Source organism: Engraulis encrasicolus, chromosome 15 (assembly GCF_034702125.1).
Source record: "Engraulis encrasicolus isolate BLACKSEA-1 chromosome 15, IST_EnEncr_1.0, whole genome shotgun sequence".
NCBI classification, from domain to species: domain Eukaryota; kingdom Metazoa; phylum Chordata; class Actinopteri; order Clupeiformes; family Engraulidae; genus Engraulis; species Engraulis encrasicolus.
The window spans coordinates 575,055-695,000 of NC_085871.1; the positions used below are offsets into that span (position 1 = coordinate 575,055).

Here is a 119,946-nt window from a genome sequence, read left to right on the forward strand (position 1 = left end):
GATGCTTTGGGAGAATGGAGACAGTTCTTCTGGTTGCTGTGGGGTCAAGATGCAACCTGCAGATGCTATGAAATGCATTTTGTAATTTCATCCAATGATATGTTGGATATGTTTAAAAGAACCAGATATAATCAAGAGTTAGACACCATGCTCTCTGACTCTTTTAAAATAACATGCCGGATTCTAGCTAATACATAATAAGTTTGCAAAATGAGTTTTAATGGTTTTTTATGGTTTGGAGTAGAATGGGGAGAAGAATTGCAACAATGTGTGACAACTTCATGACGCGATCTACTGTAGATGTACTTTAGATGACACAAGACGCATTAAGTATAACAATGTTTTAATTATTTGTAATACCATATATAATGCAATTGCATATCTTTGGCAAAAATAAACTTTATAAACATCTTATGAACAAAGGTTAGCATACAAAAACCAAAAGGGTCAGGTAGGTCAATCAGACAGTATGGCAGACAGGCAAAATGATAGTGGTTTGGCAGCTCTTAGTTAGTAGAACATTACATAATAATTAATAACAAAAGAATAATAACAATATGGTGCATCTCCTTCCTTAATTAGATAAATATCCTACACCGTCTTGGAGGAAGGCTACAAAGGTTCTACGACTGCATAACCCAAAAGGTGCGCAACTTGTGGTGACCCTTGACAGAAGCAGAACTTAAAAAGTATCCTTCTTCACACTCTGTCACTGATTTTTACATTTTATTTATTTTGTTAGTACACCATAGTTATGACCAAATTCTTTCATTACGTTTTTTATAGCCTTCCTCAAAGACTCCCAGGAAAATTCAATAAATTATCACTATTTTCTTGTGTTGAGAGAGACAAAGAGAGAGAGAGAGGGGTAGGTGTAGGTAACACGAAGGCAGATGTCCTGTGGCGAGGTTCACCGATTTCCCCCTCAGCCTGCTCATAGCTGGGCTGGGTGGATATACTGTACTATACATCCACCCCACATACAGAGCTGGATCAATATTGCTTAAACCATCTATCTGGTTTTTGGCGCTCAACATGCACAGGCTGATGGGGTGGGGGAGGGTACACCGCCCATACGATACCACTATACTGCCCAAAGGTGGCTACCTGAATCCCTATACAATGGCATTTATACATTATTTTCCATCCTCCTTTATGCTGGACTTGGCAAAAACACTAGGCAATGTCTCTGCCCCCCTCCCAGCTTCTCTCAGGAAGTAGCTCAGAACACATGCTCCACAGCGCTTTATCACTATGCACAGCAAAAAAAGGAAAAAAAAGTCACACCTGGCAGTGAACGGGTTTGAACAAGGGATATTTTGAGATGGGGGGCGACAGTGTACTGAGCCCTAGGGGCGCTTCTAAAATGGTGTGTCAAGGACTGGCAAATAGCTTTTCCCCTTTATGGGAGTGAGGGTCCCATCATCATCTGCGGGGCCCCCCAAAGAGGAGAGCCACTGATCCAGGTGGCTTGGGAGGCAGATCACTCTAGTTCCTCCCGCCCTTTTCCCCTCTGGTCTTGCGAGACGAGGCTCAATGTCATCGATGCACAAGGCTTTTGTCCCTGCAAAAACATCTCATCAGGAGTTATACTCTCATTTACGATCAAGATATTGAATGGGGAAAGAGCTGCTTGACAGCGGGGAAAGCGTATTGTTTCCTCCATGGAAGAAGAGCGACACAGAGGAGAGAGCATGAAGACCAGAGGAAGAGATGGAGGAACTAGAATGGTTTGCAGTCGTGGCTGACAGCGGGGACGTGGCAACAACACCTTCTGTTTGGCTATGTACTATTAAGTGACGGACAGCCTGGTTTCTTTAGTTCAGTCCAGTGCCACATATTCCAAAATGACCTAGTTTTACCTGTTCAATTCAACAAGATGATCATTTAACCAGCTGGCTAAATTGGACCGGTAAAAACAACTAATTTGGAATATGTAGCACTGGATTGTAAACTAATGAATTCAGGTTGCCCATCATCACATCACTATGTGCCATGCATTTGTCTGTTGATTAAAGGAACAGACCACCCTTTTTTGATTTTCACATATTTGCAGTATTTCCAAGCATTATGCATGAATGTGCATATCATTTTCTTCTATGTATTTGCATTGCCCCGTTTCACAGTATGGCCAAATTAGGCATAGTAATGCAAGTCTATGGTACAAAATAAAACATCATCAAATGTTCTTGTAAACCATTTTAAAATTAATGTAAAATTCACCAGAGTGTAAAACAGCAATTTAATTCGGTCCAGTGATCACTCGTGGCTTGATGCTAAAGATACCAGTTACTTCCAGTGGTTATGCTAAGCTACGCTAATAATTCTGATCCAACAAATCTTAGTCCTGAAAACACTGAGAAGAAAATGATATGCACATTCGTGAATAATGCTGGGAAATACTGCAAATATGTGAAAATCAAAAAAGGGTGGTCTGTTCCTTTAACCAAAACAGTAAGTCTGAGCGGAGAGGATAAGCCTAGAACGGAGCACCACAGAAGACGACACACAGGCCCTTTCTGTCCTTTTGTTGGTTGAGAGTGATGCCATGCTCTCATTTGTTTTCTGTTTCACATTGTTTCTGGATTATATAAAGTTGGACTAGTCAACTGGTTCCAGCAGAATACATTTTTTAACGCACGCGCACGCGCGCACACACACACACACACACACACACACACACACACACACACACACACACACACACACACACACACACACACACACACACACACACACACACACACACACACACACACACACACACACCAGTGGTCAGACCATAATCAGGAGCAAGTCTGGAACCCCTCTGACTGTAAGAGGTATTACTAAAGAATAGAGAAAGGGGAAAGGACAGCACCAAACACAGACACCACCGACAAACATTTATTCTCACACAATAGATGCAGTCGGCTCCTATGCACCGCCTATCCAAAATGAGCAGGCGGAGCACTCGGAGGGTCACAGGCTGCCTCAAAATGAATGGTAGTGAATGAGAAGCCAGCGCACTGAAGGATAAATCTCTGTATTGAACTTGTTATCGTCCGGGGAACCTTCACTCAAAGTCCACCGCCTGTCTCGTGAATTCAGGGAAACGACTATAATGTGGGACAAGCATACGTACATCCAGACGACCACGAGCACTGTCCCCCCCATCAGCTCAGTTTGACAGCTGTCAGACTGAACTGATGGGTGGGGGGAACTGCGGATTCTACAACTGCTCGTGGTCGTCTGGATGTACGTATGTTTGTCCCACTTTATAGTCGTTTCCCTGAATTCACAAAACAGGCGGTGGACTTTGAATGAAAGTGTTCCAGACGATTACAAGTCTAAAAAAATCAGAGTTTACCCTCCAGTGCGCTGGCTTCTCATTCACTGCCATTCATTTTGAGGCTGCGTGTGACCCTCCGAGTGCTCCGCCTGCTCATTTTGGGTAGGCGGTGCATACGAGCCGACTGCATCTATGAACGTGCTCACACGCTTGCACACACACGCTCGCACACACACGCGCGCACACACACACACACGCACACACACACACACACACACACACACACACACACACATTCTCACACACACATTCACACACACATTCTCACACACACATTCACACACACACATTCTCACACACACACACACACACACACACACACACACACACACACACACACACACACACCCCCAGTGGCTTCAGTCTGTTGTAGACTGCTGAGACATGTTATGGAAGCAGAGATTGATCATCATGAGTCTGGTGGCCAGTGAATGTGCAGGACAGGGCATTACTCTTTCCTTCAACAAAGCATCTCTTTTCAGTCCAGCCTTTACTTGTCCCAGAGGCGGCTTCTGCTCTGAGCAGAATACTTGATTGAGTCTGTGGAATAAATGGCACAGGAAGAGGAGTGCTTCCCCTCAAACAGCTACTTCCTCTCTTCTCTTTTCAGCACACTCTCTAGGAGTCCTGCCAGTGTCTTCTGGGCCGGCAGCCAACCAATCAGGAAGTCCCATGTCCATGACATCACCGTCACCAAGACAAAAAAGGTACAACAGAAGGTACAAAAACAATAACAAAAAGAACTACAGGTACGCTTGAATCAATGAATTATTGCATCTGAACCAGTCTTAATTAAAAATCAATGGCACTTACACTGTTCTCCATGTTCAATATGCTCACGATTAAGAAGGACCACAAAAAAACCTCCTGAAAACTTTTGATTGAAATCCATGCACTCTTGTTCATATTCTCAAGATGGAAGCATGCAAACTGTCCTTGAAGAGATTTTCCAAATCCACTAATCCAGTTAAAATAAAAAAAACTGTCACGTTAGATTAAGTCTTAACGTCCTTTCCGTTTCCTCCCATTCTTTTTTTTTGCTTTGTGACAACACAAATCCCCTCAACAAGTCATCTTCGTATGGCTTCCAACTCCTGTGAGAGAGTCCATATTGCCATGTGCAGTAGAATGAGATGGCAGACTAAAAAGGCAGGGAAGGCTTCAACAGGGGCCAAACAGGGGGAGGCACACGCACCAAGGAAGTCAAATCACAGGGCCAGAGAGGAGGAACGAGCTGCAAGGTTGCGGGTCGGTGGGTGGGATTAGAGGTCAAAAGGTCAAACAGCATCACGCATCACGAGGTTGGGTCACTTTCGGCTGATCTTCCTGCTCTTGCGGCCGCGTTGTCCCGTCGTCGTCGCCACCGTTGCAGCCGCCGCCTGGGGTGAGGGCCGCACGCCGGCCAGGTGCAGCAACGAGCCGGCCGCCTCCTTCAACTCCTCGTCTAGCTCTGTGTGCCTCAGGCGCATGCGCTTGCTGCCTCCTTGGCCCGTCGTGCTCCCTGGAGCCAGGAGGAGCGGCCGACGGGGTGCAGTGGCGGTGGTCCCCGTCCCGGATTGGTGGGTGTCCTGGGAAGCTGGCGGAGGGGGGCTGCTGCTGTAATTGTGGTCCTGCTGTGGGTCGCGGCTCACCAGGACCACTTCGCCTCGGCGCGGGGACAGGTCGATGGGACCCTCTTGCTCACCCACTGAGAAGGACAGACGGGAACAGGGGAGCAGGAGAGGAAGACGGGTGAGGGGAGCCAGGAGAGAGAGAGAGAGAGAAAGCGTGCAAAGAGAGCATTTTTATGACTATGGAGAGCTGAACTGCAAGCGAAAATTGTACACATAAGACACATTAGGGTTCTACGCTATGTCTAATCCCAATGTAAAGAGGGTTTGCTGGATTCAATTTACGGTGGAAAGGATTAAAGGCATGCCTACAAAGGGTAGAGGGAACCGGAAACATGCATACTGACGTCATACGTACATAACGACAGACAGACATAAATAACTGCCCTAATAGTAAGACAATAGAACAGCCCCAACAGTATCTTGTTTAAAAAAGATTTAAAAAAAAAAAAAAAGCTTTATTTTCATCTGCCTTTGGCGATAGTCATCTACCATCTATAATACAACATAGCTTTTCTTGTCTTTTCTCGTTCTCTCTCTAGCACATTGAATGACAGTTTTGTTTGATAAGGTGATATAAAAATGATCTTGATTGATTGATTGATTGATTGATAAAGACAAACAGACAGAGACAGGTGGGAGAAATGGAAATGGTGGATGGTTCTTACATGGGTCCGTGTACTGCTCTGAGGCAGACTTTAGCAGCATCATGGCCTTGGCTGCATCAAAATCAGACTCTGCAACAGGAGAGAGAGGTTTGACAGCCACTGGTGTTGGCAACAGACTGCTTCCTGTTTCTGTGTGTGTGCGTGTGCGTGCGTGCGTGTGTATGTGTGTGCCACAGAAGAGAGATTCACTCTCGCTGCCTCACTCTAACCAGTTGTCAAGGTTACAGATACCCTGAGCAGAGACAGCTCATCTTAGCAAGACATTTAAAAGGGAACGGAGGCTCAGTTGTGTGTGCGTGCGATACATCGGAGTGTGAATACACTGCTGTTAAAAAGGTGTGTTTCAAAGAGCAAGAGACGGCAGTGGGTAGAGCCAACTATTTATCCATACATGTGTAATGACAATGCAGTTGAATTGAAATGAAACATAATCAAATCTAATACAATCCAATGTAATCTAATCTAATCTAATCTAGATGTTTGCTCCATCTGTATTTATAGGTTTGGTGTGTGCTGTATCAATATCACGAAAGAGTATTTTGACAGTAAAAAGGAATACAGGAGAGTATGAAAGAGAGCGACTGCCCTGTATGGTGTGTCTGATGGGAGATTAGACCCACGGGCAACATGGATGTGTATGACTGAGTGACATGATGCGTGATGGGACGCGGCTGATGGCATAAGGACAGAGGATAGGCTGGGGAGAGTCAGCCCTGTGGGACGGGTTGGCATGTGTCCAGGGCTGAGTTGGGGTGGGGCGTGTTGGGGCGGCGGTGTCTTACCTCGCAGAGCACTGCCCTGCTCCAACAGGAGAAGGTGGCGTGGTGGAGAGGAGGCACTGGGGGGAAAAGAGATGAGTAGAACTAAGAAAAATATGCACATTCATCTACACCACTGACGTAGTTCTTCAATGTTGTCTTTTTTACATATAGATAATACTAGATACACTCACCGGCCACTTCATTAGGAACACCTGTTACAACTGTTAATTGAGGCAAATATCTGATCAGCCAATCACATGGTGGCAACTCTATGCATTTGTGCATGTAGACATGGTCAAGATGATCTTATGCAGTTCAAACTGGGAATCATAATGGGGAAGAAAGGCTATTTCAAGGACTTTGAAAATGGCATGGTTGTTGGTGCCGAAAGGCTTGATTTGAAAATTTCAGAAAAGAGTGATCTACTTGGATATTCACACATAACCATCTCTAGGGTTTACAAAGAATGGTGCGAAAAAGAAAAAAAAAATCAGCGAGCAGCAACTCCGTGGGCAAAAATGCCTTGTTGATGGCAGAGGTCTGAGGATAATGGCCAGACTGGTTGGAGCTGATACAAAGGCAAAATTAAGTCAAGCAACCACTCATTATAACCGAGGTAAGTTATGCATAAGAAAATCCCAGATTACACAGCACATAAAATCTTGAGGCAAATGGGCTACAGCAGCAGAAAACCACATTTGGTGCCACTCCTGTCAGCTAAGACAAGGAAAATGAGGCAACAATTTGGCCAGGCTCACCATAAATGATGCTAGGAGATCGGAAAAATGTTGCCTGGTCTGATGAGTCTCAATATCTACTGCAACACTCAGGTGGAATGGTCCGAATTTGGCGTCAACAGCATGAAAACATGGGTCAACCCTGCCTTACATCAACGTTTCAGGCTGGAGATATAATGGCATAAAGAAATTTGCTTAGCACAATTTGGGCCAATTAGTACCAATGTATCTTTGTTGGAATGCCACAGCCTATATCCGAGTATTGTTGCAGACAGTTCAGGCAGTTCTGAAGGCAAAAGGGGGTCCAACCCAGCAGTAAAGAGGTGTTCCTAATTAAGTGGCCGGTGAGTGTACACACACACACACACACACACACACACACACACACACACACACACACACACACACACACACACACACACACACACACACACACACACACACACACACACACACACACACACACACGATCTACATGTACTAGGTGCTGGGCTAAGTAAACTGAGAAAACAGAAATAACAGTCTACGATATCAACATCTCATGAATGGCAAAATGTATCTCCCCTAAACGTCAGAATTGAAAAAAAAAAACAGTTAACAGGAGCCTTGGTATTGCGGACTTGCAGACTGTTTTCTCAGGAACTGAGCTGACACACCGAGATCACACACTGAAGAATGAACTCCACAATTCCATACTCTTGCATTCATTAATGGCTTCTGACCAATATCTACCAATTTCCATTAGGTTCTGTTCTTCACAATGGATTAGATAGATGCTGCCGCTTTGCACTGAACTGCATTTACACAATTTGAGCCGTGATTAGTCATTGATCAAAATGTGGCATGGGCTGTTTAAGTCTAGTTTATTTCTAGTGTAAGTCTTTGTGTGTATATCTGTGTGTATGTGTGCACAAGGCCAACTGATAGACAGTCATATGAGAGAGAGAGAGAGAGAGAGAGAGAGAGAGAGAGAGAGAGAGAGAGAGAGAGAGAGAGAGAGAGAGAGACTTACCTGGGCGGGGAGGCTGGGGGGGTGTAGAAGGCGTGTGCGTTTGGGAAGTGCTGCTTCCTCAAGGCCTGTGCCAGGGTTGGCCGAAACTCAGGATCCACACACCAGAGAGAGCCTTTCCCATTGGTCTAGACACAAGAAGAGGAGTGGAGGGGAGGGGTTTTCAGTATAGGCAATGAGATGAGCGCCCAAAATCAAAGATGACGAAGAACTCTTTCTGGGTCATGTGATGTCTGCTGAAATTTAGACTCCAAGTGTTCAAAGGGCTTTTGGCATATAAGCCATTATGTGTTTACTGCCTTCCATGTTTTGAAGAAGGGAGGGGAAAAAAATCACATCACTGTGCAGGACTGATCTGGACGACAAGCTCTCCTTCTGAACAACTAGAACACAGTCATACCACAATTTTTTCACCCGATTTGTGTCTCACAGCCATTTCCGCTCATCCTTGTACCCCCTGCCTGCCTGTGTGTCAGAGAAATCCATGCGCCTTACGATGTGTGTACTTGTCTGTTGTACTGGCTGCGTTTGTATGTGCAAGTGTGTCTGAGGCGTGGTCCTGCAGGCGGCGGGGGGGGGGGGATATGACCTTGACTCACTTCAGCAGCGACACTCATAAACAGGAAAGAGGAAACATCACCATGGAAACAGACACCAGTCTGCGCCATACCAAAGCCACAGATTCTCTCTCGCTCGCTCTCTGTGTCTGAATCTCTCTCCCTCACTCACACAGACTCGCACATACATGCACATGGCATGTCAACATGCATCTGGTAGAGTAGGGTAGAGTAGGGTAGGGTAGGGTAGAGTACTTTTACCAATCCCGAGAGAAATTACGGCGTCTGACATCTTACATCTCAGTAATAAGCTCGTCTTTAGCCAACTAGTGCGGTTAGTACAGACAGCTTGGAGGCGGCTGAACAAAAAATGCGCGCTCATACTGCATCCTCAATCACCATCCTGCATCACCTAACACCCACCTAAACACCTACCCTTCACAGCATGAGCAATACGCTCCTATCATCACCACTGAGTAATTCACACTTCATACCCCATTGCAGCCAATTAGCAGAGACTGCTATCCAAAGCAGCGTATACACTGTAGTAAAGCAATATAGTTAATTAGCAAATCACCTCCCAAAAACATGCTGTAATCCAATCCTTACTGTTTGCAAAGTCTATGAAGTCATTAACTCCACCACTAGGACCAATGATACTGTCTTTTAGCAACTTTATTGTCCCAAAGAGACAATTGACTGCAGCAAGACACCAACATAAACACGTATAGACAACAGACAACTGAGAAAAAGACAGGACAGAACATTAAGTGCAGTTTGGTCATTAACAGGTTAAAAGGACCATAAACAATGTTAAAAAATAAAACAAAAACATAATAAATAAAATGCATACATGACATAAATAACACCAGAGATGAAGTCAAGTAATCAGTTGAAGATCTGAGTTTAACAGGGAAATGGCACGCTTGAGCATACAAATACCGCAACACTTTCTGCACTTCAAATCCATGCTGCACATTTAGTATTTGACTTCAAATTATTTCTTCACCTTGTGAGTGAGAATTAGTCTTCAAAACCCGGTGTGTTTCTCTGTTCAGTAGTATGTAACCCTGTCATGAAGAACCATGTCATGTCATACGTCCCTTTTCCACTGCCTCTGGAATCAAAATCTATTGACCAACAAATGTGCCACTCGGCATCTACTTTGTGTGTGTGTGTGTGTGTGTGTGTGTGTGTGTGTGTGTGTGGGGCTGTATTACCCATTGTATTAGGATAGTACAGTGAAGAGTGGGACTGGAAATAACTTGGAGAGAGAGAGATGGGGGAGGATCTGGGAATGTCCACAGGCCAGTATCGAACCCAGGTCCCTGGTGTAACTGTGCAGTGCCCTACCATTTGGCTGGGCCATGACCACATGGCATCTTCTACGTAAAACATCCCAAAGCTGATACATGAAATGTATGAATTCCCAATGGCTTACCTTGCCTAGGCTGCGCTCCATCTTGCGAAAGCACTTGTTGAGGGACAGGTTGTGGCGCACCGAGTTCTTCCAGCCCGTGGGGGCGCTGGAGAAGTAGGGGAAGTGCTGCAGGATCCAGCTGTAGATCTCCTTCACGGGCAGGGACTTGGCCGGCGAGTGCTCGATGGCCATGAAGATGAGCAGGGAGAAGGAGAAGGGAGGCTTGGACTTCAGGGGGTCTTTCTCTGCTCTAGCCAGGCTCCCCGAGATGGAAGAAGAGGAGGAGGACGAGGACGAGGATGAGGACAGGGGATTGTCCCCATCCGGCGAGCCCTCCATGTCCTCTGGGCCGCCCAGGCTGAAGTTCTGCAACAGGTTCTCATGGAGCCAGTTGAGGTTGGTCAGCTCCTCGTCGTCCCCGGTGCTCTCGCCGGCTTCTGCCACGGCCGGCGCGGCTGCGTCCCCGGCACGGCCCAGGCGATCCAGGCTGGTGGCCAGCGGGCTGGAGGCGCTCTCGGCCTCGGGGAGCGTGCCCGCGCCGCACGCCCCGCCTTGCGAGCCTCCTGGTGACCCTGCTTTCTTATCCGGAGACATGCCGACGACCGGGCCCATCAACCCCGGAGGGTCTGCAGAGACAAACGAGGAGGGAGCAAAACGGGTCAGGGCAGTGATGATGAGAAAATGGGGAAATGAAATCTAGCTACAGTACACACAGGGGGGATGCACTTCATTGCTCTGAAGGGGGACCCCAAATCTCTTTATGCTAATATTAATGAGATAACATCTTAACCTACACTACCATGCCATACCATTTCACCACAAAGGCATTCCTTCAAAGGGATCACTCCACTAAAGCTACAGCCTGGAAAAATTAGTTTTCTTGATTTCATATTGTACATGTATGACCTTGCACATTGAGCTCTGATTTGCGCTTCACTATGGAGGTTAATTTTACACCCTTGCAACGTCTGACTAATACATATAAAGTAATGAACCAACAAATCACATCCAATCATTAAGTTAATTAAGATCAAGTGCATGACATTTATTAAGGTAATTAAGTTAGTTAAAGGAGTATGCCACTATTTTGGGGCTTAATACAGTTAAATCATTGGCTGGGGTTTATAAAGGTGGTAAAGTGTCTTATTTTTCATGTTAAGCGTTGTCTTGCTTTAAGACAAGTTAAAAGAGGGAATATGTTGCTAAGCTAGTGAAAGTCAATGGATCCGTGTAGCATTGTAGCATGCTACACAGATCCATTGACTTTCACTAGCTTAGCGACATGCTCCCTCTTTTAACCTGTCTTAAAGCAAGACAACGGCTTACATGAAAAATAAGACACTTTGCCATTTTTATAAACCCTGGCCAACGATTTTAACTGTATTAAGCCCCAAAATAGTGGCATACCCCTTTAAGAGTACATGATCCTACTCCATGATACTAATCATAGATCATTATTACCTCCGCCAAGGAGGTTATGTTTTCGGTCGCGTTGGTTTGTTTGTCTATCTGTCTGTTTGTTTGTTTGTCAGCAGGATAAGTCAAAAAGTTCTGAACGGATTTTGATGAAAATTTGTGAAAGAACTAAAGGAACAACTGATTTAATTTTGGTGGTGATCCCCATCACGATCCGGATCCAGGATTTTTTTAAAGAGTCTTTAACATTGCGGGATAGGGCAAATTTTTACATTCCAGTTTCTAACTTCACAAAAACAAGGCGAAGGTCTGCTCTCTCTGAGTGCTTCTAGTTATTGTTATTGTTTTGTCAACTTTTTCTTTTCATTTGCAGTTTTACTAAGGATGAACCCTTGATATAACCCATAGGGAATAGGGAAAATAGTCTGATCCTCTTTTTTAACCATACCACAAACACACCCACGATCATTACATTACTCCATAATGGAAAGGAAAAAATAGCAACAGAACAGAATATGTATTTCAGTCAGAAGGTAGAGGTCAATCGGACAAGCACTGCTAGACATATCTTGAATGTGTGTCCTTCTAATCATTCATTTTAGTTAATGATAGCCCGTAGCAGGCAAGGCACTGGCATCCTTCCCCCATTAGAGCTCCCTGATCCACAGCCCCTCACTGTCCAGGGCCCATGAGATGGAGAGCCTGCTCTGAAGAAGCCCTCAGTGGTCACTAAAGGGCCTCTTGTGTGTCAAGTCAAATGCCTGAGATGGCCCTGGCCCTATTCTCTTTGGGTGCAAGTCATTTCTCTGCAAACGAACATCCTTTCCTTCGTCCTCTGTCCTAGTGGTTGACTTGAATGAAATCAGGTTTACATTTGGGCTTGCATGCCCACCCACGAGGACCCCGGTTCGAGTCCGGCCGGGGTAATTTCCCGTTCCTCCCCTGTCTCTCTGTCCCATTCGCTTCCTGTCACCATCTTCGACTGTCCTGTCAAAATAAAGGCATAAAAGCCCCTAATATATATATATATATATATATATATATATATATATAAAAAGTCATTTTTTAATATCAACGGGAGCATTGTGCCCTACAAAGCAAAAAGGCAGTAACTGCATTGCTGTTCAAAATGAGTTACTATGACTTTAATGCCATAATATATATATCAAATTCTAAAGTTAAATAAAATGATTGATCTGCAAAAAAGGTGGTAATATAAAGTAACAAAACTGTCACATGGGTCATTTCACGTGAAATCAGACACTTTGGGACCTGACTGACAGATTTCAATCATACTTGCTGTGCCTGTTTAGTAACAAGGACCCCAGAACTGCATTTGTGTGAATCTGACACCAATTTTAAGGGAGAAACAGACTAGCGAAGGTTTACATATGAGGGTAGGACACTATGCATTCAGCCTCAATTATATAAGTCAGTGTAAGTCACAAAAAGATGCCTGTGGTGTTATTTGAAATCTATTTTCTGGATCTACAAATTACACAAACAGCATGGAATACAACAACCCTCAGAATTTGAATGATCATAAATTGAAAATTAAAAATTGAATATCAAAAAACTTATATTTTAAAATGGACAGTTCCTTGCCTAAAGATAGCTTGCAATGTCATGAACAACACCTGAAATGCTGGTGTTTGGTTCTTTATTCATTTCAGAGATAATGGGACTCAAAAATATGGAATCATACAAATCACCTTGTAATAATATGGTAAAACCATAGTAATATCACATGACAGCATGTCTATCAGAATATGTGAAGGATGGAGATGGTCCATGAGGATGCAGGAAGTTCAGTTTCACCTCTCCAGTGCTCGGCACACATTCCTCAACACATGCTAGCCACTAGTTGCCATCATATACAGCTACAACATACCCTTTGATGCTTGAACATTTAGAAAATTCCTTTACTGAGCTTATTCTTTCACCCCTGCCTTCTCTGAATATTGACAATGGTCTAGCTTCCACTGTGTCCATTGACAATGGACAGAAGCGGTGTAGTTTTTGAATAACTGGAATAGGGACCGACGAGGGTGCAGGGCCCACCGGGAAAATGCCCGTTATGTCAGATGGCCAGTCCGACCCTGTCCCTGGCACTACTCTATTAAGCTTACTACTTCATTACAACTCATTTCAACCTTTATGTCCCATTATCTCTGAAATGAATTAAGAAACACTTTCAGGTGTTGTTTATGACCTTGCAGGCTATGTTTACACAAGAAACCAGCCATTTTAAAATATACGTTTTTTTGATATTCAATTTTAAATTTTTCAATGCATCATAATTCATATTCTGAAGGTTGTTGTATTCCATGCGGTGTGTGTAATTTGTAGAGCCAGAAAATAGCTTTCAAACAACACCCCAGACATCCTTTTGTGACACTGACTGATATAATCAAGGCTGAATGCATAGTGTCCTACCCTCATATGTAAACCTTTGCTAGTCTTTTTCTCCCTTAATATTGGTGTCAGATTCACACAAATGCAGTTCTGGGGTGCTACCTTGCAACTAAACAGGCACAGCAAGTATGATTGAAATCTGTGTCGATTTCACGTGAAATGACCCACATGTCAATAATCTCCCAAAAAACACTTATACTGGATTGCAGTATCATTTCAAAGTCAACTGGCTCAGTTTTGAGCTCTGTGCAGTTACTGCCTTTTTGCTTTGTAGGGCAGCATTGGCAGGCTTATGATGAGGTCAAGGGGGCATTGGGAACCACTGGTCTAGGCCAAAAGATCAGTCGTCAACACATCTGTATGAGGCAGGGAGGTTTATTAGCATTCTATCGCCAAACTCCACTACATGGGGACTTATCCCCCCATTCCAACATCACTCCTCACACCTCTCAGAGGTATTCCTACGCCTCAGTCTGACAGAGATGAGAAGATGGACTGATATGACGTCTCGCCGAATACTGTGGTGGGGCGTCACAGCGAGCGGACAGACCCCTCTAATGGAGCAGCAACAGCAACAATCCTGCTCAACGTCAATAAATAAATCATCACTCAAAAGTGCAATGTAGCCATCGCTCCCACTAGCCATATATGGGCGAAAATCTGCCACTGCCCTGGCAACCATATAGCCCATCAATAAATAAATAATCACCTTAAGTGCTTCTCTGAATCACTCTCTCTTCCTGTCTCTTTCTCTCTCATTGGGTTTCTCGGGAAAGTGCAGAGACAGAGGGAGGCATCTTCCTTTTTCAGGCTTCCTGTTCTCTGGGGGCACTGAAATGCAATCCCCCCCGCATTCGATTTTCACACAGGACATACACAAAGTAAAAAACGCAGCACAGCAAAAAAAAACCTCAGCATTCCACCAGAATGCCTTTGAGAAAACACAAGACAGCAAGGATATGCATATGCAGAGTGCAGAGCCTCACCGAAATAGGGGAATATTCCTTTAAGGTTAGTGAACTCAGTTCGACCACATATAAGCTTAAGCTGGTTGAAAAGTAGGTCTTAAGTCTCCTTTTTACAATACTGCAAGTCATGTATTGCAATACTCCTCATTTTCGCCTACTTGTCTATGTATTAAAACACATTAAAATAAGTTTAGAGATATTTTTAAGTGCAAAGATGGCGAGAATTATTAAAGGAGGGCATGCTGAAAAATTGAAGAGCCTGTAAGTTTTTGTGCTTTATCTGAGCATATACATGGAGGATACGATAGGAGTTTTTAAACATTTTAATCAGCCAGTATACCTGTGTAACACAAACAATAATGACATACATTTACACTCTCTGTGATGATCCTTAAAAAACTTGAAACTATGGGCCACCTGTACAGGCAGCTTAAGAAAAGCTTGGCTTGTTCTATAGGCCGATAATAAACCTACAGCTACTTACAGCGATTGCACACAAATAAAGACAACAACAACAACAACAACAACAACAAAAGACTCCAGACAGTAGCAGGGGCCTCGTTAACCCCTATTAAAAGCAAAGAGGTTCTACTAGTGGGCCATTAGCATGTGGCTATCTCTCTCTTTACACATTCCGCCACCCGTCCACACACACACACACACACACACACACACACACACACACACACACACACACACACACACACACACACACACACACACACACACAAAGCCAACATCCTTCAGCCACTCCAAACACAACAATGGCCCATTACACCACTGTCTGCAGGTGGGGCACTTAAAGGGTAATGTTTAGGTTAAATTTATAACTAAATATATACTGGATGTTGTCAGGAGAGGTGTTTTGAAACATATATGTGAAATTCACAGTCTATAACAAAGCCAAACTGCAATATTTTTATGAAAATGTATCATTTTACAGCTACTTCTGAAGTATTGGGCTCCTCACTGGCAGAGCCTCTATGACGTAGATAGAGGGAGTCCAACTAAAGTTCTGGCTCAGCTCTCGCTTGTGGATGTAGGCTTACCAACCATTTTGGTTCTAGTAGAGAGGCTGGGAAAAGTGGACAGTTATATTGTATGTGGGCTATTGAAAATGGTCTATTACTGTGTTTGTGCATTGTGTATTAAAAAAGACAGATCAGCGGGTCTATCGGTTTATCTAGATATGAAACTGTCTGGGTATCCGCGCTGTCTGTGGCCATGCGTAATTTGCGATTATAAACAGGGGGGCGATATCTAGGCCTATCTCTCCTTTGCTTTCACATGAGAGATGCATTTCATAGGCAAATCTAAAATAGTCTCAAAGTAGACCATTACATAGGCTACTTAGAAATAGCGACTACTTTAATATTTTTGCGTGGAGTAACGACATGTCTGCCGCCTAAATGGACTTGCGCCCTCTGTCCGTGGTGCTGAAACCGCTGCACTACTCCTATGTGAAGCGCGTTACAGTTTCACGAGGGGGTTGGTCTACAGGCTACAAAAAGACCAAACTATATAATAGGCTATGGTTGAAGGCCCTACCCTTTGCCGACAATGATGAGAAATAATATGGTCACTCAATGTGAGTGGCATGGCGTCAAACGTTTCCTACTCGGTGCAAAACAATACTCATAGCACCCGAGAAAAATGCCATGTTGTAAAAATGGCATATAGCCTATATTCAATTTCAGTTCACTGCTCAGTAGGCCTATTACATGAAACTTCAATAAAGCTCATCCACATGCACGTCACAAAACAATAAACCAGGCGGCGGGACTTTCGATTATATTCCCTCCAAAAATGTCCGCATGTCACAAAAAAACAGTTATTTGCATTGTCCGTAATTATACCAAACTAAAAAAAGTATTCTCGTAGGCTAGAAGAAATCAAGTCTTCAGATGCTATAATCCTCGTTACAAAACTGAAACAAAAATGCCAGCACAAATATTACCTATAGCCTACCTATTTTTGCATTGCGAGCTGTCCACGTGTGTGGTGCTAGGGGCGAAATGTGCGGTGCAGTTGAGTTTGGGAGATGTGGATGCATGTCTCCCGCTGCCCGTCAACGTCTAAAGACAATGTCTCGTGATAGTGGTGGGAAATGCAATGTCATCTCATAATCATCTCATATGCGATGTAGGCTATAATCTCGAAGCGTGCATACGATTTCATCTTGGCCAGTCAGAGATGGCACCAGTTTTTTTTAAAATGGCTGCACCCTGTGCGCCGGGAAGGCTGTTTTCTTAAAACTAATAAAGAAACCTGCTTCATCATTGGCGGGTATGCAGTGACTTAACTGTTTGCGCAAGAGCCTCCAGTATAAGCACCTGTTCGGCGTGATCTAGCACAGTCGCAACAGTTGCAACCTCGCGCATGCAACTCCATTAAAACGTGGACTTCGGTATGAGGTCTATTCTGAGCAATATGAACCAATCGAGTCGGCTTTGCTATTAAGCAAAATACTTCACTTATGTCTACTTTACTAAGAGGTATTTTGTGTAGGCCTAATATTTGGAGACATCACCTTTCCCTTTCTGCAAAGCGCTTTCGGGAAGCACGTCTCTCTCTCTCTCTCTCTCTCTCTCTCTCTCTCTCTCTCTCTCTCATACACATGCCAACTCGTCCAACTCTTCGCAAGACGACGGCTATGTTTAATGTCACATGGCTTGTCTTGTTGGATAGGCTACCAGGCAAACTTGCAAGCACCTTAAGTTTCGATTGTGCCGCTTGGAGAGGAGGCATTTAAATGTTACAATTTAGGCTAGGTTACTAAAGTAGGCATCGCCTACACACGTTCCGAATTTTTTTTTAACTTTAACACGTTGTGCAAAATGAGTAATTTAAAACGCACCGGTTACTAAACCGGCTACTAAACGGGGCCGGTGTCTATTTTTCCGATTTTTCACAACACCCGGTTACAAAACGAGGCCGGCTACTAGGGTGAACTATGGTAAGGGACTGTTCGTTATTTATTTTTGGGGTCGCCGGAAGATGTCCACCTTTGATCGTCAAATTTTGCATGACCCTCCCCTAACGAGCTTCAAAACTTTGATGACCCTCCCCGCGACGCCGTCAAAAAAAAATGCATGACCCTCCCCTATGGAGAAGTAGTAAATAGCCCTATTCTACCTTATTTTTTATTTTTTTGACAAACGTTGATTGACCAACGCTGCTGCTAGCTTACTGGATGTTATTGTAGGCGCCCTCTTGAAAACTATAGTAGTCTACTTCACGAACGCGGGGGCATTTCATACATTTATAATTTGATTTAGCTTATGATAACTTATGATAGCTCTTCGACACAACAGAACACAACGGGGTATGAATCTGTGATCAATTTTAGCTAAATGGAGAAGCGTTTCTGAGGCTATGTTACATCAAAACATTCAAACAAGGTAGGAATGCTTTTTTCTAATAAATGTGCCAAACATTTTTGGATGACCCTCCCCTAGCCAGCTTAAAAGAAATTGATGACCCTCCCCTCAGCAATGAAAAAAATGACGTGACCCTCCCCTATTTTCTTCCGGTGACCCCGAAAATAAATAACGAACAGTCCCTAAATTGGGACATTTTTGGTAGATCGCCAAAAAAAACACTTTAAGTTTTAAATACACCAACATTTAGTAATTGTATGTCATCATGTGGGTCTTGGGTACATTTCCATGTAAGAATTAGTTTATAGAGTATAATATTTTATAATATATTAACATTTAAAGACAGTGAGACACCAACTTCGTTATGAGAAAATGCTATGGTAATTTGGGACACCCTTTAATGTAAAATGGGACAGTCTGTTTGATTATCATTATTTTTGCGCAAACTGAAGAATAATATCGTTTTTTCTCTTGTTAACAGTAGACTAGGATCTTCACTATTTAAACAATGGTATAACATCCCTGAAACATTTCCATTTCAAGAGAATATTGAAGGAGAAGGGCATGTGTGACTATGGCCATGTCCATTAGCATGTGGGATGCATATTACAATACAGGCCTATGGCGTGCTAATATGCTATGCTAACAGCTAACAGAAGCCCATTCTGTTGCTATGAGAAAACTGTCCCATTTTAGCTTAAAATATTGTCCCAAATTAGCTCACTCCACTATACTTACTAAAATTATGTCTCCTTAATAAAGTAAAGACAAATGTCTAAATGTTTTGATATTGAATTAAACCTTTAGTAAAACAACATATATTTCAATCATATTTTGTACCATATAATCACTAATTCAGCCATAATATCCTTATGATCTGATAGCGTAATCGACATGTCAGCTAGCTCAACTGACGAGTGTTGGATCCACTGTCACTTCAAACCTTTGCTCATTCCTTTTATGATACTTAACACCAAATAAAATTATTGTTCCTTATACATGACATTTGCAGTAAGAATATTACATCCCATTTTGTGATTGGCTGCTAATATTTAGAAAGAAAACAACCCAAAACCTTATTTGTCCCAATTTGGCTGATGTCCCAAATTACCTTAGTTCACCCTATTAGGAGCCCGGTTACAAATCGAGGAAATACGGTAGCCTAATAACGGTCTGGCACACCCTCATGGCGCTGCTGCAGCGCATTGACATGGAGGAAACCTACAAAAAAATATTATTATTTTAAATAATAAAATGGTTCAGACGGTATCTGGTGGATACTGCCACTGTTTAAGGCCATGTAACTTGTTGAAATTTAGCCTATAGGTCTAGAAAGGTGTTACAATATTATAATCTGGCCTATTCTCTGCGGTGCTTAGTATGTCTGTAGAACGCGGCGACTCCCTCTATCTACGTCGGATTCTAAATGTTTGTTTAAAAGAAGCCGCCGTTATTTTTGACAAAGTTTTCTGAAAATGTTGTTTATGCAATAATTCGGTATTTTGACATATATCACATCTAAATTTATGTATTGAGGTTCTTAAAATGAGATTTAGTGGTGTTTAACCTGCAAGTTACACTTTAAGGACAAACACAAACCCACAATCAGCCAATGGATAAACAAAACAGAGCTCTGTTCGAACACAGTTGTGCAAGCTTCCACCAAAAGTCTCACCTCAAATAAATATGTGAATGTCTGTTTGATCATGGAATGGATTGATGCTGTGTGTATAACCTTCACATCATATACTAGGATGTGAGCAAAAAAGGTGTTTTTATCTTTTACTGGTGAATTTCAGGGGGGAACCTTACATGGTTTTATGTTCTAATGGGTTCATATCAACACAGAAATAGCAACAGGTTCTTTTATTGGGAGGTTTGCAACACAGATCAAGCCAACTTATTTGTATGAATTAGCATTTGGAATGCCCAGCGTACTGAGAACTTTCGTATTTACCAATTAGTCACATGACTTTGGATCAATTCTGCAGCATCAGCAGATTCTACTGGGCTGTGTCCTAAAAAAACAGAAAATCCACCTCATCTACAGTATGCAGAGTTCTCTTCATAAGTTCTTCCTGCCTATGATAAGCAAGAGCAACTGCCCTCAGATTCAGTCCTCCATCAGGTATTGAGGAGAGCATCTGACTTACTGCTGTGCATGTAAACTAGCAGCCATCAAAGCGGCAAAAACAGCTGAAGATGCCACACTCTCTGTAGCCTGTCACACATGACATGAAACTTCATACTGTTCACTTTCAAAATAAATAGTTTGGTTTGGCCGTAACTGTTGCCGTGTTGTGCTTTTCACTCTCTAAAACTGAAAGAAATGCTTTTCAAGGTGCGCTGGCCACATTCTCCATCCTCTGAAAACCTTCATTAGAAGTGAATGAGTCTACATGACCTAGTTACTGTTGAACCCCAGTCACCGTTACACCTCATCAGCTTAAAGCAAAATGGATATTCATTTGTTACATTCAAAACGTTTTGTTCTTTTAAAATGGCCAGTCTTGCAAAAAAAAAAAAGAGAGAACGACTTGGCCTGCCGTAGTATCTACAAATCTGAATTTGCGCAGTAAGAACTCCAGAGGCGCACAGAAGGTAGGCCTATTTTCTTCCAGAAGCACAAAAGTATAAAACACTCTCCATATACATTGTCCTTGCCCTTTATACAGGCACATTTATTAGCAGCACAAACAATGTGTTCCTGTGTCCCACAAGATAAATAACTATGCAATATAATTAGAATATAGGTTATGCTAAATATTTCAAGCACAAACAATGTCCCGTCTCCTGTAGTCCAGTTTCCCATTATAGAGCAAACTGAGCTGCACAATGCCAAACGCGTAAAATGCAAACCAAGAAGATAGGAGGCATGGAGAACATATCGATCAAAACATTCATCAATCAAACCAGAAATGTAAAAGATGAGTTAAGGTCAGCATTAGCATGGACACGCATATCTATCAGAATATCTAAAATATTACCTGCAATTTTAGGAAATTCAGAATTTCAGTTGTTGAGATGCGAGATGAGTTTCTTCATGCCTCTATGCCTCTTCTTCACGCCTCTATAACCCTGTCTCACGTGAAATCAGACACTTTGGGGCCTGACTGACACGGACTTAAATTGAACCCAGTGAGCCTTTTTATTACCAAGATAGAAGCAACATAACTGCATTTGCATGAATCTGGGACCAATTTCCTTACTATTGGTGTCAGATTCATGGAAATGCAGTTCTGGGGTTTTACCTTGCCACTAAAAAGGCACAGTTTTATTACAAATCCGGTTGGGCCCCAAAGTGTCTAAATTCATGTGAAATGACCCAATAGCCTAAAGCCCACCTCAATCCCATTTTGAGCATTGTATTGTGTCTGCCTAGAATGACTGTGGTATAATGGATGCACTGTTCTTGCTAATGTATTTAATATAACACAAGTTTATTGAGGCTAAATACAACATCATACCTGCCCCAAAACAAAACTCATTTGGCATTATCTTAACTTCATTGTGTTTCGTATTTTCATTCTCTCACTGGGACACCAACTCAAACTCAACCCCCCCGACCCCATTTAAAAAAGGTACAATATGGGATGCAAAAAAAGATGGCATAGGCTAAAAATGCTACCTATCATCAGGAGGGCCTTTGTCATCCTTGAGCTATCCATTCACATTTCCCTACACGTTATGAAATCATTACGAGGGTATAGTGACACTAGGCTATCCAATCATGTTTGGCCGACTCACTGTCACTGTTTGGCTCACCATCACCAATAAGGAATGGGCCACACAAGCCAATTAGCTCCAACTCTGAAGGAAATCTCTGAATAATCTTTGATGAGGACAGGTTGTTAGGATCATGTCTTCACATTCTGCTAGTAGGAATAGTTGATTTTTGCATACATAATTTACACTTCAAAATGACACAAAATCGCACATGGTGCCTTTAAATAAAGCACCCTTTCTAATCAACAAAATAACGGTATAGATATCTGAAGAAACACAATCACAGCAGCAATCGCCACTTAATCAGAGGTGGTCAAACTTCTCTACCTGTGCCTCACAAAGAATCTTGTTGTGTGAGGCTACTGTATGTGGTCACGTTTTACCCAAGCTTCTTAGACCTGTTCATGGAAAGCCCTGTGAGCTTGGTTCTTAAAGCCTGCTGCAACCCCAGGATCTACAGTATTCCAATTCCCTGCCCCTTGTTGGTACAAAGTAGGGCTGTAGCGAAATTGTATCAAACCGAGAAATCGTGATACAGAGTCACGATACTGTATCACGATACAAGGAGGCAATATCGTGATACGCCCTTTCAAAGTATTGTTACCCATCAGTCCAGAAAACAATCACATGATATGAAATGATAGTGCTTCCAAGCTTAAAATAATCATCATTATTATATTTAAACTTTTAAAAATTATGAGTAGCCTCTTTTAACTTATTCTACCTAGAAACTATAACATAAATGTATGCCCTGATCGTGATACAAACCGAATCGTGAGTTGATTGTATCGTTACAGCCCTAGTACGAAGGCACTCCAATTTCACTAAAGGGACCACTTCAAAATTCCAAAAGACAGCAAATATTTAGATAGCCCCCAAAAAATGCTTCTGTTTTTGCAATGGTGCATTGGAGACCAATGTTTTAAATTAACACTGTAAGCTTACAGTTCGAAATCCAAGGATGTAATTGCTTTTTGTTGTATTTGTTGCGAAATGTTCCAATAAGTGCTTAAGACCTTATTGCAGAATCCATAGAGTATATACCAGTGAAGTTCCCAAACAGCGAAGCTTCCTGGAGGGGTGTGAATGTCCGTCACTCCAATGTATTTCCTGCCATTGTTATACACTTTCCGTCTCTCAAGCTCCTGGTGCTTAGCTCAGAGAAAAAAAGACACAGATTTCATCCTCCTTGTTTGTTGACTACATAACAAATATGAAGCTGATGTCAAGAAAAAGTCACCTGATCCATGTTAAATGATTTGAGTTTCAAATAGACAGACACAAGCTGAAGACTAATAACCAACACCTTAAATTGAACAACTGAGAAACTGTAGCATGTGTGTGTGCAGTAAACATCACAACGCCAGTCTCTTCCTTAAATGGTAAACATACAGTAGACTGTCAAATAACTCAAAATCAAGGACTTTGATTCAGAACACAAACCTGCAGTAAACTATACATCACTGCAACCCCCAGTGATGTTAGCAAATGTTGGCTATGGCATCAGGAAATCAATAGGCCCAAGACATTGTTATGGCACACACACGCACGCAGGCACGCACACACATCACGCACGCACGCGCACACACACACACACACGCACGCACACACACACGCACGCACACACACACGCACGCGTGCACACACACACGCGTGCACACACACACGCGCGCACACACTCACTCATACACACACACACACACACACACGAGAAGGTAGCCAAAAACAGAAACATGACAATGTGAACTAAAGGCAGAGAGCATGGTGCTGAGACCATTTGCAGCTGATATTCAAGTCGCCACTGTCATTACATTACTTGTCCCCTGTGTCCCCAAATCACTATGGCAACGGGCACGTTGCAGCCTCTTGGGACTACAAGCTACGGCACGGTGAAAGAAGGGAGGGGGGCTTTATAAAAAAGAGCCAATTCCCCTATGTGAAAAATTAATGTGCCACAAGTTCAAACTGTCAAACCTTGTACACCTGTAATTGAACTCTCATTGTGTGTGCCGTCTAGGATGTCTGTCTGTCTGCACACACACAGAGTGTGCATGTGTATAGTATTTTTTTTTAGTTTATAATCAGTACATGTTTTTTAGGACATGCTACGAGCACCTCGAAGATCTTGGTATGACATCTTGTTATACTGTGCATAATGACATTATTGACATGTGACATTATTGTCATTATAGGCCTTCTGTCCATCGATGGGAAAATAACATCAAGGACCTAAGAAGCCATGTTGTGTTCAGAAGGAGGTGTTACACATACACATCAATGTGTACGCATGCACACACACACACACACACACACACACACACACACACACACTTGAACTCCAGATCATATCGGTCACAGTAAGGTTTTTAATGAGACTAATTAATTTCCCTGCCAGAGTGTCAGGAGAGCAGTGAGCTGGGGATTGTTCGCCCTGTCCTACAGAAGTCCTCGAGAGAGGCTGGAAATAATACACACAGCTGGCTCAGGGTTAAACTACGCTCAACTGGCACTCAGAAGGAGTTGCTCAGATACAGTGGAGGTTCAAAATAACCAAGCCACTGGGCCTACTGTTTTTGATAGTACTTCCATAGTACTTCCATGTTGACCCTTATTGGGTTAGGGATCACGGATGTCATTAACTCTAAAATGCCAGCAAAGAGCAAGCTTTTCACAATACGTTAGTGCATCGTAAGTCAATGAAGTGGTGATTAGAGTATCATGAGGACGATTTGAAAATACCTTATATTCCAAGGTGGAGAAAGTGAAAAGGACACAGCTCTAGCAACGATGTAACATGTCGGCTATGCCCTCGCAGAGTGGTAAACAGTCAGAAGCATGAAACCAGAACTAAATGACATGATCATGTGACAGTCAGAGCAGAACGACGGAAACAAGTCGCCTACTCGTCCCTTTCCATCGGCCATCTCTCATCTACGCGGTGCCTTTGACCACGTGTCAATGTCACTCACACAAATAAGCTGCCAGCTCTGCCGGAAATACACACGAAAGCTCACTTTTAACTCTCCATTTTGATCACGCTGCACAGCTAAGAACGAATCGCCTTACTAAGAAAAACTGCAACTGACCGAGAAGTGGTAGAAAATGAAATCAATGGGGAAAAGGAAACAAAATAGCAGCCCCCACCCTCCGCTCTCTTGTTACATAGTTGCCCTAGATTCTCGCCAGTCTCCACTCGAAACAAAATGGATATGTTTCTAACCTTCACTTTTAACCTTTACGGATATGCTACATTGTTAACCGCATTGCTGTTTTGGGTTGTCAGTGAGACACTGACTGACGCGGAAAAACAAGTTCCTCAAACTAAATCGACAACATAGGTTGATGAAGGCATAGCAGCATAGCCAACCGAATGTACTGGGCAAACTGACGTGAAGTTAGTTTGGCTTTTCAAAAACCATTCAACTTAGTTTATTAGAGGCTTGTAAATACCGTACATAAACATCAGCCTACATAACATTGAGGTTAACATGCTGGCTAATGTCCTTTTCCCATAAGGCTGGTCTTTCCTAAGGCATACAAGAGAGCCAAGTTCCTTTTGCTTGTGAAAACAACCACGCAGTTTGTTCACTCTGATTCTTCATGAATAAGCTCTCGTGAAATAGAACGCAAAGCTGTCGTTCTATGGCTATCTGGCTAGCACGCGAACCTCCACTTTGCGTCTCGTGTAGCGCAGAAAACACAACGTGTGCCACTAAAAGCACAGTGAAGTTCAGTCACATGGCGGAAAATACGATTGAATATGTAATGGCGAATGATAATCTGTGTTGTTTGTTTTTGCAAACACGTCACGTATCGATGTCCAACTTAAAAGGTGTAATAACACGACTTACAACATTGGGTAAATATAGCAGCGCACGTTCATGGTTAAATAGTTGGAAGGTACGACCAAATGTAACACCGTGTAATAAATGGTTGGTCAAATATGTCAATAATTGTAAGGCTTTCACTTACATTCATGCATTCCAAGACTCTGTCCGTAAGAAGAGATGCTAAAGTACCCAGTGTGCTCATGCAATTGCTTTTCGTTTGCAGCCGACTGTGTCAAAAAGCTTAGCAGCTGCTTCCTCCATCCACGCAGCGAAGAGATCACGCTGCACAGTAACGCTACGATACCCCCCTACCGTCGCCAAGGTAACAAGGCCACTTCAGCCAATCACACCCCCTCCTCTCCGATATCCCCTGACAACTGCCGCAGCGCAGTAGCACTCTTTTAGCAGAGCTAAGCAGTTGCGCCGTGCGCGCAGTGCCGTGCAGTCCTTTCTGGTGTTGGAGGCGTGGATGCAACGCAGTGCATTGCCATTTTGTTCACTTCAAATGGTTCTTTCAATGAGTTAAAGATTCAGCATGTGGCAAATAATAGTAGAACATGACGCAAAACTCCCTAGCCTATCCTAGATTGGAGTGGAGAGGGAAGAGAGTTTTTTCCAGGGAGATTAGTCCCTACATTGCATCAAAATCAGGTCAAGCACAGTGCGTCATTTTGACGAGGGAGTCCTAGGGGCAGACACAGAAGATGGAATATGGCGTGACGTAGGTCTACTATACAATGAAGCAAGTGCTTTCAAGTGCTGATGCTTCAAAGCATAGGCTATCTACCACTATCTTTTTTATAACCCAGCCCAAAATGGTTTAAATGTTAGTTGTTCATTTTTTTACTGTCAAAATGATTTCCCACACATAGAACCAACTTCCCAGAAATTATAGAGGCAAGCGAGACGTCTTTCTGTGGCCTACTTCAGGCCTGTCCAGTCTGCCCCAAGTAGCCTACAAAACATTCATACACGGCGAGGTTAAAATTGCCTTGATAAAGGGACTGTGACATACATGAGAGAATATTTATGTTTTGTTAGCTGTTGACATAGTACATGTAAATTGACTGTTAGCCTATATGTCTTTCTACTCCTAAGGGCCCAAATAGCTTTGCATGTACAGTATGCCTTGCGCCCCGCATTCACCCATATGCCAATGGCAGAGGCTGCCAAACAAGATGCCAAATAAAATAGCATATAGCAGGGCTTCCCAAACTTAACAAGGCCCCCTATATACCAGTAGTTTCCAGCCAAGGCCATCCTGACATGGACGGTGGGCCGTGTGCGTGTCACACTATTATTTTTTATGCATCCCAAAACCCATCAAAGGACAAAAGGAAACCTAATAAATATATTGTAAAGAAGAAAATGATAAAACAGTCACACTGGGTCTTCCATCAGAGATGCAATAAATATTATGGGGTTCTTAATGGGAATATTAGCATATTTTTTAGTTTAGTTTGCTTTGCTTTAGTTGTTTATTTTATTCAATTATTCATTTTCTTTTGTAACATTTTTCCTGCCTACCTGCCTCAGCCCCCCCCTAGCACACATAGCAAATTTTGTCTGGCCCACTGTTGGCCCGCTTCTTTTTCACGAGCGTCTGACAGTTGGCCCAATGTTGGCTTGGTCCTCGGCCCAATAATGGCCCAGTTACCGTATGCCGACAGTTATTTTCAGTGTCGGCAGAGTGTTGGCTCAGTTACTGCATGAGACTGACAGTTATTTTCAGTGTCGGCCCAGTGTTGGCTCAGTTACTCCATGAAGTGACAGTTATTTTCATCGTTGGCCCAGTGTTCTATGAAGTGTTGGCTGAGTCACGATAACCAGTGTTCCAGCCGAGCTGACACCCAGCCGACAGTGCCGTCATTCAGCCAAAATCGGGCCGACTGTGCTTGCTACATACCCCTTTGCAGCCCCCCAGGGGTCTCCGGCCCCTACTTTGAAAACTACTGGCGTATAGAGTACCAACAACACTGAGGGTGGATCTGGTAAACTGGATGAAGAGAGTCCATCTTAAAACTCCACATTTACATGATGTTTTTAATTCTGAGTTAATCATTTAGAATTAAATAGTTCCGCTGAGTTACCATCGCACTGTCATTTAATTCTGAGTGTTTACATGATGTTATCAAAGCGTAATTAAGCTAATTAAATGTCTCATGTACTGTAATAAGACCATTGTCTACACTTTAAATGATAAGGTCAACATTTTTATGGCTTCCCCAATATCCCAACTTTCAATTTGCTTGGCTATTATACATGGATGCTTGCAAGATTTGGGTGGGAGAAGGAGTGGTACATTTGCTGTAGGATTTTCTGTATGAAGGAAGGGTGTGAGGTTGAATGCCCAAAGCGCTCTGCTTACTCTGCTCTTTGTTGGAGATAAGCAACCCAATGTCGTGGGGTGTGTGCAAACAAGCCTTCTAAACGTGTACAGTGCAGCACACTGCACACACATTGGCCGGTGTGCTTCTCTCCAACAGGGGTGTATGGGGGAATCAACAATGGTTTGTGGCACATGCTTTGGAAATTACAAGTGCAAAACAAAATCAGCTCATTCAAAATGCAGCTTCAACACTCTCTGATACAGTACTCCCGAAGGCCGAAAAAAAAAAAACAGAACGGTTGCAAAGTCACTCAACTTTTTGCTCACTCAATTTTATATACTGTAGTATGCGAAGGTCTGGCCATCCCTTTGTGTAACTTCATTTTAGCATGTTATATTGTGTGAAAACATAAAAGACATTTCAGGTATGAAAACATTTCTATGGGTTCAGCAGGATGAGTTTTATGCATATAATTAAAAAAAGAAAAAGAAAAAAAGGCCTGTGTATACATGTGGGGGCGCCAAAGAAAGTCCAGTAAGTCTTTTGCTGCCTGTTAGAAAATACTTCCTTGCATAGACAGCCTGCTTCAAATCAGCCCATACAATTTTATTGATGTTAGCGGGATGAATGTGATGGCCATTACAAAACATTGTACTTCTGCTTATACAGTATGAACAACTTCCTCTGTTAATTTTGAATACAGTCCTCATATTCCTAAAATCTCCAATTCATCGTAGCCTCAACTCTGTGACTGACTTTTGGGCCTTTTCTGTAAAGAATATGCTGATACCTGAAAGGAGGTGTGTGTGTGTGTGTGTGTGTGTGTGTGTGTGTGTGTGTGTGTGTGTGTGTGTGTGTGTGTGTGTGTGTGTGTGTGTATCTCCCCTGTTCTGATCAAATACATCATGTTCCAAATTATTATGCAAATGGCATTTTTTGATTGATTTTCCTATATAGTCAATTTACAGGGGGTGCACAATGAAACAGAAACACCGGTCATTTTAGTGCGGGAAGTTTCATGGATAATTTGGACCACCCTGGTGGTCAGTCATCATTAATTGCACATTGCACCAGTAAGAGCAGAGAGTGAAGGTTCAATTAATAGGGTAAGAGCACAGTTTTGCTAAAATATTGCAATGCACACAACATTATGGGTGACATGAGTTCAAAAAAGGAGAAGTTCTTGGTGCACGTGTTGCTGGTGCATCTTTAACTAAGACTTTGTGATGTATCCAAGGTAGTGTTTGTATACCGCCAAGAAGGATGAACCACATCCACAACTTCAGCAAAATATTCCTGCAAATTAAGAGAAAAAACAGTGTAAAAATACCTCCTGAAGCAGAGATGCTGCCAAATCACTCCCTGTGGCCCTTTGTCATTCTGTCGCATCCTGGTGGCCGGCTGCTACTGGTCAGATGCCCAGAAAGGGTCCTACATGGTGAAAAATATTGAAACAATTTTACGTCAGAAAATAAACCCATGAAACTACTCATGAAAACAAATTAATGTTGCAGAATATTGCCGTCACAAAGCTGACAATAGTGGATGAATTTAATAGAAATTAATGGAAATGTGTCACATTACCATCAAAATACATACAATTCCCCAATTTTACCCAGAGATCAATTATTCCAGGTGCATGCCCACAGACAGGGTGCGATTTGTAGGGGGGGATGGGGGGGATTGTCCCCACTTCTGGTTTTGATACCTCCACTTTTCCTACAGGATTTTAATATTTGAGGTATGTAACTCCATTGGTAATGCTTAAAATCTGAAACTTATCCCCCCTTCTGGTTCTTCAACAAATCGCACCCTGCCCACAGATATAACCGTCTAAAGGGCACTGAGGCTTATTTGTGTAGCGGACACTCATATTTACCTTTTTTTTGGTTTGCCGATTTGACTTCATGCGCCATGTCAATAGAAGCATGGTGTTATCGCAACACCAGTAAAGAGCTGGACAGGCAAAGCAATAAAAAAATCTCCTTAAGAGGAAAACACACATTATCAGCAGTGCTTGGGCTTCACAGTTCTCCTGTTTACCTACAGCACATAAATTCCTATACCTGGTAGTACTATACCCTGCAGAAAGGCCCCATTACAGAAGGTTTTCTACATGTACAATACCCACAATAAACTCAACCTTTCAACAGCAGCTGTCAGATTACTTTCAAATAAGACGTTGACCATTCAATTAAAATAGTTAATTGTGAATAATTTACAGGGTCTTTGTATCACGGAAGCAACAGTGAAAGCCAACAGTGATCTAGTAGAGTTTATTTCCTTATGATGATCTTCTCACCTCAGAAATAAACCCTGTTTTGAATGGTGTCTAGTATCTATGCAAAAGACATTCAACACTTGACGATATTCTGTTTAGATGTTGTAAATCATGGACACAGTCCAGGCCAGAGTTGTATTAAGTAGTCTTACAGATGTAATAAAAACACTGGTAGTCTGGTAGTTGAAACCATGTAATATACCACTAGTGTTGTAATTACATTTGTTGAAGTACTTCTACTTTATATAACTCTGGTCCAGGCAGCATGAGGAGTCACAGTCAGATCAGATAAATGAGGAGGGGACACATCATTGACAGATATGATGATCCAAGCGTTTGAAGGTTAAAACATTAGACAATATCATTTTCTGAACCAGCTGATCCTTCAGATAACACAACTTATTGTGAGTAGTTTGTAGATTTGATTTGTAGATCAAATTGTTTAATCGGTGTTCAGGTAAGCAAACTAGCTGAAGGAAAACACGGCACCTATTTCATTTTCTCAAGTCAGGCCCTCTGAAACTGGCATCAGGCAAGAGCTGAAGTTACTTGCCTTCATTTGTTTTTAACAGGGCACTTCCATGGCCACCCTCAAAAACATCCATTTAACTAACAATCAAATGGTGGAAAACCAACAGGCCTCCAGAGCCAACTAAACACACACACACACACACACACACACACCTATAAAGTCAATATTTGCTTTGTCAGACCTTAACGCAGAATGACTTCAGACTATCAGAATCTGGGTGAGCTCCAATGTCGTTTTCTTTTCTGAAAACATGAGAAGTGAAAAAAAGCTTCCATCTCTGTGTTGTGGTTTATCATTACCAAATGTGAAGTTCTTAAAAAACGAGACTACATTGAATAACTGCCCATTTTAATTCGACATGACCACAATCTGAGAGGAAATTGGGAGAAACATACAAGAGTAACATGGGTAGCGTAAATAAAAATCAATCAATCGCACGCATTCGCACTCACGCACACACACACACACTTTCACTGTCCATTTCAGAACACACACTGCCCGGTCTCCTACGTCACAAACCAAACACAGCCTACATTTTCCCAAACACTACAAAAGCTGGAGGACATATTTTAGTGTTCAGTTTCCAATCTTTTTTTTCTATTTTCATTTTTTTGCAGTAATCCTCTTTCACAGAAAGAACTTAACTGCTGGACAAAGAGTATGATGACAGCAAGCCTATAATGAGCTAACAACAACAACAAAAATATTAATAACAATATGAATAATTATAATATATAATAAAATAAAAGACATTCAAATACAGTAAGATTTTTTTGCTGAAAAATACAAAACTACATGAGAAAGCATTAAATCATATTTTTGTTGATCAGAATACCATATTAAAAAGGCAGAAGTGCTAATCACATTGTTTCTTTTTTATTACACCTTTTTTTGTCTTCTTCTTTAAACATACATAAACACCAGCGCCTCTGTTTCCCAGCCCAGGGAGTAGCGGCAGAGGTGGCTGTGTGGGGCCATGTCTCCATGGCTTATCCTCCTGTCCATGCATTTACCCTCGTCAGTCAGTGTGGAGGAGAGGAGAGGGGGTGGTAGAGCGGGGTCCTTGCACCTCTAGCCTTGAGACACACAGAGACTGCTGTGCTCCCTCCTCCGCACCCTCCAGTCTAGTTTCCCCCCCCCCAATGGAGAGGTCAGGAGGGTGTGGTGAGTCGACGGGTGTTAAAATTGGGAACTAACCGTGACAGTTTCTTGTTATGTCCCAAAACCCACGAAAAATGGAACACCTGAAGCCACCACAGCCTCCTCCATTTCCCCCCCCTGCCCTGAGTCCACATACCGTTTTCACAATCCCCCCCACCCCGCACTTTTCCACTCCCATATCCTCTCTGCTGCTCTTACTGCCGTTCCCCCACCGTTATTTGCATCCAAAGGCCACTTGATGGGGCAGAGCTGAGAGGCCAGGCAAGCCTCTGTGCGTCCGTGTGTGTGTGTGTGTGTGTGTGTGTGTGTGTGTGTGTGTGTGTGTGTGTGTGTGTGTGTGTCAGAGTGAGCCACTTGAGTGGTCTCTTGCACCAGCAGCGGTCAGTCTCCTTTTCCACAGATCTCCTGAGGAGCATGTCGTATCTTCCCCGGGCGACTGTAATGTCTTCATAAGAGTCTGGGTTGCGGGGCTGCGAAAAAGCTCAAGTCCAGTAGGCAGGCGAATGGCGGCCAGGCTTGGGAGGGAGGAGGGAAGAAGGAAAAGCAGCGGGAGGTTGGTGGTGGGGTGGCGGAGGGGAATGGGTGGGCTGAGTGAGGCAGAGGGAGGCTCAGTTGTGCTGTAACGTGTTTGACTCAATAGGGGGCGCCGAGTCATACAAAGTGTCTGTGTCATGCGTGGGCTCTCCTGCCAGTGTGCACGGGTTGGACAACGTTCCTGCGCCGCAGTCGCAGAAAAACCTAGAAGAAGAAGAAAAAAAAAAAAGAGGTTTCAAGATTATGAACAGAATTAGGCTGGGTCCACTGGGGATTGAAGCTCTCAAGCAGGTTTTAGACACGGCAATGAAGCTGTGGAACAGTAGGCTTCCATACTGCCCTGCTTTCCCCCACTCAACTACCAGGACAGGAGTGGATGCTCTAACTCTCCATCCTTATTCTAACAACTAGCAAAAAAACCTAATCCTATGTGGATTAGAGACCTTAAAGTATTACTATTTACTGCAGGAATACAATACATTATTCCTGTAAGATTGGTTCAGAAGGGTAGGTGATTAGACTGATTCAGAAACTCACCGGTCGTGCCGTATAAACTCTACATCATGTCCTTGGTGACACTTCTTAATGCAGTTCACGCAGATGGCGTTCCTGTCTGTTGTATTACAAGTGTGACACCTGGAAAAAAAAGAACACACACACACACACACACACACACACACACACACACACACACACACACACACACACACACACACACACACACACACACACACACACACACACACACACACGTTTAGCACAGCAGTTTTGCAGTTTTATGCCTTTTTGTCATAACGTATTGCTTTGAGTTCTTACCTGTAGAAGTCGTGCATGGGATAGCTGGTGTAGCTGGAGATCTTGTAGAGGCACTGGCCTCTGCTGACCGCCTTCTCGATGGCATCCTGATTGTTCATAATTTTATTATCTGCAAGGAATAGACCATTTTCTTGAGTAAAAAGCTGGAACTGAACACAGAACATATGGAAAACTGGGCACATGCAACACATTAAGTTCAATTTGTTATTGTTATTTGGAATAAAAAGAGATGTATTCCACGCTTGCCATTATATTATGAAGTCTCTGTATTGTTCCAGGTATGCCCATGGGTAAGTTCAAGGGCAGTCATGGGTAGGCGGTTAGGGCGTTAGACTTGCAGCCTAACAGTACATGCCCACCAAGCGTGGACATCCACAATACGTCCACAGAACGTGTCCGTTATCAGTCCGAAACGGTTAGAATGCATGAAAACAATCATGCCTTGCACACAGGTCCGCGTTGCTCCTTGAAAATAAAACTTGAGTCTATTTTCCTGCGCAGACGTCCGCGTTCAATGCGCGGCTCCCATTGAAAATGAATGGCTGCTGCCCGCGGATAGAACGTGGACGTTGACTGTGCAGTGTGAAAGGCAGCCCGCGAACCTCTCGGACTCGCACTGCTCACAGAGACGTTAAGGAAACGTGCCGTTTGTGTGTGCATGTACCGTAAAAGTTGTCGGTTGTTTGTTGTGTGCAGTGTGCACTTGTGTGCTGAGTGCTGTGTCACAATAACAATAGGAGTTGGAGTTTGGGGCTTTCACAAGTTGTTACCTAGCAAGTAATTTACATTCTACCGAGCCATGCTGAATGAGCAACCTATTCCAGTAACTCAAGTTAACATACAATTGCTTAGAAAGTCTGTTTCCATTTAGTTTGCCTCAACTGAACCAATCGGATTTTCTGCAAATTTTAAAGAAACAACAAATTCACATGATTCAACCCCAGGTTGTGAATAGAGGCACGAAATGACAATCCTACCTTTCATCGTGACATTGACGCCAGATGCGAGAAACAAGCCACCGAAGCGGTTGTTGAAGATCTGGTTACCTTCCAAGGTGGCCGTGGCATGGTTTGTTATCTCGATGCCTATTAAAAAAAGAACCCCAATCATTGATTAGATGGTGACATTTTCATTCAACATTCAAAAAGTACTTTATTTTTCCAAAAAGGTGATGATTCCAGAGTGAGAATCTAATTTATTTTACTAGTAGTGCAAGTGTCAGGCTGACGTGTGTGGCATGCAGTGAAGTGAAGGGCTTACAAAAAATGTGGACATGACACGGATGTTAACCTGGTAACAAAGATTCAACCAGAACTCTTAACAGAAATGTCTCAACATGTGCAGTGTGCATGCCGCCTGCCCTGTTAGGGTGAAGAGTACTGACCTGCTGCAAAGCCGTCGAAGATGCGGTTCTTCCGCAGGACGGGGTGGCTGTTGGTGCTGATGAGCACGCCAGCCTGTGCATTCCGAAAGATGTCGTTCTCCTCAAGCAGTCCTGTTTAACCCGAAAGAATGGTCATGTCAACATCAGGCACTCAACCACCAGCACAGAGACCATCTCGTTATCTAATCCCCCGCCCTTGCTTCGTTGATGCCGTACCTCCATGGAGAAAACAAAGTTTCACTGCAGACAGCCTAGGCACAAAACCTCTTGGGGAACTTTTCCCATTCCACACCCCAATTCTAAATGAAAAAAATACCCTTTGAATTGCGCTTTTGCGAGACATTGAATCAAACTTCAATCGTCAATGCCGTCTTGTGACACAAGAAAGGACGGGAGATTACATATTGGGCAACCCGGATTCAGACAACCCAGTGCCTCATATTCCAAAAGATCAGGTCTTGGAATGTGAGGGAAAGGATTGAAACTTCTGACTCCTTTTTGCCCATCACTGGTGCATACACGCAAACGTACTAAAAGCCAAACTTTGTTTGACGAGCTTTTTTTTATCAGCCCATCCATCATTGCATTAGACATGCATTCACATATACCACACAAAGATGAAAGTGATGGGACGCGTTTACCTCGTCCGCCGTTGAAGATGCAGATGCCTCCGTCTCGGCCGTCGTGGATCTTGTTCCGTCGCAGCGTGGGATTGCTGTCCGTCTTGATCCACACCCCGGCCATGGCGTTGTCAAAGATCTCGTTGTCCTCGATGAAGCCCAGGCCTGCCGGGGAAACAAACACCGTTGTTATACGCAACACATTCGAAGACAATGTCCTTCGATCCCCACAATGATTGCTACAGAGGGTAACAGAAGCATTGGGCAAAGTAAGGCTGGTGGATAATAATAATGAATCCCATATCAAAACAAGGAGGTCTTTTGTAATGTGCCAATAGGCTAAACAAATGATGCATTGAGGGGGGACTCCTGCCACAGTTCAACCAGCCATACGGCTTTGTGGCCTCCTCGTCTGAATTTTTTTTTTTTTTTTTTACAAATCCGATATGACCAAATTGCATGACGTTCATGCCATACTTGCAAGGTTCAACATGCACTACTGCAATTTACTATGTGGTATTAATTACACAGCGGGTACACATTTTAGCTGTTCATTGTGGTCAGTCACCATCCCCTTCTGCCCACTTACCAGAATTATACACAAGGATGCCGCCATTTTGCCCACCCCAGATCTTGTTGCGTCGGATTTTAGGATTACTGCCAGTCCTGCAAAGACCAATAAACTTCATTAGCAAAGAACATGCATCCGTGCGTACCACAGCCAATTTTTTTTTACAGAAGAGTATTATCAATTATATTTCTGGTACAGAACAAGAGAGAAAACAGAGAAAGCGCTCAATGTTCAATGCGCTCAAATAGTTCAATATGTATATACTAATAGGTTGGACGAACAGTTTTCACACAGAGAAAAACATTTGTCTAGACAAGCAGCAGCAAGGTACCTGATCTGTACTCCTGAATACATGTGGTTATAGATGTCATTATCCTCCAACACACCATGGCCGTTATCATAGAAGTACACACCAACCTTACAGGAAAAAAAGACAAAACATTCATGATGGGGTTTTTTTTGCATCGTGAATTTGCTGCCAATAATGCCTTAACTTTTATGTGAATGCAGTTCAAGCAAGGCAAAGCCCTTTATTTGTAGCACATTTAAACACAGGTGACCCAAATGAGTTTCACAATATAGTAAGAAAGAACATAGTAAGAGTTTACACAACATAAAATAGAGACAAATGAAAGTCTAACAAGTCCAAAGGCTGAAATGAGGTGTTCACCTGCTTGCCGCTGTGTATTCTGTTCCTTCTTAGGACTGGTGTGCTGCCGGTGGTGACCCAGACTCCAGCCAGCGTGTTACTGTACACCTCATTCTCCTCTATCACACCCTGGCCCTTCTCATGCTGATGACACACAACACACACACACGAACACAATTATTGAAATGTATCAAACAATTGTTTTAAAGACATCATACATTTATGTATTGTATTTGTAGGGCAATGATGTGTGTGTGTGTGTGTGTGTGTGTGTGTGTGTGTGTGTGTGTGTGTGTGTGGACTAGCCTGGGAAATCCCATGCTGGTTTGCACAATCGTTATGATTTGAAAGACAGTATGGATTCTGACTGCAGTTTGTTTGAATAGATATAACCGACAGGATTATCTTTGGGCTACGTATGTGCCAAGAAATGGCATATTTCGCCCCAATAACCAGCCATGGGAAATCGTAAATCAAAGCTTTCCAACAAGAAACTGCATAGGTAGCGTCCAGACTCTCACTTGTGAGATCGTCTGGTGTTAACCAGGCAATGTGTGGACGGGTGTGTGCTTGGAGAAAAAAAAAACTCACCACGTATATGCCTCCGTGCTGACCGTCGTGTATTTTATTGTGCCTGACAATGGGACAGCTATTGGTTCGGATCTGAATGCCTGCCAGGGCATTGCCGTAGATGTCATTCATCTCTATGAGGCCTCTCCCATCACCAAATATGTACACGCCTCCTTGGTTCCCGTTGTAGATGGAATTCCCCCTGCGTAGTGGATAAAAGACGTTTTGAGGATGCATGACAGAAAGTGATTTCTGCATTACCAAAGCCATGAGGAATTACTACTTATTTGGACACATCTTAGCTAAAACTGAAGAAACACGAGTAGAGTAGAAAGCCAACTGAAGACTGATGATGGGTAGACAGGAAATGCGAACCGAGCAGTATAGCACAAAAAAAAACCATCAGTCTCAACTCATCCAATAAGCACTGTTTTGCCGTATAGATGGATTGACTGAATCAAGGTAGTAGTCATTTTAAAAAGTGTTATTCTACATTAGAGTATCCAGACATAAAACAGCAGATCGGTTTCAGCCACCCGTCCTTCGTCAGGTCGTGCTTCACCCCAATATGGAATAATGGGTTTTTAAATAACACCACCTTGACTCAGGGGGGAATGCTTTGGATTCAGTCAATCAGTCCATGAAGCCTTAGAAGGAATAACAACATGCACCCCTTCTACATGGAGAAAATACGCTATTTTTCCTTTTAATATTCATTTGCTCTGACCTGATGGTGGGGTCGCTGTTGGAGGTGATCCACACACCAGCAAAGTTGTTGGCATAGATCTTGTTCTCGATGAACTGGCCGCGGCCCTTCTCGTGCACGTAGATGCCGCCCGTCTGGCCGTGGTGGATCTCGCAGCGCACCACCGTGGGGTTGGCGTAGGCCTTCACCTCGAAGCCGGCGATGCGGTTCCTGTGGATGTTGCAGCTCTCAAAGTAGCCCTGCAGAGGGAGACAAAGACGCCGTTTCCACTACATTCCACATCCGAGGTTTAGAGGTGTAAAGACGCGCACAGACATTTGTGGCAGCCAACTGACAATCAGCTGAGCTGATTCACTTTTCAGTAATGTACTATGGACCAAAATAGAAAAAAAGTTGTCCGTCAAAGTCCCAAGAAGAGGATAAATGAGGTTGTACTTTACATTACATTTATATTACATTAGTTAGACGCTTTTGTCCAAAGCGACTTACATTGAGGACATAATCATACATCACTTGCAGATGCAAAGCGCACCAGAAATATACATAACAATAGGTGCAAATGCCAAGTAGGGTTAGTTTTTTTCTTTTTAAGTACCTTAGCACAGGGTTAAGTAGGACACAAACACACGCGCACGCACACACACCATGCCAGAGTCTACCCCGGGTCTGGGCCAGCTCAATCAGACATCAGTGTAGTAAATAGTAAGGAAACTATTCTATGAGAACAACAAATACAAAACAGTATGCACCCTTAAAATACACACACCTGCAGAATATCCTTCAAACTGAACAAGAAACTTGAAACAAGAACTTCAAGCTTCAATTGATGTATGTAAGCAGTGGGATCTCACCATGCCATGGTCGAAGGTGAAGACGCCAACATCCCGACCATGATGGATGTGGTTCCGTCTGATGATGGGGTTGCCATGGTTCTTCACCCAGATACCAGCAAGGGCGTTATTGGAGATCTCATTATCCTCATATATGCCCTGCAATTACAAAGATGGGATGGTTAAGGCACTTTTGGATTAGGAACAGCCTGCACGTGGTGATAATAGGTCAGTGATGTACGTAAAAGTTAAATGTTTTTGATACATTAAAAGGACAGATGACAAGAAAAATTGCTCTGAGCTTCTCGGATCAGTTGTCATTACACCAGAGTTCCTCATAACTCTGTCTGTACAGTATTAGCAAAATGGGTGGAAAGAGAATAGAGCACCCGGAAACATGTAGCAGACTGTAGTATTTCTTGTTAGCATTTAAGGATTTTCCGGTTCCCACTCGATGGCCGTGGGGAATGGGGACTAGTCTCAAATAAGGTGTGTGTGCAAACACGCGATTAGCGAACCCCCGCAAACTGACGAGGGTGTTACAAATAGGCTGTAGGGTTGACATGATTGATCATTTTTGTGTCAAACGTCGACTAAATACGATGTTGCCATCACATGCTTAACCCGGAAAACTGGCAGACTACAGGAGGGAGATTTCACGAGCCATGACCATGGTAACCCACGGCAAACCGCCACAAACCTTCCTAGTACGAGACTTTGGAAACACTTCTAACTAAGCTCTGATGCAGGTTGTTTTTCAGTGCTGGTAACACTCTTGATAAAACGAAAATAGTGCCATAACTGCAATTACTCCAATCGCCTTGGTTTAGTAGTATACTTTCAAAACTTACCATCGAGGAGAAGTTTGCTCATGCGACTATAGCTCACGCGAGAATGTGAGCTGTAGTTCCCAAAAATTCACGAGTAGCCAAGGTATAGCAACATTACTTTATAATCGTTATGTTTAGGTTGATAAATACACACGTGTTGTTGTGCTGTTCCATTTGTTACCAAGGAAAGGATGCGGGGATAGGCGAATGATAGCTGTTAACGTTTGTCTTATATTTTTGCTAGCCCAATGTTAAAACTTATATTCATGGAAACCGGATTTCCGTGAAAATGCTAATCCGCGCATACAACTCGTCGTCACCCACTTAGGAGCTCTATTGTGAAACATATAACAGATAAGACATTTGTTATGTGCACAGTGCATCTAAATTTTACTGAAATACATTATACAAGGGAAAGAGTGAGCGCTTACCTGTGCATGGTCCGTGATGTACAGGCCCACATTCTCACAGTCGCTGATGTTGCAATGCTTAATGGTGGGACACGCCCCTTGGCCACTGACACACACTGCTGAACCCACTGCAGAAGAGAAGAGAAGAGAAGAGAAGAGAAGAGAAGAGAAGAGAAGAGAAGAGAAGAGAAGAGAAGAGAAGAGAAGAGAAGAGGTATGAGAAGAATGAGAATCAAAGATAGATTGACACTTAAACGGACTAAACACTTTATTATGCCAGCATGCATGCAGTCTGCAGTTCAAAACAATTCTTTAGCAAAGAATGGTTCAATGGTAAACGCAATGTTTTCCATATGACGTTAAAACAGACATAGAACTGTAAAAGTGATGTTAAGAGAACATTGATTCCTCTGTTTAAGTCTTCCCTTGGAGGAACACTGCCTTTACACCATCATGTCCACTGGCACAGATGTTCCTAAAACTCAAGCATCAGTCAAGAACGACAATGATGTCAATGTGTTTTTTTCCACAATCAGCCAGACAAGCATGTTCAGATAAATTATTCAGGAAATGCACCAAATGTTCATTGAAGGCCACCAGCCACATTTCCAAATGTATACCTGTGCAGGTGCTGCGGATGATGCAGTGGTCGATGTTGGGACTGCAGTTCACCGTGATCTCCAGACAGTGGTGGGCGTTGTGGTGCTGCGCCGACTTATCGTCTGGATTAAACTGTGGACCAAAATCAAGAAGAATCATGAACTAATGGCAATACCAATCATGCATTGATTTCTGTACTTGCCGATACGTTAACCCTCAACATTTAAATATTGTAAATTTCCAGTTGTGTTTATTGTCAATTTCTATTTAATGAAACTAAATGGATAGAACTGTGGACCAAAAAAGGAGAAGGAATCAACCTTACTCCACTTGCTACCTTGCATGCACACATGCACATTTTAAGGTCTACTACACTACTATAATCCAAGGGAAGAAGAGTCTGTATGCTTGAACTCCTCCAGAATCCACATACCAACTCAAGTGAGCGGCAAAGGTTGTTTGTCGGTTTGTTGTATGTTTTTGTTTTTTTATGTTTGTTTTTTCCCTCCCCTCCTTTTCTTGGATTTGTTTTACCAGCAATAGTATTACCCTGATAACTTGCAAATGATATGACTGTAGTATGCTGGATGGTGGCGTCGTTTTCCAAGTGTGTGAGTGTGTTTATGTGTCTATTGTGTGTATTCAAGTCCTGTTTTTCCTTTTTTTTCCTTTTATATTGTCATTGGGACCCCCTCTGAAAATGAGATCCCACATCTCAAGGGACTATTCTCTAAATAAATAGATAAATTTATAAATATAGGGGCACTGAGCTCAGACGTCACATACCTTGATGGTCATGTAGCCGACATAAGCATCTTCTGAACCCTCCATGAAGACGAAGGTGGAATCCCTCGTGTTCTCAATCACCACCTTATCTGCCACTTTACCTGGTGCTGCAGCGGAGGAAACAGACTATTGAGCCAATGTTCAAAGCAAACTAGACCATGTTCAACTGGCAAACTAGCATCACAAATGATACCTAATATCTTATAGACATCAATGTCTCAAACTGTCTACTTATACACAAGACGAAACATACTATTGAGCCAATGTTCAAAGCAAACTACCATCACAAATGATACCATCATCTTAGACATCAATGTCTTTGCTTACATACGAAAAGCTTTGTTTCAAAATGACGTACGGTATATCCATTTTGGAACATTTTGGGAAATTGGCATTTTTGTTGTGCACATTGCATTGAATTGCATTGCAAAATACATTTTATATAAGCTTAGGTTTAAAAGTATGCTCTCAAAATATTTGAATGGCAAGAATTCACACATAGATGATAGGACTTCTGAGCAGAGCTTTCAAATAATTAAATGCAAAAGGCAAAAATGGCGCAAATGTCATTTTTGAAACAAAACTGTTCATACACAGTAGACGAAACACACTATTGAGCCAATGTCAAAGCAAACTAGCGCCACCAGCCCGTTACAATGATGACGCACACACATCAATGATCAGGGGCCACATAACAGAAAGTTCCTAAGTCTGAAATCCTATCTTATCTTGAGATAGGAAGGGATTTAGGAATTTTGGTATAACAGAAGGAGGTTTCCTAACTTAACTTAGGAAGAAATCCTATCTTATCTTAAGATAGGAATATAGCCATTACAGAAGCATCCTAAGTTAGGAATATCTTAACTTAGGATGCCTAAGTTAGGAGACCATACACCCTGTCCTAAACTCAGGATACCCCTGTTACTGGTGCTTTTTTTGCATTATACACAATGTCAGCAACATGGGGCATCAAACCAAAACACCTAGAGCAGTGATGCCTGGGTTAATGGGGGCATTTTGTTTTCAAGAGAGAAAAATGGCACTGGTACGGTTACCACAGTAGCTTCCCAACCAGGCAAGGTACAATTCCATAGTTGCCTGATGTAGGCCTAAATAATTTGACCATTTGAAGCCTGTCATTGTTCTATCCATGCAATATAGCTTACCTTTATTTAGAAATTAAAAAAGAAATTAGTTTGAAAGCCAAACACATTTCCTATTAACAAGTGTAGGCTAACCTTTGAATTAGGCCTACTTTGACCATGGGGTTTGCACATCAAAGACTGATTTTGCAACGTCCAACAAAAAAGCAACCGACTTCACGTTGCCTACGTGCTGATGTTGTGACAGGCTTATGAGCACAACGTGCGCTCCCTCGCCAAAGTCTCCTCTCAGGAGTTGAACAGGACAAGTTACAATGCCTTGTCTACTAGGTCTACGGATGAATTTATAGACCACACAAAACTAACCCATTTGTCCTCACAAAGTTAACGGTGTAGATAGTATGCTAAACACTAAACAGGGTTTAGCATTTCTAGGTTGCGTAGCGTTGTTCAAAAGTTAGCCTATTTAATGATCCGATTCCTCTCGCTCTCCCTCGTCCTCTGTCAGTGCAGTCACACAGGAAGGCGCACCTTGCTCTCCCTCCCTCTTCCCATCTTCATGCTGTCATTCAAACTAATGTTTCTATGATCACGTCTTTAGTTCACACGGAGGCATCCCAGAATGATGACTGTTTTACACGCGTTGTTTAGGCTGACAGTCGATGACTTGTTTCGTCGCCCGTTTCATTGATTTGAATAAGCTAGCCTACTTGATCATGGGAATTTGCACATTGTTAAAACAGCATTCAGGTGGCGGATTTGCGACGGGAACTGCTGAAACTGACAACACGGCTATGAGGAAACTTTTGAGGAGTCTTAGCTACAAATGTAGCCTACATGAATGATGGAAAGTAACGCCCTCGCCCTCCTTTTATTCACTGTATTTTTTCGTCCGTAATTATTAATAATTAGGCTATGCGTTCTCCCCCCAACACGTAGCCTAGGCTACAACTGGCTGCCCGTCGCTTCAAAAGTGAAGTCGTTACATTCCATCAAACTCGTGCACATTCGAAGTGGCAGAAACAGACACGACCAATCGAAAAAATCTATATGATAGAGGAGTTAGGAATTCCTAATTTAAGATAGGATGGGGGGCCAAAAATAAGATAAGAAACGGCTAGGGACTTAGGAATTCGTTCTGTAATAGGAAGTTAGGATTTTTCCTATCTTACTGTTCCTATCTTAAGTTAGGATGAGCATTTAGGATTTGTTCTGTTATGTGGCCCCTGAAGTACACAGAAATGTCATGCAACCCTTCTTATTGTGCAAAAAGAGAAGAGAATTTCAACAGACCCCTTCTTGGCCTTGTCTGGCTATTAGAACGACCTCTTATAAATAGACACCAATGTCATACAACCCGGGTGCCGTCTACGCACACACACAACACATTTAATCCAAATGGAACAGGTCAGTGTTTCTCGCCCTTGCTGAGCCTTCTGTCTGCAGACTGCCTGGTATTTTCCCAGCATTGTTAAGTAGGTGTAGCTCAGAGGAAGTTGTATATTATTCTCAGTATTACACAGTGCCAGCGGCGGACTGCAGACCAAGAGGATCAGGATTTGTGTAACCTTCGTCGAGGTAAAGCATTACCTTTCCACAAGCTGGAAATTACCGTAACGTCCATTACAAAACTGATTGTTGAATTGAGTTGCTACATAAACCACTTCAGACATTCTGGTACCTCGACACTTGCCTTCCTCAGCAGGTCTACCTACAGCAACTGACCTTATAGGGTCAATTCATATCGCTTAGACACGATTTATATTGCATAGGAATGTATGCCAACGCATAGTAATAATGATGTTGCAGCACACGCCAAAAAAAATCTAAATCAACACACAACACAAATACTAGGAACATTTCACATTGATGAATTCATATGTTTAAAAACTGAATTCCTAGCAACACCGAACAAGCATACAACTCCAAGGATCGATGCCCATAGGACACCCATGAAAGGACAACAGCAAAGCAAAACACTCGGGAAGACAGCAAGTCCAGCGTACAAAGACGTCGCCAAGCCGAGTAACTACAGCCGGAGTGGGCTGTGACGGCGTACCTGCTCCAATCATGGTAATAGGGGACTCTATGTAGATCCACTCGTCCGTGTAGATGCCGGAGTGGACGAAGATGAGGCCGTCAAAGTGCGCCTCTTGGACTCCGCCCAGAGCATCCTCAATGGTGTCATAATACTGCAAAGCAGAAGGGGACCCATGTCAAATCCCCTCGCATTTATTTATTACGACATTAATAAGCCGAGCCATAAACATTAGGAATACAGCTGCTTATGGGAATTCTTGGTAAAGAAAGTGGAATGCATGAGGGAACACTCACCAGCATGTTTTCTCTCCCTTTGTACCTAGCAGGGTTGCTGTAGAAGTGCTCAGCAAAACCAGGCTTTACATGTGCACCTTTGTACTGAATGGAGAAAAGAAACACGCACACGCACACGCACACGCACACGCACACGCACACGCACACGCACACGCACACACACACACACACACAAAACCATGAAACCATGAAACCAGGCATCTGCACCATCCACAGAGCCAAAGAAACGTGCTTCTTATTTACATCGGGATTCCTTCAGCAGAGCTAGAGAGTCCGAGGGGTGTTTTTTTCTCCCCCTATCCTGGTAATCACTAACATATGAGTAACGCAGCGCTGAACACAAGAGAGGATCTCGCATGAGTCAGGCGAGATAGAGCAAAACATACCAGCTGCTGGAAGCTCTCCTTCCAAGGGTTGGGCTGCTCGTACTCCTCTGGGTTGATCTGGTAGAACTTGCCCGGCTCAGGGTGCATCATGGGCCGCGTGTACTCAAACACCTCCATGTAGAGACGCTTCCTGTCGAAGGAACACAAAGTAAGACAAGAGACGACTTCAGAGACGACCCCTCCTCACACACCAAGCCCCTCAACTGATGCAGATGGGCCGCTCTATGGGCCTTTTCACTCTTGACTGAAAACACACGAAACTGACTCATAACAACATTGCTATAACACTACTCAACACTGCAGTTGGGTGGTATACCAAGAAGCTGGTGTAGTAGTAAACCAAGTTACGTTAACCTTGTGGTAGAGGTAGATCATCTAATAGATGAGCCTGGAGTCCATATTTTCTTAACTAAATGATGCCTGTAGGTATTACCAGGTTTACCACTTCCTGTAGGTTAACTAAGCCTGGTTTATCACTTAACCATGTTCTTAGTATACCCCCCTGATCATGGTTTATTAATGCTCAAAGCAATGCGGCTGCCATAGCCTTTTAAAGCAGATGGGCCGGATGACAGACCTATTCACTGAAAACATAACATAACATTGCTTTGACACTATCCAAGGTCTGAAGTAACAGAACCAATACTTGGTCGTTAACCATTTGGGGTTGGGGTGGGGTCCTGCAAAAGTCACACTGCTACACTCACCAGAGGATGGGGTCATTGGCAAGCTCGCTGAACCGTTTGCAGACGCACGCTGCCTGGCAGAGGTCCTGTTCCAGGAGGTAGGAGAAGATCTTCAGGACCACCTCGTCTGGCAGCTTCTCCTGGAGGTACTGTTCTGCAGGGGCCGCTAGGAGAACACAGCGGTGGGTCAGGGCTTGTGGGGAAAAAATACTGCACCTATTCTCATTTCCTCCTCAGTGAATGACTGTATGCAGAGATGTGCAGTAGGCTTAATCAGTCTGTGTCTATGTATTGTATGTGTATGTGTCTATGTCTATGTGTCTATGTCTGTGCCTATGTAGACTGGGCTACTTCTGTGCTAGAGACTCATCAGTCACTTTGTGCACCAAAATAAAAAACCTCTAAAACGTATGCTGAGTGCTCTGGTCATCCCTGGGTCTAGTCACTGAGAAGTAGCCCAGTCTGTCTTGATTCTGCTGTCCTCGACTGTGAGCACCACAAGGGCTGAAGCGCAGACATCCTTTCTCTAAGTCTGTGTCTATGTAGTTGTGTGCAATGTTTTGATCCATTTTGCAATACGTATTGTGTACCTGTGTAGGCAGTCAGACACCTTAATTACCTTCTGGATCAATAAAGAAACTGTTCAGTGCTCTACATACATCAGTCCATTGCATAAATAAGCCAAAGCATCGCCTTTGAGCTGTGCCTAGCTGCTGATACCCGACAGAGATTACTTCATATTTGGTTTAAACTAGTTACAAGATTACAAGGATTTTATTTGTCACATGCATAAAGCTACTATAAAGTATAACATGCAGTGTAATTAGAATTGGCCATCTGTACTGGGCACAAGTGTGTGTGTGTGTGTGTGTGTGTGTGTGTGTGTGTGTGTGTGTGTGTGTGTGTGTGTGTGTGTTTGTGTGTGTGTGTGTGTCACAGTTGGGTGGACAAAGAATAATAGTGCCAAGGCGCTTACATTGCAGAAGTGTTCTTGCATGTTATGAAGAGCATCTGTTACTAAATGTAGTACTTGATCAACACGGATGACTGTGACCAGTGCATTGCGCTACTGTAGCAGAACCAGGTCATCTGACTGTGTGCAACAGAGTAACTCACCGGGTAGGTCCTGGGACTTTCCGGACACGCGCGCCCGCTTCGCTCTGTGGCCAAACGTTTCTGTCGTGGATGTGGAGGCACCCTGGACAGAGATTTTCGAGAGGGGGTAAAACGTCAGTTGATGATCATAACAGTAGTGGATGTGAAACACCTAACTAACGATCAATCAACAGATTGACACAGCCGTTATGGTCTCAGGAAAGACATTTGCTTCTACAAACTCAATATGTGTAAAGCAGAAACAAGACAGACAACACCAAACTGAACAACATGAGGAAAAAAATGTCACAACCAGGCAGATCAACACACACACACACACACACACACACACACACACACACACACACACACACACACACACACACACACACACACACACACAGAAGATTCTAGAGCAGAGAAAGATAGATTGGTGACATTGGAAACCTTCCACCATTTTTCCTTTAATTTAGATTTCTTGACAAAGCCAAACATTCTAGAGCTTACTAAATATGGCGCCTGTAGCGGAACACTGCCATACTTCATCATAATCAATGAATTTACCGCACCCTCGTCCATCTAGGTGCTCTAGAATATATGGTACACACATACATACACGGCACTGAACCCCAGGCAGCAGTGTCGGTGCAGTGTCTGACTGCAGTGTCACACTCACTCACTCACTCCTACCCACCTCCATACTGCTTTTAGTGGGGCACGCTGATCTCTTGGGCAAAAGGGACTTCCTGCGGAGTTGGTAGGGACTGTTCTGGGCACCTGGACCGGATTCTTCTGCGACCATATCTGCAGGCACGTCCTCATCTGCAGACACAGCGGAATCGAACTCGTTATTGGGTCTGTGTAATCGTGGCCCAGCGTGGTCAGTGCTGCCTTGTACACACAGACACAATGGGACTGTCCAAAGTGCGGAGAAGGGGGGCATAAGCCTCCTGATGGACTATAGATTTGAGAGGTTTGCCTTTTAAACAAATTAATAATCGTTATCATAATCATCATAATAACAAATGTTTATGGACTGACGCCTGTGAAATGACACCTACTTCAAAGCAGGCGGATGGGCGACTTAAATAAATAGGCACAAATGGATTAGCAACTAGAGTGATGGGTCCAGTATAAATAGCTCAAGCCATCGAGCTCAGGCCTCACATTCATACACACTGACTGACTGTCTAAAGACACCCACAGGACATTAATAGAGACATGGCCTGTGTGTAGCTCGGGGAAAAGGCAACCAGCCCCCTTAACGCCCCATGCTGATTAAACAGCCCACCGATTTGACAAGATTAACATGGATCGAATAACTCAAGTTTCTGATAGCCCTCTTGCCATTTCCTTCAACTTACAGTCTCGGAAGTCTTACGCCATCAAGTTAATGGCCTTTTGATTTTAGGCCAGATAGGATGCTGTGCATGCTACTTGTTCAGGGGTTGGTCATCTACTAAACCTACCTCTCTGGATGTAAACAACGCTAAGGGACACTCATATTACAGCCTAATTCTCAACAAGGCTCCTGCTATACACCCGTCAAGGGCAATGGGTTAGAACTTCCAATGTTTCTGGGTCTGTGCCTACACCACTTTTGTATATGGTGTATAGCCGGTCATGTATGCACTGTACATTGTTCTGTCTGCTGGTGTTACTTTTATAATGCTGCAACCACCCTCTCTCTGAGACAAATTTCTTCCTAATGGAGAATAGTAAACAAACCAAACCTAACCATCTGACACCGCCTCCCTACCTACCTGTGATTACCTGCAGTACTGATCACCTGTAGGCTTTACGGTTTGTCCGTTTGTCTACTGCATACTGGCACCTGCTGACAACAGTTAGAGGTAACACATGAGACATTCCACGCTGTTGCTGCAGAATTAGCCTGTTACCAGTTCTTCCATATTGGCTTTGCATGTTCAAGAGCTTTCCTAATGAAAATTTCAGCTGAGCAAGAACACTTATGTTTGTGCTTGTACACACCATGAGACTGCTTCAAATAAAGAGCATTATGGTCATCCGAGGGCCTACACAGGTCCTAAACAAATGCCATGTTTATTTAGAAAAGAAAACAAAGCACTTGAACCATTACTACACTTACCTTGGGGATACAGTTACAAGGACGAGAACCACACTTCCACTCATTAATACACACAAATTGTGACGTGAAATACACTTATCAGATCAGCAATTACACTTACTGAGCCATCATCAACAACAGTAGGGTGGGTTAACACCGGCCTCGCTGAATTATTATTTGCCTCTCTTGCTGGCATGGGTAAACACCTCTAAACCAAATTAACACACAACCATAGGCTTTGTGGGAACCCCACACAACTGGACAGGCCTGGACTACAAACAGGCGTGTGATGGTGGCAATACAAAGAGAGGGACCCCTGTGTCTCTCAGTGACCGGCATAGACGCTGTGCTACATGTCAGCGTCGTAGTAATATCAATGGGTGAATGCCATGGTAGATTCTTGGTCTGATTAATAAGGAAACATGTAAGCACCAATTAGGCCGGATGGGTTAAACCTATTCACATTCATCCACTTGCCCAGCGATACCCGTGCGTTGAGATGTGAAGACAAAAGGTTACAGATTGATCACCACTACAAGCAACAATGAAAGCCTATTCCGTCGTTAGCGTATGCCAAATGGAAAGACGGAAACCATAAAGGAGACCAATGCAGCTGGTCAAAGCTACAATTTCCACTGCGTTTCTAGCAGGGCAAGGCCTTCACCACTCTCCACTAATACATGCTCTTGTGTACGTCAAGCAGACCTTGCATATGGCAGTCAAGTGTGTTTCTGCCATGGTTTGAGCAGATGGATACACAACTGCGTAGCCAGATCAGTTAGCATCCACTGTGGTTGGTCCGTTAGCAACTGACTGTGTCAAAGCTAACACGCTAGTTTCGTTAAGTACATTACAAAATAAACCTGGACATTATTCACTACAAACCTCCATTGACAACCATGGTCATAGGAGCCGTGTGTTTGTGTTGTTATTGCTGTACAATAAAAGGCCCAGAAAAGGCTGGTGTTGATTTAATGGTGGCTAACGTGAAAGAGAATTACGTCTTGTATTACGTTATGGCTAAGTGGTTAGCAAGCTAAACTACACCCCAAAAATGGCAGTCAATAGACTTCGTTAGCTAGCCATCTAGTTAGCTTCTACGCAATGCAAACTAGTAGCCTGTGTACACAAGGAAAAGACACGGCCCATAACAACCCATAGGTGGTAAGCAAAGCGCAACTAAGTTATTGATCATGTGCGAGATATATTTCCTCTGGATGTTGAATACATGGCTCGGTTGTTAATCAACTTAGTTCACCGAAGGTTAGCATAGCTGTGATTGTGGTCACTCAAGCCAAACAAAGCGCGGCCTGGCAAGAACGCAACGAAACAAGATCTTGGGGGTTCCTTGCCTCTATTACCCGGGTAAGGAAAACCTATAACATGACCAATTATTACAGAATCACAAAAAGGTAGTAGGTTGCAGTGCTTTGTCAGTAATGGCACGTCGTACCTCTTTCACCGTTGTTCCGTTCCGGTTGCACCGGGCGCGGCCTCGATACTCGCCTGGGTCTTCTGTTGGTTGCCCTGACGGAGTTCATTTGGTGAGTTGGTAATTTAAAAAATAGAATGTTTTGCACCAACGTTCGTTTCAGAATCTCCTTGGACCCTTAGATCCAAATCTGTTGTCCCTTTCTAAGAAGCATAAAGGCAACAACGACAGTGGCTGGATCTTTTTCGGGGTGTTATTTGTGTTTTTCGGACAGCTCCCCCCTCTGCTCCTCTGGACGGGCTCCGTCTCTCTCTCTCTTGCAGGAGGAGCCATTAACTCACACGGGGACAGAAACGAGGAAAAAAATCACAAGGGAACCGTATCCACCAATGGAATATTATGATCCCTTCTCCCCTTACAGCTCCAAGTTGGAACGCTTCCTTCAAGTAGTTTCTGACGCTCACCAGAGGCAGCTAACACCTTTTTTGATACAATTAAAGAGCACATCCCACTTATTTCAGAGGATTTCAAATTAAGTTGTGATGCACCTCTATCTCATGACGAATTAGATAAGGCTATGCAATGTTTAACACCAGATCGCTCACCTGGACAAGACGGCCTCACGGCAAACTTTTACAAACACTTCTGGGAAGACATTAAAGACATTCTATTCCTGACTTTAAACGAAATAATGACCAACTTGTCACTCCCTAACACCATGAAACAAGGTGTAATAGTTCTTATTCCCAAACCTGGTAAAGATGAAAAAAATCTTGAAAATTGGCGACCAATTACTCTCCTTAACAATGACTATAAACTACTAACACATGTCTTCTCAAATAGACTGAAAAACGGTCTCCCCCAAATAATAAGTGAAACACAATCAGGGTTTATGAGAGGCAGATCTATACATAACAATGTACGTCTGGTATTAGACTTAATAGAATATAACAATTATATACAGGATGATGGTTTTATTCTTTTCCTTGACTTTTATAAAGCATTTGACACTCTAGAACATGATTTTATTTTTCAGGCTCTAGAGTGCTGCGGGTTTGGAACAATTTTCAGGGACATAATCAAATGCATCTACCATGACACCAACAGCTCTGTCTCTCTCTCCAAAGGTACTTCACCCCGTTTCACCACAAGTAGAGGTATAAAACAAGGGTGCCCCATCTCTCCTTATCTATTCTTAATTGCTGCAGAAATGCTTTCTATCCTAATTAAAAACTCAGAAATTGAGCACATGACAATTTTCAATACCAAACTTCAAATCAGTCAACTAGCTGATGACACCACTTTATTTCTAAAAGATCACGAACAAGTCCCAAAAGGCCATTGAGTACATTAAAGGGTTCTCAAATGCCTCAGGGTTACAACTTAACCTTAAAAAAAAATGTGAACTTTTAGCTTTACACAAACTCCCACCCACTCTTCTGTGTATGGCATTCCCATAAAAATCCTCAGTTTAAATATCTTGGAATACATATAACAAAAAGACACGAACCTAAGTGAATCTTTAAACATGCATACCAAATTAAAATGAATGCAAATCCAGATTAGATAGATGGCTAAATAGAGATCTATCACTTTATGGTCGCATTATATGTAACTAAATTTGAGAGTATTTTTCCCGTTGTGTGTTTACCCTGCCAGTTCATTACCCTTCCCTGATAAAATGATAAAATCCATCAACAAATTAAATTTTGACTATATCTGGAGAAGAAAAAATCATTACCTAAGAAAGGCATCAATGGTAAGAAATTATGAAGATGGTGGCTTACAAGCAATAGATTTTGAATGCATTAATGGTACTTTAAAATTAAATGGCTAAAAAACATTCTTAGTAATTACAATAGTTTCTGGTTTTGTATCCCTAGGGAACTATTTAAAAAGCTTGGCCGGTATCAAATTTCTCCTGCACTGTGATTTTACTCCCAATAAGTTGCCTGTTAAAATATCCTCTTTTCACTCTCAAGTCTTACTAAACTGGAATCTTCTGTACAAACACAACTTTAACTCCACATAACACACACCCATTTGGAACTGTAGGTATATCCTCCACAGAAATAAATCTTTGTGCTTTGATGAATGGTTGGAGAGGGGACATATGGACAACATGCAATTGCTGGATGGAGCATGGGGATGTCCTTTCTTTTGAACAATTCTGTGTAAAATATAATTTCCAATGCAACCGGCAACAATACAACAAGGTCTTAAAATGTCTCCCTCCAGCTTTCCTTCTAATGATCCAAAACTCAGCACCTGCAGTTTCCACCCCAGCCCTTCCCAGTACTTTAAGAATTGGTGAAGATGATTTTACCAGTAAAGACATCCCTAACAAAGTCATACGTGGGCTATTCACATCTCACTTATTTCCTTACCATCAACGCAAAGACAATCCCCAGTATACAGACTCACTTACTCTTAAAAAGCTACGCACTCTATCCCTAAAACTTCCTATCCCTCCAAAGACAAAAGAATTACATTTTAAAATTTTTAATAACATTTACCCCTCTAGGGAGCTCCTAAAGATTTAAGATCCACAGATTTAACATTGAACTGAATAATTGTATATTCTGTGATGACACTATAGAAACCACGGATCATTTATTTTTCACATGCGTGTATAGTAATACTTACTGGAGTGATATGTACGACTGGCTGTGTGAATGCTTTCCAGACATTCCTCTCTTTGACTTGAACATAATCAAATATGGGTACTTACACAAAGATAAGAACATAGAGCTCTTACTAAATGTAATAATCTGTTTAGGGAAATTCTTCATCCACAGATGTAAATGTGTCAAAACAACTCCTGTACTGGTGGCATTTAAGAATGAATGGTCTTTGTACATTAGATCCCTTAAATTTGTAAAGACTAAGAAGAGTATCCAACTCATTAATACACTTGACAGCTTCGATGTAATGTAAGATAGCCCCCTCTTCTTTTTTTCCTTTTTAAAAATATTTTCTTTCTTTGTTTTTGTCCTGTGCTATTATTATTTATTTAATTTATTTGACCTTATTTTGTCTATTATTGTCTTCTGTCTCAAGTTCGTATGTTTTGTATTGCTCAAAATTGTACAATAAAAAAAAATAATAATAATAAAAAATAAAAAAAAAAAAAAAAAAGTAGTTTCTGACGCCTGACGTAGATTTGGCTGCGCTTGCCTGGTGCTGTCGATTCGAAAAGTTAAAGCTGGTGTTAACTTTAAAACTAATATTTTTTTAGTTACTTAAAAAAAGTACCAATGCATAAAAATGAACGTAGAATCTAGTGTGTTTTGTGCTTTTTGGGCTAAGTACATTACTAAGTACATTTTAATACATTGCAAAAAAGTATCTTCCCCCTAGTCCAGTGTTAATTGACACAATATGATCTACACTTGTGCAGCATTGTAAATAAGAGGTCTCCCCCCCACCCACACACTACACCTAAGCCACTGTTTCCCTGGTTTACAGCCCTTGCCATAAGTTTTGTCGCCTATCCTTGTTGTTGGAAGAACAACTAATAACCTGACTTTCAATTAATACTTTGGCTTCAGAATTCACTCATATGACAGCTACAACCCTCCTAAATAAGGTGTTATGCACACGAATAAATGTGTTGCCCTGAAGAAAGATATATCATTTAATGAACATGGAAAGGGTACATTTTGGCAAGACAGAAGTGTTGGTCCAGAAATGTGGTATCCATAATAATGTGATAAATCACCCTATAACATCAGAAAGGCACTGGTGCTGTAAGATCCAAATGAATATCTCGTAAGACTTCCTTTAGCTTGAAGGACTGTATCCATGTGCGCCTTCAAGCAAAGACAGTTTGTCATTTGGAATTGCAAAAAAAGCCTTGCATGCCTCCGAGTTTATTCAGATAGTTTGGTTTTATCTTATGCTTCCTCTTCCATCCTACCTCAGTGTGACTGGGCTGGCCAGTGCTATACCCAAGTGACAAGACTTGACAACAAGACTGTTGTAGGTAGTGGAAGAAAGTTTTTTTTAGGTGAGCAGGGTTATAGAAAGCTGTTATTTAAGTTCACCACATTTATCTAAGGAAGTAGAAATATAAACTGGGGTAATATTAGTAGAGTAGAGTAGAGTATCGTTTATTGATCCCAGGGGGAAATTAAGGTGTCAAGTAGCATACACACATAAATAAAGACATAAAGACATTGTCCACAAGACATAACACACATATTTACACATAAAATAATCATATATAGCTCACTGTTGCATACTTATTGCCAAGGCATCTCTCTCTCTCTCTCTCTCTCTCTCTCTCTCTCTCTCTCTCTCTCTCTCTCTCTCTCTCTCTCTCACACACACACACACGCACACGCACACGCACACGCACACGCACACGCACACGCACACGCACACACACACACACACACACACCAAAAGTATAAAGTGTAAAGTGTCCACAGTGTTCACATGTGCCTTAGCTAAGTGGCACATAGTAGCCAAGACAAGGTGGCCATAAAGTGTCCAGGAGTGTCCATAGTCTCTTTCCTAGTACAATGTCCATTGTATTCCTTAGAAAAAGAGATGGGGGGTTAAACACAAGTCACCCCCTGTGTCACTCCACACACACACCCACACACACCAAAAATAAAGTGTACATAGTCCAGGAGTCCCCCATATTTCCCATGACACAAAATGCAGCAGCACATGGCGAGGAATGGCATATGTGGGTGTCATCCACCAAAGAAGCCTTTCCCACTGTCCAGTCACAAAAAAGCCAGCCAAGAGTTTGCCGGGCCTAATTCTGACAAAAATGAAGTCCAATGGGACTCTATACTCTGACGTCATGATCTCAAGATCAATCATTTTAGAACTGATATCATGAAAAGTCTATGGTGTTGGAGATGAAGAATACGGAGACAAATGCATGATGCCTAAAGTGAAACATGGTAGCTCTTATGTGGGGCTGCATGTGTGCTGCTGGTATTTGAGGGCTGTTTTCATTGATTAAATCATGAATGTGGATGTATAGCTCCACAAATAGCAAATATGTTACCATTACTCATTGACTTTTGTTGTTTTTTCATTGGTGTTGCTTTCCATAATTACAAACACTGACCCTAAACATGGTCAAAGTTGATTTTCTGAAGAGGTGAGAGTGATACAGTGATTAAGTAAGACACCTTATCTGTATACTTTAAGTTTTGTCACCTATAGAAAATATTGTGAAAATGAGCAGATAATAACTCACTTTGTCTTGTTCAAATCTACCCTTTGTTTTCATTAAATGGTTTATCTTTCTTTGGTGCAAGACATTTATTTTTGTACATAAAACTTCATTTGGGAGGGTTGTAGTGTTCATATGAATGACTTCTGACGGCAAGTGTTTAATTGAACGTCAGGTTATTATCTGTTGTTCCCACAGCATGGATCGGCGACAAAACCTTTGGTAAGGGCTGTATACAAGGACTAGTGACCTCCAGACGTAGAAGATGGTGTTGCCCCACCCAGAGCCATCTAATAACAGAGTTACGCCACTCCCATAGACCTCTATGGACCAATCTTTCCACAGCAATGGCGGCTCTCATGGAGCCTCACGGAGAGTTAACATGGAAATCCCCATTGACTTTAGTTCTATTAGAAGTTACTTAGTTCCAGGAGGTGGCGGTATAACACAGAAAATGTGGTAAAGGTCATGTAATTTGTTTGTACTTAATCTTTGTTTGGTATGTGATGGTTCTGTGTTAGTTTCCAACGAACATATGTTTACTGTTAAAGAAACATTTTAATCTACGCGAATCACATCACCAACCGACTTCCTGGTCCCCGGTTTGCGCAACTCTGTTATTAGATGGCTCTGGCCCCACCCATGCATTGCAACCACAGCACCTGATCTGATTGGCTGATTTTTACACCGTGGCCTTTTAGAATTAGATAGTAGTGGCTGTAAATGTCAAATGCCAATGTCAAAATGGTTTAACAGGACTGCATGATGCATCCTGCCATGGCACTCTTTTTTTTTGCAATAATGCACAGCACGATACGACCAACGCAATACGCTGTAAGGTTCAGGGAACTAGATGTACCACAGAAATACCCAGAATACCTAGTCACACATACCAACAGTGATGGGCAAAATGGCTACATTAATTACAATCTAGTTTCAAATGCATCAGTCCATGCATAAGCAGGTTTTCATGGTGATTCTTATGGTACATCCGATTACAGATGAAATGTTGTACACAGGCAGTCTTAGTACATCTGAACATTTGCACGGGAAAAAAAAACAAAAACAAAAACTTGAGTAGCTTTTGTGCGTAAGCAAACTTTGTACATGAGGCCCCAGGGCAGTGAGCCCTCCCCAACGACTAACTACACAGATTCAGTCAGAAAAGAAATTCAATACTCAGATAGATGGGGCAGAGTCATTGGGTATGCGGTGAGAGCGTCAGACTTGTTGCCCAAAGGTTGCCGGTTTGACTCACGACCGGCCAGGATGGTGGAGAGACCAGTGCTCCCTCCCAGGGGCTGACCTAGTCATTTTTGGGCCCTAGGCGTAATATAAACATGGGGCCCTCAAAAGTCATTATATAGACATACAATTCTGTGTTTTGGTGCTATTTTTATGTTTTGTATACATCTTCGATTTTACACAGGTGGCAAATTAAAGGACCAGTTCAGTCAATTTCAACATGCAGTTGTAATGCTCACACTACCCTGGACTTGTCAGTACCTGAAGCTTTTTTTCGTTTTTCTTTAGCCTTTTCCGAGATCTTGGTCATTGTAATGGGGGCAGCTCTTTGTATACATTTCAAAAAAACATATTTATTTATTCCCAAAAACATCCGAAAGGTTATACAACATCAGCAGACAACTTGCATACAGTGGTACCTTTTGGGAAAATATTTGGAGAAGGCCTATATTATTTTTTTTAAAAATGTAAACAAACGCTGCCCCCATCAGAATTGCTCATATCTCGGAAAGGGCTTAGCCAAAAAATGTGGCATCACCAGGTACTGACAAGTCAAGGATAGTGTGAGCAATACAACAGCACATTGAAATTGACTGAACTGGTCCTTTAAGGTCTAGCCTACTTTTTGTATATTTACAGCGATTGGTGTGACAGCTTGGGCCCCTATGGAGGACACATTTGGTCGGGGCCCTAGGCACTTGCCTAATGGAAAGTCCGCCTCTGCTCCCTCCCATTCTTCTCAGGTGCCTCGAGCATGGTACAGTCCCACTGCATTGCTCCCTTTTGGGTGCCATTGGGGGCTGCCCCATTGCACAGGTGAGGCATAAATGCAATTTTGCTGTGTGCAGTGAACACCTGTGCGCTGTGTCACAATGACTGGGAGGTGGAGTTTCCCTGCTGCTTTCATTTCAGATGCTGGTGGTGATTGGAGGACAGATTTCATGGCCCAGCTGCAGTTTCCCTTATGGTGCGATGCTAGACCAACCTGCCAAAATATTTTTCTGAGTTTATTTAGCTCAGTGGTTCTCAACCTTTTTTTGAGCAAACTCCCCCTTAACCTCATCTTCGATTTTACACAGGTGGCAAATTAAAGGACCAGTTCAGTCAATTTCAACATGCAGTTGTAATGCTCACACTACCCTGGACTTGTCAGTACCTGAAGCTTTTTTTCGTTTTTCTTTAGCCTTTTCCGAGATCTTGGTCATTGTAATGGGGGCAGCTCTTTGTATACATTTCAAAAAAACATATTTATTTATTCCCAAAAACATCCGAAAGGTTATACAACATCAGCAGACAACTTGCATACAGTGGTACCTTTTGGGAAAATATTTGGAGAAGGCCTATTTTTTTTTTTTTTTTTAAATGTAAATAAACGCTGCCCCCGTCAGAATTGCTCATATCTCGGAAAGGGCTTAGCCAAAAAATGTGGCATCACCAGGTACTGACAAGTCAAGGATAGTGTGAGCAATACAACAGCACATTGAAATTGACTGAACTGGTCCTTTAAGGTCTGGCCTACTTTTTGTGTATTTACAGCGATTGGTGTGACAGCTTGGGCCCCTATGGAGGACACATTTGGTCAGGGCCCTAGGCACTTGCCTAGGTTTGCCTAATGGAAAGTCCGCCTCTGCTCCCTCCCATTCTTCTCAGGTGCCTCGAGCATGGTACAGTCCCACTGCATTGCTCCCTTTTGGGTGCCATTGGGGGCTGCCCCATTGCACAGGTGAGGCATAAATGCAATTTTGCTGTGTGCAGTGAACACCTGTGCGCTGTGTCACAATGACTGGGAGGTGGAGTTTCCCTGCTGCTTTCATTTCAGATGCTGGTGGTGATTGGAGGACAGATTTCATGGCCCAGCTGCAGTTTCCCTTATGGTGCGATGCTAGACCAACCTGCCAAAATATTTTTCTGAGTTTATTTAGCTCAGTGGTTCTCAACCTTTTTTTGAGCAAACTCCCCCTTAACCTCATCCTCATCATAAGCCTGTCACCACCACCACCACCCCCCCCCCCCAGTGGCCAGTGGGTATATACAATGTGTGCAGAATTATTAGGCAAACATGTTTTTTGACCATATTGTCTTTTTTATGCATATTTTCCAACAGCAATCTATATGAACATGAAAACCTATTGGATTTAAGCATTCCAGGTCATGCATGATGGGGTTGTGGTCGAAGCTGGTCAACACCTTATATCAGGTGTGCATAATTATTAGGCAAATTTGTTTTCTTCTGGGAAAATGGGCCACACATAGATCATCTCTATATCTCTCATAGATCATGTCTATAAACAATTCTGAAGTGTTCTAGAGGGATGTGGCCGTCTAGAAATTAGCAATATGTTAGTCACATTTGTACAGAACTATCAGATGCACCGTTACAAAGTCATCAGTCTCTTAAGAAATGTCATTGCCAAACATTGAGAAGAATTTAATGTGAAACTACAAAAAAATTATTACCCTGCAGTCCTATCATATTCCAGAACAGAAACCAACACAAAGTGTCCAGAAGAATAGGGTATTGAGCACTCAGAGACAAGGCCAAGGTAAGAAGGGATGACACCAGACAACCATTCAACAAGTTAATTAAGTCAAGACTGGGTCAAAAATACCTGGGACAGAGTTTTCAAAGGTATTATGGACTTGGGAAAGTGACTCTTGACAGACAGGGTGGATGAACCCATGGCTAGATCTTTTAGAGGGAGAAAAGTGCATCTTTTACAAAGACAATGGTATTCATGCAGTAATCTGCTAGTATTTGAGTGGAACTCAGGAACTGATCTGAGTGTGCACATTACTGGAACCATTGAACAAACTGTCTAAAGACATTCTTGACCCAGTCTTGACTTGAGTTTCTTTTTGAGTTAGTCTTCAGATTTCAGCCTGTTTTACCTTGGCCATGTCTCTGAGTGCTGAATACAATGTTCTTGTGGACACTCGATGTAAGTTTCAGTTCTGGAATATAACAGCACTGCAGGGTAATAGTTTTGTGGTAGTTTGATCTTCAATTCTTCTCAATCTGGCAATTACTTTGTGAGCACATGTCATGTGACACCGATGGCTTGTAACGGTGCATTAAATGGATGTGACCAATATTTCAAGTCAGCCACACCCCTCTAGAACACTTCTAAATTGTTTTTAGTCTTTACAGAGTTTGTTAGATCTCGTTTGTAGCTCATTTTGCCAGAGGAAAACAAAGTTGCCTAATAATAATGCACACTAATTTTGCCCTGATATAGGGTAGTGGGCTCCTTCAATCACACAGTCTCTTATTATACCAATATGAAGGACCTGGAATGCTTAAATCCAATAGGTGTTCATGTCTATAAAGGGTGGTGGCGGACAATATGCATAAAATGGACGATATTGTCAAAAAACTTGTTTGCCTAATAATTCTGCACACAGTGTACATGGTTTCCCGTTTGCAAACAATCCCTGGCTTCGCGCTCTGCAACCTCTGATTGTTGGAAACTGTTGTCACTCAAAAAAAATGTGATCACGTAGTTGGCTGCTTAGCATCTTGCCCACCCCAGCCAAATCGCCAGCTGAATATCGGGCCTCAATATTCCTTACACAAAATGGTGGAATAGATTATGCTTAAAGGTGCACTGTGTAATACGGACCCTGTAGTACTCATTACATCTTAACATTTTGATATGTGCGAGTGCCATGGAGGGTTGGAGCAGATGTCTGCTTTGTTGTTTTTATCATGTTCATCAACTGTCAAAAGGTTTTGGATGTTTGTAATTACCTCCGCCAAGGAGGTAATGGCTTTGGTCTGTCTGTCTGTCACCAGGATAACTCAAAAACTAATCAACGGATTTGGACGAAACGTTGTGGAGTTGTTGGTAATCACCTAAGGAACAAGTGATTAAATGGTGGTGACCCGGATCACGAACCAGAACCAGGACCTTTTTAAAGATTCTTCACCATTGCTGGCCTATAAATCTAGACACCCTTAGTGACCGCAAATTGAATTGCGGGCCAGGGAAAAACATTCCAGTTTCTAACTCCACAAAAGAAGGCAGAAAGAGAGGGTGTAACATAGTCAAATGTTCCATCAAGCAGCTTCCTTGGCGGAGGTCTGCACTCTCTGAGTGCTTCTAGTTTCTAAGTGCATCATGCAGTCTTGAAATATTACCAAAAAACAATCTCTGATGTTGAATATATTTACTCAAAAGTGGAAAAAAGACATACAGAAACATGAAAAATGACACACATTCCTAAAACTAATATAACTGTTGTAACTGACTAATGTGATTTCTAATGTAGATTCCATATAGTCAATGCTGTACATGTTGAAGAAACGTAACTGTAGAAAGACCTGGTGAAGCAGGTTTAGTCTCTTAACTGGGTATGATTAGTCTGAGCAAGTCGTATATCTAGTAATAGAAGAGGCCTGTGGCTTTGCTTTGATTGAAAGACAAACCCTGCAAGTCTCTTCTGATGGGTGATTTACCACTGGCTTAACTAAGCTGGGTTATAGTTACTAGACCCTGATTTTGTAACATTCCCTGGATCATCAAACGGAGGCTGCCTTGCCAGAAGCTCGCTGCACTATCTCGTTGACGAATGTGTTTTTGTGAGTGGTGAGCTCAGCTTTCAGTTCGCACAGCCGCTGCTTGACTGCTGCCTCTGTCAAGCCCTCCAGGGGCAGAGCCTTCACCTTCGCCAGGAAACCCTCGATCAGGCGCTCCCCCTCCTGAAACATGACAAGATGGCTGATGGTCAAACACACAAGTCCACAATGGATTTTAAATATTAGATTAGATAATCCTTTAGATTATCCTTTATTGTCTCTTCAGGAGAGAAATTCAGAATATATGACTTAGGGATTGATGCTGCTCGAAATGATGTGAAAGCAACTCAGAACCAAACAATGGTTAAAATTAGTGGAACTCAATTGTCATCATGCCCTGCAGATAATGTATACCAAATTTGGTCATGATTTTGTTTTCGTTTGTACCATGTCTAACCTAAACTCTTAACTTTTTTTAAAGGGCTTTTATGTCTTTATTCACGGGAAGAGAGTGGGGGAGAGAGAGATGGGGCAGGGATGGCAAAGGGCCCAGGCAGGACTCGAACCCGGATGGCCATGGGTATGCAAGCTCATATGTGAGGGGCTTTGACCATGCACAACCATATCCTAATTTCAAACACGTGCAGCTCAGCAGGGTTTTCACCTGTTTTTGTAGGCACCGCCTCTTGGCCTCAGGTCCCTGCTCGTCCCCTTCCCCGTCGGTCTCCTGGGAGAGGTCCTGGAACTCCTCCAGCTCCTGGGCCTTCTCCCGGGCACTGGCGATCACATGTGGAGGGAAATTGGCCAGCTCTGCCACATGGATCCCAAAACTCTGATCACACACACCTGTAGAAAGAGAGAGAGAGGGAGAGAGAGAGAGAGAATAAAATGGATAATTCCATCAAAGAAGTTCCCCATATGATGTCACTGTATCTGGGTCTACTGCCATCTATTGGCCATCAAAGTAACAACTGCGTAAAATGATACATCGGTTGACCACTGGAGGGCAGCTGACCCAGGTATGGGCAAGTCTCATATTTAAAAGGCCATAGATTATTATGAAGAACTGCTAAATCATTTTTTTCTTGGTTTTAATGTTTTATTAAGTGTTTCTGTACATGGGGTTAAAAACTCTTCAGAGTCATCAGGTGCCCACGTGGTTAGTAGGTCTCAGAAGGCGTGTTTTTTGGGGGGGAAACATTTATCCCTGTGATTGGGGAAACATTTATCCCTGTGATTGGGGAAACATTTATCTGACATTTTTAATTAGCTGCTACTTTAACTACCCACAGACTCGAAAATACAGTTCAAATTACAGAATCAATGTCGATGAGGGAATCCATGCGTGCAGCCATTGTTGCTGAAACGTTTCACTTACTTTTTCCCCCTTCTCCACTTCGTTTAAATTTTGACTACGTCACATCTCTGAAAACCCCACAATCCTTTTATTGATTCTTTTACATTTTGGTTTGGGAGCAAGGCGATTCCAAAGGACCTCCAGAGCCTCGTATCAAAGAGGTTGGATATATAATAAGAGGAATCGAAACACGCCCACTCAATGCAAAAGCGTGTGCTCAAAATTTGGTCTCCTAAGGGGGCGTTGTCCCTCCTCCTTCTTCTCTTTTCGTGGTGTTTGCACAAGACGTGCGCTACCGCCATCTACAGCGCTAAAGGGACTCCATTTATTCTCAACCTCAAGACTCAGAAGGTCTCCTAATCGAAGGTCTCCTTAAGGGGCATTCACCCGACGTAAAGTGGATACCAGAAAAGAACCCGCTTGCTTTATCTCACTCTCATATACGATTCTCTGCTCGTATGAGCTCACAAAGCTAACACAAGTCAGGCTAGGTGGTAGGTCATTTTGTCCCAAAGCCATTTTTGAGACCCATCTATTCAGTCATTGGCCTTCCTCCACTTCCAGAGGAGATTCTACGGTAAGGTGGGGCCCCAACCCAAAATGCAAAAGAATGAACATTTGAACCAAAATCACCACTACTGTGGTAAAGTGTGGGCTGTTATTCACTATCTATCTATTGGGGGCCCCAAGCGGCTGCCTGCCATGCCTGGTGACAAGATACGCCTCTGTCCACTTCCACCACTTCCAACACTGGTTTTGCGGTTTTATCTTGATTTTAGATACTGGAATTTTTTGTTATTTATTCTCTTTACTTTGTATATACTCATGTATTTACTTTATCCTTTTTAAATCTATTTTATGCTTCCTTTTTGAACCAACATATCTATTTTACTATTAAAAATCTTTTCTTTGCATTATTTGTTTTCATTTAATCATTTTCCTATTTTAGTTGTATAAATTAATTCATGCTTTGTATTACTCTTGCTGTTCTTGTTGCTGACCTTGGGTATCTTGGAAGGTGAATGTTTTTTTTCTTCTGAAGCACTGAATTGCCTCCATCATGTATGAAATATGCTATACAAATAAACTTGCCTTGCCCAAAATACCAAACCAACATCTTCTTGTGATTAGTGTGTTAGTTTTGCGAAAAATATCTTATTGTACAAATCCCCCCAAAAGAACTGAATAAATGAATTGGTCTGAAGCCATTGTCCTCGAATACTCACCCTTCTTGACCCTGTAGAGCATGGTGAGGGTGTTGTGGGAGGTCAGAGCAGTGACATGCAGGTTGTGGACAGCAGGCAGTTGCTGAGCCAAGGCAGTCAGCTCATGGAAGTGCGTAGCAAACAGGCAAAATGAGCGCAGCTCTGTGGCAATGTACTCCGAGATGGCCCAGGCCAACCCAAAGCCATCGTACGTGGAAGTGCCCCGGCCCAGTTCATCAATGATGACCAGGGAGTCTTCTGTTGCGGAACTGAAAAAGAAAATCGATAGTAGATTAAAAATACATGTGATAACTTTTTTGTAACCATAACCTTCATTCCCACTCAATTCATCTCCCTACTCTGGACTATTCAGAAACAATGTGGATCACTAATAAGTTAAATGACCTATGTAAATTGCAGAGGCAAAAGCAACACATGTACACAAGATGTTATTTTTTGAAGGCGAGACCCACACGAATGACTATGCATATTAACATGGTAAAGTGGGAGGCGGCAGTTGGAATCAATGTTTAACATCTCGAACATTAAACATCTGCTAATTGTTCTCTATAAAGGATTTCAACTGAACATTGAAAAGCAAGGCACTGACAGGCGGAAAAAACAGCTGATTAATATTTACCGGAGTATGGCTGCCGTTTCGAGCATCTCAGCCATGAAGGTGGACACTCCCTTGATCTGACTGTCTCCTGCTCCGACGCGCGCCAGCACGCAGTCCACCACGCTCACCTCTGCCTCGTCACACGGCACGAAGCAGCCGATCTGGGCCATCAGGACGATGACGCCCACCTGACGGATGTAAGTGGACTTGCCTCCCATGTTGGGACCTGTTCAACAGACGGCATTGCAATCAACAGAGGTAGAACATTAGACTAGAGGCGACACTGCAATTCGATTCGCAATAGCATTGGAAAACGGCAAGTGCAGCCTCTACCTTGTAAAGACAGACCTGTGCACTTAGATCAATGCAAATCAATGGAGAAGACACCCACCTCTGTCAAAAAGTGGCCTAAAACTGTGTGAAGTGACGCATTAATCAAGGACCAGATTTGACATGGCAGGCTAAATATGTACTTCAATCATATGAGTTGATAAAATACATTTTACAATCAGTCCATATTAGGCAGATATTTAGCAGCACATTTCAACTATTGTCATTTTTTGACTGACCCTTCTCCATTCATTTACAGTACATTGCTCAGGTCTACCTACAAAATCAATGTCTGCAAGGATTGGCAAGGAAAGGGGGGCAGGGTCAAGTCTAGTCACCCATAGACTTCAGCAGAGCTGAACGAAGCCAATTTTGAACTGCAAGGAGCTGCCATTTTGGTGCACCTGAACATTGTTTGCCGTCTGCTGGCTCACGTGCAGTTATTGTAACAGACGCTGACAGTAGAACTACAGCTCCTCAGCTTCCTATAGTATTTCTAGCCATTAGACAAGGGTAAAGCCTTTTCCACAATCAAAGTCTACCTCGCCGCAATTTTGGCCTGCCATGGAGGCTTTGGGGATAAGAAAGCGGGGCGACGCCTCTTGACGTGTCACTTCATGAGAGGCTTCATTGCGCCTTCGACCGGAAAGAACCCCAAGGGCCGTCTCTGAACACAAACCAGGATTTTCCCCTACACTTTAGGCCTATATTGAAGGCGGCCACCTTTCCAACAGACTGTCATTTCTAAGACTGTTTTACAAAACGTGTTATATTTCATGTGAAACTGCATACCGGAGACATCAAAATCATATCGGAGGATGGATAAAACTGTCTCATGGGCCATAAATGGCCCACGGGCCACAACTCAAGGTTTAAAACATCTTCAAGCTTCAACCACCAAGCCCTGATCAAATAAACGCTTGAAACAAACGCTGTGTTGCACGCAACATACCCAAACGTAATTGATGCAGTATCTGCACTATCTTGATGACTGTACCTGTGATGATATGGAAGGTCTCCTGGCCGCGGGTGAAAGACACGTCATTGGGGATGAAGGCCACGTCATCCTGGGCCTCCACACAGGGGTGGCGAGAGCCCTTCAGCAGCAGGCGCCCGGAGCCCTTGTCCAGCACGCGCGGCCGCACGTACGGCACCGGGGCCGCATGGGACACCAGCGCAAAGCTCACCACCGCGTCCAGCTGGGCGATCACTTCATTCAGCGTATGCAAAGGATCCATGTAACCTGCAGGATCATTAAGACGTCTGGTTAGGGCGGCCTAGCAAAACTATGGCCAAAGTGACGTTAAGTACATATGTCATAGATTGTTTGTAGAGTGTTTAAATGCGGCGAGGTCACCCAAATTGCAGTGTATTTGGGGTTGCCCTCTTGTCAGAGGATGTGGCAACACACAAGCAGATAAATTATACAAAACAAGACGTCAGTGATCTGGAAACATATTTCATATATACTTATTTTGAGATTGTATTTACCATAGAAAAGGCATCTGGAAGATCAACCTTGTACTTGCCTGATGCGATACCGATGATTTCTTTGACAATGGCGTTCTGGGCCTCCTCATACTCCTCTCTGCTCTTCGTGTACTCCTCATTCAGAGAGCTTAGTTTGCTGCACACCAAGAACAGCATACATCAGTTATCATTCATCACATCAAGCATCATCAACTTTGCTGTTGCACTTAAAAGAACAGACCACCCTCTTTTGATTTTCACATATACTCAGTATTTCCAAGCATTATTTATGAATGTGCATATCATTTTCGTCCATGTATTTCCATTGCCTGGTCTAACAGGATAGCCAAATTAGGCATAGTAATGCAAGTCTATGGTACAAAATAAAACATCATCAAATGTACTTATAAACCATTCTAAATGGTGTATGTAATGTAATGTAAAACTCACCAGAGTTTAAAACAGCAAATTGAGTCTGTCCAGTGATCACTTGTGGCTTGACGCTAGTTACCAATTACTTCCAGTGATTATGCTAAGCTATACTAATAATTCTGATCCAATAAATCTAAGTACTGAAAACACTGAGAAGAAAATGATGTGCAGATGATTCATGAATAATGCTGGGAAATACTGCAAATAAGTGAAAATCAAAAAAGGGTGGTCTGTTCCTTTGATGGTTTTTGAACAAAGGAAAAGGGGTAGGCAGAAAAGACAGAGGCAAATAAGATGCACATTCAAAGCAACTTACAATTCCATTTAACAGGTTGCAAACAGGATTATTTTCAGTGACACTAATATAATATGTAATAATTCAATTCAATTTCAATTCTTTATTTACATCAGACTCAAAGTACATGGTCCATATCAATACTACAGTCAAAACATTACATAGAGAAGTTAAGACAAAGAAAAATAAGAAATAAAATAAGAGTAAAAAAAAGTAATAAGAAAAAGTAATAATAACAAATAATTAGAGATACACCGGATCCAAGATCCGGTTCCGGATCCGGCAGGATAAAAGGGTTTTTCACAGGATCTGGGTCCGGCAGGATCTTAAGCAGTGGATCCGGTATCCGGCAGTTACCAAAAAAATCAGGATCTGGTGCATCTCTAGTTTTTACGTAGCCTAGGCTTTTCAGTCAGTCTTTCACAAACCCAATCGCTGCATGGAGTTAAAGCCCCTTGGAAGCGGCCATTGTAGGCAGTGTGGCAGTAAGCCTATGAGTCTAAAAAAATAGATTGAGCCAACGTAATAAAAGGGCCCACGTGTGAGTAGGCTATGTGTTTCAACCCTTTCTTAGGATCCGGTGTCCTGTCTATATGAGCGACCCATCGAGATGTGATTCTCTTCGCTACTGAGCATGCGCACGCATGCGCACACCCTCGCGGTGGTTTTCGCGAGTGATTGCCCATCGAATTGTGAGACCGCAAGTTACGATAGGATCCCCTGAGACTGTCAACTTGTAGTGACTCAAACTGTAGCCTATGTCCTCCTGAGGTTACCACCAGTCATCATAGTCTAGTTAGCATAGCTTGTCTACAGACTGTCATGGACTGAAAGTTACTGAGACTGTCAACTTTAGTGACTCAAACTGTAGCCTATGTCCTCCTGAGGTTACCACCAGTCATCATAGTCTAGTTAGCATAGCTTGTCTACAGACTGTCATGGACTGAAAGTTACGATATATCCCCTGGGGGGAAAACGGGAAATAGCGTGGATCATCCAGCAGATCATTGAAAAATCTGCGAAATAGCATGGCCTCGAACATTTGCTACTTTGTTGCCTAACCGTAATCGCTCACACACTCAGCCTCGAACATTGTAACATCGATCAGAAAAGACTATTTAGGCTATGTAGAGGAGGCGTTCTCATTGCAAAATGGAAAAAATCGCCACCTCTGATTGAGCTGTCAAAATGCTCCCTCCACCCTTTTCACTCAAGAATTTGAATCGACTGCATTGTAAAATGCCTGAACATGGTAATAAGAAACGCACTGGTGGGGATGTTATGAAAATATGATTCCGGTCATTAAAAGACAGACTGCCAAAACAAAGCCACAATACGCTATCTGCTATCTGGGAATATCTAAGCCGCGCTTGTTTATCCCCATAGCACATGATTTCATGTGGCAATTTGCCTTGCGAGCCCACGTCGCATTGAAACCAAACCAACAGCAAATGACTGCATTAAACAACCCCAGGCCCTGATCCCAAACACTTTCTCCAGTATTTGCGCAAACTCAACTCTCTTTCATATGGCACGTTTCTTAACTTACTCAAACGAGAGGCTCGCGGTTTTTTAGTGGTCAGCAGCCGCACGTTCTTATTAAACTCCGCACGAACGATTGCACACCACTGTCCGTGAAATAAACAAAGTTATGGTTATTAAAACAGTCCTACGTGGACCGGAAAATCAAGGTAGCTCATTTAGATGAGGCATCGCAAATCGATAGAACACCACTATCGAATAGGGCGACCGGTCGCTCATCTCGACGAGGCAACACATCTCGACAGAACACCGGTATCCGGTTGCGGATTCGGCAGGATCTTAAGCAGTGATTCCAGTATCCGGCAGGATCCTAAAAATCAGGATCCGGTACATCTCTACAAATGACTAGTAACAATATTAGTGATCTATGAGGCCTTGTCTAACCTGTTGGTGAAGCGTACACCATTCTTCTGCACATCCAGTGTGGTGAACTTCTTGTTGTTCCTCAAAGTTTTCTCCTCCTTGCAGGTCACTCTGAAATAATAACCGATCTGGGCATTGGATTCCAACTTCATCGTCTTTCCCGCATCTAGACCTGTGGATGACAACAGCTTTGTCAGAAGACATGTCGAAATGACACTGGATTTTGCACAGGTCATTTTGGATTCACTTTTCATTCATACAGTAGATATGCAACTTGAAATGATGTTCATGATTCAGAAATAGAGTCAGTGTAATAAATTCACTGTGTCCACAGTGATGGTGTAGCCTAAAAAACTGAAGCCACGTACCCAGCTCTCTGGCAGCACTGCTTAGAGCAGCCTGCATGCCCTTCTCCAGCTTGTCCATGCTCTCCCGAAGCTCACTCAGAGTCGGATCAAAAGAGGGTTTCACCAGAAACTCATGATGCTCAATCTAAACAAGGATTTGCGGGGGGGGAAACAGAAATGTCTAAGTTGTTGAACTCAAAAAGTGGAATGAAGGATGGTACCCCATTAAGGTTAGTAGATGTTACAAGACAAGAGTAGCCCACTGTAAAGTGTGCCCAAAGACTGAAGGACTTGAACAAAGGGCAATATCATGGCTAACCTGGTTCATGTCCAGTGTGGTCTCAATCATCTCCTGGTACTTGGAGAAATCAGACACAAGGTCATTTAAAGGAGTGACGAAAACTGCATTCAAAAGGACGTCATGCTTCCCTATAGGAAAGAGCAGATACATGGAATGGATGAGAGGCGGACGTAGAAGACACTCATCAAAATTATTCAGAAGAGAAAGACACAGATGTTTGTTAGGTTGTTCAGTCATTGTGTGGCAGACATTGATCAACTGGTACACTCTTCCTCGGTGACATACAAACTGAAAAGTACAAAATTAGACAACACACATCTCGTGATCCTTTCCTACAAAATAATCAAATTAAGAACATGGGAAGAGCGAATCATAACAGTATTACAAGTCTGTGACGATTATCATCCCTCTAACCCTAGGGTGGAATTAATCTGCTAACAGCTGGACTTATTTCAGCTAAAATAAAAGTCCATTTGCTCACTGCTAAACTCATATATGAAGACCACATGCCGTGCTCAGGCTTTTGTCGTGGCCCAACCCTGGGTACCGCCTTCGTCCAGTATCCTGTATTTTTCTTAGATGTTGTGTCACTGTCACCTACAGGATAGCGTGCGTATTGCCTCATCACCGATTGAGCACAGCGTTATACTGACTCAACATGAGGACGATCTGACTTCTGCCATTCATTCCAATATAAAGGAGGGGTCTTGTGTTCATATCTATGAGCTTGATTGATTGATTGATTGTTTGTTTATTGACATTTCATCAGCTTCCCCTTTACAAGAGCACTGTTCTTCCTGTGGTCAAAAGCTACGGAAAACGGTGTGGTTTACAGCCGTATTAATGCAATAACTGGACAACTAGACTAGTTGTTAGCCAGTTAGCAACTTAGGTAGTTGCCAATGGGAAATTGCATCGCAAACAACAAAGTAGCTAATGCAGTTAGCAACTATGGTCTCGAGAGAAATGCAGCCCCTGAACAGGGCCGAGGCCGACTTCGCTGCTCACCACTGTAGCGCTGCAAGGCCAGCACCAGGCCAGGAAGATGGCCCACCGCCTGGTAGGCCCGGTAGCAGTCCTGCAGCGTGGCGCTGTGCCTCTGGAACTTCTTGGCCAGCCGGTTGAGGTCCGGGAAGCGGCGGAGCAAGTCCTCCTGACAGCTCTGCCTCAGCTCCGAATCCTCCACAAAGCTCTCCACAAGATCCAGTCTGACCCATCAAAGGAACACACAGAGTGGATAGTAACGTCACAAAATATTGACATTTCCCAGACACTGACAAATATATGCTAAAATTGCCTGAAATTCTCTGAAACACACACACACACACACAGAGACACACACACAGAGACACACACACACAGAGACACACACACACAGAGACACACACACACAGAGACACACACACACAGAGACACACACACACAGAGACACACACACACACACACACAGACACACACACACACAGAGACACACACACACAGAGACACACACACACACACAGAGACACACACAGTTGGGGAAAAGTAGCTGCTGAGGTGAAAATGAGAAACTTTACCACAATATCTGAAAATATCCATTATCAGAAAGTGAGCTTTGAGTATAAGGAAGGTAGGCCTCTGTTTGCTAGGTTTAATTTTCCGAGGCCCATATCTTGGATTTGTCATGGTTAATGTGATTATTGTAGAACAGGTGGGTTTTGGGATTAGGAGAGATATGCAGAATGCTAAAGACCTACATTCAAACTTAGAGACGAAGAAATTGATTATTTGTTTTAAGGAAGAATGCAGGCTAGCACTTTCCCTATCTCTGAATAAAATAACTGAAAGCTGGTGAGCAAGTAAAATAACTTCATGTAATGAAAAACAGGGTGAAGAGTAGGGGTGGGTATTGGCAAGGGGTTCACGATTCGATGCGCATCGTGACACACATGCCGGGATGCGATAACATCACATATTGCCATATTGGGTTGGTCTAGAGTCTAGACCATAGAGGATAACCGTGGCTGGGCCATGAATGTGGCTTGGCTCTGTCCTCCAATTACAATGCTCTGTCTACTCTACAAATCTGTGTGTAGTTATTGAGATGGGTTTAGCATGGAGCATATGAGCATTTCACGTTGATGGTCTGGCTTGCTAGGATAGGTGAAGAGCAATGTACTCACCGCTCTTCAATCTTGATTTTGTCAATGAGGGGCTGCTTGATCCACTGGTTGACCAGCCGTTGGCCTTGTGGGGTCCTGCACTTGTTCAGGAGGCCCGAGAGGGAGTGGGAGCTTGCAGTCGTGTCCGTTCCCTTAAGACACCACACACAAGAACAGACATCATAGGAGGCTGAGGCTGTAACGATACGATACACTTAACTCATGAATCGGTTTGTATCACCATCTTTGACCTACGGTTTGATTCCCCCCACATTTTTTTAAATGCATCTTTTTCAATTAATTAATTTGTTTTTTTCACATTTGACAACATAAAATAAATGGTGCATGGGCCAATATTGATTTAATTGAGTCTAGCCTAAAAATCTAGTCCTAGTCCCGAATAGTGATGCAACTTATCGATTAATTCATTAATCATTAATTGATGGCCTTATCAATCGACATACGATTAATTGATAAGCGGCGTTTTCCCCCCTGAAAATCTCAATGTTTCTCGAAAAAAAAAAAACTACTAAATCTAAACATTTTTGTTAAAAATTGATATAATATACGACATTTCAATTAATTCTATTTTAATTCTTTAATCCAAAGGTGATTTAAATATTCCCACTATTCACATCCCTCTTCACACACACTCTTCACATGCCCATTTCACCTGGGTCTCTTGTCAGTTGAATTGTCGATTAATTGCGATTAATATTTTTGAATCGATTAACGCAGTCGATTAATCGTTTGCATCCCTAGTCCCGAATAGTGATGAAAATGTACCTAGGTCTCTAGCCCTGTATAACTTGAAGTAAAAAGCAGCCACAGCACACAAGTCATGTTCTTACAGGGAAAAGGTTGAGCGCCTTGACCGCAGCGTTGTCCAGATGCATGTACTGATGCAGATCAAACGTGGTCATCTGGAAGGAGTTGAAGTTGGTCTCATCGGACAAGAGCTCCAGGTACTTGATGACGGCTGCCAGGCAGGACATAGCAATCTGTGGGCAGCACAAATATCATCAAGTCATTGGACCTCCTCACTTCATACATGTAAAGAAACTAAGGGAGCATTTGCCATCTTCAGTTTCTATTTTGAGATGAAGACTGTTAGACTTTTAAAAGTGAGTAAGCAAAGGCTAGGGCATAGCAATGTAAATGTCATGTATTGGTAATATTACTGTGATGTAAAATCACTAAAATCATGTGTAATATTATTGTGATGCCTGTCCCACCTGTTTCTCCATTTCAGGTAGGGCAGCGCTGGAGACGGTCTCCCCTTTGCGCGCCCGCAGCAGTCGGTCTAAATCCTGCACCATGTCTTTGATGGTGAACTCCGACTTCTTCCTGTCTGACAGCAAGAGACCTCCTCGCTGGACAACCTTCATGTAGGCAATCAGTAAAATGGTAAAAGGTAAAATGGACTGCATTTATATAGCGCCTTTCCACTCCTTCGAGGACTCAAAGCGCTTTACGTTGTATGCCTCACATTCACCCATTCACCCACCGGTGGCAGTGGCTGCCATGCAGGGTACCACCCTGCCAACAGGAGCAACTTGGGGTCAAGCATCTTGCTCAAGGACACAGTGATGGGGTCAGGCAGAGCAGAACTCGAACAGGCAACCATCTGGTTGCTGTACGGCTCCTCTACCACCTTAGCCACCACTGCCCCATACGGTATCAGAATCAGTTCCATACAACTGTGTCGCTCTGCAACACAGCGGACACATCACTGCCATCTATACAGTATGTGTGGGTTAAAAGCACAAGACCAATTTCAAAGAACTAGTCATTAAAAAGCAGACCGTAGTGATCTCAGTGTGATGATGGCAACCCCATCCCAAGTGAATGTCACACCATCACACTAATACAGTATATAAATGAATTATTGGTCTGTTACTTGTCAATCATTATAAATAAAATTGTTCCATACAGTAATTGCAGCGTAATTTTAACATTTACGTGCTTTAAAGTCCACAAAGTTCCATCAGTTTTCATTACAATCCAATATAAGACATCATGGCAAACGCAAGTCATAGAATACACATCCTGATCCTAGGTAGTGTCACCACAGACTTAACTTACTAATGGCATTGAACTGTTAACGTCCCAATTCGTCTTTAGGTAAGCATATTACAGTCAACAATGGGGTGCCGCAGCTACAATACTTCTGTTCTGGACCATAGGTCACAACTCACAAACAGTTTGAATGGAATTGAATGGAGTGAATGGTGAATGGAGTTCGATTTCACTATTTTATCACGATTTAGATTTTTCGATTAATAGTGCAGCTCTATTAGACATCAGTGTTTCCCACAGAAATTTTGGAAACTATGGGGGCAGCCGGGATTTTTTTTTGTCCGGGCTGGCGGGGGGGGTCTTTTCACGCGGGCTTTTGGGGGGGGGGGGGGGTATTCACGCAGTGTAAATGCAAAATGGCAAAACAATGAGTACAGTATGACATTGGCGCATGGAGAAACTATAGGCCTACACCTACATTTCAGCCATTTATATTTTGAGAAATAAGGCTACATAATACACATGCAGGGGTCTATGTAATGAAAAAAAATAATAAAACAAAATAGGAGCAGAGATAAGAATTTAAGATTGCTGTGAAATTGTTAACGCATAAACAAAAAGGGTCTAAGAGGGTAGGCTATGCCTTTTCCCCACACACACATTCTACATGAGGGGTGCTGGTCACAGGGCCAGTTTTTCAAAATTCCTCCCATTAAAAGGGCTGAACAACATATTACACATTTATGTCTATATTCACATTCATTACACATTCATTGCTATATGCAGCCCGATGTCTCCTCTGCCTTGTCAATGAAGGCCTGTCACCTAACTCATTACAACTGTAAAACAAAGCCTGGGGAGTGTTAGTAAACTCATCCCAACTGTCCCTTCTCGGAAGGTTTTTTTTTTTTTTTATTGCTCCCAAACCCAAGTTAACTACAACAACTTGACAAGGCTTTTGATCCCTCTCTCTTTCAAGCACTTGTGGTTTTCTCTATAGGATGTATTTACTCCAGGAGGAAAATGCGAAGGAAATCGTAATTGAAATCGCTTTTAACAAACACGGATATCGTATAAAATAAAAAATAAAAAAAAAAAAAAAAAAAATTATTATTATTATTTTTTTTTACATTTTCGTAAACTATGGCGGCCAAATTTAAACTATGGCGGGCCGCCATAGTTTCCTCAATGTATGGGAAACACTGGACATATACCATGGATTTCGCAAGTAGTAGTGAATTTTAAAGACTTGGATTGGCGTTGGAAATCCTGTCATTTTCGGCAAGCAGGAGTAGGTAATAGACTACAGCGTGCACCCTATGTATTTAACGTGAAGGAAGGCTGAAGGCAAGCAGCCAACCCTACTGTTGAACCTCGGCTAAAGTGGCTGCACGCCAGTCTCTTGTGTATTCCAAATAATTGCGTATTTTTGCACGCTCACAAATCACTTGAAAAGTTAAGTCGACAATCACACCCTTGGTTATCATTAATTATAAGGTACAGAATGTGATCTAGGAGGAAAGGCGAAGTGGATCAGAATCTGTCCGTTAGATCCTAGTCACATTTTTTAATCCTAAGGGCCCATGAGCAGTCCGCAAGGGGCGGAGACTTCGGCACACCTTTCATGACCGAAGCCAAATATTGTGTCTTGACACTGACCTGTCGGAGCTTGCCTGTGTCTCCCGCGACGTCCCCCATGGGCAGGACACACTCCTTGGGCCCGATTTGCACCAGCAGGGCCTCCAGGTTGGAGAACTGGTCATTGTCGGGGAACTCACACACACCAACCTTCCTCAGGGTGGAGTCCACGTAGCCCACCCCCACCACACGCTGCCCGTCGGGCCCGCTGCCGATCCGCACGCCAACTACACCTGCCGCCCCCTCTCCTGGAGCTCCGCCGCCGCCAAACAGGATCTCCTCAAACTGGGACAGATTTCCTGGAGATGCCTGTTCCAATGGTGATGTGGTAATGAAACAAGTAATATGCATTGAAGTAAGACAGTGAAGGACCAATAATTGATAGGATTTAGGATTATTGCTGACTATTTATTCCATGGTTATTATCTCTTTGTAAAGCCCAATGAATTGCTTCCATGTATGAAATGCACTTAAGAAATAAATTCCCTTGCCTAGGATTAATGCTTCACCAACTGTAATGGTAAGAGAAATTTATGTTGACCTTCCAAATAAAATAATGTAAAGGGAGAAAAACCTGTCTCCAATCGCTTTTTATGCATCTGTACACATAAATTGTCCCAGTAGTGCGGCACAGTGCTGCATGGGTGCCATTGTCAATGCAGCTGCAGCACCCTGCTGACATATGGGATGCAAATGTTAAGCACGTTGACTTCCTAGAGCCCGATTAGTCCTTATTGGACATTATCTGGGGTCAATACCAATGCCTGCACGTGTCTTGCACACACGAGTCATAAACAAACGGACTTATTAAAACTAGATAACGACTAACCTTGTACTCCACTTGCCAATCATTCTCTTTGGTACTCTTGCCACCAGCCCTGTTCTTGTAGACCTCAACACGGTACTGGCGAACCAACAGCAGATCCCTCACAAAGGATTCGAAGTTCATTTTACTGAGGATGACGCTTTCCAGCTTCTTGGTCCCTGTAATAATACAGCCGCATGTTACACACGCGAGCAGAAAAAGATGATCTTAATACACCAAACGCACAGACAGATATGTTCATAGTTAGCTAACAGCACATCCAAGTTTTTCTTTCGTGAGCAAACAACAGCTAGTTCTTGTTCTAGCGCTACCTGATCCAAGATTTTTGATGACTCCATTTGTTTTGAACACTTCTTTTGCTGCGTAAATGGCATCTTTCCCATGCACGGTGTAGTAGTCGTTGCGGTCGAAAATGCGAAAGGTGGTGTCAGGTTTCTCGGGCATAGAGAAATAAAAGTTTATAAAAGATGTTTCTGTAGCACTGTCCATGGACAGGTTCTGCTTAGGTTGCACCGCCATGCTGGAATCTCCCGCCACAGTCCGGTGGGGGCGACCAATGAGGAACGATTTCCGTGTCTGTCGTCACAGGCCCCGTGACAGGAGGGTACCCTCTGCCCTCTGCGCCTTCTCATTTCAAAACTATAGTATTTTACTCACTATTTTTTTTGCAAACGTTTAGGATATATCATGTCTCACTGCGATCGGTGCAATTTGTTTTTTCGTGGATGAAAGTGAACGTGCATGCGACCATCTGAATAGTGGATAATATGCACACAAAAAAATGCTTTCATACTTTACACCAGGGGGGTGGGGAATATGTCTCGATCAAGGCCATTTGCGGCCCTTGAGGTCGTTTTATCCGGCCCCCGAAGCAATTTTAATGTTATGCAGCTTCACATGAAATGTGACATATTTTGTAATGGAATCTTAGAAAATGCATTTGCAATACAATTTAGTTATATTCAAGGGGGCTAGAGAAGGTGGGGTCTGTTTTAAAGGTGTCTACCTTCTATATAGACCTACGTTGCATGGGGAAATCCTGATTTGTGTTCACAGTACGGCCCTCGGAGGACTTTTACGGCCCTTGTAGGAATTTTAAGTGGCCCTTCGAATGAAAAAGGTTCCCCACCCCTGCTTTACACCTTTAGGCCTAGTGTATGTTCCACTATGTATGGGTGTTCATGAGTCCAGTCTTTTGGTCACTTGGGTCATTGGAGACACTGACGAAGGCAACAGCCGAAACGTTTGTCTACTCTGCTGCTATGTAAATACAAAAGAAAAAAGAAAAAAAGAAGAACCCGAGTGCGATCCACTTTTTCACCTTTCAAGTTATTCAACTGGAGACGCACCACACGGAAGAGTGCGGTGTATGAACTACTACTCACTTGGGTCAGGTGCAATGAGTAGGCCTATCCTCATCAAATTTGCACATCAACTGGACCTGGACCATGTAGACCAGGGGTGGGGAACCTTTTTCATTCGAGGGGCCACTTAAAATTCATCCGAGGGCCGTAAAAGTCCTCCGAGGGCAGTACTATGAACACAAACCAGGATTCCCCCCCTGCACTTTAGGCCTATATTGAAGACAGCCACCTTTAAAACAGACCGCACCTTAGGTCCCCTGGATATAACTTAATTTGAATTGCAAATGTATTTTCTAAGATTCCTTTACAAAATCCAATAGTATATCACGTAAGTGAGTACACCCCTCACAGTTTTTGCAGATTTGTGAGTATATCTTTTCATAGGAAATCATTAAAGAAATTTCACTTTGACACAATGATTAGTGACCTTTTAACAACATATTTAACCGCTTAAATTTCTTGTTCACTCAGAAAAAAACAAAATACCATTAATGTTTGAACATGTACCCACAAGTGAGGACACTCCAGATTGAAATCCAGTAGAGAAGGGGCCATGTTGGCTCGAATCGTCTCAAAATGAAAAGGGATTAAAAGGGAGGTCATCGGTGTGCGTTTCAACATTTCATTGCATTGGACTTTTACATTTTGAGTGTGCACCTGGCTTAAATAGATTGGTGTGAGATTTGAATGCAATCCTATGGAGAATATCATGATCTGCTTCAGTAGTCACAGTGCATGTTGACATGCATGTTTCTTTTAGGTGTATTTCAGATTGCCAATGTTGACAGCATGCATGCATCCCCAAACCATGCCAGTCCCACTACCATGCTTGGCTATTGAGAGGATAAACTTTTTTGTAAAACTCACTTGTTTACCACCGCACATGCTTGACACCATCTAAAGATTTATTTTTTTTATCTTGGTCTCTTCAGATCACACGACATGGTTCCAGTGATCCATATCCTTGGTCTGTTCATCTCTCTTGAGACCAAGATAAACAAATTTGCTTTACTCACAAATCTGCAAAAACTGTGAGTACTACTTACGTGATATACTGTATGTCATATTTCATGTGAAGCTGCGTAATATCAAAATTAAATCGGGGGCCGGATAAAATGCTCATAAGGGCCGCAACGGCCCTCAAGACCTAGGTTCCTCACCCCTGATGTAGACTAGTGGACATGGAAAATTCTCCAGCAAAAGGAAAGGAAATGTTCCCCAGAAAGCCCTTCTGAGAATAAAAGCAACTAATTGGAGCCTGCCCACGATAAGCATTGGTGACATTTGTGCTGCTTCAGAACAGGGCTTGAAACATCTATAGCCTAGATCAGGTGTGGGGACCCCATATGTCTCTAGGGCCGTTCAAGGCCCTTGAGGATGTTTTATCTGCCCCTACTATAATGTGAATGTTATGCAGCTTCACGTGAAATATGACATGTTTTGTAAAAGTTTTTTAGAGATCACATTTGCAATACAATTAAGTTGTATTCAGGGTACCTACATTTAAAGGTGGCTGCCTTCAATATAATAATCCTGAAGTGCAGGGAGAAATCCTTGTTTGGGCATAGGGCGGCCCTTGGAGGACTTGTACGGCCCTTGGAAGAATTTGAAATGGCCCCTCGAATGAAAAAGGTTCCCATCCCCACCAATGGCCTAGACTGGTGTACACATTGAAGATGTGCTCAGTTTGTATTGCTTATATTTATTTTACTTTGTGTGTGTGTGTGTTTTTTTTGTGCAGTTGTAGGTCTATACGTGTGAGCGTTTTTTTCAATGTCCTCTGATTTGTGGTGCGTTCTTCAGCAGAGGGACGCCACCATTTCCAAGGCCGCGGCTGCAGAGGGGGTTGCGTTTGATGGGGTATAAAACCAAAGATTCTCTAAGAACAACCTGTAAAAACAGGAAAAATGTCAATCACACACTGTTTCGCCTGTCTGCTGTTTGGAATCCTGTCGACCCACACGGGCGGCCAGGCGTAACCGTGCGTAATGCGCGTAACAATGAAAGACGGCACTGGCAACACCAAACTGTCATTCGATTGGAATCTTTCTATTATTACGTATCAGGGCCGGTTCTGGCTTATTTGGTGCCCTAGGCGAGTTTGAGTTCTGGCGCCCCCCCCCTACCTTTGAAAGAAAAAAAAAATCTTTCTTATACCTCACAGAACACAAGACTAATATCCTTAGTAAGCTTAACTAAATAGCATCAAGAACAATAACCGTTTTTCATCAAATGGATTTGTGGTTCTTTTTGACAGGCGACCAACACATCAGATTGAGTCGCATGAAAGTAGCTTCACTGTGTGGTGTGTTGGATGTGATGGTGGTGGGGCCCCCAACCCCAGATGAGAGGGAGGTTATCAATGTGTTTGAATTGTAACGTGAAATTGAAATGCCAGGAGAGTGATACAGTACATTTGCATGTAAAATGCATGTGTAGACAATAAGCCTACCAAGGAGGTCTGCATTGATCTACACTATCTACAGCATCACAAAGCATGGCAGCATAACAATTTTAATAAGCTACACATTTGTGCTGTCTTCCAAACCAATTTCATTTCTGGACTGGAAATAGTGGTGCATTTGTGAGTAGGAGAATGAGAAGGGGGCTATCTATGTGTTTGGAGGGACAGGGTGAGAAAAAGGGAGAAGAGCTGTCACGCTATTGAATTTCATAATATACAAAATATAGTAAATAGCCTCACTTGTCTGCTGTGCATGGTTCTGTTACATGATTAATGTAGGCTATGTCATTCTGGTCTGGAAATTAATGTTTTTTTAAGCTTACAACAAGCAGGTAATTCATGTGGATGGAAGGAGATATGGCAGCTAAAATTGTTTTAAACATTGCACCAGTCTTACTTTACATTGCTTGTCAACCTAAGCAAGTATTATGATATCAGGTGGGTGTTAGTGAATAGTGAGTAGGCTACTAACAGCTACTTTACTGGATTTCATTGCTTGGCATACTTGGCTAATGTTAGCATGCTAACTAGCGATTTCTCTGATCAAAAACAAAGCTCTTTTTCTCTCTAATTCCAAATAGTAACCTCATAACTATTAGGCTTTCCATAATCACAAACGGTTGCTGATTAAATCACATAGTTCCAAAACACCCTCTGAAACTCCTGCATCATGCAATGAGTGGTTTAATGAGAACATAATAATCTCCATCCAGCAGAGCAGCACTACTGTTTGCGCTTGCCCCCTCTGTCCAGTGTTGCCAAAAGAAAATCAGCCAAAGTCGCTATGGGCTTGCTGAAAAGTCGCTAGAAGTCGCTAGATGACGTCATGACGTTACGTATGACGTCACAATGTCACGCACGGCGCGCTGATCTACAGAAAACGTGCCCACATGCCTTCGTCCACAGTACAAATGGGCGGTGCTAGCTACTTTTTGGCGATCAGAGCTTATCTGCAGCCCCGCTTAACCGTGGGAAACGCTTCTGACGGCGGCGCAGAGTCAGAATTATGTGGAAAAACAATTCATTTGTCACTGAAAATGCACGTTTTAAAATGTCGCCACATGCACCAAAAAGTCGCTAAAGGCGCTAGATGAGTTTTTTGTCGCAATGTGCCCGAGATTCACTGCGGTCGGTGCGGCCAGCCTGCTAGTGCTCATTTAAATTTGTCATATGCTTGTAGGGTAGACCGAGTAAAGTTAAATAAACCTGTGTAACCACAAGACTCTGATCTAATTCCAAAGTGTAGGCATAACATAAATGACAGTCCCAAAACATTTGGTGACCATATCGAAGATTGTGTAATCTCGGTTTATGTTGACATTCGGTTCCTGCCATATCTTTGTCCCATATCGCTTGCCGTAGTCTCATACAAGCAGATGTACGCGCATGAGAATTCCTGCGCGTATCACAAACGCTGCCACACCGTGGTGCATCATGTGTCACGTCTGTCTCTACCCGCCGCCTCTGGAAATGCATTGTGTGGTGTCGTGGGGAGGGACACTGATTTGCCTCTCACAAGACAAGCGAAATAGTCGCTAGATTCGGCCAGATTGAGCCTGAAAAGTCGCTAAGTCGCTAGATGATTTTTTTTGTCGCCAGAGGTGGCAAAAAGTCGCTAAATCTAGCGACAAAGTCGCTAAATTGGCAACACTGAGTGAGTCTCCAAATTCAAAATAGATCGCAAGCTGTCACTCGTCCCGCCCCCTTTCTCAGAACTGTCTGTTTATTGGTTCACAGACTTCCCAGAGACAGTTGGAAGAGATATTACTATTGGCTGAGGGGCGCTTTGCCGTGAGGAGCGCTTTCGCCACTCTTTGTTGATTGCGACTTCATAAAAAAAAACTTCATATCGCAAAATTACGCATAGGAGAGCGCCATTTCGGCGCTCCTTCTTCACATGGCGCTCTAGGCGACCGCCTAGCCGGCCTATGCTAAAAACCGGCCCTGTTACGTATCACTTGTTTTTGTATAAATTGGCGCGCATCTAGTAAACCATTCATTTTCACGACGTTTCCCACGAGAGAAAGACGTTCCTTCTTCAATCACTCTGTCAAGAGGTTTTCGATAGCGCGTGCGATTATTATTCGGCGATGAACGCCACTGGATTTGAACCCCTTTCACCTTCGTAAGAATTTAAATTGTTTATTGGGGTGTATATTTAGGCTAAAGCTCTACAAACTATTTTGAAGTGTTATTCTTCAATAATATGACGATATGATTATTTAACACGGTCCCAAGGCCGAGTAGCCTAAAATACTTGGGCCTAGGCCTGTTACCAGCCTGTGAATTAGGCTACCAACAAAACATAGCCAATGTTTGTTAATGAGTAGTAAGAACCAACTGGCTGCACAGCGGAGTAGGACTGTTGGAGTGGGCGAGTTGTGTGTTTGCCTGCTGGACACTCACTCCAGTGGTTTCATATTTTTACAGTAACGCTTGGTGTCACCGTTTTAACACAGAAAGCTCAACTCTACATGTCGGTCATATCTATTCATAGGGTTCACGCAGAGTGGGGGGACAGGAGAAGGTATCAGAGAGATCAGGTAAGCTTGCTTTGTTATGCTTATGTGTTATCGTCTGAAATTTTATTCAATAAGTAACATACACAAGGTCAGCGTGAACGAAACCTACTAGGCCTAATTTGCTAATTGAGATAGGGCTCTTTAACATCAGGCTACCTCCTAAAGCTGGGAGCCTAATAGAGACTGTTTTCCTTTTTTAGCACCAGGTGAAGAAGATACTTGAAGACAATCCAACATATATTGAGGAGTGAGTGAAGGATTTTTCTTTAAAATACTCAGGCCTATTCATCATTTGTCAGCGTAGGCTATTATTGTTAGTCTAACCATACTGACTGTACTTTGCATCTTGTGTTGTTTCCCCTAGGGACTATTGCACCAAGGTCTGGAAAGTGGCCCAGGAGGTGTATGGCGAGGCCCGGTGCCGGTGGCAGCGCTGCCTGGTGGAGGAGGAGAGAGGTGGTGCTGCACTGACCTGGGGTCTGATTGCGCTCACTTATGAGAAAGATGGAGTGAGTAGTAGGAGTCTTTAGAAACTTTTGCATTACAGCAACTGTTACTCTGTTGTGTTTTCCAACTAATAGTCTAATAGTTTGGTTATCACACACCACTCCAATTAAAATTATGCCCCCACCCCCTCCCCCCAATCTTGTTCTATTTTTCAGTGGGTCAGTTGTGAGGACATTCCTGTGCTGATGTTTGGTAGATTAGATTCCTCAGGCGTCAATGTGAGGAGAAGGTCTGGGCTGACCGAGCTGCTTATTCATGGCAGATTTGAGGTAATTAAATCGTGGTTGTTATCTGTCATATTATACATGAACAGTATAGGCCTATGTCACACAACACAGCTCGTTTAGGTGTATGTATCCTGCATTATTACAACTGTTGAAGGAGAGAGTCTAAGAACCACTGGTCTAGGCTATACAATAAGTATACGATTATATTGTAATTATTATCAGCTCCACAGTTCTCTTATTGTGAATGGCTAGAAGCGGTGTTAATTCGGGTACAGAAAGTAATAGCCCTTTAGGTTCCTTCTTACATGTGTGACTTCACTGAGAACTACTGTCTTTAGGATCAGCTGATTTGGAGCTGGTTGGAACAAATTTGTGACAGGGCTTTCACTTTCTGTACCCAGCATTGACAGCTTTGCCCATTAGGACTACTAATCCCACGCATTAAGCAGTAGCACATTTAACATTCTTTTATGCATGGTTCACATCAACTGTATTACAACCACATTAAATTTCTGTTTGCTTTGTAGGAAGCTCTACGCTTTGCCAAGAAGGAGGGCCTAGGGCATCATGCCCTTCTGCTCTCAAGCACGGTCGTACAAATACACGAAGGGTCATTTAAAGAGTAAGAAAATGTTGTTTGATATTTGCTCAAAGAACTGAGCGCGTCAGAAACATGAATGTCAACTGCTATGAATTTACTATGTCATCTTGTTTTTCAACTTCTGTTCACTCTTTGTTCACTTTAAAAAAAAAAAAAAGATACATTGATTGCCAGATACAAGGTATGGACAACAGTAATCCCCTGAAGACTTATTACAAGCTCAAGTCAAGGCAAATACCCTTTGATGACTGGGTGAGTGAGTGTAGATGCGCCTATTGCATGCTGTTAAAAATGATGGTGTCAATGTTTCAGAGTAAACTCCAGATAGAGTAGGCTTATTAACAACACTGTGGAGAGTCAAATTACTCTAACTTGGAGTCAAATGTTAGGGTAAAATTCTGCCTATGGCCAGCGTAATTTCAACTCTATCTCTCTTAATGCTAACACTATTGAGTAGAATAAACAACAAAAATGTTACACTGACCAAAGAGTAAAAAAAGAACTCTAGTTTTGAGTGGGACCAAATGCCATTCGAATGGAGTTAATTTCAACACTTTAAGAGTTCTATTAACATTGGTATTTTTACTGTGCGGCCTTGGACAATGTGGCACTAATCATTTGCAATGTGGATCCACGCAGGGCTCTGAATGTAAGGACTTGGGGGACTGGCGTCAGCATCTGGCCATGATCCTGGTCCACTCTCCTCACTATGTATATCGCCAAGAGAGCATCGCAAGGTTGACAGACATTCTGGGTATGAACTTGCCAATAACACAATGTAGTGTTTGCAGGCAATGCTTTTGTTTTGTCTGATGTGTTTATAATGACACATAAGAGATATTGCTTTCCCAAAGTGATTGAGTAATATATACGTATATATACGTATATATATAAAAAACAATAATATTAATAATAAATGGGCCTATTCATTCCATTGCAGAAAAATAAGAAAAAAATAATCGTCTTTTCAGTTCAAATATCAATGAAGCTATAATAAGTCAGTTTAGCAGTGCTTCACTCAAATTCATCGAGATTCAGCAGCTGTGTCAGGGACTTTATATGGCGATCAGAGGAAGGGCCTCTATTTGAGTAGAGTATTTGTTGCTCTAATGTGTTGCTGTTTCAGCCATCCAGCCATGACAGGCCATTTTCAATACAATTATATTTATTGATCCATCCTCTGCCACCTGTTTCTGCACAGACTCCATTGGACAGGCACAGGCTGCCCACTTCTGCCAGGTGGTAGCACAGCTGGAGGCGGACCTCCTTCGGGGATATTGGCCAGAGGAGATGACTAATTGGCACAAGGACCTGGTCTGGAGGGAGAAGGAGATGGCCTCCATAACAACACACAAGCCAATCAGTCTCAACGTGCGGCCTGGTGTAAAGCGATTGGGCAACATGAAGGCCCAGCCTCTCCGCCGTCTGCGGACTCAGCAGTTTGAGATGATGCATCCGGCTCCATCCACTCAGCCTTCCATCAGTCTCAATCTGGCTGCAAAGATCGATGGCCAGAGAGAGACTGAAGAGATGCCAGAGGCTGAGAAGACCTCAGCGCCCACTGAGGAGAGGGCTCCCACTGAGAAGAAGAGGGAGAAATCACCCAAAAAGGTTTGCATCTGTAGAAGGGTATTAGGCTATCCTGGCTATATCGCAACAAATAACAAAGCCCATAGGAGTCTAGTGTATGGCCAATCTCACATACCAATAGCAGTTCAGAATGATTTCAGATTGGGATGATCTTATATGCATCAATGTTTCTGCATGCTACTACTGGTAATGAATGTGCTGTGGCACAAACTGAACTGATACTCATTCGCATCATCATGTTAAACTGACATGCCCTGCTTTAGTTGAGATGTTGAGTAACCCATCTATGGGGGACATTGAAAAGTCAGAGATGAACTCCTTGACCGTACTAACTTGGTTGAACAATGTTGGAGATTAAATAATTGAGCCCTGGCTAGTGCTTGTGCGTAACTTCTGAAACTTCAAAATTTCTGGAAGTGACAGACATTGATTCCCTTTTTTCTTTTTCTTTTTTTCTCAGAAATTTTGGCACAGATTTTTCTGTGTATGGAAAGTGGAGGACTGAACTCACATCCTCCTGAGTCTTGGCTAATGGGAAACAATATGATTCAAACCTGGAATGGGAAATCTGTAATTGGACAATGTGCTATGAGATTCAAACTTGGACAATTGGCAATCTGCCATGGGAGCCGAAGCTACAAAATCAACCACTGGGAAATTGGCCGTTGGGAAACCCTGTAGTGAAGGAGAGTAGAGTTGCCCCGCCGGGACTCAAACCCCAGCCTTCAGGGTACTAACTAAACTATACCAAAGAGCCAAGCAATGTGATGGAATGACCATCACTAGGACTGTGGGTGTGTTCTGACAGTCACACCAACGAGCCTGGCTCTTTGGTGTAGCAGTCTGAGCGCCAATTTACTACCTCAGAAGGTCTGGGTTTGAGTCCCAGCTGGGCAACTCTACTCCCCTTGGCTACAAAACCAATGAAATTTGAACCTGCCATGACTACGGAACCTAATGGGATTAAAACTCGCAAAGACTATGGAAAATCTGCAATTGGGAAAACTGCAATTGGATTCAAACCTGGAAAGTCAGCCATTTGGAAATCTGCAATGGGATTTGAACCTGTAAATTGGCCATTGGGAAATTTTCAATCAGATTAAAAACTGTAACAACTATGAGAAACCTTCAGTGAGATTCAGACTTGCAATAGCAATGGGAAATCTGCAACAGGATTCAGATTTGAAATGACTATGGAAAATCTGCAATGAGATTCAAACTTGGACAATTGGCAATCTGCAAAGGGAGCCGAACCTACATCAGCAAATGGGAAATCTGTAGCGAATGAGAGTGGAGTTGCCCCGGTGGGATTTGAACCCTGGCCTTCCGGGTACTAAACTGGGGCTCAGACCTCTACACCAAAGAGCCAGGCTCAGTGGCATGACAGTCAGAAGACAACTTCAACCCTAGTAACGGTCATTCCATCACACTGCCATCCCCTTCTGGAAGTGCACCAGTGCACTCCACACACTCATGGTGTCCCTCACGCAACTGCCCATCATGCTTCTCACATCCAGTGTACGTCATGTATGCTTCATTCATCACTGGAGTCCCTCGCAACAGGGTCACCAATCCCCTGTACCCAACAGTACCCATTGTATGTAATCTGTAATTTCATGTGAGGGATTCCAAGCTGACTTGACTTGACTTGACTTGACTTGACTTGCGACCGCCAGGATTGGTGACCCCGGTGTGAGGGACCCCAGTGATGGGTGAAACATAGATGATGGGGGACACTTGATAGGAGATGCATAATGGGCAGTTGTGTGAGGCACACCATGAGTGCGTGAAGCGCACGGGTACGCTTCCCGAAGGGGAAGGCAATGTGATGGAGTTACCAATATTAGGGTTGTGTGTGTTCTGACTGTCATACCAACGAGCCTGGCTCTTTGGTGTAGCGGTCAGAGCCCCAATTTACTACCCCAGAAGGTCGGGTTTGAGTCCCAGCTGGGCAACTCTACTCCCTTTCACCACAAAATCTGTAATGAGATTTGAAACTGCCATGACTATGGAACCTACTGGGATTAAAACTCGCAAAGACTACGGGAAATCTGCAATTGGATTCAAACCTGCAAAGCCAGCCATTGGAAAATCTGCAATGGGATTTAAACCTGGAAAATTTGCAATTGGGAAGTTTTCAATCGGATTCAAAACTAACGACTTTGGGAAACCTTCAGTGAATTTCAGACTTGCAATAACAATGGGAAATTTGCAACAGGATTCAGACCTGCAATGACTATGGGAAATCTGCAATGAGATTCAAACTTGGACAATTCGCAATCTGCAAAGGGAGCCGAAGCTACAAAATCAGCAACTGGGAAATTGGCCGTTGGGAAACCTGTGGCGAATGAGAGTCGCGTTGCTCCGTCGGGACTTGAACCCTGACCTTCAGAGTTCTAGACTGGGGTTCAGACCGCTACACCAAAGAGCCAGGCTTGGAGGAATGAGCTTGACAGTTACAACACACCAACAACCCTAGTGACGGTCACTCCATCACACTGCCTTCTCCTTCTGGAAGTGCACCTGTGCACTCCACACACTCATGGTGTCCATCACGCAACTGCCCATCATGCTTCTCCCATCCAGTGTGCCCCATCATCTATGCTTCACTCATCACTGGGGTCCCTCGCAATAGGGTCACGAAGCCCCAGTACCCAACAGTACCCATTGTGTGTAAGCTGTAATTCCATGTGAGGGACCCCCAGGATTGGTGACCCCGGTGCGAGGGACCCCAGTGATGGGTGAAACATAGATGATGGGTTACACTGGATGGGAGATGCATGATGGGCAATTGCGTGAGGGACACCATGAGTGTGTGAAGTGCATGGGCTTCCCGAAGGGGAGGGCAATGTGATGGAGTTACCTATATTAGGTTTGAGTGTACAGTCTGACTGTCACGCCAACGAGCCTGGCTCTTTGATGTAGCGGTCAGAGCCCCAATTTACTACCCCGGAAGATCTGGGTTTGAGTCCCAGCTGGGCAACTCTACTCCCCTTTGCCACAAAATCTGTAATGAGATTTGAACCTACCATGACTATGGAACCTACTGGGATTGAAACTCGCAAAGACTATTGGAAAACTGCAATTGGATTCAAACCTGGAAAGCCAGCCATTGGGAAATCTGCAATGGGATTTGAACCTGAAAAATTGGCAATTGGGAAGATTTCAATCGGATTCAAAACTGTAACGACAATGCAAAACCTTCAGTAAGATTCAGACTTGCAATAACAATGGGAAATCTGCAATGAAATTCGAACTTGGACAATTGGCAATCTGCAATGGGAGCCGAAGCTACAAAATCAGCAACTGGGAAATTGGCCATTGGGAAACCCTGTAGCGAAGGAGAGTAGAGTTGCCCCGCCGGGACACAAACCCCTGCGCTCTGGGTACTTAATTGGGGCTCTGATGGTTACACCAAAGAGCCAGGCTGGTTAGTGTGACAGTTGGAACACACCCACTGCCCTAGTGATGGTCACTCCATCACACTGCCTTCCCCTTTGGGAAGTGCACACACTCATGGTGTCCCTCACGCAACTGCCCATCCTGCTTCTCCCATCCAGTGTGTCCCGTCATCCATGCTTCACTCATTACTGGGGTCCCTCGGAACAGGGACCATCACTAGGATTGTAGGTGCTTTCTGACTGTCACAGCAACAAGCCTGGCTCTTTGGTGTAGTGGTCAGAGCCCCAGTTTGCTACCCCCAGAAGGTCTGGGTTTAAGTCCCAACTAGGTAACTCTACTCTCCTTCGCTATAAAACCTGTAATGACTACAGAACCTGGGATTAAAACTTGCAAAGACTATGGGAAATCTGCAGTTGGGAAGACTGGAGACTGGAAGATTGGATTCAAACCTGGAAAGCCAGCTATTGGGAAATTTGCAATGGGATTTGGACCTGGAAAATCGGCAATTGGGAAGTTTTCAATTGGATTCAAAACTGTAACGACTATGGGAAACCTTCAGTGAGATTCAGACTGGGAAAATCTGCAATGGGATTCAGACTTGCAATGACTATGGGAAATCTGTAATTGGCAATATTACAATACATTTTATTTTGCTCATATGATACATACATTTTTTTGACAAATACGTTTCTGGTGTGGTTTTTTTTATGGACCTTAATGCCCTAATATGGAATAACATGAAGGACAAATAAGCAAATAACCCAGCTGATGAGGTTACATTTGGTCTGACTCTTACATGTGGCCTGACCCTTATCTGACTCTGTATACATTATAGCAGGTTACCATACCACTTGCTTTGAGATAATTTAAAAAAAACTCAATTTACCATGGGTGGGGAACCCATGGACTGAGGGCCCTAAACGGCAGCCCCTGAGACCATCGTATAATTTTATGCTATGCAGTTTCACATGAAATATGACATGTTTTGCAAAGCAATCTTGGTGCAGCTGCAGGCATTACAAGGGTCATTCTATAATTAGGGGTACATTTCAAGTTTTTTTCCCCTGTTTATTTATTTATTTATTTTTCAATTAATAACCTAAATGTGTCCATGGTATACAACATTATGTCCAAACAAACTAATTGCCAAGCTTAATCTTAAATTCCTTTAAAAATATTTAAACGAAAATGTTTATTTATTTGCTCATTTAATTTGCTTATTTATTATTATTTGTAAACCATGTTACGGACAAATGTCATCTTAAACATAGGCCTATATAAAAAAAATACTACACATTTGAAACACACTTATTTGAAAGTGCTTAAAGGTACACTCTGTGAGATTTTTAGTCATTTATTTCCAGAATCCATGCTGCCCATTCACTAATGTTATCTTTTCCATGAATACATCAAATTCTAAGTATTCATTATGACTGGAAAAATTGCACTTTTCATACATGAAAAGGGGGATCTTCTCCATGGTCCGCCATTTTGAAAATCCAAAAATAGCCTTTTTTAGCTGCAAAAATGACTGTACTTGGACCATTCTAGAAAATATTTGTTTCATACTTTGTAAACTTTCATGTACAGATCAAATTTGGCAATAGGCAGCCCAATTTCAATAAGCAGTATAGTTGCAGTACCTTTTTTGACCATTTCCTGCACAGTGTCCCTTTAAGTCCATTAACAAGCATTTTATGTGAGAAAACCATACTCTATCATAGCAGGTGTCTTATAACAACTCTGTCATGACAACTGTCACAGCTGATGAGTAAGGTGTCCAGTAGCATACATACATACAGAATACACAAGACATTACACACATCATTAAACACATCCTAATCTGCCATTATAGTATTGTGCTAACAGCAGACCTCAGAACTTTGTTGAAGTTCCAGTATTGAGCCTCTTCTGGTGGAAAGCCATGGCTACAAGCAGAGATTTTACATTCTACCCCTCCACCTGTCTGCAACAAGTGTGATAGCCCCAACATACTGAACTGAGCTCGTATTTTTGGCAGCTTCCCTACATTTGACATTTTACTAATGCAGGAATCTATATCAGGGGTTCACAACCTTTTCCAACTTGGGGCCCACTCGAAATTGTCACAAATGTTCAGGGCCCACCTCTGACCCAATTACGAATAAAACTCACATAAATCAGCAGCAACACACACCAAAATGTGATTATAAGTTTTAGAATATTATTTCAAGGCCCACTTGGTATACCTTCAGGGCCCACCAGTGGGCCACGGCCCATAGGTTGAAAATCACTGATCTATATCATATAATAGTTGGCCAGAGGACAGTACTCAGCTCTACCTGAAGATGGTAGCACTGTATAATATTTTTACAGTGTGTGATATTAATCAGAAGGGAAGAACTCATAACACAATTCCTTTTAGATTAAAGATACAATTCCTCATATAGTGTATCATGGTTTGGCTTCATGTTATTATAGTGTGGTCTTGCGATGGACAGCAGAATAAAAGAACAGTGATTGCCATCATCACCCTACCTCAAAAGTCTGGTTAAACCACTGACCTAAAGTTTGAGGTCTGTGAGTAAAACTATGTCCTAATTGTCCATCAGGAGTTTGCAGCAAATTCCTGTAAAGAGATTGTGCATGGTTTGTTATCAAAGGACAAATGAGTAAGGGTATGCTATGCGGATGCTGTTATAGAGAAATTAAGTTCACAGGGCCAAGTCACAGTGTGAGTCGTAGGAGCACTTCAAAAATATTCTTAATGTGTGGAAACAACAGACTTAGCCAACTGCTTTTTGTGCTAACCATGTAATTTATGGTTTGATTAAAAAATGATATAACATTCTTAATAAATATATATTTTTAAAATGAAACCATAAATATACTGTATACATAGGCCTACCATCTATTTTAATCACAATCCCAATGCATTGAATCTGAGTTGATTTCTTCAGATGCTGACAGTTTGCAAGGCTGGGTTCTTTCCATTATTCCAACTCCCGTCCTCGCTTGTGCTTGTGGTCTCATGATGGCATTGCAAGATCCCATTGATAACAGAAGTTTTATTCAATATCTCGCAACAGAGCAATTCAAAGCAATTCTCATTTGCTACGGGGATGTTGAATGGGGAAAAGACCCCCAAAACTTGTTGTGGCTAGGCTGGCAGCAGGGAAACTTCACCGTTTCCTCCGAGGCAGTGCGTCAGCGAAGCACCAGGCCACAAGCAAAGGTCAAGGACAGGAGACAGGATATTGGAAAGAACCCAGTCTCGCCAGTCTCGCCAGTCTCGCCAGTCTCGTTTCCTACTGGCTTCCCCCCAGAGCTCTGTTGACCAAATATAGGCAGGAAACACTTCCTGCTAACCAAACAAATGTTGTCAGAATAATGCTGGGACCACTCCTTATGGAACTCACAGATCTGATTTTGAATCATCTTTTGTAGCCTATGCTTTCCATATCATTTATAATTCAATATTGCAGAATATGAAAAATGAATTAAATATATATGTTGACTATTTAATCAGTTGATTTTGTCACATAGCATCTTTGAGAAGATGGGCCTGCCGGGGGGCCCGTTCTACGTCATATCATTGCTGTGACATTACTGACAACCTTACGTAACAATGACTTGGTCCTTACAATTTTGGTGATGGTAAGGTTGTAAAAGGAGAGTCTTGTTGGTTTTGACTGATACAATGCAGATGTCTGACCGCTGGATGTCAGTCATGCGTGCATTGTCGGTGTACTGTATGTACAGCACTGAGAGGACTATGAAGTCTCCCTATTCCAGGGGTGGGGAACCTTTTTCATTCTAGGAGCCACTTGAAATTCATCCGATGGCCGTAAAAGACCTCCAAGGGCCGTACTATGAACACAAACCAGGATTTCCCCCTTCACTTAAGGCCTATATTGAATAGCCTGGTCCTGACCATCCCATAGTGTGGAGCCAAGTGTCTTAGCGGAAGTACGTAGGATGGCGCGTGCGAGGCTATATATTGATGGCAGCCACCTTTTAAACAAAAATCACCTTCTCTAGGTTTCCTGAATATAACTTAATTGTATTGCAAATGCATTTTCTAACATTCCTTTACAAAATATGTCATATTCATGTGAAGCTGCATAATATTAAAATTGTAGCCGGGGCCGGATAAAACGGCCTCAAGGGCCACAAACTGACCTCGAGACATAGGTTCCCCACCCCTGCCCTTCTCAAAGGCCCATTGTGCCTATCACTGTTGGATCTGCAGCACTCAAACACTCCAGGAATTCACCTAAATGACCAGTACAGCAGAGTAATATTGCAGAGATTTAGTAGGGCATTCATGAGCAAGTTAGCTGCAGGCCAAGCTTGTAGGCTTGCTAGTTTGATTCCTGTTACAGGAGTAGAGTAGAGTAGAGTAGAGTAACTTTATTGATCCCCAGGGGGAAATTCAGGTATCCAGTAGCTTACATAATTACACAAATACACAAAAGCCCACATGGGAATTTCAAGACACAAATAACACAGGAATAGTCATCAGGGCGGGGAAAATAAGATAAAATAGTAGAGATAATAAATGTAGAAAAAGGTAATTGTGCAAAAAGACATTCTGTGAGTTGGGATAGACCAATGCAGAAAAACATACTCTGTCAGTTAAGGTAGACAATATTAGCATGAAGGAGGGAGTGAATGATCAGCCCTCTACCATCCTCTTCACTGAGGTACCCTGACCCCTGCACTGTTACCTGGAGGTGCTTGGGTGGGGTTATAATATGCAATTTTGTTGTTTGTACTGTGTTGCATCACAGTGGCAATGGGACTCTAGTCAAGTGATCTTGCATGCTTCTATGGTTCTGCCATTCATTTAAATTCAATAAGGTTGTTCCTAAAACACATCAGTTGTATTCCATAGAAATGCATTCAAATGTTTTTTTTTTCAGTTGCAGAGTTAATACTTTAAATATGACCCCATGTTGATGTACGGAACTTGAGACAGTGAACTTGGACAAAGGCCACCTGCTATACAACAATTGTATCCGAGATAGGAACATTTCCTTCTGCCATAAATGGGGATGTCCCAAACACTTTCTGATAGAGCATTTTACCATCTCATCATAAGTGGTTTCTTAATGAAGCTTCTTGGTCAGGGGAGTATTTCCTCGAAGGGATGCAGGGATAGGCTTACTAACTGAACTTGGGGTCAGGTGTAGCATCATGATGAATACTGAGGAGCAAAAGGACACAAGTTCAACTAATCTATGTTTGCCTTTTTAAAAAACGCTCACAACACAGGCAGCTACCAACTTTGGATGGTGCATGAGGTGGGTGTACAGTACACTCTGTTAAATCAGAGTCACTTAATGTTGGGCGTAATATATTTCATTTGTTTGCAACCAATACATGCATAATGAAGACTCAAACCTGGGCCCCCACTGAGCCCGGGACAATAAACCCCTTTGTCCCTTTATTTGCAGCATAGCTTGCACTCATGACACTTGCATAATCAATCAAGTTGGGTAGAATACAGTACCACATCATTTGTACAAAATAAAGTACCCAAAATTAGATCAATCAATTTGAAAGCAAAACAATAAAACTATAATATCACTTGTTATAACTTGATATGAAAATTGAAGCTTCCAATATCAATTGGAAGTGCCAATTCATCAATATAGAAATAGAAGACTGTGTTCAGATCAACCCTTTAGCCTGATGACTCTAGGCCTATTTTTAACCTTAGTGCCTGGAGACACATATACGCTGCATTCAGGCTCTTGAAATTTTAGCTTTTTTAATAAAAATGTGGGTATGTTACAGCTGAATGAAGACATTCTAATGCAAGATGAGGGTCTTAGGGTTTAAATGCAACTCATTTAATGTTTTTATGTGCATCAGAGGCTGAGATATTTAGGTTTTTATAGGCTGAGGGCAACTTTCCCAACAACGGCAGGCATTCAGCAGGTGTTTTTTGCAGGTGCTTTTAGGCATCAATGGGTTAAGGAACTATGGTGATTCAGTGTTCCCTCCACAATTTCACGAGTTCTGGCTTCTGGCTCAAGAGGACCCACCCAGGCCGTGCAGCTTTGCCAGCTTTCATTTGTTTCTCAACAGGGAAATGGGTTCATAAACAGATAATTCAATCCAATCCATGTTTAATCAGAGACACATGGCTCCTATAAGCAAGTAGGCAGCTATGATGCCTGTCAGGTGTCAGCTTCTGAGGACTGGAGGCATTCGATTAAGATCCACTGCTGGTTTTGGCTCTTATACGGCTTGCAGTGTGACATACGTAGCGTGGAGGGAAATAGGCTAATGTAATGACTAGCAGAGTTCGGTGGAAGAACTTAAGTAAACCTAAACCTCCCTCCCGAAGACTCAGATACGGTGCTGAGCTATGGTCCGGACCTTTATCTCAGTGGTGTCATACTGTGACTCACATGCCGAACTGGAGCATGAACTGGCAGGTCGCAGGTTTTATCCCAGAATTGTGAACTACATTTTAACATATTAACCAATGCATTGATCCCTGAACCAATCAACTAATTAACCAGCTGAATGAACCAGTGAATCTATATGATCACAATGACTGACCAATGACTATCACCGCACCACCAATTCACTGAAAATGTTAAATTTAATTCATGCATGAACCAATGAATTGATTTCTCCACCAGCGGCTGGAGGGGGTTCACTGTTTCGTTGATTCATGAGCCACTGAAGCAATACATCAGCAGAGGTTCATGACTGAATGTATGAAGGAACACATTGGTTCATTCTCAATGAACCTAAATATAGACTAAATATAGAGTAATTAAACCTTCTTACAGAGTCTGCTCTTTAGTACCATCGACTTGTAGTGCCCAGAATAAGAGCTACAGGGCTGTAATGGCATTAGCTGCAAAATGCTGGAACCAGCTTTCTGTTTTAAAAAAGTAATCCTATACATTGAGTGTGTAGGCCCAGATAGTGATAAATAGTTGAGCAGCGGGGGATTCTGGGGAGCTGTGACTTTGGGAGAATCGGACCAAAATCCTCAGCAGCCCAACAGGCATTTGCCTTGTATACCCAGATTTGGCCAGTCCCGCCCTATTAGGGTCATCTTGTGCTAGGTCACTGCTTGGGGCTCGAACCCGTTAGCCTGGTTTCTACCAGACCTCTGTGTGTGTGTGTGTGTGTGTGTGTGTGTGTGTGTGTGTGTGTGTGTGTGTGTGTGTGTGTGTGTGTGTGTGTGTGTGTGTGTGTGTGTGTGTGTGTGTAGCTCTGGAGCTCCCTGGTGGTGCTCCAACACACATAGCAGCTTTAAAGATCGCCTCTCAACGTAATTTAATTAATATTGCCGTGTTCCCAATTGTTATTGAATGTGTTACGCGTTGGTCCTGTTTTAAAAAACGTTCTGGTTGCTTTGTTTCAAGGCGTTTTTGCAAGCTGGCAAGGTGGCTTGTGGAGAAACGAGAGAGTGTTCCGTGTTTCTCGTGGAAATGCGTCTCTGATTGGCTCACTCCTCCTGCTCTCAAAGAAACGCGTCTCTGATTGGCTCAGTCCTCCAGCCTTGGGAGAGAATGTAATGGGAAACAGAGTCGCCACTTCCCCGGATGGTACTGCACTATAGGGGCGCCAACGGAGGCGTGTAGGCTCCATTCAGGGCTGTGCTCTTTCGACAGCGACCCCTAGGCGAGCTGTAGGCACGGAGCAACCGGAGTGAGCAGGCTTTATGTATGAGGCTTTGTGCTGTGTGTGTACCTGAGAGTAGCAACCAGCTGATAGCTAAGCTAAGATATGTTTCGGACCACCAGACGTTGCTTGTTTTGAAAACAAGCAGAAAAAAATTACTCGACATGTTTTTAGATAAATGGGTCGATATAAACCTTTGTGGGCAACGCCTTCTTTCGACGTGACGAAACACAGAAAGGCTTTCGTGATTCGCTCGTTTCTCTGCATTATTGATGTAAATTGGGAAACACCGGGAAACACAGCCAGGAGAGTTGACGCACCGCTATGAGAGCCTTGCAAGTGAGTTTAACTTGGGGTGACCGTCCGATCTTCGAAAGGAGTGAGTAAAACTGAGTTTTATCGGAAGTTGGCCTTTAAAGGGACACTGTGTGAGATTTTTAGTTGTTTATTTCCAGAATTCATGCTACCCATTCACTAATATTATCTCTTTCATGAATATTTACCACCACCATCAAATTCTAAGTATTCATTATGACTGGAAAAATTGCACTTTTCATACATGAAAAGGGGGATCTTCTCCATGGTCCGCCATTTTGAATTTCCAGAAATAGCCATTTTTAGCTGCAAAAATGACTTTACTTGGGCCATACTAAAAAACATTAGTTTATTACTTAGAAAACTTTCATGAAAAGGTCAAATTTGGCAATATGTGATACAGTTTCAATGAGCAGCATATGCAGTACCTTTTTTGACTATTTCCTGCACAGTGTCCCTTTAATATCAATGGCAGCTTGCGGTGAGGAGTCACGCTTTAGAGATCAACAGATTTTTTTTTTGAAGGAATTTGTTGATAATGAAGCAATAAATGCAGTGATTATTTTTTGACTGGAGAAATGGAATCCTGTTACAGTCTCAGACCTAGTAGTGGAGCTTACGAAGCTGCGGAACTACAGGTCAGGCGAGAGCCAGGCAACAAACCCATGACCTTCCAGTCATAGCAACCCTTCTGCATGGGAACTGAAAAACCAATGAGCTAAAGGTCTAGGGCTAGGCCAATAGCTCAACACCACCACATCTCTATGAGGCTTTGGGGGGAAGACGTTCTAACATTCTACTGATAAACTCTGCTAGTTGTCATCTATTACACTCAGCCCCCTAAACCATACTCCCGTCTGGGTCTACGGCACCAGAATAATTCAGACCTTGACCTCGCGACCTCCTAATTAATCACAGCAACACTTCGGCATGGAGGAATAGGCAAGGGTCAAAGGTCTAGGCTCTAGGGTGATACCTCAGTGCCATTGTACCTGAGAGGAAGGTTTGTTAATGCTCTACCACTTTAAAGGCTTGTTATAACGCTCTACCAACTGCTAGTTGGTATCTGTGTAAATTAAATTAAGATAAACAAACAAATAAATAAATAAATAAATAAATAGGATATCATTTAAAAATGAATTGGTGTTGAAAAAGGCACAGTCCAAAATAGTGATGTGGAAGATGCAGTCATTATAATCAGGCCATTTCAGAACATCCTGAAGCCAAACCTCCATCTTAAAATTACAATATGGATTTATTAACCATCTACTAGCATCAACACATAGGCCCCTCACATAGGCCCTATATCTTGCAATGTTTTCATTCGATTTGATGAAGAAAAGCATAATCTCAACCAGTTTAGGCCTACTAGATGACTGGCTTCAGCTTGCCTGTGAGTGGTTGGGGGCTCCGGTGCATGACAAAAGGAGTGACGCATTGCGGGTACGAACGCACCAATCAGAGGCGACCACACAGCCAAACTGCTAAACATAACCTTACGCTGTCAAATAGTCCTTTATGTATTTAGTAATATAAATACTGATATGGACCCGATTCTTTCGCCGTGTTCACACCACACTCAAAATAAACACGTATAGATAATTAATTTGTAAATAATGGCAAATAACGTTGTTTGCAAGTAGCATAAAATTTGACACAGATCGAGCGGATTGACATTAGTTTATGGGAGGTGTTTATGTACAACCGTCAAGGCGGGTCTGAACGTGCCGACTGTCATATATTTGTGTGTCTGGCAGAGTGTTGAGCCCCGATCCTTTTCAAAATGGTGAGTCTGGAAAATATAAATTGTTATCGGAACTACCGACTCAGTATCAAATGATCTATACAGTGTGCATGTATAAAATTGCAGACGTTGTGCAAACTTTATGAGACCGTATGTACCTTTTCCAGTCGGCGCAATTGTTATTGAACCGGGAAATGGCGGGACAAGTGCTGTTGATTTAGACCTGGGTGTTATTAACTGAGAAAAATATACGTTTACTGCATTTTACACTTCCGGAACTCGTTTGTCTTTTGACTTTACAGACGGTGGTTATGTGAGTTGGAGAAGGTTTACACTGCTTTTAGTTATGAGTCAGTAAGCAATAGTCGCTCCTCGTATGCTTTATGGGATGTCTCTATAATAGCTAATCCATAAGTAAAACCATGAGAATTCATGAAATTCAGGATTCAGGAAATTGCTACTGGAGCCGAGTAACAACTAAGTTCATGCTGAATTGTGATTGTCTTCTTCGCCATGTACATGTTATAACAGCTGGAATGAATGAAATGGTAGTACAGTAGCTATTAGTACTAATACGCTAGGGGTGCTACACGAGGTAGCTCTATAATAGCCAACGAATATGAGCAACATAGGTTACCCCGCAAGACCAGTTAGCTTGCTAGTTACCAGCCCAGACGTGCTAAGAACTAATACCTACTGGGGAAATGCAACTGACCAGCAAATCACATTATGCACTGTATTAAAGTAGCAAGTTGGACAGCGTTGCTTTGAAAAAGTATGGAGAAGGCTGGCTCGTTTTCGTTTCATTTTATGTAGTGGTTAGCGTAGTGCTAGTCAAATGTACCCACCACCAGCTAATGTTTTGCTATGCTACATAAGTACGTAGCCGCAGCTGGGTTTGCTTGCTAGCAAGCGTCATCATGCAGCACTTCTAAAAATTTGACATTGCCTTTAGCCGTTTACCAGCTAAGTTGATGTGAAGTGTTACTATTTCCACGCTAAACTGTCATCGAAGAACGTGGTTATCGAACTGTTAATGCGAGGAGGAATATAGCTGATGTTATGCCAATTATGCCAAACTGGTGGTAGCTAGTATGGTGGGACGTGTTGCTGCACCCGGTAGCAGGCCGCTCAGATAGTTGATGATGCCCTGGTGGTGACTGTTCGGCCAGTCCACAACAGTTATTGTTTGACTTGAGTATATTAATATTAGCAGGGAAGTGACCTAAATATGGTCGGTACGCTGAAGTGGCGTACCTGGTGCGTTAAAGTAGACCTGTCTGTCTTTAGATGACGACGGGTAATCTATCCTTAGACCTGTCTGTTGCTAATGTGTAAATCTGCAGCCTGATGCTGCCGCTCAAGACGACGCAGTGTCAGTTCGGTGCTGTCAAATGACTAGCACTACTAGCCTGTTGCTCCTAACTTGCACTTGGGGTCGCTGGCATAATTGGCAACGACCGTTTCAACAGAAATGCGCCATTTCATTTTCTGCTGTTGCTGTTGAGGGGTTGTCAACATGGTAATCATGTAGTCTTTATTTCCCGTTAGGCTGATCAACTCACAGAGGAACAGATCGCTGGTAAGTGCTCCCTTCACCTTTCGTGGCCATTTTTGCCTGTATTGATTTTGGGTTGAACCTACCATTTCGGATTTGTGTTTGGATATTTGTCCCTGCTTGTGATTATGTTTGTGTTTTAGTGTAGTTCCAGGATTTACATCTATACTGGGTATTTGTATTACCTGGGCTTAGAATGGTTTTCCTAACATTTTTTATCAGGGCCAGAAGTTCAAGTTCCACCAGTGTCTGCCTAGCAGGATTATGGGCGTTGCCTTACTTTCATATCATGCTTGTCTTTGGTTTGCATTTATTGGCCTAACACGTGGTTCACTTCAGTGACCGATCCTATCGTGTAGACTGGCTGTGTGATGGCTATGGCAGCTGTGTACCTGACCTTAAAGTCTGCATGTTGTGCTTATATGGGTAATGTCCGGTTCTGCTCTGTGCTTTGGCTATGCTGGAGATTGACCCATGTTGTACTATGCTCTGCTGAGATGAGCAGCTCTTTCAAAAGAATTATTTAACAAGCATGGATGTTATGACTGATTACTGTGGTGTTGTGCTTCAAACACTGCTGGGATGTTTTGATGTAGCCTGATCATCATCGACTTTCAAATCTCGATCAAGACTTGGTCTGACCAAGAGCAAAACGGTTAACATTTCCTCAACGGCATGGTTGACCAGCCTCCCTTGGTTTGCTAATGGTTGTATGCTTCCCAACAAAGTGGGAGGAATTCCTGATTTTTCGGGAGCTCAGAAACTGCATTGTATTGCTCTTGGCCTGACTACACCGCATTCCACATTTATTACGCAACTGATATTTTTCATTCTAACTCACCAGACATAACATCCCATTCATTTTCAATGGGGTTTTATGTCTGGCGAGTTAGAATGTCGATACCACCAAAGCACCTGAACGTGGCATGGAAATCTACAGGTATATTGAAGTGTGGGTCACCAGACCAAACAAAAACAGCTGAGAGCAAAACATCAAGGATATCTGGTCTTCCATAACTCCCATGCAATGCCCTGCCATTGACTTCAATGTTAAATGCAGCATTCCAGTTACAGCTTATAACCAAGTTTTGAACATTGAAATGTAATTTAGAAGGTATCAAATGCCAACTGTATTGATGTAAATGGGAAAGATAGAAATTTGGATTAAAACACCACAGCTGTTTTGCGTAATAATTTGGAACAGAGCATGTTGGGCATTTTAAGTTTTTTATTATTTCAAAAAATACTGTTATCATTGGAAGGTTCATTCAAAAACGTTTTAATTGTACTCCAATGGCTGATGACTTTAAAATTATGACGACTGTCATTTATATTGATTATTTGGGAAATTGTCATTTGCATAATAGTGTGGAATGCGGTGTAGAAGCAATGCTGAAGGTGTTGCGTCACAAGGAGGGCACGGCCTGGCTAGTTTTGATGAAACACAAGTATTTTTTTTACACTATGTCCTAACTGGTTGAGTGAGGTGTGGCTTGTCTTCACAGTAGTAATTGTTCATAGATTGGTTGTTTTTCAGTCAGACCATGATGTCCTGATGTTAGGCTGCGCGTGTGTGCGTGCGTGCGCCCCTCACTGATGTGCTTCATATGTTCTCTCTTCACAGAATTCAAAGAGGCGTTCTCGCTATTCGACAAAGATGGCGACGGCACCATCACCACCAAAGAACTTGGGACGGTCATGCGTTCACTAGGTCAGAACCCAACGGAGGCTGAGCTACAGGACATGATCAACGAGGTCGATGCGGATGGTGAGTAGTACCAGACACTGCAGAGTTCTACCTGCAGGGTGGGTTTTCTAGCTCTTGTGGCAGCACTAATGCCTTACAATACAGCTTTATTATCATTATTGCTGTTTTTAAGGAAAGATGGGAGTGAATGTGAACATGGCATCACAGATGTGCATGTCTTCATGCTCAGTTTCTACTCTCTCTATCCTTAGGAAACGGAACAATAGACTTTCCTGAATTTCTCACCATGATGGCAAGAAAGATGAAGGACACAGACAGTGAAGAGGAGATCAGGGAAGCTTTCCGCGTATTTGACAAGGTGAGTTTTCCTGACGGGATATGAACTACCTTGGATCACGGTTGAATGAATCCAGTTGGTGGGATCATCAGTGTTCCTCTCTAGTTTCAGCCATGCATAATGGTTCAACCTGTTGTGGTTTTATTTAAGTGTGTACTTAAAAGAACAGTAGTCCACCCTTTTTTATTTTTACATATTTGCAGTATTTCCAAGAATTAAACATGAATGTGCGTATAATTTTCTTCAGTGTGTTCATTACTTAGATTTATTAGTATTAGACGTATTAACATAGCTTAGTATAATCACTGGAAGTGGATAGAACCATTGGCATCAAGCAACAACTGAATGGAATTAAATGGTCTTTTTGTGCTCTTGTGAATTTTACATCAATTTTAAAGAGGTTTCATGTTTTGTTTGGTTCCATAGACTTCCATTGCTACTCTTAATATGACTTGATCCTAAGTATTCTCACATTTTACCAGTGCTTAACTACGAGCAATTTCTGGAAAAGAGGTGGACTGTTCCTTTAAGTCAACTGTAGTAGTTGCTTGTATAGGAATGCTGAAAAAGTGAGACAGACAAAGATCAGGGCAGCATACTGAAAGGATGGCCATCCGCTAAACGCTCAGAACCGAAGACAAACATGCAGCATGTTACTCTATCACTGCCTGGTATGGAGAGATGGATGGAGGCTAGGCTGCATGAATCACAGCACTTAAAAGTTACACTTTGCAGAAACCCATAAATGTTTTTTGTTCTGTTCTGTAATGTTAGCAATTTTGATATGAAAGGGTGGAACAATGGGCTTGAGATGTTAAATTACATTGAATGAAAATCAGTTAACACATCTTTTGAGGCTGTTGTAATCAAAACTAGTAAGGAGAGTATTAATTGGAAGAATGTTTCTGGTGCCTTTTTCCACTTAACCAGAGCATGGCTAAAGGATGGGGTGCTTGACTGCCAGAACATGGCTAAAGAATGTTTGCATAGATGCTATAACATTGCTAAAGGAAGGCTGCAAAAGACATGCACAAGGAATTTCAAACCTGAGGAAGTGGAAAGATAACTAGTGGAATTGTGTGAAGTTTGGGTATTTGATGCACCCTAATGCAGTGGTTTTCAAGATGGGGGTGGGGTGGGGGCCACGAGGGGGGGCTGGGGGACTGTGACGGGTTGACGGGAAGTATAGCAAAACGGAAATAATTTAATAAACTGAATAACTAGCATAAACCAAAATAAGACTACGGTACGATACAATTTATTTGCATTAGTTGAGAACAGCATCATCATAATCTATTGTATCTATAAACATTACTACTACTACTATTATTATTATTATTATTATTATTATTATTATTAATGGCGGATTGCCTCACAGACCTAGACTATAGTTGTGAAAGGGGGCACACTGGAAAAAAAACCTTGTGGCACGACCCATGTAAGGGGGGGCCTTGCCTGAAATCTATCAGTATATGGGGACCTTGTCATGGTAAAGTTAGGAAACCCCTGACCTGAGGGAGGCAAGTCATTCTGCACGCCCTTTCTGAAATAGAGCTCTGTAGTGCTGCATGTATATCTACTGCATGTATACATATAGGTTAGGACATGATTACTCTAGTTCAGGGGTGTCAAAGTGGGGGGGTGGGGGACACACTAAATGTCAAAATAAGAAGTGTATTTTTAACCCATTACAAAATTTGCTGCTGTTGTCTGAGATTTCAGGTTTTAATAGTTGAGAACCAATTTCTTTTTTGGTCGCCATGTACAGTCAATGCTGCTGTTACAAAAGTTTGAGTTCAAGTTTATTATAGCCAAATCAACAGTATAATATACAGTTGCTAGGAATGTCTTTTAGTTTGCACACAAATTTAACAACACAAATACACATGGCTAAGACGAAGACAAGAAAGCAATAGGGGCTGTCATCCACCTCAAGATGATTGATAAGCAATTTGATTCCAGTATGAAACAGAAATGTTCTATATTTTGCACTTGTGTCACTGGTCCGTCCCACTTGAGATGAAATTGACTATGTGGCCCCTAAACTGAAATTAATGAGTGTTCTATTTTTCAGACTTTGTAAGTTTGAGGTGATTTTGTCTGCATTACACCTTCTAAATGGCACAATAATAATAATAATAATAAATTATAACACTTAGCCGACGCTTTAAGCCAAAGCAACATACAGATTTTTATTGTAAGTACGGTGTATTGATTACAGTCCCTGTAGCAGTGAAGTGTTGGGTCTTGTTTGTTGGTACAGAGTTGATGTGCTCAAGCATTAATGCCTCCTCCTTGAAGACAATTTAGTCGTGTTAGCTGAGTTTTAATGTGTTTGAGAGCGAGGTGTAATTGTAATTGTAACGTATTGCAATATCAGCATATGTGTAAATAAGAGGCTTTTTTGTGTGCAATTGGTGTGTGTAGTGGTGATTGAACTGTGTTGTCTGTCCGCGGTCCTGCAGGATGGCAACGGCTACATCAGCGCTGCAGAGCTGCGTCACGTGATGACCAACCTGGGAGAGAAGCTGACGGACGAGGAGGTGGACGAGATGATCAGAGAAGCAGACATTGACGGAGACGGCCAAGTTAACTATGAAGGTAAACGAGTGACGTTGCTGCATTGGAACATCGAGGGCTATTTTGCCTGATTCAATAGCCGTATCACAAAGTTAAAAACTTTATTATAAATTGAAAAGCTTTGCATCATGAGGCTGGAGGCCAAAGGGATGGACAGGATGAAGTAGAATGACTTGTGACTTTAAAGTGATACTGTCCCATTTTTGGAAATAAGCTTGTTTTACACCTCCCCTTGAGTTAAATAATAGGGTTTTACCGTTCTCCTGTACTTTAGACCGTTCTCTGGGTATGGCAGTGCAAATTTTACCTCCAAGCTAGCGGTTAACTTTTAGTCCTATGAGACCAGCTGGCAGCTAACTTTAAGTCATGTGAAGAACAGGACTGAACACACTAACTGGTCTTTCCTTTTTCTCCCCTCTTTCTCCCAATACAGAGTTTGTACAGATGATGACTGCAAAATGAAGGCCTTGTACAGAACTTCTTGTAAAAAAATATTACTTGCCTTTTCTTTGTTTGTAATATCTGTAAAATGTTTTACTTTTGTCTCATCCCCTGGCCCATATCTTAGCTGTCCAAAGGCTCTGCATGTTTACTGCTCTAGGGTTTGAGCCCTCCTCTCCCCTCCTCCATCCACCCACCCAGCCTTCTCATCAGAGATCAGAGACTCACTAATGTGCTCTTTGCTGCGTCTGGATCCACTGGCACTCACCGACCTTTGGGGCCAGTGGGCTGCCCACCCCACCTACTTGTGTGTGTGGGTAATGGTAGTCAGAGGGTTGCGTCTGATGGGAAAGTTTGGTGTCTTGTGACTGTTGGCATGTTTTTTTTTGTTTTTCCTTTTCTTTCTCCCTGTCTGGAGGAGCCTGTGCATGGGCAATGGACTACGCATATGACATGGAAACATGTCCTCGGCATTGCACAGCTGTGATCATTCATGAGTAAAATATTACTGTTTTTTAAAAAATCCTTATGGCCAAGTTACCCGCACACTACACTCTTTGTACTTGTTGGTTTCTCCAGGATCTTACAATGCGTTTTAACTAGTCACCTTTTTCTTTTCTTTTTTATCAGCTTGTGGCTCTGCCATGCCTCAAAGAATCCATTCCAAGTTGTATATTTGTTTTACAATAAAATTGACAATTAACCCAACCTGATGTTGTCCTTTGCCTTTGTTACAGGAAGCTCTCCTTGTAGAGGTATTCCATGAAATTGATGGATCATGATGCAGTGAACACAACTCATTAGTTTCACTGTTTGAAATGACCTTGTTCTATATACACACACATACACTAAATACAGGTGAGTTGACTACCTGTCCACGCTGGCATTTCTTAAAACCTGTAGAAATTGAACTCCAGGCTGCCCATAGCGGATGTAAACACTGAAGCAAAAAGGATTTTGTTTCCCCCTGGTGCCAAGTGCTTTAATATTCAAGCTGTCTTGCCCTGTTGATTCTGGCGAGATGTTTGTCGTCAAACTTTTTCACTTTAGTGTTGTAAATTAATGAAGTCTTGGCAGTGTGTCGACAAAGAAGTGACTGTTGGCGTCGGCCTGTGTGTGGCTGGTGGTAGTAATTCATCCTTGGTCATAAGCATGCCCATAAATGGGTGTGGAGCAACTGCCTGAGCTGATAGGCCTGTGAGCAGTTGCAGAGACTGCGGGTGTGCACGGGGGGATTTTGAGAGGATAAAAAGGGTGGTTTTTTTTTGTGTGCTTTCAGCATAGGGGGGGTTACGCCAGAGCCAAAAATCTGGTAGGGAATGATTTCGAGATGATAAAATGGGGCTAATAAAACGCAGAGGGAAAAGTGCACCACAGCCAGCAGGCGCTCTGCTGAAGGTGAACATGAAGGGAAAGATGATTGTGGACAGTGCATGCTCCCCATCATCACTCTGGCAGCCAGAACTGGCAGTCAGTCCTGTGAGCAGTTGCTGGCGTGCAGAAATTGTTCTCCCATCACGTATCCTAGCAACCGTGAATCCCAGTCCTTTTCAAGTGTGCTCTCGGAAGGATCCTACTGTCAGAGAAGAGCTCTAGTGGATGTCCACATGGGAGGGTTGGCTGGAGTATTCATTACATGATTATCAAAGCGTCAGATGTTGTTTAGGCTACTGAAGTTGAAAAGCTTTTCCCCATGCCATTTCTCCCTCAAGCAGTTGCCACAAACTAAAAAGATCATTACCTCTCAACATCTTATCAGTTGAGGTGGGTGATCATGAGAATTGTCTAGGAAATAGAAATTGTAGACCTTGACACCTGGGTAATTGTTGACACAACATCACTCATGCATGGTCTTTAACACACACACACACGCACCAGCCATCCAAGCACGGTGGCCACTTGACTGCTGGGCCCCAGACATTTGACACATTACCGCCAGCTAGGCTAACAATAGTGCTCCTCTTTATTGTGCCTATGCGATGCCTTCGCTGGATGCTAAACCCAAGCACTTGAGAGAACAAAGCAACGCTTGCCTCTTCCCTGTTAAGGTCCCCGTCCCCCCCCATCACGAGTTCTCACATGAATTACATTACATCATCCTCTGTCCTGACTGATACAGACTTTGTAAAGAGGCCAACTGCTGATAAACAATCATCTGTGGATGTTAGCGCTTGGCATAGTAACCTGTCTGTTTGGGAATGTAGCACTGATGTGACCGAAAGTAGAGTGACAGGTGCAGGCTATTTCAAGGCGTAAAGGCCTCCTTCCAGTATATGGCCGGCCAGTCCACTTTACAGGCAGCTATGAGAAGAAATGGATCCCAAAACAGCACTCGCACAGAAATATGATGAAATCATGGGAGTTTCCCAGAAGAAAACAGTTTCTCAAATCAAGAATGACTGTCTTTCAAAAACAATCCACACATCTGTTTTTTTTATATGTATACATCCATTTGCTAGTTTCTTGTTTTTGTTCTGTCTTTTATGTAGATCAATCGACAATGAAGTAAGAACTCTTCAAATGAAATGTTTTTGTAAATCCAATATGATCTTTTAAAGATCTGACACAACAGTGTTTTTATCATTAGTCGAAACTAAACCGATATACTGTAGATATACTTCTATCTTGTTATTGGAAGTAATATTTTCCTCTTTGTTGTCAAAAATACTGGCAATAAAGAACTTGTATCGCTGGTGGCCCTGTACTAAAGGTTGAGAAAGTTATGCACTTGTGGAGTGTGGAGCCAGAGATAGTGGAAAGGGAACCTAGAAAATCTTTGACCTTGGACCTCCCTGCACTGCCACTGCACATAACAGCACATATTCCACTGAGCTATGATGATTTTGGTTTGGGCTGTTTTACAGGATTGCAGCTCTTCATCTGTAACAGAAGCATGGCAACTCCACAGGGACACTGGAGATTTGAAACCATCCCACCACCACCACTACCACCAGCCCAGCCAGCACAGCCACGAGTGGTGTTGTTCACTATGCCAGCCTGCCCTGCCAGCCATGTTATCCTGTATTCTCTCACAGCTTGGCCTTGGCACTGGATAGCACAAGGTGTGACTGCAAACTTGTTTATTGTTTAGATGCCCGGGAACAAGACCTATTACTTCCCACAGTGATTTATGACCTAACTCGCAAGCTATTAAACCCATAGATAGTCTATTTCTAAAAGTTTAAGACTGTATGTGGTGTTCTAAACAGAACATAAAGTAGTTGTGTTATATTGTTAATTAGTAATAATTTATTCAGAATGTATCCGTGCTTTTTATTCATTTCAGGTGGCCCCAAATGGGGTCCTGACCCAAAGGTTGAGAACCCCTGCTGTATTTCCCCCACAGCTTGACCTTTCCTACCCGGCCTGTTATTTTATTCTTTATCCCTCAACCCAAGTGCTGGCTTTGTTCCCACTGAACATGCCAGTGGGAGCGGCTCGCGGGCCGAGGCTGTTGTTATTAAAGACTGCTGAGGGACGTGTGCGTGTGTGTGTTTGCATGCGTCTGTTTGTGGTCGGTTGCAAGCTTGCAGCAGCTGTTTCTTTTGTTGTGCCATCATAAATTAGCGTGAGCAGAAACACGAGGATCATTTATTGTTGAAGGCTTTTTTTGCAGGGGTGTTGCTTATTTGTTTATTTTCTCGAAATCTGTGATATCTTTGCTCCATCTATGAGGGGCACAGTTATTGTGGTTATCTCTAGATTGGACAAGTAGGGCCTACACCTATGCACACCGAAGAGCTGTAATACGGTCTGTCACAGAACCTAGTCTTGCTTTTGCAATATCAAGTAGAGATATCAGTAGAGATTCTAGGAGTAGGCCTATAATATCTAGTCTTATCCAGTCTCTCTGGCAGGAGTGCGTGAGGAAGGGTATGTTTGCACTAATGCACACAGCTTGCATGGGTGCCGCCGGGGGGGGGTTACAGATTCTAAGGGCCCAAGCACTGACAGCACTGACAAAGGGAGCCCAAAATTTGAATCTTTTCCTGGGCCCAAAATTTCTGGCAGCGCCCCTGACAGCTTGTCTAGTTATTTGATAGGCCTTGATCAGGTCAAGGGTTGAGAGCATTAGTGGGTTGAAAAGTTAAGCTGGCTTTAAGTTAAAGTGGCTTTACCTCCACTACGTGCCTAAAGCAAATAGCTGGTTTAAGAATGGCTGCATGGCCACTACTCTGGCATCTTGGTCTGAATGAAACACATTGGTGGAGTCAAATTGATTGAGTATAGAGATTGCCAAGACACGTGACAAATGGGTCGGAAACGCCTATTGCCCCAATCTTTGGCAAATCAAATTCTAGCGCTTGTTAGAGAGTGGCCTTGGTCTGCCAATCCTTGTCGTTTAAACAAGAAAAAACAGACCTAAAAGTAAATTTTGTTGGGGTAATGACGTCACGTTGGTAATCTCTAATGCCTGCTGTGTGACCCTGTGACTCAGCCCACAACACAGTGGCTGGATCTCAAATGGTGCACTTGTGCACTTCGGGCACTATGTTTCAGTGCGTAACTAATACGACATGCGCACTGAAACATGAACACTAAAGTGCACAAGTGCACCATTTGAGATTCAGCCCATGGCTTCTTCTCTGTTTTGGTAATGGCGTGGGCCTGTTCTAGCTGCTCTCTAAACAGAGCCAGAGCTCTTCCAGAGGAACAGTGGCTTTCTTTATCAGCCTTCTAGCTCACTGGCCATGAGTAGGCTGGCGCTGGTCTGGAGAGCAGAATGATCTGCCTTGTTACCGTTTGCTCATTTCATTTTCCAGAAAGTGAGTGTGTGGGCGTGTGCGTGCGCGTGCGTGCGTGTATGTGTAGGAGAGAGAGGAGAGAGCGAGCGAAAGAGAGGCAGAGTGTGCTATTTATGCCAGCCACAGCAAAGGTGGCAAGAGAACGCGAATGTGGGGGCGGGAGTGGGATGGGCAGACCCAGCTGAAAATAGTAGACAGCAATTAGAAACATTGCAAAGTTCATTGCCGCAGGGAAACACGGGTGGGATGGTGAAACAAAAGAGCTGTTCTGAACAAGACACAAGATGTTACGTTGAGTTGGGAGGGGACACATGAGGTTTGGGAAGGAGGGGTAGGGCAGATTCGTGATGTGACACTGGAATGTCACCTTTGGGGATTGGGAAGTCTGTAGGGAGAGCGGTTGTTTCGGACTCACTGGCTCACAGAGAGAGAGAGAGAGCTCTCTTTCGTTTGTTCTTTCTCTCTCTCTCTCCAGGAATGAGGATGACATGACAGGGGCTGAGAAGCCAGCTGAGACAGAAGCTCAGGCAGCGTGAGAACTGCAGCCAGGGGCACAGCCACGCTGAACTCCCAACCTGGGTCAACTGCTGCTGATCTGGAGTAGCTGACTGGGTGCGTGGCAGGGCCGTCGCTAGACATAAGCAGAGTATGCAGAGTGCTTAGGGCACCAACCACTTTGCCCACAAAATTGGGGCCACTTAAAAAATGTCATGAAAATTACATTTCAAAACATATATTTATTAATTACATATATGAATTAGATTAGTATTATTGATTATTTTAGTTATGAGGGGGCACTCCTGACCAGTTATGCGTAGGGCCTCCAAAAACCATAGCAGCGGCCCTGGTGCATGGCTCCCAAGGCAAACAGGCCTCAGGGACTTTACTTTTGGAAAAAAAAATCATGAGCAACCGATGGCATGTGATTTCTTAGTTCAATGTTCCTTTTGTAGAGTGACGTAATCTAGTCATCTTACAGAGAGAGCAAGGCAGCATGGGAATTCCCATGCTAGATGTAATCACACTCTCTGAAAAAAAAAACACATTTGTATTGCCAGACAGTCACCTAGGCAACCAATACCCAATATCACTTGACCTCATAGAATGTAGCTTAACCCTTTACCCTGTTATCTGGAAATTGTGCAATTTTACTGCCGGTGTTGCGCTAATTGGACACACGAGGAAGATGTGAGTCAGTATGAAGGAAACAATGTAATTTGAAACGGCACAAACATAGTTGTTGTGGTTTCAAGCATCTCCCAAAACCCTGTCAACGTATATATTTTACGTTGCATCTTCTAGAATATTATTTTCTTACCAGTAAATTAAGGATCAGTAGATGGGATGCATACAGAGTGCAATCAGCAGCACAATTTTCAGTGTAATCCATACCGTAATAATCAATACCATTCAGCTTGGTATCTGCCACCCGCACCCCCGGAAACTACAGAGTAAAGTCTGAAATGACTGTCATGGTCAGGAATCATTTCACAACCCTAACAACATTACAGCCATAAAGCTAAGGGACATATTTAACCCTGTGTGTTCCTCCTCCCTCAGTTCTCCCTGGTTACTTCAGTTCCCACATGAAATCTGTTGTAATTCTCCCCTTTTGTTCATTCACAAATGGCTATGCCAACAATGGTTATGCTTATGTGTAATTTTGAACATTTTGAGTATTTTTGTTTGTAGTGTTTTCATGTCATGTTGTGTAGTAGCCCTTGTTTTGATCCCACTTAATTTTTATGACTATTCCGAATTACAAAATCATACCTGATAATGACTCAATAGCTTATCAAAGTTTCCAAGTCAAGGTTTTAGTTTTCTTATTGTACAGTATGAGCTATACAGAAAATGTGACTGTTTTTGCTATTTGGTTTAGCACATCAAACTCTGTCTGTGTCTGGGTGTGTGGGTGTACTGTATGTACAGTATGTGTGAACAGTGGACACATACATACATAGGCCTACAGTAGACTGTTGTGTGTTCTTGAGACGGAGGTATTGCTGTAATCTTCTCTATATGAGGGCAGCATCATCGGTAATCCCAGTGATGGAGGGTGGTGGGGAGAAATAAAATGGAGGATTAGACTGCCTTCCAGCTCCAGACTTGTTGCCAGGGAGATCGTAGAGTCTGAACTTATAGTCTAAAGGCTGAGATATTTTAGAATCTTGCGTTTTCACACTCATGGGTGACGTTGGGAAAACTGCAATACTAACACAATCTCCAGTCTTCCAGGACACCCACACGCGTTTGCCTGTAACTCTCTCAATACTGTGGCTGAAAGCAGCACATTCCAGAGCCACCGGATTTTGCAGTACCAAGGCCAGGAGTTGGTGGGAATTTCAGAGTTCACTAGGGGACAAAATGAAGTTAAATGGAAAAAAGGAAGTGGAACAGAAAAAAAAACATCCATTACATAATACTTACATGAGAACCGTGGCCATTTCTGCAATCGCAGCCTTTTTAATTGAGGCTCCATAGATCTTGTTACAGCACTTAGCCTACTCAGATCTCGGTCCCACTCTCTGCTGGTCTTAAGTGCCTGGACATTTTTGCATGCAGGAGCGAGCTTTCCTGAAGCAGTGTCCTTATATGTCAATGTGTGTTGTCATGCATTTGTGACATTGCATGTTAGGGGATCACAATAATACTGTCTGTTCATGAATTGATGCACATTATTGTCCTCAAGCTTAATAGTCATATCACACTCATATATGTATGAAGCGAGATAATTACCTGATTTAAACGTATAAACATGTTATAATTGATTCAAGTACAGGATTACAGTTGGTGCAGAGCCAGCCAGACAAAAAAAGGCTATGGCTGTGGGGTTTGCTCAGTAACCATTTCCAAATTGTCGTGTGGAGTTCACCATTTATCATTTTATGTTTACATAGTATTGGTTGAGTGCAACCTCTTTGAGTGATAGTAGATGTTGGTGTGGTAGACTTAAAGGTTATCTGTGTGGTTTGGTAGACGTGAGGTAATCTGTCTGATCTGATGGAATGGAGTTAAGTACAGGCCATCAGATATATGCTTCTATCTAATCTCTGACATATGCTCCCAGATTGGATTAGAATGCTAGACAGGAAGCACTGTATTCTGTCATCAACTCTCTGTGTGTGTGTGCGTGCGTGCGTGTGCATGTGTGTGTGCGTGTGTGTGTGTGTGTAATGCGTAATGCGTATTGAGATGCATGTGTGATGAGCTGCAAAGAGAGCCGAGTGCTGTTAATGAAAGTGCAATCTCTTGCAATCTCTTTGACCTTAAAGAGAGGTAGCTCACCACCCCCACTGCTCCAGGAAACTCCACAATATTAATGCAAGGCAACCTGGGGGTCGGGACCCCATGTGGGGGTCGCCTGGAATTCAAATAGGAGTCGCCTGAAATGTCGATGTGAAAAAAGAATACTGATAAATATTACTATAACAGAGTAACTAGTTCATATTCTGACTGAAACATACATACAATCTTGTTCTTTAACCCATCTAAGCCTGATGCTGTGTATTGTAGGTTTTTATAGGCTGAGGGCTTAGGCATTCAGCAGGGTTTTTTTTGCAGGTGTCAGGCTTAAATGGGTTACTGATTTAGAAGTTTAATGGCATATAAGTTACCTTGTTGTGTTTATTGTTTTTCTCAAAAGAAAAACAAAATGCGTGCCCCAGAAATTTGAGATGCCAAAATGAGGTCCCGGGCCAAAAAATATTGGGAACCACTGATGTAGGGTGACAAGCCACCCCCTGTTGTTACTGTCTTCTAGTCCAAAAGGCATGGAACACTTGCAAATGATGAGAGGAGCAGGAGCATGTTGAATATTAAAACTCTCATCTATTAATCAAATAACACTGGAGAATTCACCTGTGGTGGTGGCAGCTATACTGTTCAGATTTGAGTTTTGGCATGTTGTATATCAGCTTCACCCAATCACACCACTACTTACACACACACCCTGCCACACTACGCTGCGAAGCCTCAAATCAGCACTGTGTGTGCTCATTGATATTCACCATTTGTAAAAACGAACATAATATGACCCCCCCCCCCCCCTCTCTCTCTCTCTCTCATGTGGGGGGTTGGGTAAAGGGAGATGTTATAGCCACATACCTACAGGGCAGGAAGATGTTTCAAATGACCTGTGTTGTTTCACTTGCTGTATGATGCACTTTCGGGAAGGGATGTGTTCACCATGTAATTGAGCGCGGGGCTGAAGTCAAATGAATTGACTGCATAAGGACTACAGAGGATGAACCAGCTCTCTGTGAGTCTCAAGGAATGTGGAGATGTCCCTGCATATGGTAGTCAGTCATATCATCTACAATAATCCAGCTCCCCCCTCTCTCTCCGAGCACCATTCTCCATTGCCGGAGCTGGGCTGAGCTGTTGCAGCGTGGGACATGTGTGCAGAAGAAATCGGGAGTTATTTTTATCCTCCCCATTACATAAACCCTCTCACTAAAACAGGGACCGTCTGCAAGAGCTTGCTTGACCTCCCTCTGCATGTTATTTCTTTCTAACTACTTTTTCCACTCCTCGGCATCATTAAACTCGGTAGTTGTTTTGAAATACTCATGAATGCCGCACATAGCTAATTCATTTTTGTTCTTTCTCTCTAAAGTCATATTCATGCTTTTGAGACATTTGTTTGTGGGTGGACAGTGCTGCACAGGAGTGCTGTTACCAAAGTGTTCCACCCCATATGACTGATGATAGTGGCCAAGGGAGTATCTATCTCCTGCAATCACTGCCTCTCTCTCTCTCTCTCTCTCTCTCTCTCTCTCTCTCTCTCTCTCTCTCTCTCTCTCTCTCTCTCTCTCTCTCTCTCTCTCTCTCTCTCTCTCTCTCTCTCTCTCTCTCTCTCTCTGCCCCAGGGCCAGTGCAGTTAAACAGAGTAGAGTAGATGTATTTGGTACATACTGTACATATAACAGAATGACTTGCAGTGCCATTTAGACTGACTGACACCATCACTGTGCAGAAGGACTTGATTAAAGGAATTCTTGCAGCATTAAATAAATACATGGGCTATCATTACACTATTAAAACATGTAGACAAAGTTGAGACATAATACTCACATTTAGGGTATGCTGCTTACAAATATCGTAATAGAGCATTCAGATGCAAAAGTTCAACCTCATATTCTACAGCAGATAATATATCTGACCAACAATCAGTGACAAACACTACTGATACTGTACAGCAGCTTGAGAACAATATGCTTACTATTTCTAATAAGATAGAAGTTACAACACACCTTGTTTCTAATAATGCAAAAAAAAAAGTGAAAATAATAGTAGGCCTAATGACAGTCCATGCTTGAGAGGCAAGCAATGCAATAATTACAAATCAACAAGTTTGCGTTTTATTTAGCTGTCAGAGTTCTAACTTGAGTACAGTTCCGACTTGTGTACTGTATCAATGCACGTGTAAAATTGGTTAAAAAAAGGGTAAAAGTGTTTTGGTATAGGCTACACAGTGCAAGTGTGTGTTGTTACATGAAAAAGATCTGTCAAAGAAAGGATAATAACTTCGCTATGCAGCGGATTCAGAGGTACTGATGAAGATCTGGTACCCTCTTACTCTCACTGTATTGGGTACAGGTCTTTTCGTCGAATGGATTCTTGAGAGGGGACCATTCGAACAAAACGTTGGACCATTCGTATAAGGCAGGGGATCTTTCGTCGAGGACGTTCCGTCTACCGCAAAAGCCTACGAAACATCCTTAAAATTGAACTAAAGATCCTTAGGTTTGAACTAAACGTCCCCTCAGCCTGCCTATATTAGAAATGTAAATTCTGTAAACACTGTATTCATAGATAGGTGGTGGGGTGGGGGAGGGGGGTGGTATCCCTCAGGTGTTGTGCAGCGCTGCTCTCATCTCCTCCTCTGGTACTTCCTCTTCAATAATGCAGCTTCTCCTCTCTGGTTACGGAGGGCGGCCGGCCATCATTTTACAGCGGCTGTGTCTCCACGGCAATCGCCATCTCCCATTAAAATTTGAGCAGACGAGACGAAGAATGAGAATGGGAGATGGTCAAATGACACGATGACAAGCCACAGAGGAGCTTCCACTAAAGAGATGGGGGAATAGGCTACTGTATGTTATCCAGCATGGCTTCCTCTCATGGGCTTACATTGTCCAAGAAATTAATGTCTTCATTTATCAAATGAGGTGGGTATTTATTGAAGCTCAGGAGTTAAGGTCCACTGCAAAATAACCATCAAAAGACGTCTTGACATACTATGTATGTACTGTACAAACTACTATAACATGCATAGCTTTGTGAGGTTGCAGTGGTTTATGGTACTGTTGCCACACAGCCTACAGTACACAGAAGAAGCTCTACCATACAGTACATCATCGATGAACCATCAAACACAACCTTATTTTTATATGGATAGAAGACGTGTGTCTGTGTGTGTGCGTGCGTGCGTGCGTGCGTACGTTAAACTTATCTAGGTCATGTTTGGTGAGGCAGTTATGAATTACGTACATCTTGAATCTCAGTTGATCAGTTAATTGGCAGGTGATTTGTCATTAGAAATTGTGCAAGGATAGAAATCAATATACACCCCGCACATGCACACACACACACACACACACACCTCGTGCCTCGCGCTAGAGACAGCTTAGATTGAGACGGGACATATGGCGGCCATCTTGGTGACGCCTTCGGAGTGCTATTTCGCGATTAAGTAGACCAGATCTGAGAGTCAATGGGAAAAATGAATGGGGAAACTGAGTATAGGACGGGGAAGAACCCAGCGGTTGTGAAAACCATATGGTTGAAACCACCGTGAAAAACTGATCAATCTAGACTGCTTGGTTGTGGTATACGAGTCAAAACAAAGCTTTTTAAGCCACTTTTCTCACGTTTTTTTTTGACAGAGCGCAGGCGCAGTAGTTCCGTAATGGCACGAGAGCAACGGCTTTTCACAACTGAGCATGCGCATCATTTCGCGTGCGCCGATGCAGCCAGATGATTGGATCACTGGCACCGCAGCTCAGCAGGCACATTGGCTCTTGTTACCAGAAAGGCGGGAGATGTGCGGGTAGACGCCATATTTGCATTACGAATCTTCACCGTTAATTTCTATGTACGATTACATGGCTGTCCTATCTCCCCTTCCTATCAAAATCTCTGCTCGCGCCCTCCCATGTTGGCTTGCTCTGGGCGGTCACTATAGGGCTTACAGGAAGTGTTGGATGCCTTTGCTAAAATACACTTACCAGCTGTGATGCCACAGGACTTCCCCCCTGCTCCGCTGCGGCTGTTGGGATTAGTGGAACCCAGAGCCTGGGTCAAGTGTAGATTGTAGGTGAGTGTAGATTGTTAGACATGCTCAAGTGTATCAGATGATGAATGGGTGAAAGGAGATCATCTTACCTTTAATATAATGTTACCCACTGTATAGATCACACCAACTCCCGCTCCTTTGTAAGTTTGTATACAACATTTTCTCTCCAATTCTCTTCCTCTGTAATACATGCGATTAGCAGGCAGCACTCCTTCAGATAGAGCCATTGGTGAACTCCCCTAGTCTTCAAAATACAGCATAGAGCACTCTACTCTCTAAAAAGCACTCTACTCTAGAGGGCAGTGAGGTAAAGGAGACAAATTCAGGCCCAAATTCCTGTCCCTGGATTAAGTTTGAAGCTTATTTCAGCAACAAGGTCATTGCAATCTGTAAAGATGAGAAGGGCATTCAAATTGAAAACATTTACAGTAAACCCAGATGGATGCATACTCTACACCTTTAATTAACTGTTGCGTATATTATCATAAGGCCTATTTTTCTACACCCAGTCATGGTGTTCAAAATTGGAATGTGGACTGTGTTACATCCAATTCCCACTCTCACTTTTTGCCCACACTCCCACTTTTCTAGGCAGCTGTTTGAAGGACAGCGTGCTAAAGGGCGGACCACCTCCTTCTGCTGATTCAACTTCAGTAGCTACAGTAAGTATAGGCTACTGCTGAACTCCTCAGTCACTGCTATACAGTAGTGTGTGTGTTTGTAAACAATGTGAGCCATTGGATTTCAGATCTCTCTGCAGGAGCATGTCTGACTGGGCTGGTGTGAAACTTGGACTCGGTATTGTATGCTGTCGGTTTAGATATTACCCGGTGCATTTTAACATGATAAAATAAGCATGAATGATGACAATACGTTTGCATGGAACCTATCTGACAACCATGCAACACATCCAAGAAAATCTTGAACTGCAAGAGGTTTGACATTTTGTCACAGCCTTTCCTTGCCCACCGCTATAAGTGTGCCTCAGATGAACCCAGAGACTCGGAGGACCATGACCGTAACTACCATTGAGGACACAGAGGTCATGTCCTCTGTATTTTTTTCAGTAATGAAAAATGTATGAAATGGATGAAAATCGATATATGACAAACAATGATAAATTCAGTCTGTATATGCCACCCCCATTTATCCTCAAGGAATGTGATTAATGAAAACAAACAAGTTTGACTGAAGTGTTTGAAGCATTCTAAATGTACAGTATGCAGTACAGCACGCAGTATTTGACCTCTGTATTTGAAAATGTCAGGTTACGGCCCTGCGGAGGACCTCATGTTCCTTCAAGATGGGAGAGGAAGGCAGGCAGAAGCGGAAGTGAAAGAGTTGTGTAAGACTGTCCAAAAATACTACAAGCCTTCCCAACTCTTGTGCTGAGTCATATAGCCATCCTACTGCATCACCCCATCATTTTATCCAGCGTTTCAGTCTGGTGCCGGGATAATGCTTGCAAACACACTGTATACTATATTCAGTTCACATCACTGGTATGCCTTACACACGCATACACATGTATGCACGTAGTGTACTGTATATCTGCTACACCCACCATGTATGCCATATATAGCTACTTATGTCTCTCCCTTCCTTTCAAACACACACAGCTACACATGCAGACATGCACATAAACATGTGCCACACCACACCCCGCCTTGCAATCAGCCTTTCCATTTCAAGTGATTGCATTCAGATGAGAGAATTGACTTCACACAACCAGACCTGGCGATCTCATTGTTCTGTTGAGTTGAATTCACATAGAATCAAGTCAAATCAAGATCATATCATCATCAACAGATCACATAAATCCTCATCAACAAATAACAATAAAGGAAATGAATAAAATACAATTCAGTAGCCTATACAAATATGAAATCTTTGGGGTTCGGTAGCTGAATGAGCTACTCAATTACAACCCAGGGTCCTTTGCTGAACCCCCACCCCCCCCACCCCCCACCCCCGCACAACCACACACACACACACACAAATGCACACACTCATTTCCTTTCTCTCTCACTGTCCTGTCTGCTTAATAAAAGGTGGCCATGACCCTATGTTATCATGACTATGTGGGAAGTCCATCTCCACAAGTAACTCAGCAAGGCATGAGTGTTGAGACTGGGCTGTTCAGCTGTGCCCCCCGTGTGGCCACTTCATGTCACTTTCACGACTTCCTCCTTTCTCACATTATCTCCGGTAATCAGATCACACACAGCAGGCCACAGTGATCTACAGGGTGGGGAGTATGGGGTAAACAAGGATAATCAGCTGAAGAAATTGTATGGATACTGAGGAAAAGTGGTGTACACAAACAGACACAACAACAGGCATATGGACACACAACAGCATAAGGACGAGGTGGTGCTAAAGCACCTGCCCCTTTGCCCTACAGGACAAAAAAATCTGAAAATCCCTTTTTTTGGATTTTGTTTTGTCACAATGTACTGTTGTCCATGTTGACATGATCATCTACAAATGCTTGACGATC

At 42.8% G+C, this 119,946-nt stretch overlaps 5 protein-coding genes across 9 annotated transcripts; 2 read left to right on the forward strand and 3 right to left on the reverse strand.

Annotated features, from left to right (window-relative positions):
* Nucleotides 1-3,630: 3,630 nt before the first annotated feature.
* foxn2b (forkhead box N2b) lies at nt 3,631-29,573 on the reverse strand. Of its 3 annotated transcripts, none has more exons than XM_063216743.1 (6): nt 29,489-29,573; nt 10,115-10,719; nt 8,120-8,244; nt 6,392-6,447; nt 5,610-5,678; nt 3,631-5,018 (listed from the first exon to the last, which is right to left on the reverse strand). In XM_063216743.1, exons 2-6 carry the CDS (start codon nt 10,703-10,705, stop codon nt 4,639-4,641), a joined length of 1,221 nt encoding a protein of 406 aa, XP_063072813.1. In that variant the 5' UTR covers nt 10,706-10,719; nt 29,489-29,573; the 3' UTR covers nt 3,631-4,638. The 3 variants fall into 3 exon arrangements, with proteins under 3 accessions (XP_063072813.1, XP_063072810.1, XP_063072812.1); XM_063216740.1 differs by lacking the exon at nt 29,489-29,573 and adding an exon at nt 25,971-26,522; XM_063216742.1 differs by lacking the exon at nt 29,489-29,573 and adding an exon at nt 24,738-25,959.
* Nucleotides 29,574-31,302: 1,729 nt separating this feature from the next.
* fbxo11b (F-box protein 11b) lies at nt 31,303-50,948 on the reverse strand. Of its 3 annotated transcripts, XM_063216746.1 has the most exons (23): nt 50,585-50,672; nt 48,806-48,876; nt 47,737-47,864; nt 47,064-47,145; nt 45,969-46,113; nt 45,262-45,391; nt 44,876-44,959; nt 44,601-44,733; nt 41,439-41,545; nt 40,673-40,784; nt 40,074-40,180; nt 38,834-38,971; nt 38,004-38,221; nt 37,298-37,478; nt 36,728-36,850; nt 36,389-36,474; nt 36,076-36,152; nt 35,508-35,651; nt 34,867-34,977; nt 34,460-34,567; nt 33,483-33,591; nt 33,204-33,302; nt 31,303-32,870 (listed from the first exon to the last, which is right to left on the reverse strand). In XM_063216746.1, exons 3-23 carry the CDS (start codon nt 47,842-47,844, stop codon nt 32,741-32,743), a joined length of 2,532 nt encoding a protein of 843 aa, XP_063072816.1. In that variant the 5' UTR covers nt 47,845-47,864; nt 48,806-48,876; nt 50,585-50,672; the 3' UTR covers nt 31,303-32,740. The 3 variants fall into 3 exon arrangements, with proteins under 3 accessions (XP_063072816.1, XP_063072815.1, XP_063072814.1); XM_063216745.1 differs by lacking the exon at nt 48,806-48,876 and having other exon boundaries at nt 45,969-46,101; nt 50,585-50,948; XM_063216744.1 differs by lacking the exon at nt 48,806-48,876 and having other exon boundaries at nt 50,585-50,948.
* Nucleotides 50,949-61,157: 10,209 nt separating this feature from the next.
* Nucleotides 61,158-76,934, reverse strand: msh2 (mutS homolog 2 (E. coli)). The gene is made up of 16 exons (XM_063216747.1): nt 76,718-76,934; nt 76,410-76,564; nt 75,602-75,889; nt 73,159-73,305; nt 72,775-72,924; nt 71,945-72,075; nt 70,791-70,990; nt 69,801-69,910; nt 69,503-69,626; nt 69,156-69,306; nt 66,562-66,659; nt 66,030-66,275; nt 64,724-64,928; nt 64,105-64,352; nt 62,186-62,367; nt 61,158-61,704 (listed from the first exon to the last, which is right to left on the reverse strand). The coding sequence occupies exons 1-16, from the start codon at nt 76,923-76,925 to the stop codon at nt 61,525-61,527; spliced, it is 2,823 nt and encodes a 940-aa protein (XP_063072817.1). The 5' UTR covers nt 76,926-76,934; the 3' UTR covers nt 61,158-61,524.
* A 5,342-nt stretch (nt 76,935-82,276) lies between these two features.
* Nucleotides 82,277-87,028, forward strand: LOC134464776 (uncharacterized). Its single transcript, XM_063218122.1, has 10 exons — nt 82,277-82,359; nt 82,732-82,777; nt 82,957-83,003; nt 83,121-83,265; nt 83,419-83,532; nt 84,018-84,112; nt 84,250-84,343; nt 84,731-84,845; nt 85,293-85,702; nt 86,142-87,028. Exons 1-10 carry the CDS (start codon nt 82,325-82,327, stop codon nt 86,184-86,186), a joined length of 1,146 nt encoding a protein of 381 aa, XP_063074192.1. The 5' UTR covers nt 82,277-82,324; the 3' UTR covers nt 86,187-87,028.
* An 11,703-nt stretch (nt 87,029-98,731) lies between these two features.
* calm2b (calmodulin 2b, (phosphorylase kinase, delta)) lies at nt 98,732-106,109 on the forward strand. Its single transcript, XM_063216748.1, has 6 exons — nt 98,732-98,819; nt 100,329-100,359; nt 101,960-102,103; nt 102,295-102,401; nt 104,846-104,981; nt 105,394-106,109. Exons 1-6 carry the CDS (start codon nt 98,817-98,819, stop codon nt 105,420-105,422), a joined length of 450 nt encoding a protein of 149 aa, XP_063072818.1. The 5' UTR covers nt 98,732-98,816; the 3' UTR covers nt 105,423-106,109.
* The last annotated feature ends 13,837 nt before the right edge of the window (nt 106,110-119,946 follow it).

Excerpts from the sequence above, each read along its gene's own strand:
- foxn2b (XM_063216740.1), bottom strand. Across the intron at positions 5,679-6,391 it reads GCAGGGCAGTGCTCTGCGAG|AGTCTGATTTTGATGCAGCC; the intron begins GTAAGACACCGC and ends CTCCTGTTGCAG. Across the intron at positions 5,019-5,609 it reads AGAGCAGTACACGGACCCAT|TGGGTGAGCAAGAGGGTCCC; the intron begins GTAAGAACCATC and ends TGTCCTTCTCAG.
- fbxo11b (XM_063216744.1), bottom strand. The coding sequence starts at position 50,672 with ATGAACTCCGTCAGGGCAACCAACAGAAGACCCAGGCGAGTATCGAGG. Across the intron at positions 40,785-41,438 it reads TCGGCTACATGACCATCAAG|TTTAATCCAGACGATAAGTC; the intron begins GTATGTGACGTC and ends TTTGGTCCACAG. Across the intron at positions 37,479-38,003 it reads AACAGCGACCCCACCATCAG|GGGGAATTCCATCTACAACG; the intron begins GTCAGAGCAAAT and ends TCCACTACGCAG.
- msh2 (XM_063216747.1), bottom strand. The coding sequence starts at position 76,925 with ATGGCGGTGCAACCTAAGCAGAACCTGTCCATGGACAGTGCTACAGAA. Across the intron at positions 69,911-70,790 it reads GGCCTTGCAGCGCTACAGTG|GGAAGCATGACGTCCTTTTG; the intron begins GTGAGCAGCGAA and ends TCTTTCCTATAG. Across the intron at positions 69,627-69,800 it reads CCACACTGGACATGAACCAG|ATTGAGCATCATGAGTTTCT; the intron begins GTTAGCCATGAT and ends ATCCTTGTTTAG.
- LOC134464776 (XM_063218122.1), top strand. The coding sequence starts at position 82,325 with ATGAACGCCACTGGATTTGAACCCCTTTCACCTTC. Across the intron at positions 84,344-84,730 it reads AAATACCCTTTGATGACTGG|GGCTCTGAATGTAAGGACTT; the intron begins GTGAGTGAGTGT and ends GGATCCACGCAG. Across the intron at positions 84,846-85,292 it reads AAGGTTGACAGACATTCTGG|ACTCCATTGGACAGGCACAG; the intron begins GTATGAACTTGC and ends GTTTCTGCACAG.
- calm2b (XM_063216748.1), top strand. Across the intron at positions 100,360-101,959 it reads CACAGAGGAACAGATCGCTG|AATTCAAAGAGGCGTTCTCG; the intron begins GTAAGTGCTCCC and ends CTCTCTTCACAG. Across the intron at positions 102,104-102,294 it reads CAACGAGGTCGATGCGGATG|GAAACGGAACAATAGACTTT; the intron begins GTGAGTAGTACC and ends CTCTATCCTTAG.